A 142,577-nucleotide genomic window follows, 5' to 3' on the forward strand; every position below is an offset into this window, starting at 1 on the left:
CAGCTGTGGGCATGCAGGAGTGGCTGCAGGCGAGCTTGTGCCCCGCTGCGTGTGCAGATGTGCGTGTGCAGGAATGCGGATGGGCACAGACGTGCACGGGCCGTGTGCGTGTGTGCTCAGATGTGTGTGCAGGCACGTCCGTGTGTACAGGCGTGTGCGCACACAGGTGAGAGCAGATGTGCCAGCAGAGATGCGTGTGCATACCCGTGTGTGTCACAGATGTGCACACACACCCGGGGCTGCACCAAGCCCCCGATGCTGCCCACCCTCGGGCCACCCCGCACCCGGGAGGGGGTCACCCCGCCGTAGCGCGGTCGGGGGGACGGCGTCGGGCTGGCTGTGCCTTTAATGCAGGGACTCGGCGTCGCAGCGCGCGTGTCAGTGTGCCGCGTCCGCGTGTGTCTCTGTGTGCTCGTACGCGTGTGCGCGCCTCTGCCTGCGTCTGTGTGTCCGTGTGTCCCTGTGTGTGCCCGCCCCCGGCCCCGCCCCGGCGCTGCCAATCACCCGGCGGCCGCTTTGATGTCGCAGCGCTCGCCCGCCGCGCCGCCGCGCTCGCAGTCGGACCGGGCGCTCCGTGCTCCGCCAGCCGCCGGCGCCCGCTGCTCCAGCCAAACTTCCCGGGGCTCGGAGGGCGGGGGGGCGGCGGCGGCACGGGGGGGCCCGTGGAGCCCGGCATCCCGCGACGCCTGCCCGCCCGCAGCCTGCCGAGCCCCCCGCGAGCTGCCGGAGCTGGGAGGGAAGAAGGGGGGGGCAAAGAAAAGAGTGACGAGGGAAGAGCAATTCTAATTTTTTTTTAATTTTTTTTTTTAAGGAAAGATTTAAAGGGAATTTGGAAAGGGGGAACAAAATTAGAGGAGAAAAAAAGTTTAAAAGTTAAAAGGAAAGGAGGAAAAAAACTTTTAAAAGAAAAATTCAAGAGGGAGTTGTTTTTTTGGTTTTTTGTTTTGTTTTGTTTTGTTTTTTTTTAAGAGGAGGGAAAAAATAATTGAGGGAGAGAAAAAAATAATAATTGCGAAGGGCTTGATCCGGGAGAACAATACTCGCCGGGAAAGTTGCTGCGCGGCGGGGAGGGAGCGGCGGGAGGAAAATGCCGCAGCTGGGCAGCGGCGGCGGGGACGACCTGGGCGCCACGGACGAGATGCTGGCCTTCAAGGACGAGGGCGAGCAGGAGGAGAAGATCCCCGAGAACGCCTTCACCGAGCGCGACCTGGCCGACCTCAAGTCCTCGCTGGTGAACGAGTCCGAAGGCAGCGGCAGCCCGGCCGCCGCCGCCGCCGATCCCGAGGTGAGCCGGGCCGGACCGGCCCCGCACGGCGGCCCCGCGCCCCCCGCCCCGCCGCCGCCCCCGCCCCACGCCCCCGCGCTGCCCCTCTCTCTCCTCCCCGTGCAGGCCCTCCGGCGAGTGCAGGATCCGCAGAGGGTGTACCAGGAGAAGCTCCCGGACCACATGGATGATGGTTAGTCACATCAACCTCCGCGTGTCTCTGTGTGTCCCCCTCTCCTCATTCCCAGTTCCTGCTGGTCTTCCCCAGTGTGCCCCGTCTAGTGCTTGACCCCCGGTTCCCCAGCCCATCACTCTGACACCCCTGGGAGTGAGGGATGCTAGCCTGGTCACCACAGCCCCCAGCGGGAAAACTACTCCTGACAGCACCGAGGCTTCCCAGTGTCCCCACTGCGGGAGTCTGCACCCGTGGGGGACCCTGGCACTCCCCAACACCTTCTCTGAGGAGTATGGGACAAAAAGACTCCCACAAGATGCTGTAACCTCTTTGGGACCCCTGACGGGCAGAGGAGTCACCTGTCATAAGACAAATTTTGACAGGGAACATTGATTTCAGCAGGTATGAAACATCAGGACCCAGGGATGTATAAAGGATCTGCCTATTCTGGTTACCCTTTCCTGATGCTCTCAGATCCGTATCTGCCCAATGGATCTATGTCACCTCTGGTGAGTTCCTCCTCTCCTTATGGAGAAGTTTTGTGGCCTCTTTCACTGCTGAAGTATGTTGCAGGTATTGTGCAGGCACCTACATGTGCTTTTTTCCTGACAAATTGGAGCCCAGTTTCTGAAATAGCTGGACACTGTTCTGTCCAAGCCAAAAGGAAAAGCAGTGGGATGGGGGAAGAGATGCTTGGCAGGAAGCGCCTGCTTCGCTCTGAGTTTGCTGGAGGAGCTGCTTTTCCAGTCTCCTCATCCTCTAGGTTTGGCTTTACTCTTCCAGGAGTCAAATCCTTATAGCTCATGGAAGAGTGTCCCTTCCTTTTTCTGGGTCACGGGCTTTGGAGGGAGCAGCTCCTGGTCTTTGTATTTGTGTTCAGGGATATGTCCCGCAGCTGAGCTTGTGTGTTAGGGCTCTGTTGTGGATGATGGCCCAGAAAATGGATCTTGTGCTTCTAAAATGGCAAGAGAGGTTTTTAGGAAAAGGTTTTGTGCTGCTGGAGGACTGTTCCCATCTTTCTCCTGGAAAGTTTTTCCCTCTCAGTTTAAATCAGCTTTAGTAATTCCGTATGTTCTCATGTTTCTAAGTTTTGCTGTCTAAGTGATTAAACTAAAGTCTTCTTTACAAAAGCTGTTTTTTTCCGTCACCATCTCGATCAGAACTTCAGAAAATAATGTCCTGACATTGCAGCAGACAGTCAATGCTGGTGTCACTCCTGGGAGCCGGCACTGCTGCGTTTGTTTCAGACATTGTTCCTCCGCATTAGCCAGCAGCAAGTGAGGACAGAGTGTAATTTGGTTTATTTCAGGTTTTAACCTTTAAAGGGATAAAGTTTAAAAGAATATGTAAACCTGTCCTTAGTTCCAGTCATTTGTTCACAAGAGGGGTAGGATGTCAAACTGGTGTTAGGAAAAATGGATGGATTGTGGAGTATGAAACTTAAAATTACTTGTGGAAATCAGTGCCGTACCCTCACACCTGACCCAGCTGGCCTGGGTAGCAGGAGACAGGTCCCTGCCTGTACCCCACACAGCTTTTCCTAGGAGATTCAGTTTTCCTGGCTGCAGACTGCTGGAACTTTGCTGAAGTTTGTAGATATTAGGGATCTATCCCTAAATTTTTAAGTCTTCCTTCAGTTTACAGCAAGAAAATATGTGTTTGCAGGGCAGGGCACATTTATGTTGTTGTAACCCAAATAAGCATTTCTTCTGATGCTTCCCACCTTATCCAGGTAGCAGGTATCCCCCTCATTCACCAAAATATTAAGTTGTTCTCTTCCTGATAAACTTTAAATGTTTTTAATTTTCTCTTATGTAAACACACTTAATTTTCTCCCTGAGATAGAATTTGGGTAAATCCAGAGTTACATTAGTCCAGCATCTTTTTGCTATGGTGGAATATTTCTTTTAATTTTAAATCTTCTAGATGGGCAGCAAAGTGCAATAGCCTATTTATCAGTAGCTAGGCTATAAAGTAGATTGTGGTTTAGGAATCACCTTTTCCCTTGATAATAGAAAAAAATCCAAGCAGTTGCTGTCAGAGCAGCAGACAGGAGCAAATGGACTGTGCAGAACTCAAAGAGGAGAAGATACAAGCAGCAGAGAAGGAAAGATCCCATCCTCTTGAGAGCCATCAAAATCATCCACTGCCTCAAACAGCTTCCTTTAGGTCTGTTTGGATCCTGCCATAGTTTATGAAGAGCTGATTTGATGTTTTCAGTTAAAAACCTGGCAGACGGGGGAAGATTTCTTCCTCATGAAGGCTGGTCTTGCTTTTTTTTTTTTCCAACTTATTACAATAACTATTTCAATATATTATTCTGGGCGATTTTGTCTTACATTTGTATTGACTCTGCAAGGATTATCATGGTAAATTATGGATTGCTCTCATATAGATTTATTGCTGCTGTGTGCATTATATAAAGTGTGGGCTATAATCTGGTGGCTGCTTCCAATAATCGAGGAGGTCAGATCTGTGACCGAAGATTGCAGATACTTAACCATCCATAAAAGTGTGTTTAATTAACACTTTAGCACAAGTACAGTCAGGGAGGAGGGTTGTGTGAGTGAATAGGATTACGTATCACAATCATGCGTGCACTTGATAGTGGAGATTGTATTTTGGTTAATGAGGCTTCCTGGAAACAGTTGTTTGCAAGTAGAATTAATTTTAGAATCTTAAAAAAAAAATCAATTAAAAAATTAAACCAGGAGTACTTTGGCAAACTGTCAGGGCTTTACATTGAAAACAGTAATTTGCCTGATTGAAAACAGAGTATAACTCCCTGAAAGATTCAGAGCAGCCGGCATCGAGGCTGGGGCTGAGCCCCTGCCCTGCAACGCTCTCTAAAACCACATTTTTTTCAGTGGGCTCCCCATGAACCCTGTGAGGGAGCTGCGAGTGGCTCTGGACTGGCTCCAGCGCCTGCCTGGCTGGGTGTGTTGCTACCAGCAGTACCGGGGTGCTGCTTTCCTATTTTCTTTCTGATTTTGTCAGCAGCACCACTTTTGCTTTGTTTCCCTCAAGGTGGTTGTAGCCACTAACTGTTATGTTGCTCACCCGAGCATCCTGCTCAGGTGAGCAAAAATTGCCTCTTTTTACCAAAACACACCCATCCATGTTATTTATGTGCTCTGCTGCTGCTCCAGAGTGATGCTCTGAAGATGGCTGGGTACCTGCCATCAGCAGCCTGGCCAAGCCCAGCTGATGCTCCCTGGAGGGCCAGCAGCAGAGAGGGTGGCAGGAGCTCCCCGCAGCAGGGTGGCCCTCCTTGGCTGAAGGTGGCAAATGCCAGTGTGGGATGATTCAGCTGGAGTGCTGCTGGTTTGGGCAGGCACAGGTTTCCTGGACTGGCAGTGGAGCTGTCGCTGGGGGCGTGGGCAGGGTGAAGGCGCTTCTGGAGCTGAGGACAAGGCAGAGGGCTGAGCCCAGGTGTCCCTTGTTCTGGGAGCTGTGAACCCCTTCAGCTGCCAGGCTGGGGAGGGCACACTCGGTCCGGGGTGTTTAAGAGCATCTTGGCATAGCCTGTGTGTGCATCTGAAATCCTGACACTCTGCAAGCCCCAGGAGAGCCATCTCTCACCTGGCTCTTGGGTGTTGTGTGAGTGGTCGTTCAAAGCTCCGCTTTATCCCATCTTCTGCAAGGTTCAGCTTTCCCCAGAGTGAAATATATAGGATTTACGGGTTAAAAATCTGTAAGAAACTTCCAAAGAATATGAACAAGTTGAGGAACTGTTTTTCTAAATTAAATATAAAATCATAAAACTATATCCTTTTTTAAATAGTACAAATGACTTTAAATCAAATTAAGGTACATCCTTAGTACGAGCAGCAGCCTTTTAGGTGGTTACAAACATTAGAGGTCAGACATGGTCAAACATGTTAACACTTTGATCAGATTAAAATATTTTTCTTGCTACAGTTGTGTAATTGAGTTTAGACCTGAGGGGGTTTTCTGAACATTGTTATATCTTGTACTATGTGGTAGTTAAATGGTAAAAGGCGCTCTTGTAAGTTCCTTTAAGTTCTTTTTGTAAATAGGGTTATAAAATAGGGGAATGAGCCATGCTGCCCTGTATATAGGGCACGAGGTCTCCCTGCTCCCATTGATGGGACAGATTTGAGAGGAGCTCCTCACACCTTCTGTATACTTCAGATGTGTTTGGTGAGTGTGTGAGGAGTGTAAAGGCAGAATTAAAATGTTCTGCATGTAAAGCTGAGGCACTGGACTTTCTGTCTGTGTGAGAAACAGAAGTTTAAGAGCTTCTGTTTCTTTGGAAAACAGACACTACCTCATTTTCTTAATTACTAAGTTGTCAAACCAGAGCTTACATGGGAGCAGAAGAATGGGGGTACCTCCCCAAACGCTGCACAGCTGAAGTCCCCAAATAAGGCAGCAGGACTCACAAATAATGTGTCTTTTCAGAGCCTGGTCCCTGTGGTCCGCTGTACTCCTTGAGCTTGTTCAGAGGGTATGAAATGTCCCCTTGGGCAGGGCAAGATGAAAGTGCAGTTACTGCTGGCCTAGGGCCACAGCGCCCAAATGTCTAACACGAGGTCAAAAAAGCACGGAGCTACAGTCTAGGGCTGCTCTTCACTGGACAGAAGCTGAAGCAGCAGCAGCTGAGGTGCAGGACATGGCTGCTTCTGCTGCATCCCCTTCCCCAAGGCTGCTCCATCCCTCTGCAGGAGGAGACTGTGGCCCCCACAGCAGCTGGCGGAAGGAAATCTGCAGCTCAGCTGTTTCTCTGCCTCTCTGTCCTGACTTGCACTGTCAGGGCAATAGTTTAGTATTGCTTTTTCCTGTGTTGGGTTCTGGTCTTGTTGAAACCAGTGGGAAAGCTCCCTGGAGTCACCGTGCGATGGGGATTTGTCACTGTGAGAGGGCTGCTGCATCCCTCTCCAGATGTTGTGTGTGGAGGGAGGAAGGAAGGCAGCTGGGAGCCAGCAGTAGCTCTGTGTGTTCCAGCAGTGCCTGCTGTTGTGGGAGAGCAGCATCCCAGCCAGGTTCCCTGGCAGCAGGGCTCGCACTGCGGGACCTCACCAGGATGGTTCCCTGTCCCCAGGAATTGTTACATTGCCGGCACACAGTGTTAGAAGTGCTGATGGACCTCCTGGCAGACAGACAGATGAGTAATTTATTCCCTCCTGACCAAAGCAAATCCACTTCTTTCAGCTCTTCTACCTAGCTTGAAATAAAATAATATTGAAAATAATGTTTTATGTTGAAGCACAGTTTTGGATACGTGGATGTACCAAGGCACAGGGCTTACGAGGTCATTTATTGCATGTCTGATTCAGTCTTGGTTTCCCCCAAGGAAAATTCTTGTGTTAATTTCTGAGTTCATATCACACCCTCAATTTTGAAGCAGAACTTCCCTTTGAAATAAATTAGAGAGTTCTGCTTAAGAAGCAGCGACATGATACAGCACTGGATGTGTGTGGTCTAATATAGCCTTATTTTTAAAATTGTTTGGAATGAAAAAAAGAGAAAGCAAAATGTCACAGGGAAACAAAAGCAAGTTTTATGTAAATCTGTGCATGTGAATAAGTGTGCACGTGATCCAGACAGTTCAACAATATCTGGTCTCCCACTGGGATTCCTTCACGGGCTACCCTGGAACTGGCTTCCCAGGCATGGGATGCTTTGTTGGCAGGGAGTTGCTATGAGATATGTATGGTAAAGGCCCTGTTCCTGCAAATTTCCAACCATTGCTCTGTGTGGAATTTTAGGGGTTTGACTGGTTGAGAATCTGGAGAGAAAAGCAAAAACTTAACATCAACTCGAGTTCCCGAAGCTCATTCATGTTAATGATTAGTGGTTTTGAAATTTTAGCTGTGAAGAACAAAGTGATTTGGGTTTGAGTGGCACATGGCATGTCCAAGATGAGAAGTGCAGAGCTGGTCTGGTATCCAAAGCTGTAACTGAGAGAAGGGGGAGCAGGAGGAGCTCTGCAATGTGCTCACTCATGTGTTGCCTCACAGCTTGTGGTCCCTCTCATGCCATGACTCTATTGGCACCATTAAATTCCTGCACTAGGGTAAAAACCCTGGCTAATCCATGCAGTGGGGTGTGCTGGCATTTGCTCTGGCGAGGTACCCGGTCCAGTAACACGGCGTGTGTTCCTGTGACTAAACAGACCTTGCTGGCTCCGGAGGGATGACTCTCTTGCCTATTGTCAGAGATCTTCTGCATAGGGCCAGATCCTAATCACAGGCTGAACCCTCTCTATCTGTAGTGTGATCTGCAAGGGAAGCAGGATTTTGGGATATGGGTTGGTGTGAGCTGCACACCTAAGATGGCAATCTGGTGTGGACTGTGTGTGTCTGTGTGTACATGGCATGGTGGTTATGGGCAGAGCAGAGCCTAGTGCTGAGAAACATCAATAGTTTTGAGGAAGCATCTACAGCTTGCCATTAACTTCACATCTGCAGTTCTTTATCTGCCTTTTGGCCATGATTCATCAGTCTTTGTTTCCTATGGGTTGGCCTTTGAGCCCCCTTGCCAATTCACCACAGAGGAGGTGAGGAAGGACCTGAGCACTTGTGAGCATCGTTACTCTGGCAGGGAGGCTGAGCTGGACAGAGTAGGTTTGGGTGAACAGACGTCAGACAGGTCCTGCTCCTCACTTACTAAAACTTCCTGCACTTCCCTTGTCTGTTCCATTGATTTGAACAGGGACTAGGTGCCAAAACTGCCTTCTTGAAGGCATGACCACTGTGGGAGCTTCTCTTTATCCTGCCATGGGCAGGGATACCAGCCACTATTCCAGGTTGCTCAGGGCCCTTGGTTTCCGATGCCTTTGCCATTGCACCTCACTGCTCGGGGAGCCAGGAGATGGCTTATGTCAGCATCTCTGCCAGCCTGATGTACACATGCTCTTACCTCATTTACCAATGGTGGGTGGAGGGCACAGCAATAGGACAGTAGGTACCTGTTACTTCCTGAACTCTTTGCAGAGCCACTGCAGCAGGGAAAGCTTCTCAGCCTGATCAAATCTCAGGCTGGTGCCAAGCAGGGATGTGTGAGTCCCCCCTCTAGGCTCTTTCATTGCTGTACTTTGAATCTCTCTTTAAAAAAAAAGGCTATAACAAGATACTTGCTCATTAGTCTCTGTGTCTGGAGGATGAAACAAAGGTTGGGTAGACAAACAGGTGACTCAGAGGGTTGGATACAGGATACAGAGCTGTTCACTTCCTAGTTTCCAGTTTTAATCCAGCTGAATCAGTAAACTCCAGGTGCCTGTTCTGTCTGCTGGCTTGTCCAGTGGTCTGTCTGAGAGGGCACAGCTCTCTCCAGGTCCCAGGCAGTGCATGTGTTTCATGGGCTGAACGTCCAAAGATGCTGCAAAGTCTGGACCAAACCCTCTGTGAACATCAACCATGCTCTTGTTCTCATCATGAGACTGCCAGTTCAGCACATGCTGGTGGCTCACAAACCCATTGACTGTTTCATAAAGGAAAGGTTTGCAACACCATGTGCCTCTAAGGCTTGGTTACAGCAGGATCTTTTTCTTGGTGGGTTATCTTGGACAAAGAGCTCTTACCTTCACCTCCTTAAAGAGCAACTTAGCACTGCTCTGTCACTGGTTTTTGCCTATGACTCTTTATAATTTAGGATCATAAAGTCATTTGTGCTGGAAAAGCCCTCTAAGATCATTGAGTCCAGTCTTTAACCCAGCACCAACAAGGCTACCACTAAAACATGTCCCCAAGTACCACATCTACACATCTTCTAAATCTCTTCAGGAATAGTGACTCCACCACTTCCTGAACAGCCTATGCCAGGGCTTGTCAGGTTCTTCAGTGAAAAAATTTTCCCTACCATCCAGTCTGAATGTCCCCCTGGTGCAACTTGAGGCCATTGCCTCATCCTATTGCCTCTTACTTGGGAGAAAAGACTGAAGCCCCTCCAAACCTGGCTCTACTCTCCTTTCAGGTAGTTTTAGACAGCAAGGAGCTCCCCCCTGAGCGTCCTTTTCTCCAGGCTGAGCCCCTCCATGTCCCTCAGCTGCTCCTAATCAGATTTGTGCTCCAGACTTTTCATCAGCTCCATTGCCTTTCTCTGGACATGCTGTTTTATGACCATTCCCAATGAAGAACTCTTCCACCACCACCCCCTCTATGAAGTGGCTTCATGGAGAAAGTAGGACACTTGGTCGGTAAAAGGGTTAACAGAAAGTGATGAAATCAGCTGTCCCCATGCAGAGCATCCTGCTGGCTGGAGGTGCTGGGCAAGAGGTCACCAAAGTGGCTTTAAACCACTGCTCCTCTCCCGTTCCCCACCTCTGTGCTAAACACAGCTCAGCTGCCATGAGAAGAATCTGCTTCATTGTGTTTCACAGGGTCCCAAAATTAGTATTTTGTGAAAGAAAACAATAAACTCAACAATGCTGTGGTAAGTTTTTGAAACCAAAGTAAAACTGGATACTAGAATCTAGAGCACTTTTCCCCTCTGGTTATAACAACTTTGCATTTGATTAAATGATAGGCAAAAAAAAAAGTCTCAACAGTATCTCCTTTGTTCCATTGAAAAATCTGGAACTGTAATATACAAAGTACATGTCTGCCTTGAGGAGCTACATAGTAATCACAGACTGACCAAAATAAGACGACTTTTTTTTTTTTTTTTTAAGTGATTCAGCTTGTCTGCTCTGTGTTGTATTTTTCTGCTGTACTTTGCTCTGAGGAGTGGTGTAGATGAGTGTAAACTGAGGTTCTGCTCTGATGGGACCTACACAAAAGTAAAATGTGAAATCTCAAGGTCATAAAGTGTGTTTGATTGGGTGCAAGGGGGCTGTGATTATAAAGGCACTTAGGAAAAGACTTTTTGAGTCACTGGGAAGAAACTCTGCAGCAAAATGCTGACAAAGGATCAGAAATGTGGCATTTTTATTCTGACGCTGAGGATATGGCACTGTGGAGATTGCTTTCATGTTTAGGAAATAAACCATTGTAAGATCTACCACATGAAAATTTGTTGTTCTTAGCATGGAGAGGCTGATGAGGTGATTCTTGTTACGTGCTGCTGCCCTGGAATTACTGGTGTGGGAGTCAGGATAGTGAGGAGGAGTTGATGTCTTTGGATTCTAAGTGGGAGACAGCACAACCCCTGACACCACCAAACACCAGGGCGAAAGCTGGCCTTTGAGCTTTGGCTTCTTGCTATAGCTTACAGACTGTGGCATTGCCAGATTTGGAATCTCACCATCCAAAAAAATATATGGATTTACAAATCCAGGTGATGTTTTGCAAGATTGCATCATGCTGTGCTGAGTATTCCTTGGAGTGCTTAGATAAATTAAATAAATAGATAAATTAAGTATGCGTATTAACCCAAAATTGAAACCAGAAGCAATAACATAAAATAAGAAATAAAATTTTAGAAAAATTAAATAAACATCCAAACCTTTTTTTTTTACTTTCTCTGATACAAAGCAATTTCTCCTGGACTGTACACCATATGCAACACATTATAAATGCTCTTGTAAAATCCACGTCATTATACCACATGAAAGGCCAGGTCCTAAAATAGCCATTCAGAGAGGATGCAGGCTAGTAGCAATTTTGGTGATCATGAAATAGTTGACATCTTTATGCATGCACACCCATGGAAAACTTTGACTTTTGAATATTAGCAACTTTATGGAGTTTTACATCTCATCCCATGGATAGTCCTTTACCCAGGGGCATTAATTTCTGATCTTATTCCCATTTTTCTAACCCTGATTTTATTGAGAAAATGGATACGTTACTCTTTTGTTTTGTTTTGTTTTTAGATTTTATGTGAAACTCTTTCCTTGCTATCAGTTTGACAGTGGTTGGCAATATCAATTCTATTTCCCTGTCTCCCAGCAGGGAAATATATGTTTTTTTCCTGCAATAGACACACACACATCCCTGGTGTTTTGAGGAACTAACTGTTAAAATGTAAACCTAGAGCATTAGATAATAACACTTGAAGCTGCCACATCTATACAGCCTTTGTATCTGGTGTAGAATTCAAAAGAAAGTAAATGAAATTTGCAGTAATTACAGAGTAATGTATCCACAACAAAAAATTTCTTCCTTGTCCCAGTGATCAGAACTTGGCTTTTGTTTTGGAATATGAAAGGCTGCAGCCTCCTGCCTTCGGTGTGTTCACAGCAAAGCCCTGGCTGGGATCAACTGCCATAGCTCTGGGATAGACAACAGAGTCCTGCCAGCTGATATCGCTTGAGATCTTTTTGAAGAGCTCATCAGATTGGGTTTTATTGCTGTTGTGTTTCGGTTTTCGCTTGTTATTTGTTTGAAACATTACTATAGGGATAGTTTTCTGAAAAAGGTTGGAATCTTCAGTGCTGATCTCTCTTGTTTGCATTTTTCTTTTGTAAGTAATATCACGGTGCTGGAGATGCACACCTTCACTTGAGGGTTCCTGAAGTCTGTGGTTTAAGCCTGTCCTGGATTTTAAGTGTGTGGCCCTTCTAAAACCACTTGGAAACAGTCTATATCCTCAAAATAAGTTTGCTTCTGGAATTGGAGCAGGATCTGTGGAGATGGCAAGTGAAATAACAGGGTGTTGAAGAAAATGACATTGCTTCTGAAATAGTTGGCATGAAAATCATGAAGTCTGAAGTTTCATTCAAATCAGATGCAGCTCTGGTTATTGTGGGGCAGGACGTGAACTCGCCCAGCAGTGCAGCTCCAAGGGATTTACAGGGAGGTGTACAGTTGTTCCAGGTTGTTTTAACTGCAGGGCAGCTCTTGTCCCTTGTCCTGGGCGGGGGTCCTCTTCCAAGGCAAACAGGCTCACCAGTTTTTATCTTGGTCAGTTGACTTCTTGCAGGCTGTTAACAATTCTGAAGAATCAAATGCTGTAAAATGACATCACGGAAGTGGGTTTGCTGTTGCTGATTTAGCTCCCTAGAACAGCTGGACTAGGGGACATGAGAACACCTTGACAAGGCAATAGTTTTATAGTGTAAATGCATTAATTTCTATGTGAAGTCATCAGCAATTGAAGGATCTCTTTCCAACTGAGGGCTGAGAAATTTTGGCTCCTTTTGGCATCCTGCTATTTATAATGCAACAGACGGTGGTGTTTAGAAAAAGCTAAAAAGTTTTCATGCTTCTGGCTTGAAGCTGGCATCATGCTAAAGCCCTTTTCTCTTTCCCATAATTAATTGGGTGGCTGAAAACGGGGTTATATCTGGCAACATCAGTTTTTTACTATTTTGGTGAGCTCAGGTTTTTCTGCTAGGAGCAGAATTCAGGTAAAAGCATCAAATGTTCCTGGTTGGGACTTCTGACAGCACTTGAATACAAGAGCTGTTGTAGAGAAAATTTAATTTCTTGACTCAAGAGTACAGAAAATTACCTGATATGTTAGTGCCAATTGTTTGGCTATTGCCATTTACTGGAACTAGTATATAACTACATGCATGTATTCAAACTTCACAAAATAGAACGTTTTCAAATTGCAATACACTATTTGTACAGATCTAGCACATGGATCTGCTTATATTTATAAGTGTGAAGCATGTGATGGATGAGGCAGGCTGCAGCGAATCCCTGAAAGATCAGCTCCCATATCCAAAAGCATCACTCTTCATCCAAATTTCCTGCTGAAGCCAGTGGTAAATGCCTGACTGTGGGGTGGGCGCGTTGCTGTTCCCGTGGGCAGGAGCTGCCTCTCTCCTGCCTGCGCCCCGGGAGCTCGTTTGATATGGGAGCCGAGCGATCCTCTTACCAGAGAGCACCAGGTGCTGTGGCAGACGGCGTAAATAGCCAAATAAACAGACATGAGTAGCACCAGTTGTTTATGTGTTAACACAGGATGTTCTCAAAATCAGGTAAGAAGTGAGGCATGTTACCAAGTTTTATAGCAGAGGAACCGGATAGTCTTGTAACTGCCGTGCATGGCCACGGCAGAGGAAGCATGGTTTTATCCCAGCTTCAGCTCCTAGTCTCAGAGGAGCTTGTTTTTCTGTGACTCAGTTTCCCTCAGGAGCATTAGGAGCTTTATCATTTCATGTGTAAGCGATGCTTGGAGAGCACGGCAATGTCGATACTGAAACAAAACATAAAATCCCACATAGGCTGCTGCAGGAGGGGATGTTTCAGAAGAGGACTGATCAGAGAAGGACTAGCCTAAAAGAGTGAGCTGTGCTGCTTATAAGACCACTTACTTCAAGATAATAAACAACTTGTAATTTCATAATCTTTTAGGAAGTTGCAGGTGGCCCTAAGACCACAACTCCTTCAAGGCAGCTGGCATCTTGCTTTAAAAACAAATCACCTTCTCAGCCTAAACGATAATTTCACAGAGTGGCATCAGCTGGATGGCAACGATGATGGCATGGTCCAACATGTTGTCTGAAATACACGTGACACACAAATCCTTGTTATTAAACCAGGAACAAATGTCATTTATTTACCCACTTGTAATATGGTGATGAGAACAACCTCCAAGATCACACAGCATAGCTTTTAGACACATGTACCAAACCTCTGGATGCATAATTCAAACACTTTGTCATGAAGAATCAGTCTATTTATCTTGGAACCTTTTTTACTTAAACAGTAATCTCTAGGAAATCATTTAACAGTAGTTTGCTGCCAGTTGTCAGTTAATGGCTTGAGGCAAAATCTGAAGCAGATGAAAACTTTTCCAGGGAGATGCTGCTGTCGCATGGGGTGCAGAAAGGTTTATAGCAGAAAGCAAGAGAGGAGGCGGTCAGATGAGTTCAGTCCAACTTTTAGAATCATGAGGAAAATTGGCACAACAGGGCAAAGACGGCTTTTGCAAGCACATCATGTGTAGAATGTGAAAGCCATCAATTGCACCCATGTCAACTTCTAAGCCTAAATTTTCCTTACTGGTCGCTCCAGGTGTGTGTGTGTGTGGAGGCCAAAACCACATGTGTTTGTGGTGGCTGGGGCTCTGCCTCACTTCTTTGCATCCTGGACATTTCTGCATCTCTGTATCCAGGTATCTCTGTGTCTCTGCATCCTGGGCATCTCTGAATATGTGTCCTGGGCATCTGCATCTCTGCATCCCAGTATCTCCACATCCTTAGGCACCTCCCCAGATGCAGAGGCAACCAGATGGGAGAGCCGGGGTGCAGCCCCCCCTACTCAGTTGGGGTGCTGCAGGGTGTCTGCCAGGGCAGCAGAGTCCTCCAGCTCTCAGATGTTATCGCTTCTCTCTAAAAGTCTAGCAGCGAGTTTCAGTTAGGTAATGAGTTATCTGATTTCCCTTTAATCTGGGCAGCATCACTCCAGCGCGATAACCTCGAATCGCTGTTTATCTCACGCTCAGAGCTGCAGGAACAAAATTGGCGAGAATGGGTGAAAATTCACTGGAAAAGGAGCTGAAAAAAAGTTGCCCTAGTCTGCAACAAATTCTTCCTTTTTGCAGCAGGTGCAGGTGAGAAATATCTGCCCCGAGTTGAAATTCTCCCAAGAGGCCACAAAATCCAGCTGAAGTCAATGCCACTTCCCTGCAGCATTATCTCCCACTCAGTGCTGTCTGCCCACAGAGGATGGTAGGGTGTAGGAACTGGCAGGGGATTAATGGCAGCCTGGTTCATAAAAAACTCCGCTGCCAGAAGGACGTGGGACCCAGACAGAAGTAAAGAGGGGCTGGTTCTCTCTGCAGATGCCCCCAAGTGCTATTTGTCTGAGAGCAGATTTTCCCACAGATCTTTGGCCTTCATATTATTTGAAGAACCCCCTCTGCAGCTGCAATCCTTCCCTCCCCCGAGGGAAAAACAGGGTGGTAACTTTGTGAACTGAATGGTGTGGAGGTTTAGGAGTACTGCCATGGGAGGGGAAGATTTGGCTCATTAGCGTGGAACATTGTGTTGCCAGGAACAGAGTTTTGGGGCAGAACTAATAACATGGAAGCAGATGCAGTCAGCTTTTATTAAACTGGTTTGTAGATGACTTTAAATAGGGAACAGTTGTATCTGGGGCTTTCCTTGTAAGAGGCAGAATGACAGACCCCAGCAGAAGCAGAATGTGGCTTAGATGCTGGATAAAAAGCACACAGGAGCTAACAAATTTCTCGATGTTAGGAAACATTTCTCCCAAATATATTTTTAAAATTTAAAAGAAGAAAAAAAAATTAAAAAGCACAACTGAAGACTTTGTGATTGTGTTATAATTTTTAAACTTTTAGAGTACACACTCTGAGGAAGGAGCAAGCAGCTGTAGAGCCACAGTGTTCATAGTCTGAAGGACCCAATGTGATCTCACCTCTGCTTTATCCTGATGCACCAACTACTCTAGGCCATGGACTCCCAAGTTGCATTCAGTTACCCCATCTGAACGTACATTAACTGCTTGACAGTGCATTAGAGGCAGGCATGGATAAATTAATTTCCAAGCACTTCTCCCTTGAACCACCCTTTCTGTAGCACCAATTAACTCCATAGTGCTAATCAGCATCAGCAATGGTCGGATGCCATTTCCTGACACATGGCATTCCACGGCCACCAGTAACGATGGGTTGAACTCACTCTGTAATTGCCTTACCCAAGCACACAGGTTGAAATGACCGTCAGCCAAATACAAAGTGCCCATCCCAGCCAGCTCCCAGATCTGAGACCCTTGTTGCCTCTGAAGAGTCACCACAAAGACCATCCATCCTTGGGCAGACCCAGCAATGGCAATGACAATTGCTCTGTGTTCTTACAGTGTCCTCCTGGTCCTTCACCACCTCGGTGCAGCCTGGACTGCCTGGCTTTCATGGGGGTGTTGGGAATGGTCAGTGCTCATCAATGCAGCCAACCCTGCAAATCTCTGCAGAGGTGACTGTTGGTTTTCTGACATCTCCATAGATGTCTATCAGCTCCAACTCCAGCCACCATTTCATAGAGCAAAGAGAACCATCCAGAAATCCTTTCCCTGCTCTATGGATCCAAGAACAGCCTGGCATACCCATCACGTCTTCCTCGCTGTGCTCCGCGCAGCCTTATCATCCATCCCAGTCTGGTTGAATAAAACAAGAAGCCATTCGGGTGCTATACTCCATCCTGCCTTGGTTGTGCAATACTTTTTTTCTCAGGCAGTTTCTAATCTAGAGATTTTCTGGGATCTGTGCATGGCATTAAGGGAAGTCTCCTCATCACCTCAGGTTCTGTCTTTCGGTACCAAGTGTTTAAGACATAATTCCAGGCGTCCAGGGCTTGCTTTCTCTTTGTGTCTCCTTTGCTGTTGCTTTCATTTGCTAACATGCTGAACTTCAAAGTCTATTCTTTCTCATTCCTAATTTTTATGGAAAAAATGGTCTGAACCCCATTTGCATTTCCTCCCTGAGGATACTGGCAATCCTTAATCCTATATATTAAAGAATCTCAGTTTTCCCAGCAGCCCTTTATTCTTGGACTACTCTTCTACTCTGTTTTCTCCTTGAAATGCTCTCCTGTGGTTCAAAATTGCTCTTCACGGTGCCCCTGACCACTGTCACTTGCTGTTATGAGCTATTTGCACGGATGTTTGATCACTTTTTAAGCCCTTTTCCCTTCCCATCCTGTACCTTGCAGGTAATTTGTGAAGGTTTCGTGCCCATGGCAGTAGATGTTTGCTCTCAGAGGTTGCAGCATGGGCCGTGTGCTCTGCAACTGGCAATAACCGGGACCTGCTGGAATAACTATTTATAAAGCCAAGAGCTAGCAGGATGAAAGTAAATAGGGCACTATTTTATTCAGGCTGATTTTAATTTCACACGGATGGTCTCCATATTCCGGTTGAGTCCCAGTGACCACTGGCATTTACCTGCTCAAGAGGCAATTGCCATCTGTGCTTCCCCTGCTGTGATGCAGGAGGGTACAGGGACCCTCTGTCTCTCAGTCCCTTGTCCCTCTTCCTGCTTCCACACGGGACCACAGCAATTCCCTGTGTTCCCCAACTCCTGGGAGCTGTGGGAAGTAGGTAGAGCACCGACTGCGCTGGCCGTGCAGATCCAGGGATTTAGATCACGCAAACCCAGTGTTCTCTCCTACAAGCCGTTCTCAGCAATGTGCTCAGTAATTAGCATGTTCATAAACACTTTGTAATCTTGTGATCATGGCTTGCAGATTAGCTCTTTTGCCAGCTTTGCGATTTCTTTGCCAGTTTTAGTTTTAATTGCAAATCCATTACTGCCAGCTCCCTTGCATATTGTAGCAATAGGCAAATTAAAACACTTGGACACAGTTGGGCGGGTTTCAGTTAAGAAATTAATTGTTACTGCCAACCAGTGCTTTTTAATGTGAGGGTGGCATTTGAGTTTGTTTTTGAGGGCATAATCTCCAAGACTTTCTTTTTTCCCTTCTCCTCCCCCCTCCCCAGACTGCATTGCCCTGTCGAGCAGTTCCCCAGATGGCATGAAGCAAATGCTTGCCTCTTTGATCTCCTAGTCAAGAAATTTGGAAGTCGTTCTGAATTTATGAGAATCCTGTCTGAAATAAATCTGTCTGTGCACAGGGCCACACTAAGGCAATCTGGAGCTGCAGGCACGACTCACCTGAACCTCCCAGGGAAGCACAGGATTACATCCCACAGGAGCATCGTGTGATGCTGTAGCGATAAAGAGAAACTTCATGCATATTGTTGAACATGAAAAAGTCTAGACAATCTACAATTTACCAGTCGGGGTAATTGGCTAAAGGCTTAATCCACCCTGATAATCCAGTAATGGTATTGTTGGCAGGACATTGATGTAAATATCACTCAGCAGTGCTGGCAGCCGCTGTCTCCTGTGATTGCTGCCATTCCCAATTCCTTTTCCACAGTTGATGGGGAATTTTCAGAGTTCTGTGAACTTCTTGTCTTTTACAAAAACTATCTGGGCTCTGTGGTTATTTTTGACTCCATTTGAATAAGTAACATTTTTCACCAGGTTAGAATTTTTACAGACCCATTCCACAAGAACATCTTTGTTCCTTGATGTACTTTTTTCCCTCGTGTATTTCTCCCATAGCTCTCTCCAGCCTCCTGATGCTGCTGTCACAGTTTGCCATCACCCTTCAACACAAACAACATCTGGTCCTGCAGCAGACCTGTGCCAGCACTGCAAGCCACCTACCACGTGTGTGTCACCACCAAACCTGGTGGCATTCACTGAGACTTTGGTGGCATCACTCTGCACAAACCCTGACATGCCACCAGCATGGCTGGGGCTGCAAATACTAGTGGGGCACTGTGGAGGTCAGTGAGCTGAGCAGGGTTCTAGAAATCCCCACTTTGCAGGGGTGTTTTGAATGCATTTCTGTGTGCCCCATGGGGACAAAAAAGGGGATTGTACTACCACAGATGCAGGGAAGGATGGACAGACTTAGTCCAGCCTCCAAACATGAGTCTCCCACCACTGCAGTGCTTGTCCCCACGTGCTGCCTTCCATGGCCTCTTGATGTGTTAGAGCATGGCTGGGCTTAAATCTTTGTTTAATTGTGCATGAAGCCAATATCTAGAAACATCTGTCCCATTCTTGTTGCTTTATTCTCTTTAATTCATTGCTTCCATTTGCCTTGGTAAACGTGGTGGTTTTCAGCTGCCTTTACAGCTGAAGCCTGCACAGTACCAAGCACAATTGGATCCTGCCTGACTGGAGTCACAGAATCCCAGTATAGTTTGGGTCAGAAAGGACCTTAAAGACCTTCTCATTCCGTCCTCCCGGCCATGGGGAGGGATGCCACCCAAGAGATGAAGTTGCTCAGGGCCCCATCCAAATGTTATGTACAACTCCTCTGCCTTCAGAGAGATTGGAGTTGTGTTATGGATTGGAGCTCAGCAGAGGATTCCCTGATGACCGAAGCAGAACCACCCTGGGAATTCCTTTTCTGCAGCAACATTAACTTCATATTGCCAGCTGAAGTATTAAAAACCCTATATGTAATAATATATAAACTTATTTTGATCACTGACCCAGCTGAGATGGCTGTGAATCCTTGACACCATTCTTAAGGCAGCCTGTAATGGTTTTTTGAACATTGCTTTTTTTTTCCTGCTCGGAAAACAATAGAAGCAGCACAGTTCCGCTGCAAACAAAACCTGAACATGCTCTAACTTACATGTGAAATATCAAAGAGCACTTATTCAGTACACATCACCGCCCTTCCGTTTCACAGCAAACACCTTGTCACAGCCCAGAGACCTTGGGAAAACTATATATAGTGTATTCGGGCGAATGTCACCCTGGTAATTATCCCATAGCTCTGGCTCCACAATGTTGTGGCTAACAAATCCAACTTTAATTGTTCATGATCTCTATCAGAGCAGACATTGGGTTTGAGTTCAGTCAGTACAGAGTCAGGAGGAATAAACACAAACCTACAGTAAGATCAAAGCAGCAGAGAGGTGCACATGTGCTAATAATAATAGCTTATGAAAGCTCATATTTTCCTTCAACAACATCCTGTCATTTATGTATCAGCTTTGAAAAGGGTAAAAAAAAAAGATTCAGTGCAATTTACTTCAGCAAAAAAATAGATGAGGCAGATATTTGATGGCAGCAGCTCGTGTGTGGTTTGCTATGGGGATTGTAAATTCATCGCGTCCTCCAGTGCATGTGTGAGGGGAAGGTGCAGAGGCTGAGCTGGCTGTGACCAAAGTACCATCATTATCTGATTTTTACATACAGCTGGTGACAATGTGATGCAGAAGGGAGGATGAGGTAAACAGTCTCAAAGCCGGTAACCGCATCCACACCTGGTGCACCTCGATAAAATGTCTGTAAACAGTCTGGATAGAGTGAGGCTGAGGACAGCTAACGGCTCCAGGAGATGCAGGGAGAGGTACACCGAGGTTTGGGGATGGTGTTTTGGTTGGGGTGGAATTGCCCAGGGGATTAAAATGGGGATTTTGCCCTTTCATGGCCGTAGGCAGCTTTGCAGGTCGGCTTTCCCGGCGGTGTGTGGGACAAGCAGTGTGGCCGGGGTGACTGTACCCAGGAGGCTCTCGCTGAGCGGGGTCAGGCAGCCGTGATTTCACCTCCACACAATGTGACCTACTTCGGAAAGTCAGCCCTCAAAACTGGGCACAATGCTGACCATTTCCTCTGTCCTCTTACATTGAATTTTTGCTATCAGCTTTTTTAATCTAGCACAGTGGCTTAAGCTTCCGTCGGGGGTTTGTCTTGCCTGGCACTGAGATGCCTGGTGAGCTGTGGGGGGCTGGGACTCAGGGAACTGCAGGAGCAGAGCCGTGGTGGGTGATGTGGGAAAGGAGTCCTGGTGTGTTGTGAGTCCGTCTTACACGTTGCACGCTGTGGTTGTTGACGTTCCGTTATGCCTGTAGTTCTCTCTGCAAGCAGGAAAGGGTTTGGGGTTTTGGTGAAGGGAGGAAGGCTGACAATAAAAGGTGACAAAATGTCCCACTGAGTACTGATGATGGGCTGGCTGAGGAAGGAGAAAGTTGTTTAGAAAAAGAACCAAGGAGAAGAGCACAAACAGGAGCAGGTACGGGAACAGTCACACTTCCTGCTCTTTCTGCACAGGCTCCTTGGGCAGGGTGTGACGATGGCCATGGGGTGACAGTAGCAGGGGGCAGTCGTTGCACTGGGAAGGTGTTTTTCAGGGCTGTGAAGCTGAGCTGGAGTCTATTCAGAGTCTGCAGCAGCTCAATCGCAGCAAACAGGGACTCGTTAAGAAACTGGAGCAAATAATAATGATCCATATGTTTAATGCAGCTGAAAGGCGTACTTCAAAGATTCTGTTATCCTAAAAAAGCCCAAGTATAGAGGGGAATATACTTGATCATAGCTTGGAAGTTTTGATGGTAGCATTGGAAGTAGGTCAGCAAACGGTAATATTTAAATTAACTCCTCTTTCTGGCAACTAGATGGGAATGTAGGTCTAGAAATGGGTAAATGTAGATTCCCTTCCCAGCTCTGCCACTTTGACAAGTCACTTCATCTCCTCATGCCTAAGGGAAAAATACACCTTTGGGCTCTGCCCAGTATTCATCAGCCAAATGCTTCCCCACCTATCTATAGGGTTTTAGAATATGTGATTGAAAAGTGCAAAGTGTTATTAACATTGAATTAATGTCTGCCATTACAATATGTAATGGAGTATTTCTGCACACACCCAATTTCCTCCTGCTCAAATGTTTTGTCAGACAAGTCCAAGTGTTTACCAGCTTTATAGCTGGCGTAAAAAGAGCCAGCAAGAGCTGGAGCTGCTGGTCGCTAGTGGAGCTGCTGGGCTTGTTTGATGGCAGGATAGCTGGGGTGCAGAAACTGGCAGCAGAGCTGTCAGCATGGACCCAGCTTATGGCAGCAGGGTTGGGGTGGCCGGGGTGCCCCCTCAGCAGCCAAGCCACGGCTGTAGACACATCTCCTGTGACACCTGCACACTGCGGCACTGTGCCAGGAGGCCAGGCTCCCCCTGCCACTGGGTGCATGGTGGGGTGCAAATGCACACTGCCTGCCAGGGATGGAGAGGGACACCCTGGTCTGAAAATGGGGAATGTGCTACTGGAGCACCTCGCTCCTCTTTTCTGGGAGCTGAGAGCCTCAGCCCTCCCACCGCCTGCACCTCATCAACTGATGGCAGCATTTGCACTTACTTGGGCAGCACTGGTTTCTTTAATTTCTGCCTCCTCTAAATATACTGGTTTTCTCTGTGCAAACAACAGCTGCATGTTTATTGACTCACAGTTGTATTTAAGGATTCCCACACCTGGAAATGTTCAAGGTCAGATTGGATGGGGCTTGGAGCAATCTGGTATTGTGGAAGGTGTCCCCCCCCATGTCAGGAGGGTTTGAGCAAAAGTTTTAAGATCCCTCCCAACCCAAACCATTCTATGATTCTATGATATCAACCCAGATCTTTCAGAGCAGCATTGCTCCTTTTTGGTCATCTTCTCATCCCATCAGACAGACCTTCCCTGCCTGCCTTGGGTTTGCCCAGCACTGTGCACAACCCAGCCTTCTTTCTCATTATCATGCCCTGCACAAACATTTCTCTTCTTTTCTCAAATATCGCAGCACATGATGTGAGTTACTGTCTAGACTGCATCACTTGAACCAAATGTATTCACTAATATGATATATTATTAGAGCTCACTAAGAGTAACAAACAAAGTACATTTCTTTGTTCACTCTTTAATTGTTAGTTCATTAGCTCACTTGCTGATTCATAAAATATGAAAAGCTCCAATAGGGTATCTAGTCACTAGTGCAAATTAGCTAGTTTCTAATGTACATAAATAAATTATAACCCTGCATTTACAATTTGCCTTTACTATAAGGGCTGTGCAGAAATGCTTTATCTCCGCACACAAAATGACAAGTAAAGGCAGAAGCTGGGAGTGCTGTATCCTACACTTGCAGAACACGCTAGTAGCAAATATTATCTCTTTGCTGGTGGGTAATTTGTTTTCTTTAGCTCTGAAGGTGGAATATGACAATGTTGGGTAGCTACCTTTGTAGCTAGGGCTGGATGTTCAGCTGGTGAGTTGGCAGGGCCATGCTCTGTGTACTGTCAGCAGCTGGGAAAGCCCTGAAGCTTTTGATTTCCTGGGGCTCTGCATTTTCCTCTGGTTTGTCTGATCCACTGTTGTGCTCTCTCTCCAGCAGCAGGTCTTCCTACTTTTTGGCTATTCTTGTTGCTTATGAATTATTCCCAAAAAAACAGACATGTCCTCAGATTGCTAGGAAACTTCCAGATATTGTGTACCTATGTGCAAGACTCCCAGAGCATGTAAGATCATCTTAGGGTTTTTTTTCCTGTGGATTTCTGTGGTAGGGAGTGTAATTCTCAAATAAAAATCAGAGATAGAATTCTTCACTCCTTTCCAGACCATGATCAATGTGCTTATGACTAAATGAATCATTCTCTAAAAGTTGTGTAGGTTTCTAGATAAAATTCTGCAGGCAGCTGTTTAATATCTGCATATTATGTTGGTTTAATCCCTTCTCAGTTCTGTAGTTCTCTTCAATAAGGAATGCAGGCTATCAGAGTCCAAAAGAGAGAGAACCAAAGTCACAGAATCACGGAATGGTTTGGGCTGGAAGGGACCTTAAAGCTCACCTCATTCCAACCCCTGCCACGGGCAGGGACACCTTCCTCCAGACCAGGTTGCTCCAAGCCCCATCCAGCCTGGCCTTGAACACTTCCAGGGAAGGGGCATCCACAGTTTCTCTGGGCAGCCTGTGCGAGTGCCAAACAGCGCAGCAAACTTCTTAATTATTAAAAACTTGTGTCTCATCTGATTTGTATGGATACCAAGGATTTATGGCCAAAAATGCCTTGTTTTGCTAAATTCATGGTTACTGCCTCTTCCATGGGCAGCGTTCCCAAAGCCTTTGCTGGGTGTTAGGCTTGGACCTGCAGATACTCACGTAGGGAAATGATTTCACATATATGGATTTCACATATATGGTCTTGTCAAAACCAGCCTAACAATTGGTGCATAAAATTATTTGTATATATTTGTATTTGCAAGTGTTGGATTTATACATGCAAGATCAAGGACTTAATTTGTAAATTTTTTTTTGTTTTGCTACATGAAAGCTTTGCTGACTGTGTACCCAGAGGTCTCTCCTGCATAAATCCTGTTGAATTTCAATAAAAACCACTTGTATGCCTTTCTTGAGTAGATCTAGGTACTTATAAAATTTTCAAATTTATTATAAACTGAAGGACATTTCATCAGGTCAGCTCACTGTCAGCTCCACATTTCCAATGACGTGTTACCAGCAATCAAGGCCCAAAAATGTCTGGTTTTGACAGAATGAAATACACACTTTTTTTCTCAGCCTCTTTGAATGGCATTGATTAAACAGAGATTAGGGTGATGTGGGGTTTGTATCTTCAGTTATTTTACCTCAGTACTATACCATTGCTTTAACTGACTTTACCACAAAGCCTCTCAAACTTCCTTTTCTTTGCTAAATTAGCTTGTGAATTCTCCACTTCCTCACACATTCAACACCTCCACCTCTGACAGATGTGGAAAAAGCCTTTTATCATCACATATCCAAAATGTTCCCAGGCAGTGACCCTGGTGCACCCCGTTGCTGTGGTGGGACACAGTTTTCCAGACATTGCAGACTGGCTCTTGGGAGGGGACCTCATCCACAGACAGAGTGGTGAAAGCTAAATCCCAGTCCCAAAGACATTTTAGGACCTTTGTGGTATCAAAAGAGAGCATTTTTTCTTGCATGTTTTGAATCTGAGAATCCTAAGGCATGATTCATGTGGTCTGGGAGCTGGCAGGGCTTGCGGTGCGTTCTCCAGATGCACCAGGAGCCTGGAATCTGCTGTGCTCCGAGTGTGGGCAGTTAGGTCATCACACCAAGTGAAGTCTTGCTTTGGAAAGCTGGGGGCACCTTTGCCACTCAGTTTGGCTCCATCTGCATTTCACATGAGGCTTTTCTTACTTGATCACTCATGGATTTCTGTCATTTGGTCAGTATTGAGCTTCAACAATAAAAGCAAATTAGTTCTACTTAATCAACCCCCAAATCTATAATCTCTAGTTCATGAAGGAAAAATACGGAACTGGTAAAATCTCATGTCCTGCTGTTGGAGCCAGCCAGGCTGCTGCAAAGGCCTGCAAGCAACTCTTGACAGCATCATTCAGAAAGTATTGCATGTTCATCTTATTCTGCTTGAATTTCTTCATTTACTTGTTGGGATTGTTGGCTGCACTTGGCTTCCTACTTTTTTTTTTTTTTTTTTTTTTGCCATGTGTGTAATGCTTCCCATGTTTCTTTGCAGATGACCAGATTAGGTGAAGGAAAATGAGTTATGCTTATTTCTGTGCATTAGGTGTTTTTTCATGAGCACTGCCCTATGCAAAACAAGCAATATAATTCTTTAATGTTTTCTTTAATCCTGACTCTAATCCAGTCTCCCTAGTTCCACCTGAGTTCCATGTGAACGTAGCTTCCTTCAACATACATTTTTTTCTCCATTGTTGAAGAAGAAGTTTCTTGCTAAAGAGGTAGACAGTTCTAGATCAGCGTCTCCTTTTTTAGATTGCTCACTCTGTATTTTTCAAATCCAGGCCAGCCATGGTGATGAGGACCTCAGCCCCAGCAACAAGCTGTCATTAGGGTTAGGGTTAGAGTTCAGAGAGCTGCAGAGCTCACAACTCCAGGGATGATGGCACTCAAAAAGACATTGTGAAGGCACCACAGCAGGGTGCTGTCATTGCCAACTCCACACTTTTTAATCTGTGCCACTCAGGCACATGAGGATTTCTGACCCTGTGCCAAGCTGCCACTGGGGTACGGGTTGGGGTCAGTGTTAGGGTTGGGGTTGAGAGAGTCCAAGAGGCAACAGCTCCAGGAGCACTGGGGCTGGAAAAGGCCTGTCAAGGTAATTGCAGCAGGACCACAACATTGCTGCTCCTGCATCTTCCTGATCTGGACCAGCCATGGTGATGGGGACCTCAGCCCCAGGACAAGCTGCCATTAGGCCCAGAGTTAGGGCTGAGAGAGCTCCTTGGACACTTGGCCTGGAAAACTCATGCCAGGAGGATCATAGCAAAGCCACAGCATTGCTGCCTCCACACCTTTCAGATTAGGGCCATGCATGGGGCTGGGCATCTCAGCCGCAGCCCTAAGCTTGCTGAAAGTTTGGTGTGAAAAAAAAAGAAAATTCTGAAATGAAGTGAAAACAATTAAATGGAATAAAACGAAATAAAGTGCAGCGAAATGAGCCAAAACCTAATGAAATTATTTTCATTGAAATATTGAGGTTTCATTTCCTTTCATTAAGTAAAGAATTTTTATTTCATGAAAAGTAATGAAATGAGAAATTGAGAATTAAGTGAAATGAAAAGTCAGGAAAGGAAATACAGTGAAATGTATTTTCGGTCAATTCAGTTCTCTGCCTTCCCGTTGGTGTTGGGGCAATGGTGGGGCTGAGATTCTCTGAGATTCTCTGGCCAATTCTGGCCATCAGAATTTGACTCTGAAGGCCACCACACAATTCCTTGAAGAAGACAACTTCCATGCTCTGCTGGTCCTATCTGATTTCAAGACAACAACTTAAGGCAAAATATTTTACTGCAGATACCAAGAGTTTTAAAGTCATGAAACAAGCTTGCATTTAAAAGGAAGAGTTGCTAAATTCAACACATATAATTGATGTATAATTTGAAGTAATAGCTTTGCAGGAGTGTCTGCATAGAATCTGACCTATATATTCCTTAGAATTGGTGACCATGTGGAGGAGGAAGGAGAGAGCTTGACCCAGCTTGACATTCAGATCCCAGAGAAAGGTTGCATGACTAATACTGAAAAAACAGCCATATAATTTCAGTCTTGGAATTGCATCATGAACTCACAGGCTGACAACCATGGAACCCAATATGGGCATTTTCAGGAGTCACTTCCTAATGCTCATCCACCTGAATTAAGACAAAAGAGTTAATTACTTTCTTTTGGAAAGCAACTCTCCTCTTAAGCACTTTGCCATGTTAAGAGCACCCCTTCTGCAGTTGAGGAGGATTTCAGATGTACTCACACTTGCCAGGTGGTGGTGATCCAGCCTTTTCAAAATGCCTCTACATAAAATTATCCCAATCCCACAAACCACTCAGTATTATTTCATTGATGTTCTGCTGGCAAAGAGGCCTCTGAGGCTTTAGAGACTTGAATGGAGGCAGGTGCCTTTTTTATCCTCCAGCCTTCCCAGAAAATCTAGTGATGCTGTGGGATTTCCCCAGTCCTCAAAGGAATTCCCTCCTTGGGGGAAGATAGAGGTTAGAGTGGCAACGTGGGTATTTGTTTGAATCTTCCTGGGGCTGAGGACTGTATCTCCAGTGCATCCTTCTCCTGCATCCCTGTGCCACCTGGGTGCTGAGTTTTCATTCCCTGGGAACATCTCTGGGCCACTCTGTCCTCTCCATTTTCCCATTCTTTGCTCACTGACAGCAGACAGATCACACATGGAGGGAGGTGGTGCAGCAGTACAGTGAGTGCCTGTGAAACAGGGAATTAATCCAGTGACCCCAGTGTCCTGGGTACCAAACTCCCAGGGGAGCCCATGAGATTGGTGCCTCAGGACAGCAGCATCCTTGGGTACCATTCTGGGATTCCATTATTCCCACAGCACTGCCTGTTGCCCTGCCTTGTAACTCAGCAAATTCTTGATCAGCTTTAAGGAAAGGACTGTTCTATATCAACTTGTCAATTTCTATTTCACATGTGTGGAAATGTCCTGACTTCCATATGCAGGACAAGTGGCTGTTGGGTTCATCACTTCAGCCGTAGCATGTAGGGTGCTATTTAGGGTGACTCACTGGGGTGCACTGCTCTGCCCCTTGGGACATTTGGTTAAGACACAGCACATTCTGGGAACACTGGATCAGGAGAGAACAGAAAAGCAGCAAAATGTTGCTACTCTGATACGTTTTTTAAAACTCAGCTTCTTAAATGATGATCAGAGCATGCCAAGAGCTGTTGGGTGTTCCTGCTCCCTTAGCAGGCTCACAGAGATTTGGATTTTCCCTGTGACAAGGATGGGTGGAATGAGCTGAAAAGGAGGGAGTCAGCTCTGCTGCCTGATGGAGGGAGCATGGGTGAAGTGGTGTCCTCAAGTGCTGGGGCCACCAGCAGCAATGAAGATCCAAGCAGCTGCTGGGTCACCCAAAAACATGCCCAGAGAGAGGGAGGGGAGAAGCTTGAGCTGCTGTAATCACAGGTAGGAGTGGAAATGTCTGGAACTGATCCATCAGTGAGCAGTGGGCCGCTCCTTGGAAAGACTGGGAAGGACTCCTGTCCCCTCACAGCAAATGTGTGCTGATCTGGTCTTGGACAGTACTTTCTTTTCCAGTCTGGCTAATATACTCAGAACATGTTTAGAAAGAAATTTATATAAAAATCTCTCTTCATGTTTCATTTCCAAGCCACCACACATGGATTTACTTGTGAATAATGGATGAGTCAGCAGGGTATAATGCTCATTACTCAGTGAGTATGCAGGGAGGTACTTGGAGCAATGGCGAGGGCTGGGTGAATCCCAAATTCATCCTGTCCCTGAATGCTGGGCATTGTTGCCTGGAGCTGCCATACTGCTGATGCTGCAGAAGCTGGGACAAGGAATTCAGCTCTTTTTCTCCTAATTTTTTAGTTCATTTCTATTGAGGTAAACCAAGCCTGTGACATGTCATGGAGTACAAGCCAATGATGAAGTCTAATTTCTGCATCTTCTGCCTTCCGCTGCTGTTTGTGGAAGGGAGGTAACAAGTGACGTTGGACAGCCACAAACTTTTAAATGAGGATTACATTGCCTACAAAGAATGTAGGCAAGCAGGATTCAGTGGCGCAACTTTCTGAAGAAAAACCTGTCAGCCAGTGCTGATGAGAGTATCTGGTCATTCACAACTGGATTAATCTTCTTTTCCCTCAGTGAAATGCTTCTGTTTAAAGCACCTGCTAAAAAGGGAGCCATATAATGAAGAGTCTGGGTGGTAAAAAGTGTTCTTACAGCCCTGGGTTTGCTTCCATTCTTCAGGTAATGTATAGAGCAAAGAAAAGGCTCCCATAACATGGGAAACCAGGAAAAGGAATAAAGAATTAGGATCTGGAGAGTCTGAAATACCCAGCCTGCAGAATCTCATGCTGCTGGTTGCATGGAAAAGAAGAGTGATAATTGAAGCAGAGACACTGAATTTAGGAACAGAGCAGAATAAATTAATGTGTAGTCCTGGAGGGTGATTATCCCTGCTCCTGTGCCTGAGAGCACCTGGGCTTGTCCTGTATCACAGGGAGGCACAGGGGGAGGGTGGTGAAGGATGAGCTTCTCCTTCTGCTCAGAATACAGTTTAGACCAACCCTGGCCAGACCAGAAAGACAACATGGCATGGAAATCAAAACACAGGCTCCTATTTCTCTAATGGTGTACACAGGATACAGTGGGGCCAGCATGAGGTTTTTTTGTTTGTGGTCAAGAACTTTCTTTTTTCTAACATCAGACACTTTGGGGGTGAGGGTTTCAAATGAAACAGGATTCAGCTCATGCAGAAGTTGCATGCTTGCAAATACAGTGATGTGAGTTTAAACCCTGTGTGGTTTACCATGGAAAATACAGACATGGTGTTTTTCACCTGAATTTGGCTACACACAGACCAAAGAGAGAGGAGACCGTGTAGCTAAAGCAGTGAAGAATTTGAGATGTGAAACTAAAATTAACTTCCTTGTTGGGCACACAAATACAGATAAACGCACACACACGCCCTGGCTGCTGTAGGGTGATGTCCTCGTGCCATTTTGGCTTGCAGAGCAGTCAGGTTGTAGTGAGCAGCTGTGTCTGTGTCAGCAGAGGCTGAGCAGAGCTCCAGCCCCCCGAGCATGGAAGGAAGATTATGTGCTGGGAAGGACGCTGTGCTGGGAGGGAGCCAGCCCTCATGGACGTGACCTCAGCAATATTCCATACATACCTGGACACACATTCAGTGTCTGTTTAGCCCTGAGGATGCAGGTGCTGGCACAGGTTGTCCAGAGAAGCTGTGGATGCCCCATCCCTGGAAGTGTTCAAGGCCAGGCTGGATGGGACTTGGAGTAACCTGGTCTAGGGGAAGGTGTCCCTGCCCATGGTAGGGATTGGGACTGGTTGAGCTTTAAGGTCTCTTCCAACCCAAATCTTTCTAGGATTCTGCAAATATTTGTAAGCACGTTCATGTCTTTCTTTTATTTGTAAGTGTGTGAAAATCCTCCTTGCTTCTGCTCATACAAGACCCATGTGCTTCAGCGTCTCCATGGATGACACATCTTTCCATCTTGGAGGTGGCAAGGCATGGCCCTTCACTGGAGCTGAGGGAGATGGGAAGAATTACTTGTGCATAGAACTCACTTAGGCTGGCCCTGCTCTGCTTCCAAGCAGGCTGAGGATTAAGATGCAGGTAGCAACACCCAAAAATACAAAGAGGCTTAGGAGTCCTTTCATGCCTTGTTTCTTAGCAGCACAGTTACAGCTGCTGCCTGTTTTCCAGTGACTTGTGCCTGTGAAAGGAAAGCCAGGATGTGAATCTTCATGGTTTTATTTGTTTGCTACCCAGGAAGTCAGGAGGAAAAGTATGGTACACCACATTTATAATGCATTATCTGAAATGGATCTTTTCCACCTTTGGGTTGGGAGAAAAAAAAGGGACCTCCCAGTACGGATCTATGCAAAGGACACTTGTATGTGTTTATCATCATGCATTAATGGAGTGGCTGAGGGAACTCCCTTCCACAACCATAATTCCTTTTACTTTTGATTTCTCCTGCAGTGTTGAAGGTTTACAGCCTGTAACACAAAACATGTGAGTTTCACAGGTCAGTCAGCCTGCCCTGGAGGAAATAGATTTTGGGTATAGTTTCTCATTCTCATTTACTCCTTGTATTCCGCATTAGCACTAAGGCCCAGAAGGAGCTGGCTGCATAACACCAGCTGGGAAGGGAAAGCCAAGTTGTGATCATCTTTCACATGGCGACAATTTTGTGAGGATTTGGCTTAAATGCACCATTTAGCAAAAAAGTGTAATCTGTTTTTTGAGTTGGAGTAGGATATGTGTTAGGGTGAAGGTTTGGGCTGGTGGAGACCAAAAGCTGGAAGTGAGCCTGGGAACAAGGACAGAGCAATGACCTGCATGGGGGTTAGGGCTGTTGGGAGACACTGGATAGGAAGGGAAAATGTTAGGACTAAGATTTGGCTGAGAAAAGCCCTGAGACACTGTAGCTGCTTATGGAACCATGATCTGGACATGATACACTGTTCAATTGGCACTCACCAACTGAGCTTTACCTGCTGCCTTGAGCCTTGGCCATCAGTGCCTTGCTGGCTGTGGTTGGAAGCATGGCCCAGGGGCACTCAGCAGTTCTCATGTTGTTTAGTGATGCCTGTAGTACAATCTCAGTGGTTTCTCCTGGTTCAAGCCCTAACCCTACATTCAATGTCAACCCAGCCCTAGAAACCTCTCCCAGTTCCCAAACTAAATGAAATGGCTGCAGATGTGGCAGCAGAGTCCACCATATAATCTGCTGGATTCAAACTCTAACCCTGACCTCAGCCTCAGCCTATTCACTGCTCCAGTGACTCCTGGTGACCCCAGATTTCAAAGGAGTCACAGATTCACTCACCATGAGCTTTCCATTTTGGTGCAGTCTCCCCCAAATCCCTTTATTATCCTAGCCCATCAGTGTCTTTTGGACCCTCCAAAGTCATGCAGCCTGCACCAGTTCCAGAAGACAATAATCTCAAAGAGCTTCATGTCCTCTCCCCAGACTTTGCTCATCTGCCTCCACTGAATCTTCTCATGACTCAAATTTATCTGTTCTTCCTGGCCTGGCTTATGATCCTAACACCTCCTTCAGCCTTAGTGCCATTGTTTTCCTCGTGCCTAGTACTAATCCTAACCAAAACTCTTGCCCTAATCATAAAGATGGAAGCTATGTACAACCTGCCTTAAATCCAGGTGGACCTCCTAGAATGCTTTTTTGGAGTAGAAACTACACTGAGATCCAGAGTTCCATCAGCTGGGACTGGTGTTGGGGCTGAGGTTAATATTGTTCCCCAAATAAACTTTAGGATTTAGTTTAGGCTCATGTTTCACAGGAGCCATGAGCTAGGAAAAAATGGGAAGGTGATGACACTTTCAGTGTCATATCTCCAGCCACTAGTGCTGGTTGCACAAGCGAGTAGGTCAGGAGTGTGCTGTCCCAGATTTCCCTGCCAGCTCTCACATGGATAAAACAAACACGGGTACTGTAGGTGCTTGGTCTGACAAAAGTCTTCCTTGGAAAAAACGGACTTCAAGGAAGAGTATCTGTGTCATCACTGAGAGATGACTGGGCTGGAACAGTTTCCTTAATTAACCTGTAAATAAAATGTTAAATAAAACATTTGACGGACTGCAGCTCCTTGCACAGTGGTGCAAGGATCTATTTCTGAGAAAATTCTTCTGAATTCCAAAAGAGATCAAGATACTTTGACTGAGAAGGGACTGTATCCAATAATAACTCTCAAGTTCACAAATAAGTCTTTGATCTCTTCTGTTTCATGACTCCACATTGCTTTTGAAAGACAGATGAAACTTCAACCCCCACAGTAAAATTCAGCTTTTTTTTTGTTTTATCCTGTTTACAACAAACACAGGCAGGTGGCAGGTCCTGGTGGTGTGATGAGTGTGAGGGAATGACCTTCCCTTCATTGCAGCTCAGTGACAAATGAGAGAGAGAGAGAGGAATAGAATAGAATAGAATAGAATAGAATAGAATAGAATAGAACAGAACAGAAGAGAATAGAAATTTCAGTTGGAAGGAGTATGACAGTTACTCCTGTTTTACATATAACAAGAGGGCTTGGGATTTATGTAATCAACAGTTCAAAAGCTTTCAGAAGAAGAGAAGTTCCAGGCTGTTTGCATGCTTGATCACAACTGAATGCAAAGCAACTTGAGGCCAAAGTCCATCCCAAATGCATCCCCCTGTGTTGCAGACCACCCCTGTCAAAGCTGTGTGAGGATGAACTGCTCCATTCCAGCCCCGTGCTGAGTGACAGTCAGCCGGTGGCACAGGGACAGCTGGCCATCTGTGCACCTCTCCGGGGAGGAGCACACAGCTGTGAGCACATCTTTTCTCATTTGATGCATCACATGTGAAAGGAGGAGGCTGGAATTCCAAGCTGGCCCCACTGTGCTCGTGGCCACAGGGGAGCAAAGCCACATACCCGAAAGTTAGTTCAATGAAGCAGTCACAGGTTTTTCTGTTGATTTCCATTCAGACTTCCAAAGGTACTTTTTCTTTTCTCTATGTTTTATAAAGCACTGCATACACCTACTTTCAGCTATAAATAAGAAATAATCGTGTGCATTTAGCACTTATTAAAATTCTTTTTAAATTTATATGCAAACGAGGAGCAGCCACAGGCTCCTGGCAGGTTGCCGATAAAGCCCTTTGTTCTGCAAAGATTCTACACCACTGATGAGGCAGATAAATTTGTCTTCAGTGCCATAGTCTTGTCTTTGCTCTGAATCTTTTTTATAACTACTGGAAGGTGTAGGTTGAGAAATGCTGGTTTGATTAGCTGGGCTTGTGGTTGGTCCCTTTTCATGCCAAAATCATTTAAGTGTTCCAGACATGGCATACACCCATGGAATCTACAAATATATCTCTCCCCAGTGCGTCATAATTCCTGGGGTAGTAAGTGATGAATCATCAGGATCTAATGTGAAGATAAGCTAATTAGCATTAATCAGAGCTCCTGCCTGAGGTGGGAAAATGCTAGGTGAGCAGTCTGTTAGCTGCCATCTGACTTATTTAATTATTTTATTTTCATTTCTTTCAATTTTACAAATCAGACTCTTCAAAGCTTCCAAGCTCATAGGCTGGTACTCTTTGGTGACATGAAAAATTTAACAGCCTTTTCATGTCCTTCAGTCTCCATCCTGCTCTGATCTCACCCATCATCTTACTTCTTGCATTGTGGAAGTCCTCCAACTGTGGCTGGGTTGTGCTGTGGCATGGGATGGCTGCTGGGCTTAGAGGTTTCTCCTTGCAAGAAATCTGCCTGTAGCCCCCTCCTGCTAAAGTCTTTAAGTGACTATCTCCAGAATTTAAATTAACTCTTACCTTGTTTCAATATGAAGAATAGAGATCCCATCAGGTGTAGTAAGTGGTGATAAGATGTATTTCCCTTATGTAGAGTAGTTGTGGTATCAGGCTATGTTCCCTTCTTTCTACTCAGGGCAATAACTTTTTCTTTGAAATCTTTAAAATTATTTTGCAGCATTTTTCTTCTAGTAATGTCCCTTCTAAGAAAAAAATCTCAAGCAGCAGAGATGACTGTAAATACTTCCCAATGTGTCCTTACCCTGGTTGGGGCAGGGCTGTTGTAATCAGAGTTCAAGTCTGTGGTGCAGGAACACGAAGAATTCAGTCTCAGCAGAAAGATGCCATCAAACACCACCCTCCATGAGTGCTGGCCCATTTGTTTACAGATTGTTTATGGCAAATTCTTTTACCTATTGGCATCTGCAGCATGTCTCTGGATTTTGAAATGCATTGGCTTTGGTGGTGTGTCTCCTTACACCTCAGGTTTGGTAGTGGGAATCCCAGTACAAAGGGAACTAAGGTTCTGAATTATCCATTAGCATAAAGATAAATAGCTTTCACTGAGACCCAGGAGGAATTATTTTAAAGATGCTTATTATTGTAAAGGGCACCTGATGTGCAGCTTGGCACCTCAGGGAACCTGGGACTGTCCTACGGCCCCGCAGCCCTGGCAGCCCACAGTCCATCATGGTCACAGAACACAAAATGGTTTGGGTAGGAAGGGACCTTAAAAATGGTCTCATTCCAACTCTCCTGCCATGGGCAAAAACATCTTCCACTAGACCAGCTTGCTCCAAGCCCCATCCCACCTGGCATTGACATGACGTGGCACAGCCTCTCCTCCATGGAACAGCTTGTGGGCTCCATGGGAAACAGCACCCAGCAGTGGCAGCCCTGCTGGGACATGGGGAATGTGTGTCAGCCAACCCCCAGGGCAAGGAAAAGGAAAATGTTTGTGGGCTCAGAGTCCTACAGTACACCAGTCGTGTGGTCCTTTGCTGTAGTGGCCAATGCCTTTCTTTGCCACCCAGACAGAGCTGAGGTTATCTTTCCTTGAAACTGCTGGAGATCTGCCATGGGAAATGCCTTTCTTTGATCTGGATTTTGCCATGATCTTGTAACTTATAATTACACTAACTCTTCCATTCCACTGAAACCCGCCCCTTCCTTTTTTACCCATGGCACATGGGATTTTTTGAGAAACCACTGAGACTTGCAGAGCAGCTCCATGTACTGCTGGGGTGGGTTTTACCTCTTGAGTTTGCTCAGATGTAGCAGAATTACTCCTTTTCACCTAAATACTGTTCCATAGCTCTGTACTGAGTTGGAGGGAAAAAATCCATAACAAAACCAAAAGTGCAGAGGCACATAGCTGCTTCTTTTATTATGGTGAATAAAGTCACCTAGGCCAGCTGAGAAGGTTTGTAGCCACCAGCAGATGTCATTGCAGCCAGCACAGCGTGGTACATGTCAGGTGAGAACAAAGGCACTGCAGGTATTCAGGTAATACCCAGTGGAGAATGAAAATTAAAAAATAAATCATGTAATTGCTGATTGCCAGGTAGCTCATTCTTAGATCAATGGTAGCTCATTTGTAGTAGATAGAGCAGACATGAGGAATTAAATCCCATACTACAATTTGTTTTCTGCTGAATAATTAAGATTTATTAGTCCCAAGCACAAATTATAGTAATTTAAAATACTAATACTTTTTTTTTTTTTTAATGGAACATGCATGTGGATTTTGTTTAGTGGGAGTAGTTGTGTCCTGCTAACCTAACGAGCCTGAGGATTAATGAGGAGAGCTGGTGAGGAGCTGATCTGCCCCATGTTCCAGTGCTGCCTCCCATGCTGGGCTCTCTGAGGAGAAGTTAAAACTGGGTGAGCTTTGTGGTCCCTTCCCACCCAAACCATCCCAAGATCCTTTGACTCTGTGATTCCTTGGTGCAGGGGGAGAGCCTTGGCATGCGTGTTTGGGCACGTGTTTGCCTGGACATTCATGTGTGTTCATGCATTTATGTCCTTGCTAACCTAAGTTTCTAATGCTCACAGATTTCTGTGCTAGTGGCTACAGAGTGGCAGACAATATTCTTCTTGAAATCAGTGGCAAACTTTGCTGTCATAAAGACACAATAATGAAAAATACCCATTAGCCTCTGTTTCTGAGTAATTTCCCCACTCCCCTTCTTTCTCTGGGGTCAACCAGCAAACAGAGAAAATCCCTGAGCTTGCCTGTAAGACCTTGGTCAGTCACTGGTAGTTATTATTATGCCATTGCACCAAATCTATAGAAATACTTTATATAAAATTTCCTGTTACAAACAATATTTACGGTTTGGTTGGTGAAGACCACAAGCAGAACTGAGTCTGCTGAGCTCCATCTTTTTCAGATTCAGGAGATAACAAGTCTCTACCCTAAAATACACTTTACAGTTAAGAAATGCAGTTTCTGTTAAACTGTGGATCCAAATATAGCCTTATACACATAAAAGACAGTTAAGCCGAGGCAGATGAATATGATTATAAGAGAGATGGACTGAAGGCAGAGTTTTATGGCTGGTCTCCTCTTAACACAATGAACAAGTATTTATCTTGTGGGAAACTCTAGCTCTTCTACAGTCACTGATGAGGCTGCACCTCAGATTCTGTTTTGTGTTGAGTTTTGGGCCCCTCACTCCAAGACAGACATTGAGATGCTGGAGAGTTTGCAGAGAAGGGCAGTGGAGCTGGGGAAGGGTCTAGAGCACAAGTCTGATGAGAAGGAGGGCTAGGGAGTCCCATCCTGGACAAAAGGAGGCACCTTCTTGCTCTCCACAGCTCCCTGACGGGAGGGTGGAGCCAGGTAGGGATCCATCTCTTCTCCCAATAAACAAGTGATAGGACAAGAGGAAGCAGCCTCAAGTTGCAGCAGGGAAGGTTTCGATTTAATATTGGGAAAAAATATTCACCAAAATGGTTGCCAAGCCCTGGAAGAGGCTGCCCAAGGCACCCAGGGTGGAGTCACCATCCCTGGAGGGATTTAACAAACATGTAAATGTAGCACTTGGGGACATGGTTTAGTGGTGGCCTTGGCAGTGCTGGGTTAACATTTGGACTCGATGATCTTCGAAGGCTTTTCCAACCTAAACGATTCTGCAATTCAAGACCTGAATGAACACCTGACAGCTCTGGAGATAATGTTGTGTTCTTGGCCTTAGATGAGATAAATCAGTAGGAAAACTTCATTGACTTTGGCCCGGGCTGTATCTTACTTTCAGTTCCATGAATCTAAATTGTTAATCTTTTACTAAAAGTGTTTGGAGATGCCCCAAACACTTCAGCTGGGGACATAGAGAGCCACCTGTTCTGAGATGGTGTTCCCTTATGAATCCTATCAGCTGGGTCTCAGCTCAGCTTGGGGATTAATTTCTTCAGAAATATGCTTTATGTCCTGAAATAGAGGAGAGAGCCAACCAAAGAATTAAAGGGAAGATGTTATATTAAGCTTGTGTTTTAAGAAGAAATTTCTTTATCTGTGTAGCACCTCACTTAAAACCGAGAGGTATAAAAAAGTGTAATTCTCTGTAATCCATAGGATTTTTACCTTTTGCATTCTGGGAAGCTTTAGATGATGGCCAGAAGATAGATGAGCTTATTTTTTAATTGCAGACTTCACTGGGAAAACTGTAAATCCTAACCCAATGACAATAGCATTTTAATTGTTTTTTTCAGCAAATGTACAATCCATGGGTAATGAAAAGACCTTTTACTATAAAAAATGCAATATTGATATAGGATTTAATCATGTGACGCTGTCCTGAAGCAAGGACTCCTTTGTCTGTGTATTATTGTCCTGGTGGCAAGAAAAGTTTTTCATTCCCAGATTCTTTTGAAAGCAGATGTGGGACACATTGACTTCCTGCTCAAGCCCTAAATAATACCTAAGCTTAAAAATGTCAATATAGGCATGTGAAGGTTGTGTGCATACAGGTGTGGTAGATGTTTTGGGTTTTTTTAGTATAATCAATGTTCTGTGTAACCTCTGTTCCATTGTTCAACAAATACAGCTGTCAGTTACTGTAATAGCTCAGAGACCATGACAAGTAAGTTAAAGCAAAAATCTGTGTTACAAAATGACCTGCAGTTAAATAGCTGATCTCTCGTGCTGCGTTGAGTTAGTTAATTATCTGGTTGGGAAAAAAATCTATGCCAGAAGCTTCATGTTATCATCCATTCTTCCTTCTTCTTGAAGTATTTCCTTCTTTTCATCTAGATGGGTGTAAATGCTGGGGCAGTTGTGGATCTGTTTGCATTTCGTGGAAGGAGCTGGCATTTTGGTGGCACCATGGTGGCATCACTGGGGGCTGCTGGTGCAGGCAGACCTGCCACCTGTGTCCCTGTGACGTACTGGGATGTGCTGGGACACAGAAGCTGCTTGCACATCAGCCACCCTGGTCCCTGCCTCCCGTGGGACTGACTCCATACACACCCTTCTGTTTGCTCAGTTCTGCTTTGTTTAACTTTTCTGGAAAACCTTTTCCATGGAGTGCCGTGTCGCGGCTGACCTCAGGGCAGGGCGAGCTCCCAGGGCAAGCTGTGTTGGAAAATAAGTCTGACCTCAGCCAGCAAAGTTGGTACTTTAGCATTTTTGCCCTTCACCACCTCCGTGAAATGGTGATATCTCATCTGGGGTGCTGGGAACAGACACTTCACCGGGGCTGCTTTCCCCAGTCAGGGTCAGGCCACCAGGACCCTCTCTGTGGTCAGCCAGGGGTACAGCCCAGCAGAAGATTGCTCTTGCAAATGTCACTAGAGATGAGAATCAGAGCATGAAAATACAAAGAAAGCTTTGAGATGAACGTGGCTTATATCTGGGTCTTCTGCCTCCTGGGAAGGTCAGTGCATCCACCAGGACTCTGTCATGCACTTAAACTTCTCCCAGCAAAACTGTGGTGAAGTTTGGTGCACCCTATGAAGAGTTGTGGATTTTCTGAGAAAAGTAAATAATGTGGCTTAAAATTCCTGGCCCTGTGCAGTCCTGGAGCAGGTGATAAGATCCCCAGGAAGAACTGCATCATTAGAACCCTACTAAGCCCTCGCAGGTTTGCTCCTGTTGCTGCCTGTATTCCCATGAACCCCAAACTCAAAGCAAAACCAAGTTGAAAGAGAAAAGTTTCATCAATTATTTTTCTCATCAAAACCATATGAAATTTTGACTTTCTTATTTTTTCAGTGTGAAGCCTTTCATCAGTCCTGCCTTGTGAATGTATGATTAGCCAGTGTTAAAATGAAATCCAAGACTGGGAACATTTTGTGTGGTCTCTGGTTTCGAAGTGACAATTTTTCATGTCTGACCTAACCTAGGTTATCCCTGGGCCATTGCTGACAGTCACTTTCATAAAGCCATAGCCAATAACTGATGGGAACTCTTGGTAAATATATGTTGAGAAGCCAGCCTAACCATAGCAGGATTCATTTATTATTTTTATTTTAGCATAAAAAATAAAGTTTGCTGCATTTATTAACAGGCCAAGTCATAATCTCCTATTATGGCACCTCCTGGCTCTGTATTTGGCTGTATTTGGAAAATGAGACTTTCATCCAGGCCCTGAAGTTTGGAAACCAGCTCTCTCCAAGCTGCTTTCCATACTGAGACACAAAGATGAAAATAATCTCATGACCATCCACTCCTGTAGTAAAATCTTGTGCAATTAAATCTATGAATCTCAATACCTGAAAAACAGGATTTGATGACACATGACAAGAGCTGAGTTAAAATATGTATGACTTAGTACCGGCACGGTGGGTAATCTTTATCATCACGAGTGTGGAGAAGATGAAATCAAGGCATGGGGTGGGGATGCACAGCACCAGAGTTACCTCTTATATTCGCACCCCTTACCTGAACTTCAGTTCTGAAAATGAGCCCCAGCAGTATTTCTGAAAAGACTTTTTTTTTTAATAGAAAAATATCTGTAAAGGTGTTTGGTATGGAGTCAGGAGATGCAGTGGTGCTAAGTGCATCACATCTCTCTTGGTTTGCTAGCTCGTTACCTGGCTTGTTGGGAGCAATTAGGAGATTGAGGCAGCAAGGCTGTATGTTCCCCTTCAGTCTGAGTCCACCTCACAGGATCAGACCTCTCCATCCTAAATTTGATCCAGGAGCTTCTTCCCCATGCTGCTGAGGCTGTCAGGATTAGCTGTCGAGCATTTAAACTGCTCCTTGTTTTACATCTCATAGGAGGTAACATTTAAGGAACTTCTAGAAGTCAAGTGGCAGGACAAGATTAATTAGGATTCCTTTCTAATCCTAATTACAATGATATTTGCTTCCCACGATAGGAGTTGTTCATTATCATATGTATAAGTTTGTTTCTTTAGTCTGTCTGCTTCCCTCTCCCCAACAAAAAAAAAAAAAAGGTTAAATAATATTTAATATGTTTTTGCAGTCATTAAAAAAAATCAACTCTTTTTAATCTGGTAAAAACATCAGATGGGCAGAGGAGAAACCCATTCAATTCCCTATTAATTTCCCTTGCTCTCTAATTATATGCAAATCCACCAAGCCCAGGTTTTAATTCAGCTGCTCGCATTAAGAGATCAGAGGAAGATTCAAAATGGGAAAGCAGAGTTTGACGTGTCATCGGGGGCTCGTACGAATTTGACTGGAAGATAAATTCCACATTTTAATTAAAATGTTTATTCCGCTCTGCACAATAATGCTTGCTTGCTTTCAGAGGAAAAAAAGGGTATTAAGCATTAAAGGAACTAATTCCTCCTATCGAGAAAATTAGGATTTCTCTCAGGCAGACACAGGGTATCATCCAGGATTAGCAGCTGTAGCATTCTTTGTAAACATGTCACCCTTGAAAGTGAGCAACAAGGAAAGCTGCTATCGCCTTACTGCTGCAGGGTGTCCACAGAGCATCCCTTTGGCTCCAGAGGGGATTATCTTCCCTCCATGGCCCCCACAGAGCCATTTATCATGGAAACTGGGAACTAAATATGAGTCAGATTAGGATAGTGTGGGGGGTGGCAGCGGGCAGCTCGCCTCTCTCCGTGCCAGGATCACCAGGGGGGTTTGGGGGTCCCTGTGGGGAGGGATGTCCCTCACCACAGCCCTCACCCATCCGGCTTCACTGGTTGGCAACACCAGTGCTAGGGAGGGAGTGACATCTGTCCCCACACTGGCTGGAATGATGCTGTAGAGGGGTCTGGGAGAGACCCTAGGGAAGGCTCAGAGCAGCTGTGGTTCATTCCTTCCTGGCCATCCGTGCTGGAAATGTGCTTGACATTTGTATAAATTTGAAGGGATTTCACCAGAGTAGAGAAATGCACACTCAAGGAGGATGATAATCTTACATATTATCATCCCTGGTTGTTTTGAGGAGGAGAGGAGAGGAGAGGAGAGGAGAGGAGAGGAGAGGAGAGGAGAGGAGAGGAGAGGAGAGGAGAGGAGAGGAGAGGAGAGGAGAGGAGAGGAGAGGAGAGGAGAGGAGAGGAGAGGAGAGGAGAGGAGAGGAGAGGAGAGGAGAGGAGAGGAGAGGAGAGGAGAGGAAAAAGGTGAAAAGAAAAGAGGGGCTATAGTGCTTGCCAGGAAAGGCTGTCCCTTCCCAAGCTTATAGACAAGGGGCAAATGTCCTGTGATAGGTCTCCTGTCCAGGTCCCGCTGTCACAGGGGTGGCAGCAGCAGGATGGTGTCACCCATGGTGGCCTTGCATCCTGGCACCGCTGTGATGTGGAGGGGCAGGTTTCACCCCTCTGATCTTTGGTTAATCGAAACGTCTTAAATCACATCAGTGTTTTTGAGGGGTTGTGTTTTGTAAACTCCCCCACACTCTTTCAAGTACATGGGCTGGTTTTGTATTTGTTATAAATGGAAAGAAAAAACACAGCCAGCAGCCAGGACCCCTCTCCTCATGCCCAGAGATTCTGTAAGCAAACATTTGCCTCCAGAAAACTGCACAACACTGGCACCTGGAGGGTTCTTGTTGCTGGCAGATGGCCTCAGAAATCTTGCAGGTTTTTCCATCTGCTGCTGCAAGCACGTCCCAGGAGAGGAGGGATCTTAGAATCACAGAATGGTTTGGGCTGGAAGGGACCTTAAAGGCCATCTCATTCCACCTCCACTGCTGTGGGCAGGGACACTGTCCACTAGACCAGGTTGCTGCAAGCCCCATCCAACCTGGCCTGCAATATTTCTGGGGTATGGGGCAGCCACAATTTCTCTGGGAAACCGGTGCCAGTGCCTCACCACCCTCAGAGGGAATAATTTCTTCCCAAAATCTAGGGACGTGACAGCCAGATGCCAAAGCCTGCTCAGCTCAGATCCAGCATGCAGCTGGGGCTGGGGTTTGCAAACGGCTTCTCAAAGCAGGTGAAAATTCTTGAAACAAGCAGCAACAGGGATACACATGGCTCTCACAGTGCAGACCATCAGTGTTTCACCAAACCTTTACACCCTGAGGTTTGGCTGGACCTGGTGCTGTCCGGCACATAGAGAGTGCCATCCCTGGTCCTTCAGGAAACGGTCTCAAGCCTGCCCACAGGGCAAGCCTTGCCTCTGTGATATGTTTTTGTTTTGCTTTCCTCCCTTGCCCTCTTGGACATTTTCCTGATTAATTCTGGGTACTGGACCAACCACTTGCCTTTGAGAAGTGGAGTGAAATAAAGGAGGTCAGATACTATCAGCCTCCACAAGTCAAATGGGAGCCTTCGCATTCACAGCCTCAAGCGTTACCGGTAACTCCAGGGTTTGCAGGTTTTGATTCAAATTCTCAGAAGCACAGAGATTATGGGGACAGAGATTTTTTTTTTCTCTGTAGCCCAGAACACCAGAGAGCCAATAACCAGGGTTGATGCAACCTCAGAATTAAATTGTCCTGTTTTTTGGGAGAGACTAGCAGGGGTTTGGTGCTGCAGTAGCCCCTGGGTTATATTGCCCCAGCATTTTGGTTCCATGAAGCCAAATGTCACCACTGCCTTTTGTGGGAGTGGCACATTGGGACTGGAGGGGGGTTGCTATCCCCTCCTGAGCAGATGCTTTGAGCATCACAGCAGGAGCATTTCCCAAGCGAGGCAAGCACTGCATGAGGGCACTTTCTGCAGGTTTGAGGAGTGAGGTGGCCCTTCTGCTGAATGGAACTGTAAACATTGTGTGGTGATGTCTAAATTTCATTTTTTGGGTCTTCCACCTCTCTGGCATGTGGTGTAGCTGCCTCCACACTTGTCCCCTGTCACCCTAAGAGAACAACCTCTGAGAGGGACTTTTCATCTTTATTTTTCCATGCCTTTTTTATTTTTTAAATTTTCAGGAAGAACCACCTACATCTTTCTCTTAGAAGATAAATACTTGAGAAGTGAAACAGCTCTTCCTGTGCCCGTAAATGGTGAAAAACTCAGCTTATTTCCCCTGCAGAGTTTGACTGAAAAATAATAACTATTACTGCTTAAAACCAGAAACCAGCAGCAGCACTGAGATATTTTGGAAGGTTTTTAAGTTCTTTCCCTGTATTTTCCCCATCGCTGTAAGTGTTGGAGGGCAGGTTGGATGGGGCCCTCAGCAACATGGGCTAGTGAGTGGTATATATCTGCCCGTGGCAGGGTGTTGTAACTGTGCTATCTTTAAGGTCCCTTCCATCCCAAACTGTTCTGTGATTAGTCCACATGGTGTCTGCAGCTTGGTCACCCCCCTGAGTGCTGGGACACAGGAGGTGTGAAATGCCAGGGAACTTGTTCTCTGATGCACATCCCAGTCACAGGGGAATCAGGATCAGGGGAGCTGACTTTGGCCACTAAGGCAAGCACATCCCCTGGAATGTGCAAAGAAGATCAGGGCTACCCAGGTGCCTCATCAGCATTAACAAAGCAGAGCTGCATTTTAAAGAAGCTGAAAGAAATCAGGGGGAAAGGGAAGGGTTGAGGAAACTAATGCTCCATCAACCACAAAATGTAGAATGCAGGGATAAAAACCAGAGTGAGGGCAATGTTTGGATAAAAACCTGAGCCAAGACAATATTTGCCTGTATGTGTGACATGTCTCTTAAACCAATCAGCTCCTTGTTGCAATTCATATGCAGAATTAATGCAAGAATTAATAACTGGAAATTATTCCTTTCCTCTCCATCTGACTGCTGCTCATAAGCATGTCAGGGCCAGCCAGAGGTGGGGTGCACAGGGCAGTGGGACTCTCCTGGTCTTGGGGATGAGGTCTCTGGAGGAACCTGTGGTTGTGCTGAGGGTAAGAACCAGATCCAGCTCTCTGTGGCACAGCCACACTTGTTGACCTGGGCAGTGGCCAGGAAGATGCTGCTGCTGCTGCTGCTCCTGCAGCCAAAATTTGACTCTGCTGGAGGGGTGCAGGGCTGGATGAGGGCAGTGCCTGAGCATGGGTGGCTTTAACTTTCCCTGTTTCCTTTCCTCTGCGGCAGTGGGCTGGGGTGCTGGGACTGCAGCAAAAGTGAGAAAAGAGAAAGAAGTGTGCTGAGATGAGAAATGAGTCAATGCTGCCTTTGCCTGCGGGCTGCCGAGGGCTCCGGCCCCGGTGCGTGCAGCCAGTGCCAAAAACAGTCTGCAGGGGGTACTTGGGGTGATCTTTCATCACAGCATCTCCTGGTGTAACACCGTGGGGAAACGAGGGGTGAAGGTGTCTGCTGACACAGTCTGGGGCCCTGAGCTGGGAGGTGTTACCAGAACTCAGAGTGTGCAGAGCTGGCTTTGAGTCATGGGCTCTGGGTCCCAGTGCCCCAAGTGACAGCATTCCCCTGGGAGTCCTCCTGGGAGTCCTCATGGCATCTGATGCTGTGGGATGTGCCTAATAATGTCCTTAATCATACCATAGAATCACAGGATGGTTTGGGTTGGAAGGAACCTTAGAGATCATCCAGTTCTAACCCACCAGCCATGGGCAGAGCACCTTCCACTAGACCAGGTTGCCCAGGGCCTCATCCAAGCTGGACTAATGCCCCCATCCATCCCTAATCATTTGCTAACTGGGATTGACTGGAGGGTGAAGAGCAAAAGGCACAGTGCCCCCGGTCACAGGTAGCTTCCCCAGCAGCGGTGCGTGCTGGGTGCAGCCTGACCTTATGCCTTTCTTTCTGTGGCACGATGACTAATTTTGCAGTGAAGAGGAATTAATTCCTCATTGAATCAGCAACAGCAAACCTTGGTAGGTTTTGTTTTTCATAGCCGACACATCGACTCATCTCACTCTCTCTGAGAAGTGATGTCAAAGCAAACACGTATGGGGCAACTCAGGGCTGGACTGCAGCCTGCAGCTCCTGTGCTGCACCCAGGCACCCACGCAGGGCAGAGGAGCACAGAGACCTGCTCAGAGCTCAGCTTGGCATCTGAGCTGAGGACAGCCTTGGGGGATGCTCCCAGCAGCCAGACACACAGCACAGCCAGTGACACAGGGCTCTGGGACTGCCAAAACCCCCCTGTGCCATGGTGGTGATGGCCACCAGCCTGGCACAGCTGCCAGCCCCAGCTCCCTTCCCTTGGCCAGGCCCTTCGCCACACACAGGCCACTGCTGGGCTGGCCCATGGCTCTTCAGGTCTCTGTCTTTGGGGCTGGCAATGTGGGAAAGTTTGAAAGTGATGTGAGTAATTTCACCTGACTGCGGCTCGGCTCCCCAGCGAGGCTGGAAACCACAGCGCTCGCCCTGGCCAGCTCCTGCTGATCCTGCTCCCTGCAGGCTGCTCCCAGCCCTCCCTCATCTCGCCTGGGGTCATGGGGGCACCTGCTCCAAGGGTCACAGAGGGGTTATGGGACTCCCTGCAGGATCCTGTGCATCCATGGATGGACCGTGGCTCCCACAGTGCAGGGTTTTCCAGCAGTTTTAGCTCTTGGGATGTTTTCTCACCTTCTGGGAGCTGTGGTTTGTGCAAGGCAGGCAGCACGCTGTTATCCTCCATGGGGAGCACAGCACCCCTTGAAGTCACATCTCCAAAGAAAATTTAACAGCATGAAATGTAACATTTTTCACTATTGGAAGGGACAGTAGAGTTAAACTACTTTATTTTAGTTTTGAATTGTCTTCTACCAGAAAATTAATTAAAGTCATTCCCATCCATAAAAGCAGTGGTGGAGCCCAGCACTGGTGGGATGTTGGGATCCTCAGCAGCCCCCCAGGCACTGTGGTGTGACCACTGCTGCTTTTAATAGCTGTGTTCAGTTGTAGCAAGGAATACTTTTCACAGGTTGCAAAACATCCTCTTTTTTTTTTTTCTACAATATTTTCAGAGTTAAAAACTCAAAGAGTTTTACCAGCCATGGAAATTTTTTAGTTTGATCATTTCACTCAAATTTTGACTTTGGCCTTCTGTGCTACGTTTTTCTAAGGTTAGCTTTAAAGTTTAACAGAAAAATCCTCCATCAAACCAGCAAAGTAAAACTACTCATTTTTAGCATGTCATGACTAAATAGATAAGTCTTTAAAAAATGAATTAAAATACTTGCTAATATGAGGTGCTTTCCAGAAAATGTTTGATTATAATCCCACACCATTCTCTAGTGAAAACCCCACATTTTTATTAAAACCATTTCTAGTTCTGATCAACCAGCAGCATCCCAGCAGCTTGTGTAACCCCAGTGCAACCTGTGGCCAGAGCACATGTGATGGAAAATGGGAGCACAGGCAAAAGATGTTGAGCCTGATCAGGCACCTTGGAGCCAAAATACACTGAAATTCCAGTGGTGAGGGTGATCCTCATGTGCAAGATCCACTGGGTTTGCATGTGCTCAAAGGAAAGAGAGTTTTCTGTCTGGCCTTGAGATCCCATCACAATCACACACCCAAGGCTTGAGTGGGGAGATCTAATTTTGCCTTGCCAACAATTAATCTTTCTTAATAACTAATGCTACTGTCTTCGCTCCTCCAATTGCCTCTAGTTATTAAAGTCACATCTTGGCTTCAAGGAGGGATCTTCTTCCCTCAGTAGCATTGGGTTTTTCAGTCATTTTCAGGGAGGTTGGTGGGATGGTTGTTGCTGACAGGGGGATGCACTGCAGCATCAGTGCCTGGCCCAGCACACAGGGGAGGAGGGGGCAGTGCTCACATGGGAGCTGGGCACTCAGCAGAGCTGCAATTTAGCAAATTTGAGAGGCGGGGGAAAGCCCCCCAGGCTTGCAAACCCCATCCTGCTGCTCCATCCCCTCTGGAAATACCATTCTGCAGTAGCTGTAAATGTGTCTCCTCATTTGTGCAAGAGGTCATGGCTGCACAGCTCATTCCCCAACATGTCCTCAAGGGGCTGTGCTGGAAGTGGTGAGGCAAAACTGTCCCCCCATGGCTGCTGAAGGACTGGAGGTGACAAATTGGTGTTGAGGCCATGATGTTTGGCACCAGCAATGTTATTTTTGGTGGTTGGGTAGTGAACAGCTCTGTCACTGCAGTTCTGGGCTGTGTTGAAACCCAGGAGACAAAATAAGATGCTTTACCAAACCACAGCACGTCCCCTGTGATGTCCTGACCAGCAGCACCCGGTGTCCTCCCAGGGGCCCTTCTGAGAGAACACCAAACCACTGCCCTCGTGTCAAGCCAATCCTCTTGGGAGAAAACATTTACATCAGGTTAACTTTATGGCATAAAACATTGTCAGTTGCTAAGTCCTGGCTTTGAAAAGCCTCTTCAAGATTCATGTGCTGCAGCTGATTTGCAGAAATGTAATCTAGACCTTGCAAAAAATGGGGAATTGATCCCCTTTCTCTGGCATATGGATTTCTATAAGCCAGATATGGTTTCATAGTGCAGCTGGGGAAGACCAGGAGCTGCAGTCATGGCCATGGGCCACAACCATTGGCAGCTGCACTCTTTGAACCAGGATCAACATGGAGTTTTCTCTATTTCTCCATATTTTTGTGCAGCATTTCCTTCTTCCCTTAATTTTGGGAGATGGGTTCCTGTAACAAACTCCCTAATGGAGGAAGTGGAAAGGGGATAAATAGCCCCTTGTGGAAATTTTTCTTGTCTCCTTGCTGGTCATCCTTCCCCACCAGATCTTTATGGATTTAGAGAGCAGAGAAGTTTTTGAGTGAGGCAAGAGCAAATGTAGAAGGGTCATGGGGAAGGCAGCTCTTGTTACTGGTGCAGCATGTTGTTTTCCATCTGAACTGATGGAAAAACTGAGTAATTGAGCTGCAAGTCTTGTTGTACCACCAGGTTACTGTGCTTTACTCTAACCACGTGTACTCCCTGCTTTTCCCTGGGGAGGTATCCTGCAGATCAACATCAGAACAGCTCATCTGCCTTTGGAGTGGTCTGTGTCTTTTGTCATTGCTCTGAAAGCTGTTCACAGTTATCAGTCAGCGAGGCTGGCTGGTGAATGGTGCTGTGCTTTGGATCAGGCACGAGGCAAATGGGAAAGAAAGATCTGCCCTACTTTGAACAGAAGAAATGCTTGAGTTGAGGTTTTCAAAACAGCTCTACTTGAGCTTGTTCTGCTCCAGTGTCATGTTAGAATGTACACGTAGAACTGCATATCCCTCATTTATGCTTTGTGGCTCTTAAATAAGCTAAACCATAGCTAATTTTAGAAATATCACTGAAAAGCTCTTCTTCATCTCATTTCATGGCTAAGAATAGAAAGAGCTCAGAGCTCCAAACATGTGTTTAACTAAGCAGGAACCAGCCCAGTGCTGCTCTCGATGGGAAAACCACATAACCCATGGCCCTGCTGCAGGACAGGAACGCCTGTACCACACCAGTTTGTGCTGGGAAGGGGGATTACATTCCCAGTACCCCACTGTATGCAGTAAATCTACACCTGTTAAGCATCAGGAATTAGGGTTTTCATTCATTCTCAAATGCAAACCTGCGTGCCTCTTGGTTTTTATTTGCATGAGCAAACCTTTGTGGGAAAGGCAGATGTAAAGCAGCGTCTCCATCAGCCTGTTTTCTTTTCCGCTTCATGGGTTTCCTCCTCAGAGCAGGGATGCAAAACACAGGACTTGCCCAGGGCTCTCAGTTCGCTTGGAGCAGCTGGGATGGGTCCAGGACAGGTTGATCAGAGCCACTGTCTGTGTCTGTGCCTCCCTCACCAAAGCCAGCCAGAGCTTCATGCTCATTCTGCCTGAGCAGAATCATGACCAAAGTGGAAGGCACTAGTGAATTGAATCCAGGGATCCTAAATGACTTGTCAAAAGTCACACAGCAAATCATCTGTAGACATCCCAATGAGACTGATGAAAACTGCCTGGCATGCCCAGCTCCTAGCCCCTGGAGAGCTGTCTGACCTGCTGTTCCCAAACTGACCCTGTTCTGGAGTGCTGTTAGTCCTGGTTTCTTTTGTGGATTTATCTGGGACAAATCCTAACATTCCACCACCAAGATGAAGTCAGTTTGGGTTTAAAGGCAACCATGGGCGAAACTGGGCATGTAGGAAACAGCACGAGACGCTCGAGGCGAGGAGGCTGTGTAGATGGCAGCGTGTGTGTGTGTGTGTGTGTGTGTGTGTGTGTGTGTTCCTTGCTGCTGTGCAGCTCTTCCATACAGGTTCTCCTCTCTCTGCTCCAACATGCAGGAGGACTTCCTGTTGTGCTCACCAAAAAGGGCCTTTTCCAAGGTGCTGGGCTCCGACAGACGTGCTGCACGTAACCAGGAGCAGCTACAAGAGGAGACAGATTTTTCTTTGCTTGCTTTTCCTGGATTTTTTGCATCTCCAGCATTGCTTCAGCTCCCTCTGGTCCTTCTCTGGCAGCGGAGCTCAGACTAACAGGGATTTCAGCCCAAGGGCTAACTGGTGACCATGTCCTGTTTTCAAAGACATTACCCTCAGCATTTAATGGTGGCCTTGGCAGTGCTGGGTTAATGGTTGGACTTGATGATCTCTATAAAGTCTTTTCCAACCTAAATGATTCTGTGATCCTGTGTCTGTCCTTGCATGACAGCCCTGATTAAGAAAGCCCAAACATGACTTTCACAGTGAATATGAAGGATTCACTGTGAAAGTCCAGATTTAGATCCTGAGGTAGTCCAGGACAGAGAACAAGAGCTTTGCATTGGGCAACAGACTTGGAGCATTCATCCCAGAGTAAAAGATACTGGAAATGAATGGGAAAAAAGTTTGAAAACTTCAAGCTGGTTTGATCTGTTTTCCACTTATCCAAGAAATCACATCCAGCTGTTTTCCCTGCTTGGTTTATGGATTGGGTTTTGGGGTTTTTTTGCAGGATGCTGCAGTGTTTGTTTAGTAATTTGTTTAGTGTTTGTGTAGTGTTTTTAGCTATTCCCAGCCTTGCTGGCAACAGCAGGACTGCAGAGGGCACTGGCTGTCCTTGCTGGTGGATCCTGATGACTTCTGAGTCCTCTCCATCGTTGTGTCTTGCAGTCCAACAAAGTTCCCGTCGTGCAGCCGTCGCACGGAGTGCACCCGCTCACCCCGCTCATCCCGTACAGCAACGACCATTTCAGCCACGGCTCCCACTCACCCCACTTGCCCGCTGACATCAACCAGAAACAAGGTAATGGCAGCACTGGGACCTGTGTGCTGGGAGGGGGACAGAGCTGGAGACCACTAAGGCTGGCACCTTCCTGGTGCCAAATCAATGAGAAAAATCAGGCCCTTTGGTCAGCTGGGACATTGCTTAGCAGGAGGAGGTTATTTAGTTTATTGGCAATGCGTTGTGATCCGTGAGCAGTTTGATGCCAGAAGTGCCAGCCCTGCTGATGGAGTGTGCTCAGTTCTCTGTACAAGTTGTCCTGCACCTTGAAACCAGACCAAAGCCTGCACGATAATGCACAAGAGTCAACCAGAAAATGGAAAGTAATCTTTCCTTTGACTCATACCCAAACTGTTGTCAGGTTGTCATTTTGAGAAAATAAATGCTTGAAACAGGAAATATTTTGACTAAACAGGATTGGTGTCTGATAGTTGACTGGATTGTGACATGTGTGTCCCCATAGCCACATGTTATGTGGTTGTCACCTGGTTTGGCTTTTTGTGTTCCTGTGAGAGCCCAGGCTGTGTCAATTGGCTCATGGGGCTGTAGAGGAAAGTACAGTTTGTTGAGGTTAAACTTTCTAAAATAAACTGTAAATATACGTATGTGTTAAAGAATTCACCCCAGTCCATCATTCCATCATTCTTCATGAGTTCCTGGCAAACTGAATGTAAAATCAAACTTTTCTCAATCTTACCTTAGTGCGGAACATCTGTTCAGATTACCCATTTTTTTACACAAACCTGGGCTGATGGTAGGGTTTAGGTCTGGAGGTCACATTCTGGACTCATTAGGGATGCTTGATGGGTAGGATTTAGGTCTGGTGTAAGGGATACCCAGGCATATCCTGGTTGTCTTCCAGGCAGCACACTGCTTATCAGCCATCAGAGCATAATAAACTCAGCAGAAAAATAGAAAGAGTTAACAAAATGAACTTACTAAAAGCTCAGGTAAAGAGTAGAGTCTGAGAGAAAGTGTGCAGGAAGGCAACTTGACAGACCTTCCCCCACGCTGCCTTTGCTGTACCTGGCAGAGCTCTGCCCCTCCAGGAGCTGTTCACCACGAGCTGCCTCCTGGGAGCTCACTCCTGGGACTCAGCCTGGGAAGCCTTAAGTGATACAAGAGCAGCTCACCCAAGGGCAGAGCTGGTTGTATCCCTGTGTGGAGGCTACGGCTGGCACTGGAGCAGTCCCTGAGCATTCAGCTCTGCTGTGGGTCAGTCATTCTAGGACACTGTCCTTGGGCTGCCCACCTGCACCCTCAGTGCAGGCACTGTCCAGTCTCCCCTTCCCATTTAGCGTGTGCTTCTACAGACACAGGGACTCTCTTTGTCCCAGAGACCCACCTTGTGCTATTTTCAAGGAAAGGTTCAGCCCATAATGCTCAGCTGGGTCTTGCCTTTGTGGTGCAGCTGTGATCACACATGCCTCATGCCTACACTGCTGGGGTGAGGGTTTTCTCCGTGCTCATCCTGGATGTGCCCCATCTCTGTTTTCATCACTGAAACAGCTCCCATTATCACCCAGTGTAAGCGCTTGAGAGGCACTCTCATTCTCCCAGCATCCCTTTAAAGTTTCTCACAGTAGCCCAAGGACACACAGACGAGGAAATACAAGCAGGAATTCTGAGTCAGTGGCTGGTGGCCCAACCACTGGGCCAGCAAGAATAACTTGTGCTCTGACTTACGCAACTCGTACTGTTGGGGGTGCAAATCTGAGGATGTTCCACCAGCTGCCTTGTGCAGGCCTGGTTTTGTTTGACCCTCCATGGGCCACTGAGTCCTACTTGAAGCAGATCTCGTACTAGGTTATATATTCCTGTCAGGTCAGTTATATGTTTATTTTAGCTGACTCCTAATAAAATGCTTAGAACCGGTTGGTATCATTCCTAATTAATCAGGTATCACTCAAACACCTAGGAGAAAAATCCAGTTGGAACTGCTTGCAACTCATCACCAATTTAGTCCATGTATTTATCATCCACGATGGCCACTCGATAATCCCAGGTCCCAGTTTTTGTCTGAGGCTCGATAGCAGCCATCACTACACCAGGCTGCTATCAGAGCTCAGCCCCAGCACCCCTCCAGTTTCCCAGTGCAGGGGTCAGCTGGAGGCTGGTTGTGCCAGCAGCACCGTGGTTGTCTGAGTCCCACCCGCAGCCCCAGGCACCACAGGATGTTTTCCAGCCCAGCTAGGAACGGAGCAATGCTGCAGATGTGTCCCCTGGCCATGCTGCCCGTGCCAGCAGCTTTGAAGATTACACAGGGATTCCCCATGCAAAGGGTGAATTCCCAGCTGGCACCATACCCACCTCCATAGTTCCTTGGCACCCACAGAACGATTGTTTTGAACTCAAATTGCTTAAAATTAAGTTGGAAGTGATGCCTGCTCAAGCATCCCCACTGCCTGCTCACGGGAGGTCCTGCAGATGACTGATGGAGAGGGAGCATAGGAATGGCTTTGACCATCCACTGAGCACCTGAGTGGGCTCTCTGGGAAAGGCAGAGGGATGCCTGGAGTCAGCCAAAACCTTATCAAGGCACGGTGCTCCTGGGCCTCAGGGTGGCGTGGAGCAGCTATGATGCTTGTGCAAGAGCAAGATGTCTCCTCCACCCCCCCTTATGTTTGTGATTTTGCAGCAGTGCAGATGACCCACCACATCCTCACAGAGAGAACCACAGGAAACACCATCCTGCCACTTGCAAGTGGCTATTTCATGTAGCTGTCCACAAGTGCCCATAGAGGAAGCATCCAGGGGGGTGGGAGCAATCTGGGTCGCCCAGGGAGTGCGGTGCCACGTTCAACTCCTCTCCTTCTCCCTTTTTCCAGGAGTGCACCGTCCTTCCCAGACCTCAGACATCCCTGGTTTCTACCCCCTGCCCCCCGGTGGAGTGGGCCAGATCACGCCGTCGATGGGATGGTGAGTGAGGAGGGCTCGGCCCATCAGCCCCAGCCCCGCAGGACGCGAGGGACGGGGATGGGTCCCTGAGCCAACCCAACCACTGCTGCTGCTCTCCATGACCTCCACGGTGCCTTCCCCCAGCTTCTCCCTTCCTGTGTGCTGTGTGAAGAGGGAGGAGAATTTAGCTCTGTCTTGGAGGTGGGAGCAGACCCGTGGAGAGGCTGAAGGCTTCGTCCTGGCTGAGGCATCCCTGGAGAGGAGTTACACCCTGCCCAATCCAAAACTGCCTCCTGCTTTACATCTGTCTGTGTGGATTAGGGAACCCAGAGAGAGCTTCCTACTCACCCCTCCTAATCACAGCAAAAGTCTCTTTTTTGAGTAGGAGGTAATTTTCTCCCTCACTGGACTGGCACAAACAGTGCTTTCCCTGAGCACACCACCAGTACGGAGTAATCCCGTGGGATGCTCCATCTGCCAGGCCATGGTGTTTCTTGGGATCTGACACACAGGGAAAAAGTGCATCATGGCAGAGACCTGCCAGGAAGCAACCCTGGTACCCACAGCGTGGCCACAGCCTGGCCAGTTGGTAACCATTGCCCCAGCAGGTATGGGAAGGGAGAGACCATGAGCTGGAGCACTCCCAGAATGTACCCCCTGTGTGGGTCAGCCCTGCAGAGCATCCTGCAAAGCACAGCCTTTTGGTAAACCTGCCCCAGGGACACAAGTTAAAAATACACCAGTGTGTTCTCTCTGGTCATTGCCACTGGCTTTTGTCCCCGTGACTATGAGCACACTGAGAGAGCTGCCATGTGGGCATCACCACTCCTCAGATTAATATTTAATCCCCGGTGATGATGCAGGGACATGGCAGAGGCTGACAAGGAGACTGGTGGCTGCAGGTGGCAATTCAGGGTTGCTGGGATAAGGCAAGAGTGCAGGGCTGGTGATCACAGGGACAGTGGCCGGATTCCCCCAGTGCCAGTGGATAAAACCCTGGCAAAGCCCAGCAGAGAGCTTTGGGTACAAGAACCTATTGCAGAGTGGGAAAGGGGAAGCTTCTTAAAGCATAAGGTAAAATGCTAGCTTTTGCTTTGTTTTGTTTATGAATTTCATGTTCCAGATATTTAACCACAAGGAAACAGAGAATGAGACCTTTGATACAGAGTTTGGCTTCAAAGAGATTACATTTTGCCTTCTGTGCTAAATCTGCTACTCTTGGGTGATGATTTAACTCCTCATATGATGTGATTCATCCTCAGGAAAAACAAGGGCTGGGGTGACTGTGCTGTAACATGAAAGAAACAGTTGGAGCGGGGAGAAAGGAGCCTGTTTGTCAAAAGGAAGGTCCACTCCTGGGCTAGGATGATGCTGTTCAGACAGCCCTGGGCTCATGAAGGGAGAGCAGACTGGCTTTTTATGGAGATTTTGTGGGGCAGTTGGTGGTAGAGAGAGCTTTCATGGCTGAGAGCTGCTCTAGCATCCGTGGGGTTTGGCATCCTCCTGCAGCCTCATCAGATGTCTTCATTAATGGCTAATAGAGCAGATATGGTAAAGCAACAAACGGCCTGACATGCAGAGAGCAGCACCTTGAGGCACATGTGTCTAATAGAGCTTTTGCTCATTCTTTTCCTTGCCCAAAATGTATGGAAGAGCCCCAAACCCACTTGTAGAGTGCCCAATCCTCAGCTGAGGCTCAGCACACCGCTGTGGGTGGGTGCAGAAGCACTGAAGCCTGGCAGGTTCATGGCAGCAGCAGGCAGCAGGGGCTGTGTGCCAGGGATGGGTGTGCTGGGGATGCATCCCAGAGAAGCTGTGGCTGTCCCATCCCTGGAAGTGTTCAAGGCCAGGTTGGATGGAATCTTGAGCAACCTGGTCTAGGGGAAGGTGTCCCTGCCCACGGCAGGGATTGGAACTGGATGATCTTTAAGGCTCCTCCCAACCTAAACCATTACAGGATTCCATGGTTGTGCTGGTGCCACCAAGTAGCTGCCAGGCCAGGGCAGCCACACATGGGAAGCAACTTTTCCTCCACAAGCTGGCAGGCAGGAGCTGGGCACAAACTGGCTTTGTTCTCACTGAGTGCTTTGGGAGGAGGAGCTGCAATCACTCTCTCTGTAATTAAGCTGGGATGAGAGTCAGATAAAAGCTTCCAAGAGTCCAGTCAAGTGAGTTTTGCTTATGGGAGCCTGGCAGTAAACACTAGCCAGGAGCCTGCAAATCATGTCACTCACCTGTGCCCGGGGCCGAGCACGGTGGTGCCATGGCAGCCTCTCCTCCACCATCCCACAGCCTTTTTTCTGAGCTGCCCCCCCATCACCAGGTGATCCTCTGGAAACAGGCGGAGAGAGCTGCGGTTGTTCAGCTTGGAGAAGTTTCCAGGGAGGCCTCAGAGTCCTTTCCCGTACCTAAAAGTAGCTTATAAAAAAGAGGGAGAGGGACTATTTATATGGGCAGATAGTAATAGGATAAGGGGGAACAGTTTTGAAGTAAAAGAGGAAAGTTAGATCAGATGTTAGCAGAGGGTGGTGAGGCCCTGGCACAGATTGCCCAGAGACATTGCAGCTGCCCCATCCCTGGAGGTGTTCATGGTCATGGTCAGGTTGGATAGGGCTTGGAGCAGCTGGATCTAGTGAAAGGTGTCCCTGCCTATGGCAGGAGCTTGGAATGAGGTGAGCTTTAAGGTCCTTTCCAACCCAGACCAGTAATCCATGATATGGGCTGTAATCGTGCACTCCCAACCATCAGGAACTGATTTTGCAGTTGCTTTAATTTTCATGTCAGGGGGACTTTGGATGAAGCTGCAAGTGCCTGACTCCATTCCTATCCCAATACCCGGCCTCTGGAGTAACCCAGGTCGCTTCTGGATTCGCTCCAAGTGTTTTCTTGGCCCTGGGGCAGCCACCTCCAACTTCAAAGGCTGTTTGGCTTTCCCGGTGCGCAGCAGCGCTTGGCTGTTTGTTGGTGTGTTTATACCCGCCGACATCTGAGGGGTCGGAGAGGGCTTCTGCCTGCCAGGGTGTAAACAGCCCCGGCTGCCTTTCCTGCAGACAGATCCCACAGATTTCAGCCAAGCCAGGAGGATTTCAGACAGCAGTAGGAATGGGAACCTCCTTCCTGCCCAGCGCAGCTCTGGGGTCTGACTGCCGCCCCGCTGTCATTATTCCTCTTCAGGGCAGAAACTTCTCTTTAGCCCTGAAAATCCCAGGCATCCAGGAGCTGAGTCCTTCACAGTGCACCACATTTAATGATAATGGACTTTTTGTGGATTAAATAAAATAAAATAAATAAAATAGTTGGTCCTGGGTTTAGGTACGGCTCTGTGCAGCCTGGCCAGAGGAGCCCAAGTACCAGCAGAGTTGTAAGCACCTCATTGTGCCCCATCCCTGGAAGTGTTCAAGGCTAGGTGGGATGGGGTTTGGAGCAACCTGCTCTAGTGGAAGATGTCCCTGCTCATGGCAGGGTGAGTTGGAATAAGATGAGCTTTAAGGTCCCTTCCAAGCTAAACCATTCTGTGATTCTATGATCATGTTTCCATGTGCAGTTTTAGGCTAGAAGCATCTTTTGGCAGGTTTGCAGAACAATCCAAGGTATTTTTGAGCTATTTCCATATGAAAATGTGGGGGTTCCCTTGCTGGGAACAACAAGGAACTTCCTGCATAGTTATTTTACTATCTCAAAAATAATTTCCAGCCCCAGGTCTGATATATGTCTGGTCCCCAGTATTAAACAGCTTTCAAAAAGAATGCAGGACTGAGCTTTTGGCTTCTTTAAAACTGATGGGTGTCCTTAAAAGGGTGTGCTGAGGAAATCAGAGCATTCCTGAAGCACAAAGGCAGGCTAACTTAACCTGCCTACCCTAACGTTCTCTCCAGGCTCCAGGAGTCTCCTGTGCTTGGGGCATCACAGCATCACAGAGTAGGTAAAGTTGGAAGTGACCACAGTGGGTCATCTGGTCCAACCTCCCTGCTCAAGCAGAGTTGTTCCAGAGCACATGGCACAGGATTGTGTCCAGACAATCCTGGGATATCTCCAGTGAGGGAGGCTCCACACCTCTCTGGACAACCTGTTCCAGTGCTTGGTCACTGCACAGTAAGGCAGTTTTCCTCATATTTATCCTCCTGGTGCAGCTTCTTATGCATCACACAGAGAATCTGAGCAGGCTTTAATTTTTTTTTTTTTTTTTTGTCACACTGTGCTCTTTAGAGCAACTTCTTCTGTGCAATAGCAACATCTGATTTTTCAGCATGCCTCTGCACTTTGCATTGTTAGCGGGTAAACCAAAGCTGCAGCCTTAGTCAGTACCAGGGGCAGAAGAGGGTCAGAATTGGATCCAACCTTTGTAGGAAGGCCCAGGTTCTCTCAAAATAACATCCAAAGCCCACACTGTCCCTCAAGCCTAAGGGACACCGAGTGTCTGCCCAACCAGGGGCGTCAGTGCTGCGAGTCCCGTTAGCAAAGGGTATCTGTAGGAAACACCACGTAGCTGTGGATACTTTATAGACTCTTTCTTCCTGATCCCAGGCAGAGCCAGTCTGTCTATCCGCTCCCGTCATGTGGATTTAGACAGCCATATTCGTCGGCGCTCTCTGCTGGGGCTTCTTTCTCCAGGTGAGTATGAGCTGTGTCAGACAGGGCAGCTCGGCTGGTCACGCAGCTTGCAGTTTGTGCAGCAGGAGCTTGCAGCAGACCACAGCCACCCAGGGACAGCCACGCACCCTCCCCAGGGCAGCCACGGGGAGAGAAGGCGCTTTTAGGCAGTGTCTGGTCCACAGGGTGCTCAGGGGAATATTGAGGATGAAGGATGCACAACGGTTGGGTTTTATTCAGCAGTGCTCTAAAGAGAGTCAAAAACTCCAGCCTTCAGCTCAGCACTGGGAAAATGGGGTGGAATCCATTGCTCAGGACTTTGCTCTGTCACTAATCCTGAATGTGTCCCTGCTGCCACCACTGCTTTGCTCTGCAGAGATGGATCTGGTTTACTTGGTCTTAGCTTTAAAAGCAGGACAGGAGGGGGCAGTGATTTGCCACCCTCCCATCAGAACAAGTCATTTCTGTGAGATACAAACACACCTGCCTTCAGGTGAGCAAAATGCATCCCCTGTGGATGGGAATCACTGAGCCCAGCTCTTCCAGGCGTGCTGCTGGGCAAAGCCCTCCTGGTTCCATAGGGATGCCAGGGCCACACTAGCTTTTGCTTCTGCTTCGTGTTGTCCTGAAGAGCTGTTAGTGGAGATTTCCCACCGGAAAACCATGCAAACCCATGCTCAGGTGAGCCCTTAGCCTTGCAGAAGCCTGGATCCATGCAACCCTCGATCCATACAACACTTGATCCATGCATCCCTTGATCCATGGAGCCCCTTAGCCTTGCAGAAGAGGGGAGGGAGTGCTGCCAGCCCTCCTTTCTCACAAGGTATCACCCATGCACAGCTTCAAAAGTGAAGGCAAGAGGAGCTAACGGTTCCCTGTGGAGCCCCAGCAGCCTCCCTGAGCCTGCAGGATTTTGGGGCGGATTTTGCAGCACTGCTGCAGCCGAGAAAGTACACCTGGTCAGATAAGGATCAGACTGTGCTGGTGGATTAAATTAAACAGCTTTTCTTTTTGTGCCAGCATATCTAATGAACAGTTCATCTCCCATAGGCAATTCTGCCATCTCAAGCTGCAGTCTTAAAGTGGCGAGCTTGGCAAAGCTGACTTTGCTGGCTTTGTCCTCCAAAACTCCGGAGAGAGCTAATGAAGCCTGAGAGCTAATGAGACCTCTCGTGATCTCAGCCCATGTTGTGGAGAGCATTGCTTAGGCAAGGTGCACCTCCTAGAGTTGCAGTTGGGTTCATGTTCAGACTTAGTCTATTTCTGTTAAAAGAAAGGTGGGGGTGGTCCTAATCTCTCCCATCCAAACCCCAGGTTGAGTTTGTTGTTCCTTTCTGCAGCGCTAATGAGATGCTGCAACAACAGGGATGTGAGCAGCTGAAACTGCTGGGTGAAAGCACCCTTGATCTCGGCCAGGCTGGCTCCTGCTGCAGGCGGGTTCCCTCGCTGTGGCACCGAATCCTTTCCATCCACCTGCCCACGGCTTGACCAGCCGTGCCACAAGGGTGACCCAGGGGTGGTGGGCACTGCCTGCCCCCCGCCAGCCTGGCAGCACCTGCGTGCTTTCCGTGTCCTCGCTTTCCGTCTGCTTCGCCACGTCAGAGCGCGCTCCGAGGGACGCCGCCCCGGCTGCCCGGCCCCGCCGTGTCCCCGGCCTGGCGCTGCCCTCCCGGCACGGCTCACCCGCTCTCTGTTGCAGGTTCACTCACCCGCTGATGCTGGGCTCTGGCATGCACACCACTGGCATCCCGCACCCCGCCATCGTGCCCCACTCCGGCAAGCAAGAGATGGAGCACTACGACCGAAACATGTGAGTGGGAAGTGCTGGCTCAGCAGCATCAGCACTCAGCACCCATTTCATTTGTCGCTCTCAGCGCTCAGACGGGGGGAGGATGGATGAACACTGAGCTGTGCATCTCAGGAGCAAATCTCAGGTCCCCCACTGCTCGTGCTGTTGGGCTGTTTTGGGGTTGAGTCTTCTGCTGGCTCTGATGCTGACAGCCCCTCCTTTTGTCCCACCAAGGAAACCTCAACCAGAACCAAAGAGAGAGAAGGAAGCCAAGAAGCCCACTATTAAGAAGCCCCTGAACGCTTTCATGTTGTATATGAAAGAAATGCGGGCGAAAGTCATCGCCGAGTGCACCCTGAAAGAGAGTGCTGCCATCAACCAGATCTTGGGAAGGAGGGTAAGAGCTCACGGGGCCCAGTGTCATCACCTAGTGCCACATCCCTGTCCCTTACAGCTGCTATTAAGGACATAACAAGCATCTGCTTCAAATCCGGATGCTCTTATCCCATGAACACAGGGGCTTGGGTATGTCCTGGGGCGGGGTGGCCGTGGTGGGCTGGGCTGGGAGGGGACAGCAGGGCCATGCTTCACTGCTGTCTGTCCTTGCAGTGGCACGCGCTGTCCCGAGAGGAACAGGCCAAGTACTACGAACTGGCTCGCAAGGAACGGCAGCTCCACATGCAGCTCTACCCCGGCTGGTCTGCCAGAGACAACTACGTGAGTGCCACCGTGCTCGGACCCCCAGCCTTTGGCATGGCCCAAAATGGCCTGGGGGGCTGGCTGGTGTTTACCAAACACCTGGTCCTGGAAATGCCATTCCTGGCAGCACAAGAGCCATAGAAATTCACATTTCAGGAGTATTTTGAACACCCTCTTGGCTTATTGCCTGGCTAAAGGATGAATGATAACAGCCCCCTGCAACCACAAGCATTTATTTGCTTATTGTCCAAGCAAATACAAATAGAAAGAGAAGCTTTTAAGTGCTGTGGATATATCTTTGGAAATGTAATTTTATGGAAGCAAACGACACTGTGGATCTTGGACAGCAGCTGAGGTATCTGTGAGGGTGGTGAGGCCCTGGCACAGGCTGCCCAGAGAAGCTGTGGATGCCCCATCCCTGGAAGGGTCCAAGGTCAAGTTGGACAGGGATTGGAGCAACCAGGTCCAGTGAATGCTCATGTCAGGGGGTTGGACTAAACTCCCCCAAAAACAGAGGGCAGAGATGATGCAGAAAAAGCAGAGATGATGGGAAGCCCCCAGCCCACATTTTGATGGGCACACATCTGGAGGGCATCAGCAATGCTGAGAACAATGGCACCATTTTCCTCCAAGACCAAGCACATCCTCCATGGAAATCCCAGTGTTGTATCATTTTCATCTGGTTCTTTGGAGAACCAAGGGCTGGTTCCTTTCGCCAGAAGATAGATGGTGGGCTCCAAAAGTGCATGTTGGTCCTCCCAGCACTGTGAACCAGCTGGTTTGGGTGTTGTGGTTGTTGGAAGAGATGCTTTTCTCTCTGAAGCTGAGCAGGAATGAGGAGGAGGAGGAGGAATGTAGGTCACTTGTGCAGCACATGATGCGGATATCAGGCAGGAAATACAGTTGCTCCCCCACTGAAGGAAAAGCTTACCGCAGCTCAGAGCTTTCCACCTTCACTCAAACCACAAGAAGTCATATAAAAAGTCACAGGTCAAAGGCAGCCCTGGGAGCTGCCTGCGCCACACAGGCAGATTTGCTTCCGTGCTGCTGTGCCCTCATTAATCAGCTCATTAGGGGATGAGGGGAAGTGCTGCATCTTGTGAATCAGAGAGGCAGTCTGGGGATAAAATAGGACTTTTTTATTAGTGAAAGAAGAATGAGATGGGTCCAGAACTGCAAAAGCACCAAAATAGATTAGCATTACTTTAAAATAAATCTGTGGGGATTTCCTAAAGCTTTCTTTCCCATTTGGAATCAGGGAATATCAAGAACCAGTTTCAGTTTGGGTATAAGGCACCACATTAAAGCATGTTTTGGAAATAGGGAAGTTTCTAAAATGGACTAAGTCCTTTTTAGAAACATAAGGAGGAGGAATAAGAATACGACAGGAGCATCAGCTATTGATTATACTGTCTCCATTGCAGGCAGCAAATCTTGTTTAATTCTATTACTCAGATTAAATTTATTAATTAAATTATCAGTTCATTAATTAAAGCAATAATGGGTGGGATCCCCAGGTGAGATGCATCAGAGTGGTCTGAGGAGTTCTGGTGTGAGCTGGCAGAGATGCTGAGCAGCGCAGGCACAGGCACTGGCTTTATTACAGCTGGTGTACATCCACTAACATTCTCCCTCACACTTTCTGACATAGCCTGCACCATAAATCTGGGTCTGAACTGCATTTGCAGCATAGCTTTGGACTCATAAGCCAGAGCATGGAGCAGTGTGTTGGGAAGATGGAGTAGACATGAGGGTAGGGGTGGGGACATGGCTGCCATCACCTCTCAAGTTTATTGCAGTTTCTAAATATGCACAGATCTCATGCAAAGTGCTGAGCCAAAATTCCTGTGGTGCTGGATCCAAGGGTATTGGAGATGAGGGTTAATCCCTGAGAAAAGGCACAAGCCCAGAATGAATTTGTGCTGTGCAGAAACCATAGAAGTGCACAAAAACACGTTTGGGTTTCACTTTGAGAGTTCCTTTTTAGGAGCGTTGGAATGGGAAGGAAGGGGACACCCTCATAGATAAACCTGAGTAGTCCCTGTGCAGCCTTTTCCAGTTCATCTCCTCCTGGAATGGGCTGAGCCACCAGCACTGTGGCTCTTACGATCTTACCTAGGAGGCAGCAGCCATCCCTAGCACCCAGTCCAGCCCCAAAAACCCTGCACAGCTCCCTCAGTTTACTGGAGCACAGGTAACAGCTTTTCCTTTGATTTCCTAGGGGAAAAAGAAGAGACGAACACGGGAAAAGCAGCAAGATTCCAGCTCGGGTAAGTGCGTGCAGCCTGGCAGCTGTTCCTGCTTTCCTGCTCAGATGGCAGAATCCAAAGCAGTTGTTGTGTTTTACCATGTTTTCTTTTATTCTCCAGAGCTTAACTACAGAAATACACATTCATTATTTTTTTAAGCCATGGTAAATTAACATTTCTGTGACTTTTTAATAGACATGTTTGATTTAGAACATGAGTAGTGTGTGAAAACTGAAAAGATTGGAGTTTGGCAAATGTAAAATAACTTCATATAAACTATCACTAAACTTTATCTATTGAAAACATCCAAGGTGAATGTCCCCATCAGACCTACAGATGATATTAACTAAAGAAAATTCCTCTCAAATGCATCCATATTGTGTGTGGGATGAAATGTAGTGGCAGGACTGAAGATCATTCACGGGACTGCTCCAACTTTGGTTGTCATTTCAAAGTAATGTAGAGTTGAAGCAAAGTCATACTAAACCCCACCTCCCTGTACCACCCTACCGATTAGAAAAGGCCCTTTTGACAGACTTCAGCTGGTCACAGACACATTCCCATCATCCAAGGCTAGTCATGTGCTGATTTCTGAAATATTTCTGCCACATCAGGAATAATCTGAATTATCTGTACCAATAAATATTCATTAAAAAGGGAATCATTATCAAGAGATGTGTCCCAGCAATACCTTCAGTTTAATTAACACTGTTGATCCCATTCAGTGCCGAGTCTGATAAGAGGAATACAAGCTTTTAGGGCTTTCCGTAGAGTGCGTTGCATATTTTTATATATCCGTATATATGTCTTGTCTGTGTGATGCAAAAATTGTAATTTTGCCTGTTACAGATTGAAAACCAACTACTGGTTGTACACAACGAGACATTGATGGTGGTTGACAGAGAGAGGCTGAATCCAGCACAGAAATGTGCTGTTCCAACCTCATTCACAATACCAGCGAAAACCATGATGTGCCAGAAAGCAAACAGGGCTTCACCCCAATGAGTCCTGTAATTATACAGTAAAACAGCAACGTTTTAGGAAAGGCGGTGGAGAACAGCTTTTCCATTACAAATGGAAGGGGTATAATGGGGGGCAGAGTGGAATACCTGGGCCTAGGTCTCCTTGGTGCTAACTCTGCTTTCAGCCTGCTTCTGCAACGTTTCCTCCTCTTTTCTCCGTGCGCAGTCCGAGCTCGCTGGCAGCCCGGTAGTGTCTGCTGAAAGGCAGGGAGCGGGAAGGATGCAGATACAGGAGTCAGGCATCGCCTCCGGGATTTGGCAGCTTTTCCAGACTTAAGAAATTGGAAGAGCTGTGAATTTCCCTGTAATTGCCCACGTTTCTCGAAGCTGTTTCCCAAACCACCTCCAGCTGCCGGCAGTGATCACTGATACTTGCCTAACGATCACTTTTTTCCAGGTGGTGCCAGCGCCATTCTGTAGCAGAAAATAATGGGAATGTAGTCTGTTAGTCGTGTGTTAAAGTGGCTAAAATGATGTTGCCTCTTTTCTTCCTCGTGCTTCTCCTCCTCTTTGTGCCTCTGCCTTGCCCATTCTCCGCCGCGCATGCTTCTGTGTTCAGATCCTGCCTCTCCTAAGAAATGCAGAGCTCGCTTTGGCCTCAACCAACAAACGGACTGGTGCGGCCCGTGCAGGTGTGTATCGGCATCTCCTCGCTGCTGGGTGTTCCTGGGACAGGGGGATCAGCTCCAGGTGTCCTTCTGCAGCCATCCCGGTGTCCTGCAGCCATCCCGGCACCAGCGGGGGCTGCTCTGTCCAGGCAGGGATGGGGTGTGCTCTGGGCATCCTCAGTTTTCTGAGCTGCAAGGGACTGGCTGTACTCTGGGTTTTTTAGCCCGTCCGGGGCAGTGTTGGTTTAGTGCTGTATATATTCTTCAGCTGATAGACTTCCCTGGTCTTAAAAGTTTATTTCCAGGATGGAGACCTCTGTGATACTTACATGAGGCTTTTTTTCCTCTATTAGTGCTTTCCAATCACATTAGTGGCACCCTAGGGCCAGCAAGTGAGAATTTAATGGGGTTTTTTTTCCTGTTTATACTGGGCTAACCATATATTTCAAGATTCAGCTCTTCCTGAACCTTAAATTTTGCAGTACCTGCCATGGGTGGGGTGGGACAGCCTCAAGCAGCAAACAGAGCAGTGCTGTGCTCCTCAAGCTCCCAAAGATGGATTTGGTCAAGAAATAGTGAAGTTCACTTCAATCAAGTGCTGCTGGGCTTAGTGGGCTGCAAAGGCAGCCAGGCAGAGAAAGCTCCTGGGAGCTTCTGGATCTGGGTGCCAGAGCACAGAGAGACTCCAGCTTAGACAGACATCTGCAATTTGCAGTTTCACACCAATGCACGAGGAAAAAGGTGGAAGTACTGCTTGATGTGTTCCCTTAGCTTGAAGTGACTAAAATCATTTAGTCGACCCAAGTCTGACCCATACCTTGCGGCACCCCAAGCTCCAGTCCCTGTGGCTGAGGCTCACATGAGCTCCCCTCCTGCACCTCAGCGTGCCACAACAGCAGAGCTCCCTGTTTACCTTTTATTCCCTGGGTAGGTCATCAAGCACCATTTTTTAATTGATTAAGAATCCAGACACAGCTCCCTTAGTGTCTTGTTAATACTTGAACATCCAGAGGGGGCTGCTGGACTGTCCCATGCCCCCTGCAGCTGTGCTGCCAGGCTGAGTGCCCCGCTCTTCCATGGACACTTCTTCCACCTTCCCTCTGCCTCCATTCCAGCTCTGAACTCAGCTTCTCCTCTGCACGGCTTCCCAATTAACACAGGCTGCTGGAGTGCCCGGACACCTTGGCTTGCTCTTCTTGTGTACCCCGTGTAACCAAGCCCTGGTCAGCCAGAGCTGCTCTGCAATTCTGTACTAACGCGCTGCTGCCACTCAGGGGCTCCTGCCCAACGTGCTCTGCTCACCTGTGGAGAACAACTTCCCCAGGAGGATTTTCACTCCACAGGAGAGGTTAACTGGTTAAGACTGGGTGTTCCTGCTCTAGAGCTTTCACACTCCTTCCCCATACCCTGGACAAACATTCCAGGGTGCTGTAGATTCCAAAGGGAGAGGGATAAGTTCCCTTAGAGAGGGATAAACACCTTTAGCTGTGTAACATCCACCTCAGCACAACCCATGGACTGGGCCTTTATCAGCAGTCTGTAGTATCACATCTGCATTTTTCCCCGTGTTACTTTAAAGCCAATGAATCAATGGGCACATTCCTGTAATCTTAAACAGGTCATTGAAACTCTATCCTTCAGCTACTCCCAAGATGTCTCTGGGAAACACAGCTCTTCCTCGGGCTTGTCTCTGGGGAATTACTACCCATGGAAAATACCCTCGAGTTAAATACTCAGTTCAGCTGAGCTGTCCTGTTTCCTATTGCATTAATTGGGTCAGCACGGCTATCGATGGCACTGACAGCAGTAATAGCACTGCTCTGTTCACATCCAGTGCAAGTCATGTTTAATACTGGACTAGTTAATGCACATTCTCACACTGTCTGGTTTTTCATTAGGAAGATCAAAGAAAGGTGTGTGCCCGCATTAGCGAGTTCTCCATTTGATCCGTTTTCCTCAACTGAGACAGCCGAGGCAGGGAGCTGGGTGGGAGATGTTCTTTTACTGTTCTAGCTGTAAAGGCTCCAGCAGAGGAATTGGCCCTTCAATACTGTTAAGGTGACATCTTGAGAGATCTTTTGTTTGAGGATCTATACTGAGGTGCTCAAGGACCCAAGGCAGGTGACATGAGGGATCTGTCACATGGAGAGAAGGAAAACCAGCACAACAAACAGTGAAGACAAGATAGTGTGAGGGACTGACTCTGGGCAACCAGATTAAAACAATCTGGATGTACAAGGGACGCCGGGAACTCAGGATAAATACTGAACAGAATTGTCACAGGATATGAAGGAGTCATGGCCAAACCCAGCTACAGCAAGAATGATGTGTGACTTGTATTTTTGATACCCCCAAATCATAACATACAAACATGGGGAACCTGAGTGTTTCTTCAGGAGGGATTAAAGAAGGCTGGTCCCTGTTCCCTAAGGCAGGTGCTGCTGCCTTAGGGACCTTCCCAGTGCCAGCAGATTTCTTGCTAGAAGAGCAGGGCTGGGGGAGGAAAGCTGCCCCTGATGGGTACTGTCCTGTAAAAACCCCTTTGGGTCAGTAAAGCCATCCCCAGCTGATGAGCTCTATCACACTCCACCGAATGGAAGCATGGAACTGAGTCTGTCACCACTGCAGGACTTTCTGCCAATCTCTGCCCACATTGCATTTTGTACCTGTACTCCACTTCCCAAGGAAGAGGTCACATCCCAAGGGGAGGTCACAGCAAACACTTCCTCTCCAGGAAACCCATGGGCTCAAGTGTGGTAGTTCTGTCAGGGCTGATTTTCCTTTAGCTCAGTGAGCAGGTGAAAGGTGATCTGCCCTCCAAGGAGCAACAAATCCTCTGAAGGCCTCAGGACTGTTCCAGTTTTCAAAGCAGGACCTCAGACACCCTCAGACCATCTCCCTCCAGCCAATCCCAGGCTTCCCTTTTCCTGAATGGTTGCTGAGCACATTTCTGCTCAGCTGTATCACTGAGTTGTCCTTGGAGGTGGGGATGAATGGGAAGTACATTCAGATTCAGAGATAACTCAGCAGAAGAGAAGAGCTGAAAGCTAAGGCCAAGTTGGATGGTACTTGAAGCAACCTCTTGTCTAGTGGAAGGTGTCCTTGCCCATGACAGAGAGGTTGAAACGGGATGAGGATTAAGGTCCCTTCCAACCCAAACCAGTCCGTGGTTCTAAGTAGATGATACTGTGCACAAGGCTAGGAAAGTGCTGGGAAATGAGCTCTTGGAACCTTCAGATTTTGGGACAAGAAAAGCCGAGACTGGTGTGAAGGGCAGTGTCCCAGCAGAGCACAGCCTGGGACTGCTAAGCACAGTGGTGCTGACGTGCCCTGTGACACCAGCGCGCATGACTGTCCCATGGGCCCTGCGTGGGCTCTGTGGCAGCTGGGGAGGGAATGCTTTAGTCCTGAACTTGTGAGAGCCAGGCACCCACACAGAATTCAAGCTGTTGGGGTGGTGGCTGGTGAGGAATGACCTCATGGGTTAGATTTTTATTATTATTTTGATTTTTTTTAATTTTGGGGTGTTTATTATTATTTATATTATTATTTTTAAATTGTATTGTTTCACTTTTTTATTATTATTTTCATTTCATGGTTTTGATAATTATTAATATGGGGAGGTCTTTTTTTTTCTTTTTTTTTCTTTTCTGTTTTCATTTTTATTACAGCATGTTGATGTTTACTCCTGTTTCATGCCCACCTCCTCCTCCTCCTCCTCTCCCATTGCGGCCGAGCCCCTTCCTGCGGGCCCCGCTCCCGGCCCGCCGGCGCCGCCTGGCGGTGTCCCCGCAGCGCTGCAGCGCCGCCGCCATCCCGGCCCCGCGGGGAGAAGGGGACGGCGGATCCGCGGGGCTGCCGGGACCCTCCCGTTACTCACAGAGGTCCCTCTCTGCTGTTCCAGGAGGAAAAAGAAGTGCATTCGGTACCTACAAGGAGAAGGACGCTGTGCCAGCCCAGTTTCTTCCGATGGAAGTGCTATAGACTCCCCTCCATCCCCACCGGACGCACTCCGATGCATCCCCTCCGCCTTCCCGTCAGAGCAGCTCGCAGCCCCCGCCGACCCCGCGCACCGCGACCAGCCCGACCCCTGCCCCGTGTCCGCACACCTCCCGCCCGCCTCCGGCCCCTCCAGACCCGGCGCCCGGCGCTCCTCGGCGCCCGCCGCGCCCCCCGCCTACAGCCGCGCCTCCTCGGGGACATAGTCCCTCGCCAGCCGCTGGCCACACCGGGCACTCCGCTCGCCCACTTGGTTCCGCTGCCCCCGGACGAGAGCCAGAGGCCCAGCCAAATCCCCATCTCACTGTAAAACATGCAAAGTTTGGCGACAGGATGACTTAAGGATGATGGAAAACTCAATTGGTTGGGGTTTTTTGGAGGGGAGGGGTGATAAACATAGAAAAGCAATTTCCAAAAAAAAGGTAAAAAATAAGTACTTGCCAAAATTTAAAGTGCTGATGAGTAAACAAGCCTTTTGTCCCTGCCCTGTGATGCTTTTTGTTTGTTTGTTTGGGGTTTTGTTTTGGTTTCTTTTTTACTGCATTATCTCAAAGTGTCGCAGAGAGCAGAGCCACATCCCCAGCTTGCTGCTGTAGGTGGTAGGTGCTGTCAGTCTAACCCTGGCTCCCACTCCCTGCCCTCCGAGGTGCTTGAAAGTGTAGTCACTCACAGATCTCCCATAGCCCTTACATCAAGGAGCTGGAAAAGCTGGAATAGGAGAATTTTTTAAAAGCCCGTATGTCTGAAAAGGAAACGAAGCAATGCTGGCGTTCTGATCTGACCGGGTAAAAGAGAAATTAAGTATTTAAACTGATGAGGTGAATTTTTTTAACTTCTTGTTTGACAACAGGAAGATGTTTGCAGGTAACAGGTCTCTGTGCAGACATGTCCCATTCCACGGTTGTACAGCAAGGCAGAGGAAAAGGGAGCACCAGCCAGGCAAAGGAGCCCGGACCAGCTGCTGGAAGGGCTGATGGTTGCTCAGGACATTGGTCAGGTGCAGGGTCTGCCCTGCTGTTAGGAATTGTCCTCTGCAGATGTGGATGGTCAGAAATCCCACCAGACACACTGGCCAAAGGCTCAGAAATCAGTCTGTTGCTTTTGTAGGCTCTGATCGAGCTCTGCACCTCCACACCAGCAAGCAGGGCAGGGCATGTGGGGAGCCAGCAGCCCCGGCAGGCTAGCCAGTGGCCCAGGATCACACTAGCCCAGGGCAGAGGACCACGCTGGCCAGTGGCCCAGGATCACACTAGCCCAGGGCAGAGGACCACGCTGGCCAGTGGCCCAGGATCACACTAGCCCAGGGCAGAGGACCACGCTGGCCCAGCGGGTCCTTCAGGAGAGGTGTGAGCTCTCCTGTGGCGGGGCAGTGTGGCAGCAGAGCAGACTCAGTGCCCTGCTCTGTAGGCATCTGTCTGTACGTACCCTCGGCAAGATAAGAACCCTCTTTTTCATGATTCAGTGTAGAACTTTTTAAAAAACCTTATTCTAGCTTTTTCTAAAAGATTCTCCCTCCACCCCACTGACAATGCCAAATGATAATGTATTCTCTCCAGCTTTAAAATGTTTACCACTTTCTGGTATTGTATTTATATTTTGAGTTTGATAAACAAAAAACACTGTGGATGGATTATGATCTCCATGAACTGATGTAAATCCCAAATAATTCCAAGTTCTGGATTTACTTCAGGTTTACAGTCTTCTCAGAGACCACAGTCTAGTCCAGTGCAGACTTTTTTTCCTGTTTGAAAGAAATCTATTCCAGACTGCTGAAGAGAAAAATGACACCACACAGAGGTAGAGGGGGCACTATTTTTTTCCTACTTGATAGATGGATTTTGGAGTACTGAATACAAATTATGTAGTAATATTATTGTAGAACTGCAAGAAATTTAAGATGACCTTTATAATGTACAAACTATTTTTATATTTTTTTCTTAATGCAAAAACAAAAACCATAATTTTTTACATTGGATTAAATGTAACTTTTTAACCAAGTTTATGCCTCAAAGATTTAAAAATTAAAAAAAAAAAAGCCAAACCTAACTAGTCTGTAGAGCAGCTTTGGGTTTAGTCCCTTTATTTAGATAGTTTTGCTTCTAGTAGTGTAGATTTTTTATTTCTGGTTTTAGTTTTGAAGATCTAAACCTATTTCTTTATTCCTCTCCTGTATAAATGTAACTTCAGAAGCACTGACAGAAAGCTATGTGCACAAACCTGACAAGTTTGCAAAGAGTTATTTTGAAGTTTGAGAATCATTTTAACCCTTGGAGAAGTAGCATTACCTGATCCAATGCCAACTGTACACTTTTGTACTGACTGCACTCAGAGGGTTAATTACATAGCACTAGATCAATATGCAATCTGCTCATTTTAAATTATTTTAGCAAGCTTAGCCAACGTGTTCTGGTGCTGAACAGAGGAACTCAGTAGACTTGCTAGACCTTATATGGTCTCTTTAATCATTTGATTTTCAAACAAACAAAAAAATACAGCTTTAAAAATAGCTGTGTCTCAGCTCATCATTTGTCACTCTGAGACCCTCTGCTGCAAGGTGCTGTAAGTGTCACCTACTGGAAACACCACAGATGACAGACCAGCCACCATAGCCTGGTGTACCCCATACTGGGTGTAAGGCTCGTGTAACTCAACACCTGACTGCTATTGTGTGGTTGGATGACAGATAGAACTTAGCAGCAAAGCAAAGGCAGGTAGAAAAGAAGCAGCTGATGTGTATAAATAACACCAGAGGAAATTTCAGGGAAAGTCCTGATCAGTATTAAACTGGCCGAGGCACCCAGACCAGCCCTCATTCATTTCACACCCTGGGACTTTCACCCACTTATTTCAAGGCTCCTCTGGCCCCTCCATGGTGTTGTGAGTCCCTGCCTCGACCAGCAAGAGGCTCATCTGCATTACAGCTGCCTCTCACCATTGCTATTCCAACTGACTCCTGCAAAAGCTCCTTAGTGACACCTAACACCCCCTCTCCAGGAGCCCCTCCCTGTGCCCCCGTGGCACAGAAGCATTTTCAGAGCCCCAGAGCTGGAGCAGTCACACCCCCAGCGTTGTCTACATGTGCTCTGCTCTATACATACAGGCCAGACCTTACCCTGTGCTTCCAGCTACTGCAGGATAAACTCAGAATACCCACTTGTGCTATACTGCACTCAGTTTATACTGGGGTACCTGAGAAAATTTCATTATTTTTATTCCAAAACACAGAAAAGATACTGTTTGGCTGCCCCTTTCCAAGACAAAACAGCATGACTGACTTCTGTTCTGTGGCCCCACGGCTGATAACCAATGCCAAAACAAAGTTACTACTACCAAAAAAAGTGTCTTTCAAACAGCAATATGAAGTGTTGCTATTTTGTGTTAATACTCTTTTTTAATAAAAGGAAGACGTTGCCCTGAAGTTTTTATCTCAACAAGAATTTTTTGAGTTATTTTACAGTAGTTTTAACTCTTCCTGAAATACATATTTGAATTCCTGAAATCAGTCTGAATGTAGAAGTCATGGAAGTACCACTTCATTAACAAGTAAAACCACTGTATGTATGTAGCAGGGATAAATGTTTTGCAGCTGTATCTTCATTTGTCCAATGACTATCCATCATTTGTTGTAATTTTTTTACTTCACTGAGTTTGTATTTTTTGGCTTTTATGTTCAAAGTATGTTTATAGCTTTATAAATAAAGTAATTGCCAGACTGGCTGTTCAAAAGAGGCCACTGGAAGTTATAATGCTATCAAACTCTCAAGTAACTATTTCTTAGCATTCAAGAGGATTCCTTGCTTTTGTTTTTTCCCTTCAGTATCTGTATATGTTTGAATAGTTTTTAGAGTAACTGCCAATAACCTTCAATGGGTAAGGCTGAAATACTAAGCCGAAGGTACAAAGAAAACACTTTTTTCCTACAATTCCTACTGACACCCAGCCTTGCCTCTCCCTACCCCACACTCAATCCCTTTATCCAAGAGAAGCTTGATCCCTGATCATGCACTGACTTAAAAAAAAAAAAAAAAGTTTGAGTAAAAAAAAACCCCAGCTTTAATACAAGTTAAACAGCAACAGAAAGTTTAACAGTGGGAAATCAGTCTCTCCTGCTTTCTGGAATTTCGGAGTACACAGCCAGTGCCTGTTAGAGCAGAGCAGCAAGGAGCAGGTTCAGCTGAAGCATGGAACACAGGCAGCAGCCACATGACAGCCCAAACTCTCAGCACCTCCCCAGTGTCTTTCTCTACGGCTGAGCACTAGTATTACTGGAGTGGGTAAGACAACTGAGAGCTCCAAAAAAAAACAGTCTTTTCCTGCTGACATCCCTGCCAGGCAGCTACAGAATTTGAATCTGGCTGAAGTCTGAGTCAGTACTGCAGGGGAATTTCAATTAGAGAAAGTAAGTTGTATGCAATCCTAACTACCAAGACTTGTGAGAGTATTTATTACAAATCTGCCAAAGCTACACAATGCCTTGAGCACGTAGACCAGCCCTCCCCTACACCTCCACAGGTACCTCAGTGCCAACAGCCAAGTGTCACAAACTGGGGCTTCAGCACAGGTTCCACCACTGCACATCTGACCAGCACAGCTCAGGCTTTGAGCCAGCTGCTCTCACAACTACCAAGTTTTAATCCAGGTGTGGTTATGCAGGCAGAGCACAGTTGAAGCAGTGCAATGAGGAAGATAAACTGTGTCTTTCTCTTCCTCACCCCAAAGCAGCATGAGGCATTGTGCAAGGCAGTGGCTGCTGACAAACATTGACACTGGGCTCATGACAAGCACCCAAAGGAATTTACACAGGCTGCTGCCACCAAACACAATTACAGCAGGCTTCTGAATATTAACTACAAACATAGCCACAGAAAGGACATCACATTTTCCTCTAGTAGCACTTTTAAACTGAGGTGCATTGTTTGCAATACAGGCTGCTGGGAAGGCTTCAGCATGTCCAAGAGTAGCAGTGGAGTATTTTATGCCCACTGACAATGTCTAACACACCCAATATAATGCACAGCAGCACAAAGGCAGTGCCCACAACCTCCTGAGAAACCAGATGTGAGGAGCAGTTGTATCCAAAGCATGGGTTTGAATGCTGCTTTAGATCAAATTCTGAATGCTTTCAAAATGGTTACATCCAAAATGCAGGTAATCTTGGTAAGCCATCAAAAAAACATCACTCAGCTTCATCTCAAAGTTGCCCACTGATCTGACTAGTACCCTGCATTAGTAATTTTAAAAAAATTACATCTGTTTTATTTCAATTAACCACTGCCTAAGTGCTATTATTTCTACACTCAGTAATAAGTGACAGTAAAATTGTCTAGTTCCAAATAACTAGAACCATTTGCAAATAAAAGTTTAAAAGCCCTTTATTAATTCAGAAGTGAAACACCAATATTTCAAGTGAGATAAGTATGTTTATTAAGGTTCATTCTACTCTAAGGTTTATACAGAGAATGGAATGCAATACAAGCTAAGAGCACACCTCAAAGATCTACCACACAACCATCCCCTACTCCCTATAAGGGAACTGTAAAAAAAGAAAAAAAAAAAAAAATCAGAAAACCAGTTACTGTTTAACTAGTTGCAAGTGGCTTTGTCCAAAGAAGTTAAGCTTGATATTGCATTAGCTTTGTATGCAATAATTAAGTCTCTACAAGCTGAAGTATCACATACAGAGGCATAAGATTTCCTGTGGACACATGAAACCATGTTTCCAAGAGCTACATCACAAGGGTCTTTAAAACTGCCTAAAAACCAGCCACTAATGGCATGCACAGGTCAATAATATTAACTTTGGTAATGTCAGTCATTTTTGGTCAAATCTGGATTCCACTTTAAACAGTAACATGTATAAAAACACACCCATCCTGTGCATAAAGCAACACACTTTATTTGCTATCACCTAGAGGCAGGTCTTCAAGACATGGCTGAAGTATTCAAATTTAACTGTCAGGAGCTTGTTTAGTTCTAAATCACATTTTCACTAGTCTAGAAGGCAAGACTAAAAGGACAAGAGTGGTCAAATATTTAATTTTTTTTTTAAATGCAGGACAAGAACCATCTTGAAAATTATATAGCTTTAAGTAACACTTAACTTTTTTCCACAATGTTTTTGTAAGAAATCCAGTAACTTTTTTATATTACCTAGTTCCCCAAGACACATTCTGGCTTGTTTTTCTTTCTGAAGTTATCAATACCCTGTAAATACATGTGTTTGGCTCTTCTTGAGGAAGTCACAGATGTTTTTATTTACAACAGAGTCAATCCTTAGCACTGTAACTGGACTTCAACAGCTTAAAATTGTAATGAAAATGACAACCTTAAGTGCTACTTCCCATACAGAATCCACACTTAGTTCAGTTTTATTCATTGCAAAGTAAAAAGACATCCAATTACACTAGTAAAAACTCAGAGATCTAGATCTGTACTCAAAAAAAAAAACACTACACATGCAAAGGGAACAACATCCTGCTAACACAACTTCATTTGCTGCTGCATTTGTCTAATATTAACAATTATGAACAGGGCAGTGCAACTAGTATTTGGAACAATCCTTACAGTGTTCGAGTGTCAGGCACAATACTTCATTTCTCTTCACACCACTGGTTCTCTTTACGTACCTGGAAGAGCAGTTTAACTGTTAATATAATGCAGTGAAATTCTAAGCCTTTGGCTGTAAATACCCATTAGCATTCAGGATAATTTACTGCAGGGAGACAAACTTGGAGCAGTTTTAGTTTTTTACACAGATTTTGCAATTATAAAATCTGTCTTCCAAACTGGCCTGTTTATCAGTGTAAGCCGGGTTTTTCATGCCTAGGTTTGATCAAATCTGAAATTTTCCAACCAAGTAAAGCAAATGGAATATCTGAAGTCTAAGCTGTTTATGACATAGCATTGAAAAAATACCCAAATCTACAACTCATTGCCCTGTACTGAAACCAGGCATCACGTTCTGCTTTTCCCCCTACTCTGCCATTTTGCAGTTGGTTTGTTGGTCAACTTTTAAGATCATTGAGTTTGTATACTTACAAAACCCAAACTTACCTTTCCAGCCACATGCATCAATTCATCTTCAGCATTCCTATGACTGACTGCCCCAAACCAGCAAACTAAGACTGCCACAAACAATCCTACATGCTTTCTTATTAGACATGCTGGAACTAGAAAAATTAAAACATTTCGTTTTGACCTTTTCAGGTAATGGGCTGCAAGCATGGAGGACACCAAAAAGTCTTCTGCTAGTAGAACCCCAATTGTGAGGAGTTGATGCATTAGTTTACATTTATTGGTAACAAGTCTGCTGCATCACAAATCAAGTTATGAAGCACCACACAATAATTCAGTGCAAATAGCCATCTAAACTATAATTAAACCCAGACCAAGTACCTGTGCTTCTTCCTCTTCAGTGAAGTCATTCTTAATATTGAATGTCTTGCGAATTTCTTCTGGAGTTTTCCCCTTGATCATGTTTGCCACGGTCTTGCATGTGACATCCAGCAAACCTTTGATGTCCAAGTAATTTGCAGCCTGTGAAAGTTTTCATATTTAAGGCCTCCATATCAATAGTCTGGCTCTGTAGATGCACTACAGAAGTTAAGTTTACACTGAAATTTTAGAATACTGTATGCAAACAGATCATTTCCACTTTCAGAAGCTTCTAGCTAAAACCTTCAAGGGACAGTAGCTAAAACTTGCTTGCCAAATAGAAGGTAATCATTTGTACCATGAAAAGCACTCCTCCTCCACCCTTTACAAACAGCTCTCAGAAGTCTGCAAACATCCAAGATCTTCAGTGCTGCAGTACTGTTAACTAGCAAAGCAGGTATTGTTGGATCAAAGGTATACACAGTACAAATTTAACAGTCAGATTTTCATTTTTATGCAGATCTCCAGAACTCTATAACTAGTAATAAGCCCTCAATTCAGACTTGAGAGCAATGAGAATAAAAGACAGTGCTATTTAGTAAAGTATTTTGATTGATGAATGAGTATAGATTAATACCAGCATTAGGCTAACAAACACTCCAACATCCTCACCAATTTCAGTCAATACTCATCAGAACCACCTGCCCTCCCTGCAAATCCCCCCCTTTCCAATGAAGAAGTAACTCAAGAAGCATAAAGGCTTTATTTCTTAAGTGCACAGCATAACTTCACAGGCACAGCCTTTGCCCTTCTTGAGGACACTCACCAGGATAAGCTCAAAAAGTGTTCCTTGGTCTACTTTCAGAAATTCTTGATCCCACACAGGGATGTCATCTGTTCTCTTTTCTTTGTTCTCATCATCCTCAGGAGGAGGTGGATCATCCTTGTGATGGGTGCACCATTGAATCACCTAATTATGGTTTTAATATTAAAGTTTTATCCAAGTGATTCTCCCATGAAACCCCAACTATAACTTAACTTCATTTTGGAAGAAATTAGAACAATTGATCCCCAATCCCAGAATACAACAGCTTTCAGAAATCCCAAACGATTTAGTAGCATGTTAATTACTTAATCTTAAAAGCCAGCAGTGCTATGAAGTTATTAGTCCCTGTGCTAACATACATGGGCTGTATAGAGAAAACCTAAACCTCATTTTGCTGTATTTAATGTGTTTGCAGAAACATACTTCGTATTAAGCAGACACTACTCAGGGGAAGAGAGCAGAGCAGTAACAGCTACCAGCAGGTCACATTCACCCCAGAACAAAGTTCAGCCAGTAAGTTTGCCATTAGTGTTGGTTCGGGGTTTGTTTTGTGGGTTTTTTTTGTTTTTTTTTTTAGTTTAGGAACATGCAATCTCATGACCCAGACATATAAGAGAGGGGAATCTACTGCAAGCAAAATCCTGCTCCATTTCACCAACCTGAGAGACTTCACAGATTTAAGTTATGTGTCTGTTCACTAGGAAACAATTCTTAACCCTCTATTTACCCCAAAACAGGCACAATAGTTTGGTGCTTTGGCACTACTTTCTATTTGAAAGCATAAAGAATCTTGGACACCACACAATTACACTTTTCTCCCTTGACCCAATGACCATGGTCTGTTAATGAATTTAATACCACCAAGTGCACACAGTGTCTCTTAAGAACTGTCACTGCCACCCAGACACAGCGACTGCCACTGCCAGTCACTCTCAGCACTGCCTGTCCCTTAATCCTTTCTCCAAACATTTGCATCTCATGAACAGCCACCTCAGTTCACAGAATCCAATTAAAACCAGTGCTTTAACACCATGAAATGCCAGTATGCAGAGATGCCCAGCACCACTTCCTTAGGAAGCCTGTCTGGCTTACAGCTGCTGCTCCAGGTCACCCCTGTATATACTCTGTCACTATCCACCTGCCAGCCTCAGCCCACATGCCCATGTTCATGCACCTTGATTTGGTTAAGCTCGTAGCACATGAAAAATATTTTCTAATTAGTAGTTCATAATGCCCAACTCCAAGATGAATTTTACATTTCTTTACTGCCATGGAGCACAACAGCTTTCATCATCTTACCTTTTTTAAGATGGCTGCATTAACATTTGGAAGAGGGACTGGGTCATCATCACCTTCATCATCCATTCCCAAATCTAAAAATGGAAAGATGACTGAGCAATTGGCAGACAAAACCATTTACTGAACTGGGATGCTTCATCAGTTCTTCACTATTTTGACAACACTGAGGCTGAAATGATTGGTAACAAAGGACCTCTAAACTGTGAGGTAAGGAGCTTTTGGAAGGCTGTGTGGAGCTATGGCTGCATTATACATCCTAGGTTGTACCAAGCTGAGGTTAAGTGGCTGATAAGGCTGCCTCATCAAATTAGAGCATCTACAAACCATCAGCTAAGCTGTCACTTGCTAACTCAGTGTTCTGAATCTGAACTCAGATGCTGAACAATCTGACAAACATTTGTGCATTTCTACCACTTACACAGTTTCAACCCACAAGTTCTAACTGGGGGCTCCCAGTCCATTGATGATTAAGTAAGAATTCATATCTACTGTGGTAAACAGACACAGCATCTTGTCCACTGCATGAGCAGAAGTACTGTAGCCATAGAAGTGCTGCTCTCAGGCTCTGAATCATTCGTATTGATCCTGTACCAGCTGAAGACGTTCACATGGTAAGACAGCAGCACAAATCCTTCCATCAAAAGAAGCATTTATAAAGCATGATTCCAACACTTCTTGCTTTAAAAGCTTGTCAGCACGCTCCAGAGAGATTTGGATGTGTCCCCTCGATATGATCGAGGAATCAATGTAAAAGTTAGGAGAAAAAGATAATTAAAGTTTCAACTTGATACATAGAACAAATACCATATTAAACATCTTTGATTAAAGAATGTGCTTTTTTTATTACCCAAATGCTAACAGTTGGATGACACCCTAGCTTGTCAAAGACATCTTGAAATTACTTATGTAATTGACTAACAATGCAGACCTTCACTCATTACATGCACAGATGAGCCAATTCTACATCACCAAGGAACCTAATTTTTAAGAACATACAACCATCATCACGCCTCAAATCTGTACATGATAAAAATCACATACTTCTGTATTTAGACAAGGCCGCTACTGTTGTTATCAGTGGGATGCTAATTAACACTATTTTTTCCTTGAAATGACTCCACAGATTCAGAACTGAAACACTGCCATTAAAAGATACTGAAATAATTCAAGCAATATCTGAAGTTTAGTCAACTCTGCTTAACTTGTCACCATCACCTCTGAACCAGCAATTTTATCTGTTAGCAGAAAACTGACATTTCATTGGTGGTCCGTGGTACTCAGTCCAACCCAAACTTTCAGCTCCTCCCCTCTCAGCTGCAGCACCCAACACACACAACATGAACTGATGCTCAGCCACCTGCACTGAAAATGCATTTCACCTGTACTAGCAGACTGGTTCTCTCCCAGGTTAGAAAGAGGCAAGTTGATGGTACCTAGCTTACACACTTCCCATGAATAACTTCCCTCTATCTCCAGCTGAGGGTCACTAAGCACCAACACTGGCACAACTCCCGCAGGAGAAAACTGAGAATTGTGCACCCTAATGCACTCCATTTCCTGTTTGCCATGCCAGCTATGTTCAACAGCATCTTATTAACAGAACAGAAGCATTCAATGCCTGACATAATTCAGTCTTATTTTTACTGTTCTCATAAGGTGTCACAACCAAACACTTACATGTAAGAGCATAATATTAACTACATCTACAGAAATAATTGTTTCTAAGTTAATTCATGAATATATTCAAAAACTATAAAAAACCACCAGTAAACAATGAGGATTTGCACTAGAGGGATTAGACAGTTTGCTCTGTATCCCAGCCATCTGGCAGATTTCCCCTCCCCCACCACGAGTTCTTTTGTTTCAAATTTATGTCAGCAGGAGATCAGACCTAAGTATTTATCCCAAATAATTTAATAACATTCACAAGTTCACAATACAGGTTTAACTTCAGCTCTTTATTGCATTGATTTATTATCTCCCACTCCATACAAGTGATATTTACAGTCTAAGACTGGTTTGTGTGATTAATAATATTTAAAACTTCAGTTTATTTAATGTTCTGTTTGCTTAACTCTCACAAAACTGAAGCAGACTGTAGGCAAGGCAGTGGGCTGCTTGTATTTTACTGACCTCCCTACAAGTGCTCTTAACCAGGGCTTTTTACAAGAGCACATCCACCCTAAACAGTTTCAGCTACAACAGCAGGAGTTACAGCTGTTCAGGCAGGAGACAGCAAGCTGCTCCATAGACCTGGGAATCCTTTTTCAGCACAGTACCAGCTCAAGTACCAGTTTGTCTCAATTCCTGTCCAAGAGGCTTCCTCAGGGTCTCACACTCTTACCTTCCAGCATAGTCTTTATAGTCACAGACTGTTTTGCAATTTCCACATCAACTTCAAAGATTTCTCCATCTGAACTCTGCAGTTTAATTGAAGGCATCTACAAGAGAAGGACAGTTATTTCCATACAATGTTCAGCAGAAGTTACAGGTTCAGCTGACTCAAAGATGTGCGTCACCTTTACTGCTGAAATTGTTTCTTCACAACAGCAGATAGCCCAATGCCACTTAAGGTGCACTCAGATAATTCACTCCTTGAATCAACAGCCCTAAATTCATTAATCCTCATGCCTAAGAAACAAGGATTGACTGAAGTCTAACACTAATTCATGAGCTTTTTTTTCTTAACTTGAAAGCATAAAATACACAGATTTAGTCAACAGCGCTTTTATTTTTAGTATAACACTACAGCTATCTTTCTCTTGAAAAAAAATTTAACACTTCCAAAACACCACTTGCCTTCAAATCCAAACAACTGCTACTCACTTCCAACTGCTCAAATGATGTCAGATCTCAAAAGCAGTTTTCAAATGATAGCCTCTGGAACAGAATCATAACACTGAGGTTGGAAGGAATTCTCCTAGACAGAGTCTAGTCCAGCCTTACTTGCTCCAAACAGAGTTAAATAGACCAGGTTACTCAGGATTCAAAGGCTTTCCTCCAGAAAAGTATTTGGTTTTCTGAAGAGATTAAAAAGCAATAATCTCCTACAAGGAAGGTCTTCAGCACTCACTACTGCCTTTGCAAAGCAGGAAGCAAGATCAGTACTTTGTTAGCATCTGAGATAACCATGCATTTTAACAAAGTTCCTCAAACAAACTGTAGTAAGACCTACAATAAAGAGGCAGCAGGCTTGAAAGATGTCATTAGCAAAAACACCATCAAATTCTACAAAAAAGCATCATTCCAGATATGTAACAACTGAAACTCAGAAGTAAAGCACAGGACACAGCAGCCAGGAGATGACAACTTCTGTCTGAAACTACACATGCAGACTGTGCAGTATCAGTGCACTTGAGCCAACCAAAGGACACTATAAACACAACTGTCTGGCCATGTACATTTTATAAATTTGCTCTCAACCAGCTAGTAGGATGTGTTGTAAGTTCCTTTACCACTCAAGATATTTGTAAGCAGCAAACCATTGCAACAGTTTCCTTTATTTTTTGGTCCTTGAGTTACCTGCTTCAAGATCACTGAAGCATGTGTTTGCACAGCCTGCAACTACTGTGAACAGCTCCAGGAACAAAGAATTTCAATTTCAATTAAATTGTGTACGTTCTTCCCCCACCAAGCTTATAAGCTTCACACACTAGTTCCTCACAGTAGTACTTGAGCTATCAACAATAAATAACTGGAGCACTTGAAGTAAATTTGCATTACCTCTTTCTAAAAACTCATCAGTGTAGTGAGGCTGAGCCTGAGAGCCCTGTGCAAACCCAGGCCAGGGGAGGCTCGGCCAACACGTGTTATTAAGCAGCTCACACCAGCCCCGAGTCCTCATTACTTTAATTTCCATTTGGCAGTGAGCAGACAGTTAATGTTTACACAGCAATGTAACCCTATATGACAGTGCTACTTCTAATTAAGATGGGTGTTCTGGAGACACAGTCATGACTGTTCCAAAGGTACAAGAGTGTGTGTGTGTATATATATACATATATGTATGTATTTATACACACACAAAACCAGAATCTGGACTACAGCACAGTTCTGCATTAGCAATTTGAATGATGTTTGGGAAAAGTGCTGTAGGCACACATTTTAAATTTAATGCATCTGTTCTTGCAGTGACTGCCTGGGAGTACTCCAGAACAAACCCAGCTCCATCGCCAGCCTCCCTGTGCCTGGGCTTACATAATGCTGCACAGCAGAACCAGGCAGGGATGCTGCCTCAGCCAGGGGAGCCCCAGCAAGGCTATTTCCCTCCTATCACCCAAACCCACTTCTAACAAGACCTTCAGTTACTGCTGAGGGTCTGAAACAGCTAGAATGAAGCTAAACTACTGCCTTATCATTGACAACACATCAGAATTTCATCGATTTTTTTTTCTTTTACACCACTGAACTCAGTTTCCTAGAAACAGGAAAAAAAAACAAAACTAATTTTTAGCAAGCTGCAGTACAGCTCCGGCAGGTGACAGTCCCTGGGCAGCAGCACCACTGGGTGACTAAGCAAACCAGTTCTAAAAGCTTTATTTGACAACAGCACACAGGCTGGGAACCGAGCTCAAGCCAAACCTGAATTACAGCAGTAATTTACTCGTCTAAGCCTGAAACGCCGAGCTCAGCCACCTACAGCTGCGCCTCTCAGCGCCATTCCGGACGGATGCCCGCTGTTTCCCCCTCGCCTCCCGCGTCAGCGCCGGTAACCAGGAGCCAGGTAACGAACTCACACCTGAGGCGCGGCCGCTCGGGGTCACGGGGGGCAGCGGGAGCGGGGAGGGGGAGGCACAGCCGCCCGGGAGCCGCGGCGGGAGGCTCGGTCTGCTCGGAGGCTTCACTCACCACCCCCGCGGGCAACGCTCTCCACACCACCCCCGCGGGAGCTTCACTCCCGCACGGCCCGGGAGGGCTCGGGCCCGACGAACCCCGGGAGCTCCATCCCTGCACGGCCCAGGAGCGCTCACCTTTCCGCCCGTCCCGGCCCCCGCCATCACCCCACGGCCTCCCGACCCTCCGTCCGCGGCAGGCCGAGCCCGCCGCGCCCACACAGCTCCTACTCCTGCCCCCGCGCCCCCCGCCCCGCTCGGGCCTCACCGTGAGGCGGCGGTGGCTCCGCGAACGGACCGTGAGGAGGCGGTGGCGGCGCTCGGGCCCGACTGCGGCGGCGCTCTTATACCGAGCGGGGGAGGGGGGAAGGACCCGCCTCTCGCCGCCTCGCAACGCCCGGGCTGCCCGCCGCGAACGCCTGAGCAAAACACCCGACCGCGGCTCCGAAACGGTAAAAACCGGTACTCGCGCCGCCTTCCGCGAGGTGCGGAGCGGGCAGCGGAGCCGAATCGAGTCTGGGGGGAAGGAGCGGCCGGTGGAGGGGTTTTCAGGCAGCGACGGAGCTGCGCCAGAAGCCGCACAATAGACGGAGGCCAGGGCCCCTCCCCGCGGCCTGAGGCGGCGCCGCGGTGAGGGGGAACGGGCCCCGCGGGGTCCCGGCCGCCCCTGAGGGCAGCGCGGGGCTCCCGTGACGGCGGAGGGCGCCGGTGGCCGCGGGCTGGCTCGGTGCTCTCCAGCCGTCCCGGCTGGCAGGCCGTGTGGTGAAATCGGTCATTCAGGGTAACACGGGCTCGCCCCAGAACGCCCACTGTGCTGGTTTTCCTTCACGGGGAGAAAGGCCGAGGCCCGGGGGTAAGCGGGGTGATGCTGCGAATATCTGTGGAGGCTTCCCGCAGGTAAACACGGTGAAATCCCATCGTCAGGGGTTGCTCCAGAGGCGGAAGACATTTTAGCCGAAAAACAACATTGAACAACCGGCTAGTTTAAAATTGTTCGAACATCAGACAGCCTTCCTCCAGTGGAAATAGGTGCGGGAGCTTTCATGGAGCCGAAAATGGATTTAGCTCTGAGTGGTGCTCACAGAACATGTGCCCATCAGGTTGGACATCAGCAAGGATTTCTTCCCTGAAAGGTTGTCAAGCGCTGGCATGGTGGTGAAGTCACCATCCGTGGAGGTGTGCAAGAACCAACTGAACTGAAACACTGGGTGCTCTGCTCTGGTTGACAAGGTGCTGATCAATCGAGGGTTGGACTTGGTAGTCTTGGAGATGTGCTAAGTCACAGGTTTCCTGTCTCTTGGGGTCCCAGAGAGTCCCAGGCTGTGCACCCCACATGTTAGGGAAGAAATGACAGTTAGACCCACTGGAAAATATCTTCTAATATGAAGAATTTTTCCAGGATTCAGAATTTCTTAGTTGAGAATCTTGTTTTGCTCAGTTCAGTAGCCAAGCCAATGACTGTCAAGTATTCCTTCCTTCCCTCCCTTGCTCCCTTCCCTTCCATCTGAGAGTAGAATCATAGAATGTTAAAGCTCATCTAGTCCCACCTACCCTGCCATGGGTAGGGACACCTTCCACTAGATCAGGCTGCTCAGGGTTCTGTCCAGCCTGGCCTTGGACACTTCCAGGAGTGGGGCAGCCACAGCTTCTCTGGGCAACCTGTGCCAGTATCTATCTCACATAACAAGTGAGACTACAATTAGAAAAGTAGTCAGTATTAAATACCTTGTTCATTGGGGTTGTTCTCTGGAGAGATGGAAGATTCAAACAGATTCTCAGCTAGGAAGAACATCCTAGAGCTCAGCTGATAGCCTGGCTGTTCTACATCAGAGCGTATCACTTAGAACAGGCCTCTCTATAAATTCCAAAGAACCGTTGGAGGCAACTGCCTGACTTGGGAAGCTTGTTCCATGGGCTTTAGGACGCTGAGCAGCTTGTTGGAGCAGACTGGAATACAGCTCTGAGCTGATCTGACTTTGCAGGTAGATCCAGGTCACTCTGGTCCCTTCCAGCCTGGATTACTGTGTGCTCCCCTGGAACTCTTCCTAACAGCTGAGGGAGCAGCCGGGGGGGGCAGGTGATGCTCGGCAGCAGACCTGGACACTAACAGAAGTTCCTCAGAGATCCTGGTATTGATAACCACATAAGCTCTTTGTTCACCATTGAATGGGACCTGATTTTCATTTTTAATTTCTATGTATCTCATATATAGAGTGTGAAGCCTCCAGACTACATCTAAGATGACTTTTTGATTGTACCAGCATCACATTTACCTCTTTCTTCCTCAATCACATCATCTCATACTCCTGTGCTGAGAACCACATTCAGTGCACTAAAAACCACTGCCTTTATTTTCCTTAAATTATTTTTTATTTATACTAAAACTCCTTGGTTTAGAGAATCAGACAGTAACAGAAGGTGGCCAGTGGAAAACCTGTCTACAAATTCTAAATCCCCTTTCCCAGTATTGCCAAAGACCAAGGTTTCTGATTTGGCTCATGACCAGCAAGCACAAGCTCACAGGCTACAAATCAGGCTCAGCAAAGGGGGGATGGGGTTTGCTCTCAACACAAGACAAATATAATGGAATCTAGGAACAGGCAAAAAGCTAAATTCCATGCTTAATTATAGTTGTGGATAAATTTAATTCAAAATTATACTGCTGATTATACTAGGTACAGCTCTCTACAGCTTTCCAAAGGAGAAAATTCTGTCCGTGAATTTTGAATCCTACTGTTGAATTAGAAGTTTGGGAAAGTTAAAACAGCAAAAACACCCCACACCCCAAAAAGAGACAGATGGCTGTCACAGATAGGCTATAATCACATGCCAGCACCTCCCACTGTGCCCTACATATCGTACAACGAACCTCCCCAGCCACTCCAGATGCTTCCCGTTATCTGTTGTGAACAAGCAGCTGCTGCAGCGGCAATAGCCCAAGTGCTGTGAGTCAGTCAGTATTAATGGCACAAAACCCCTATCCCTGGCTAAAGCTGCGAGGCAAAAACAAGATTGCTTACAAAAGGTGTGGCCCAATTTCAATTGTTCTGCACACAGGTAATGGTTGCACTGCAAATACTCCTAAAGCTGAGCATTGCTCCCCCGAGCGCAGGGAATCACACCATGTATCAGCCACAGGTAAATTACAATTAAGGGCCTTTGACCACTGAGAACGTGAAGGAGGAAGGGAGCAGATTAACACCAAAGCAAATACCTGAAAAGATTGGAGCAACTGAGCTTGATTTAATGCTTAATCAGATCCAGAAGAGCCCTGACCTACATATTGACAGCATCCCTGGGCTGCAGGCGCAGCCAGTTGAGCAGCCATGCAGCCACAGGGGAAGAGAGTTTAACATGCTGAATGTGAGGAAGCAGCCTCCTGGATGCAGCCCTGCATCTGCTCCACAGCCTCACATTCCACTTTGACAGAGAAACAGGATTTTTTTTAGCTGCTGGTGGTGATTTATAGACTACGGAGGTAACACACTGATTATTTTTCAATACAAATGTGATGTGGCATTGTCAAAGGCTAATGACAATCAGGCTTGAAAGAGCTCAGCTTTGCTCCATCAACAAGTTGGAAAAATCCACAGAAGTCATCCTGAATTCACTGAACCAAGGAGAGCAAGCCAGGGAGAGAGCCAGGTATGACCATGGAATCTGAAAAAGAACCTAATCTACATGTAGGGGAGAATGAGACTTGCTGCAAAAATCATCCCTTCTTTTCAGGAATACAAAAGATGAAGAACATTTTTTAAAACAAGCAGCCACATCAAGTTTGAAAATAATTGAACTGATTGGTTCAGTGTAAAACCAGAAAACATCAGAATTATTCATGTGAGAGAGATGGTAGAAGGACACTGGCGAGCTCAAAGGCCTGGGCCACTGTTTTTTAAAGCAGTCTTGGAACAATGCAGCAGCAAAAGAGGAAAATTCTTGTTCTCAGTACAAGTCTGAAAAAGCTAATTATATAAAAAGCTAATTACTGCATTTCCACTTCATCAAAATTTGTATTAAAGCAGGATCCTTGAGAAGGTGTCACTTTCCATAGAAGTTGTACCCCAGCAATGCAAAATGGTGGGTGGCAGAGCCCAGCGCTTGGGTGAGAGTCCAGGTCAGAGAATCAGAGAATCCTAGAATGGTTTGGATTGTCAGGAACCTTAAAGCTCATCCAGTTCCAACCCTCTTGCTGTGGACTAGACCACATTGTTCAAGGTCCCATTCCAGCCTGGCTTTGTGTACTTCCAGGGATGGGGCCAGCCACAGCTTCTCTTGGCAGCCGGTGCCAGGGCCTCACCATACTCACAGGCAAGAATTTCTTCCCAACATCCAATCTAGTGCTGCTCTCTCTCAGTTTAAAGCCAATCTCCCTTGTCCTGTCACTCCAGGCCCCTGTCCCAAGGCCCCCTCCAGTTCTTTTGTAGCCCTTTTAGGCACTGGACTGAGACCTGGCCTCTCAGGTCTCTCTGGAGCCTTCTGTTCTCCAGGTGAACACCCCCAGCTCTCCTAGCTCGGCTGCAGAGCAGAGGGGCTCCATGGCCTCCTCTGGTCTTGCAGGTCCATGTTCTTCTGCTATTGGGGATCCCAGAGCTAGACACAGCATGGCAGGTGAGGACTCTGGGAGCAGAGTAGACACCAATGGACTGACAAAACCCAATAACCAAATCCTGTCAAGCAGATACCAAGTGAGATTTTTTTATCAGCTTCTGTTCCTTCCTCTAACAGCACTCCCATTCCCCTTACATAACAATGGGGATTCAAGATAGTTTAAAAAGCTGAAGAGGAGAAGACTGAAAATAGAAATACCTACCTCAAACCTATTTGCAGCACCTATTTCCTAATCTCACTGTCATTCCACCTCCCCATATTTAAACAGTGATTTTTGTACCAGTTCTGCCCTGGCATCCTCTGAAATCATCTGGAGCACTCTGGAGGAGCCAAGCCCGGATCCTCAGGCTGCCGAGGGTGAGGGTCACCCACCTCCAGCCACGTTAGAGCCAGTGCACGACAGCCTTGCCCACAGCAGAGCAGAGCGGGTCACGACGCGCCGGTCCCGCCAGGCGGGGCAGTGCCACGCGGTGGCGCCGGGGCTCGCTGCGAGGGACGGGAGCCGTCAGCGAGCTCAGCCCCGCAGAGATGCGCTCCCGGGCATTCCGAGAAAATGAAAAGCGCAGACTTTCTGTAGGTGGCCCTGAGAACGACCTTCAGTGGTACCGTATAAAACTGTAAAAATCCTTGATATAAACACAAGGGGAAGGGAACTGGGTTAGCTTTACAGGGCTGCCTGGCATTGGTCTCCAACGCTGGAGCCGTTCAAAGTCCAAAAAGCAGATTCTGGGCTGGTTCTGACACCACAGATGACAATGAGCAGTTGCTTTGAGGTTTCAAAGTCCATGGGAATAAATACAGTGTGTTTCAGAAGTCAGCATTTTTAAATGCATTCAAAGCATTTTAAAAAGAGATTCCAGGGGAGAAAGGGACAGTCCAATAACATTTTGAGATGGCTGAGCTAAAGCTGGATAAACTCATGACCAGACAAACAGAACCCGTCACCAGCCTTTCTCTCTCCCAGGAAGCTGTGGCACCCCCTCCCCTGGGCATTGTCCCTGCTCCAGCAGCAGCCGGCTGTGTTCCTCTTCCCCGAGGACAAACACAGCAGTGGAAAAGGAGCAGAGCTGCCTGAAAAGTGGGTCAAGCGTGGAATGAAACACCCACCATAGGATACTCCCAGGCAGGGCTTCTTCAGCTGTGTGCTCCCCCACCCTCCCCCTCGCATTTTCCTTATAAAATAAAGAATAAAGAAGCAGAATAGAGCAGCCATCATTGCCGACTCCTGCACTGATGGCCACAATAAAGGTTTTTCAGAGCAAGGTTTAGGGTTAGGCTGGATGTAAAGGGGTCTTTTCTCAAACTCCTGAAAAAGAAAGGCAGTTGGGAACCAGGTTAAAGCCTTTCAGCCCAATCGATCATGCAATTAGCATTGTAAACAGGACACTGCTCTTTTACAGTTCAGTACTTTTGGTTTTAAATGCATAATCTGGAAAACAGCCTATAGATTTATTGAAATTAAAAAACAAACTAAAGCAACAAAAACAAACCAAAAGAACCTAACCTCCAAAAACCCAGATGTATTTGGGGGAAATCTACTGAGGAAGATGTACACAGAAGTCAAGACAACCAAAAGCAAAGACTTAGTTTAATTTATACAACCTTGTGCAATGATACGAGTAGCTGCAAAATGGAGAGCGTTCTCCTCAAAATCACTTTCCTGCAAGTTCTCATGTAGGATGCTCACCCTGATCACAGTGTTCCTCCTCCAATTAGCAGTCCCAGGTAGTATTAGCAACTAATGTTTTATACATTATTTATACCAGCAGCAATCATTTTAGTCTCCATCCCAAAGTTCTTTTCACCAGAGAGTAATTAAGAGATCAGTAGTTCAACTCATCTTAAAAGACTAAAGCTTTTAAGCTCCAGCACAGGTTTTAAAAGGCTAAAACTTGCAGCACTGCTTAATTTAAAACCAAAAGTGTTGTTTCAGCCTTTTTTTCCCTGTCCACATGCCAAAGCACTCTGGGTCCCTTGCTCAAGAAGAGAGCAGCCTGCCTTTATTCCCATCCAAAAGGAGTAAAGCCAAATGAATTAGAGCACCAAAATAACTTTTTGTAAAACCACAAAAGGCTGACTCATGAACTGCTGACTCTGCAGGACTTTGTTGGTGTGTTCATGGGTAATGAAAGATTTCTACACAGTCCAGTGTGATTTTTACTTAACACTTTACCTGTTTCAAACCTTCTCCCAGAAGAACTTGCAGAACACCAATCCTCTGTGTCATGACTGCTGTAGCACACAGGAGGCATCCAATGTCTTCTACAAGGCTTCAAAAATCACTTCTTGTAGACATTTGGCTCCAAAAATCCAAGCTCATACAAACCATGAGAATTGTTGCAAAAAACATGGAACACATAAAACGCCATTTTTCAGGCAAAATTTGCTCTAACCTATACAGCAACCCTTAAAATACATTAAGAGTTTCCAGGGGTGCTCTGCATCCAGACAAAACAAGCAGCAATTAGAGCAATAAATGAGTGTGGAACAGGTGCGTAAGGAGGTAATGAGAGTGGAGGCACACTTTCAACTCACTGAATTTGGAGCAGCATTTAATTTGATATTCAAAATTGTGATCACACTTGCATCTTACAACCATTTTTCCTGAATGAACAAGAGTACTTATTCTTCAGCCCCTCCCAAGGTCATAGCTCCTCCAAGAGCAGAAACTGCACTCCAGTATTACTAAGGAAAAGAATGTGTTCATTGAACTATGAAAAAAGAGCCAAAATAAACCCAGCACTATCATAGCAGTTTGGTTTTGTCTTGTACGGGGGAAATCCTTTACTTATAAGAGTCAGGATAAATTTTTAAATTGTCAGAGCAAAGACTTGTTCCAAGGTCCTTGAAACACAATTGCTTTCTAAAAAGGACTCAGTGGTTCAGTTTACTACTATAAAAATCAAAATAAATCCCATGGAACATGGATTGGTAAGTATTGGCACCTTTCAGCAGTTTTTTCTGTTACTAGAGGAGCTTTTGACAGAAACTGGACCAAGACAGAAGCAGGTGAAATGTCACAGCTTCCCCTCACCACCTTTTTCACAGGGCAGAATTTGTTCTGTCACCATCCAGAAACATGGGGAAGGAGGTAACGCTCTACCTGCACTCTCCCATGCATGCAGTATCTTGCCAGGGTATGATCAGAAGACCTAAACGAGGTAACATTGCCCAAGTGCTTGGAGCAGGGATACTGAGTGTGTATGGCAGCATCAACAGCTGAAACAATCCAAAACAAGCACCAGGTGACAGTCACACACGTTGGATACCTTGGGCAAACATCCACCTACAGCGGCAGCTTGGGCAGCAACGGAGCAGGGACTGGGACAGCAGCCAGCCCCAAGCTCCAGGGATCTGTGAAGGGAGGGCTGTAAGTGGAGGAACAAAGCACAGGGTGGAAATAGGCAGAAGAAAGGTGCAGAAAGAGGGTGAAGGGGGAAAAAAAATCTGGAAAATCTGTACACCTCTGTATGTATGTAATACATAATACATATTTTGATTTCATGGGCCCTTAGTTCAGGACACACCTGCAGCAGTTTAGGGTGCTTACTTTGATAGGATATGGCCAATGACTTATACAAAATGAAATTTGGAAAGCTTAAAACCCTCCCCCTTTGTCCATCAATATTCTCCTGGCTCTATTCAAGTTCCGAGAAAGAAGAAAAAACCAACAGCTCACGGAAAAGTATAATTTCATTCCCAACTGCCTTCTGATAACCTAAACCCCCATGTCGGCCCTCCCCTCTAAGAACTGGGTGTGACATTTCCACTTCAACACTGAACAACCACAATACAGGAGGTCCAGCTGTGCCTCTATTTTGTATTGCATGGAATGCAGCAGGCATAGTGGAGATGGAGGAATTACCAGTGATCTCCAAATCCTGCTCATTTCTCTGCAGCCACCATGCTCACAGGCTGAAGCAAAGAAGTTCTGTGCAGGTACCAATCAGCTACCAATAAATCAAACCCCTATTATCTAGATCTTTGTTTCTTTTGCATCTTCCAAACATGAGTCCAGCTGGTTAGTACTCCATCACAGCAACGCATTTTTTCTTCACAATGTGGTTTTTGCACTGGAATCTTCACACAGACCATCATAACATAATTATAGAGGAAAGCACAAAAACTGGAGTGACTCCAACATTGTCCATGGACTTTACTAACCACTTGGATTTGTGTACAGAAACTGAAGAAAAGAAAGGGCTGCTCCCTGCCAGAGCAGATGAGTCATGCCAATTAAAGCAACAAGGAAAGCAGAAAATAGGGCAAAGTCATTCCTCTTGAAGGAATGGTGTCAATGAAAGCACAAAGTCCCATCTAAACAAACACAGAGAAAGACAAGTGACAGGAATGGAACATGAACTACTCTCAGCAAAGGATTGTTTTAATAGTGATCAAAGCAAAAGCTCCCAATATACTAAAAAAAGCCACCTGAGGTGCACTTATTTTTAGCATGCACTTCTTCCTGTAAGAGATCAAGCCACTGAGCTCTCCAGAAGCCATTTGGAACCCAACCTACCAGGACAGGGCTCAAATTCTGCTGAAGGAAAAGCAACCACTTGAGCCTTTCTTAAAAAAGATGAAGCAATGTTTGATGAAATGCAGCATCTTCTTTGCAAGTTAAAGAATTAAGTGGTCCGCCAGCTTTTCAGAAAAGCATGTCTAAAACTAGACCTCCAGGCAAGTTGAACATCTGCAAAATTTGTGTGTTCCCTTGGAAACAAGCAGTGTAAAAAACAAACCTCCATGTTATTACAGAATCTACATTGTGCCCAAGGAACTTAATGTCTCAAACAATCTGAATATTAAAAGACCTTTTACTAAGTCAACAGCCAGGTACATCATTTAGATGTACCCAAGAAGTTTCACACACAAGCCTTAAGAAGGAATAACATTTGAATTTTGGCTTTGAACCAAATAATCAAATTTGGGTTCAAATTTTGAAGAAGTTAGTAGAAAGGAAATATTTAAACAGAAGTTAACATAAACCACATACCACTGTTTTTCAGAATGGAAGCCTGGGCAAATACACGTAGCACTAAACTTCAAGTTGTTTCCTTTAATATTTACAAAACTGGTTTTATTCTTAGTTTTTCAGAAAAATTATTTTAAGTATTAGCACCTACATTGTAAATTACGCAAACTTAGATTTACACTTGAAATAAAGCCACACGCAATCAGTTAAGTGAACTTATATTCTTCCATTTCTGAGTATTTCAGTAGAGCACCAAGAGGGAAAGAGCAACACGTGAGTAACCAGCAAGCTGTTCTCAGCTGTGAGACACAGGCCCAGGCACCTTCCTGGGACAGGATTCAGAAGGTCAGAGTTTTCCAGCACACTCCAAATCACCTCAGTTTTACTTATTTAGAAGGTGGAAATTTCTATGCAAGTTTATAAAACCCATCCAGCTACATGTTAGTTTATTAAACCACAGTTGACCTGAGATGCAATTAGAATTTTGACATTTTTCCATACTTAGTTCACAAGTTTATTATGAAAAACACTGCAGCTCTGTCCTGCAGTAACATTGTTTTACAGAAAAAAACAGTTCTGTTCAAAGTAATTCACTATCCTTGGACAATTACAAGGGACAATATGGTAGGGCAGAGTGGAAAAGGGAACTGAGTGCAGACAAAAAAAAAAAAAAAAAAAAAAAAAATCAATACAATTAAATTAAACAGTATTCCCTGAAAATAAAACAAACAGTTTCAGAACAAATATGAGGCCTTGGTACTTATTTTAAAAATGTTCTTTAAGCTTCAATGATTGTTTGCTGCTACCCTTATCTACAGTCATGCTGAATAAAGCTATAGCTAAATGGAAAGTTAAATGTATTCACGAGGTGTTAATGTCTACATCTTATTATTTGCAGTCTCTCAGAGAAAGCAAAAGTAACTACAAATAGCGCTATGCCAGAAACTGGTTTCTTGACCAACAATGTTGCTTCAGCATGCAATGAACTGGTTCATTCTAAAGTGGTCACAGTTGTTGATGACAAGAGGCTTTGTACTGAATATGGCACGTCTTTTGGTCCATGTGAAAACAAAGTTTGAATGTTAAATATTTTCTGACACTTTGGAGTTACTGTTGCTCTTCCCATTTTCTTTAGGTCAACATATGGTTCATGGCAATACTGTACAGGTCTAAAATCTCTTTACAGGAAGTAGTCTGGGGTGCGACGAGTAACATGCGGTTCACCTCTACGCGGCGCCGGGTCAAACTGCAAACTGAAGAGCACAGACATCAATGAAAACACAAGAGCTCAGCTGACATTCAGGTATGTTCTAGCCATGAATTACAGGACTGGTGGTTTAACAAAAGTGAGTCTCTGCAAGTTTTATCAACCGAGTTAAATTTTCTAGAACAAGTGTTCCAGTTCTTCCACTCCTGTTAGTATGTACTTTCAACCATCACATATTAAATTCCTTTTACCATGAAGGTCTGGAGAGAAATTAATTTTAGCTTTAAGACTCAAAGTGGTCGAACATTTGTATCTATTAGAAAGTTAAAGTCTCCAGTTATTATCAAAGAGGGCAGTTTGCACCGTGCTTTTGCCTCATTTACTAGTAAAGTTGCTGCTGCAGTAGTTAGTTAGAAATCTCATTTAAAGACCTGACATCCCAACACCTGAAGAATTCAAAGATTCCTAAAGTCTCCTTAGATGGCACAGACTACTCCTGCTCTCAAATCACATCCCTACACAGTAAGTCATTAAAATCCAGGTAGTTCTACAAAACAAAATTGAGGAATCTCACTTTAATCTGACAAAAGATCTCAACAGCAACTGTTCCAGAGGCTTGACTCCAAGACTTTAAATGTGACTAAACCAACAATTCCACGCTCACTCCACCTCCCAAAAGCTTAGAGAGGGGGGAAAAAAACCTCCATACTTTAACATAATTAAATGGTATCTTAAAATCACAGGCAACGCAATTCTCATTTTTAAACATACTTACAAGGAGTATTTTAGAGTATCATCAAGTTCCATAATTGCAGCCTGGTTGCCACAACGGTAACAATAGTTTGGAGCACTGAAAATTGTTACTACATTCCGATCATGGCACCAGTTGTACCCCTGGAGAGGAAGGAAAAAATTATTATGACAACCAAGTTAATGTACCCAACGTAACCACCTGACTACAAACCAACCTTTTAATGCTCACAGCTCTAAGGGACATTTGTAGGGTTACTTTAAATAAGCTTAAGGCTGGATCTTTTTTCTCTTCTGAACAGAAGAAGTGTAAAAAGGAATTTTGGCCTTCATAGGTTGCTTCCTACTAGCAAATATGAGCTAGATATTAAAAAAAAAAAACATCTAGCAATATTTCTCCATTGCATTAGCATTAAATAGTTAAAACAGCAATTCTGAAGTACACAATCTACTCTAAACCTTCAACTGTGATCACCAAAACCAGAGTACAGACATACATTTAAAAATCTGAACTGCTGGGAATAACTAGAGACCAAGAACAAAAGCACATATCTAAGTTAAAAACAAAAATTACACTTTTTTTCCAAGAGACACATATTTTAAAACCTTTTAATCTACACAGAAATGCAATACCACATCTAGCACCAAAGCCTGGTTTGAGATATTACTGTAAATATTCAGGAAAATAAGGCCAAAAAAAGGTTACTCCACTGTCAAACTCCTTTAGTAGCATGTGAATACTGTCAAGGTCGAGTTTCTGGAATACTCTTAGCTGGGTGGTCACCTGTCACAGCAGCATACACACATCTGACACACAGAGCATGGAATAAATGGACCAAGGACACAATCCAAGGTCTGTACACACAGGCTGTCCTGCTCACCTCCATTACCAACTGATGAGCTCTTGAAACCAACGTAAGGCCATTAGCATGGTTAAAGGTTTCTGAAATATCCTGTCCAAATGTGTAACCTGCACCTCGAGGAGAAATTCCCCAGCCACCACGATCATCTGGATCTGACCATAGCAAGTCACACATTGGACCCTGTAAGAGATGTAGATGATGTTTTAGAGGTGAAGTGCAAAGAACCAAAACCAACAAAACCCAAAAATTCTTGCACATGCACCACCCCTGCACAACCCTTTAAGAATTAATGTGTTTCTTTATTTAAGCAAGGACATGCCCCTCATTTTTCCTTTAAAAAAATCCAGAACAGGAAGACAGCAGGCACTTTAATATTGCTAAGCTGATTTGAATTTCATTTTCAGCCTGCAAGCTTAACCCCCCAATACATGCTGAATCATCAATCTCATCAGCTTAAAAAATTATTTTTCAGTACCTCATGGGGAACTTCCTGCAAGCGATCAAGTGCTCTGATGTGATCCAGTGTATCTATAGATGGAGAGAGGCCGCCATGTAGACAAAAAATCTGCAAGTTAAGAAACATGAAGTTTATTTGCATTAATCAGTGCAGTTAGAACAGTTTAGAATAAATTATTATGAGAAAATCTGCATGAGATTCCTTTAAAGATGAGAGCTGACAGAATGCAATGTTAAGAACTCCCTTTACAATCAAAAACATTCAGCTTTGTCAGATGTCAACATACCTGGCCATCCACCAAGGCAGTTAGAGGCAGGTAATCAAAAAGGTCTGTAAAGTACTTCCAAACATTTGCATTTCCGTATTTCCTTAAACATTCATCATAGAAACCATAAACTTGTGTGATTTGCCTGCTTTCATGGTTCCCTCGAAGAATTGTGATACGTTCACGGTAACGGACCTAAACAGAAGAGTTTATTTTAGCACATCAATGATCAACTCTTCCCCAGAACAGAATTTGCACTCCTCAATCCCTGCCACACATCAATAAAGCAACTAAAAGCAAACCATTCTGAAGATTAAATAATAACCTTTAAGGGAAAAAAAGGATTCATTTATTTCAATCTTCAATGGCCAATTACTTTTGAGATTAATTACAAGTTGTATTTATTATTACTAGGGGACTTCACTACACTTGTGCATTAAGCTGATCTCTCTCCAAGCAAATTCTTAAAAGATTGCTACTTAGGCAAGTAAAACATAAACACTCATTTTAGATAAAGCTCAGGCTTGCACCTGAACATTTTTATGATCTTTTTTTTTAATAAGTGACTTCGAAAGCCAAGAAGTCAGTTTCAGTAGCTCTAATACCAATGCAGTGAAAATCATAATAGATATTAAGTGTAGTAAGGATAGTAATGATATATTTTATATGAAATTGTAAAGCTGAGAAGCAAAGTTACCTTAAGAGCTACAAGCAATGTGACTGTTTCGACTGAATAATAGCCTCTGTCAACATAGTCCCCCATAAACAAATAGTTTGTGTCTGGTGATTTGCCTCCAATTCTGAAAAGTTCCATGAGGTCGTGAAATTGTCCATGGACATCTCCACAGACTGTGACTGGACATCGCACTTCTTGTACGTTGGATTCTTTTGTCAAAATTTCTTTAGCCTATAAAGCAAAAAAGCACATAAATTGTGAGTTTGTCTAGGAAGAGCTGTTTTATTCAAAGCATGCTCTACCACTTCCAACTCTGCTACCTGCTCTCTTTAGGAGCTCTTGTCCCTTTCCTTCCCTGACGCACTTGAGGGAGAAGTTTATCTTTACTTAAATGCCATTTATCTTAAAACAGCATTTCACTTTATGAAACCCTGTATTAATAATTAGTAGTTGCATGCCTACTTTTCCTCCTTGAGGCTGGTATCTGAAGCAAAACTTCGGACTTCCTATAAAAATGGTTCTGCAAAGCATAGAACAATGAACAGCACCACTGGAACTTAGAAAGTTTTTAAGTATTTTGAAAAATTGAATCTAAAAATCCTGCCAACATCTTACTTCCAAAAGCCCATACTCAGACACAGCCAAAACACCACCAATACCTTGGCACTCAGCTGTACAAATATCTTCAACCCACCTGCAAAGGCAGGGGGTCCTGCATGAAGCAGAATGAGAACAAACATCCACTGGTACCAGCAATTACAGAGCAGGCCATTACCTGCACAAGTTCTCTCAACAAGTTTTGTGATTAAACACAGACGAATAACATCAAGTTTTGTCTTCATAAACCAGAGCTGGGTAAGATGTTTGTCATCCCCATTTTTTTCCCCAAAAATTGTGTGTATCAAAGTTGCAGACAAAAGTAATTTGTATGAAGTAGCATAGGCTAAATATAGCACCAGAAAGGTAATTCTGAAATAATGCAAAACAGTTGTTACAGTTTGTTCTCAGAACAGTCACCAGACCCATGCCACAATGATTTGCTAAATCAAGAAGCTATTAAAAATATAAATAGTAACAAGTTTACCAGTTACCATCTACTAAAATTTCCCTGTTTTTCAAGAGTCAATGCTCCTATTAAAAAAGGATCCTTTTTTACCTCATTAACTCAATTACAAGAAAATAGATAAAAATTATATTCTATTCTATAACCCAAGTTGTCTACAAGAAAGTGGCTGACACTCCCACCCAAAAGTGGTGTCACTGTCCCACACATCATCCTGGCTGACCGCCATGGTCACCACTTCAAACAGAAGCAATACCTAAGTTTAATGATGGAAATTCATGACATTCAATGTTTCACTGCAAAGAAATGCAAAAATACAGCATGGCTAAGCACCCTGCATGACACAGAGCTTTAGTTGTCACTCTGCAGACATATTTACATCAAAATTCAGTCTCATGTGACAGTTTCCACTTGCGCTGTGCCCAGTACTAAAGATAGGTCATTCCTGGTTTGTGGTCGATGCTAAAAGTGCAGATGTATTTTAAGATAGCCTGACTTAACTTTAATGCAGTGACACTCGCCGGATGTTTTGAAGGTGTTTTAACAGTCTTAGCATCTTCTAATACTCTCTTACATTCAGAAGCATTAGCCAGCTTAATTCTCCTTTAGACTGAGAACATCACAGACGCTTAGAGCAGTTTGATATAAAAAACCTACTCTTTAATGAGAATGTTTCTACCACTGGATTTTCTTAACACACTTGAAGCACTGCACAAAGAATGCAGCATTCATTTTTCATCAAAGGTATGTAGTGTTTGTGCTGAGAATGGCAGACTTCTCAGCAATTGAGTTGTTGCTTCCAGTTTCTGAAATATTAAATCACTCAGATACACACATGACCAAACACATAGAGAAGTCAGACAGCTACTCTGATGGAAAAAGACTGTTCCAGGTCAATTTGCAAACCAGCAAACTCTATTTAAATCCTGCAGTGGTGGAATGCTGGTGCAGGGATTCCAACATTTCCATGTTTTAAAACCAGTTTCATGCAACATCGTGTTATGAACTGTTTAGTTCATTTACAGTCTTATATCCCACAGTACTAGAAGTGGCACATACTCAAGTGCTTAAACACTCGGCTCTATAAAAGAGCTTCAGCAGAGCTGAAAGTAGAAAAAATAACATCCTGAAAGCAAGCCACCAACAAGCAGTCTACTATATCCCAACTTTCATAATAAATTAATTCCTATAAAAAGGTAAAGTAAAAAAGGACTTTTAATATACCATAACACAATACAAACATACAAGTTGGTAAGACAACAGTACATTTAATACTACAATTTCACAATGGCAAGTGGTCACTAATACTACTCCTCCAGTATCTGTGCCCCTGACCTTGTACTGGATCACACACAGCAACTCCACCTGGTTCCACTCCCTCTTTTTACTGATTCTTGAAGCTGCTGCTCACTCGCCACATCACACAACTCCCCCTACCCATCCTCCTCGCCAATAAATGGACTTCCCATCAACAGCTCTCCTACACTTCCTCAGGGAGAAGAAGCAATAGAGCATTCTACAGCACCCTTCAGGTGGATCCATCCAACCATCTGACAAAGGAGAACTAAGAAAGGTACACACACATAACCCTGTAAACTTGAAACACCCCAGGACCTATTGCCACAAAGGATAATAGGGCAACAATGGAATACTTTGACATCAACATTTTGAAACATCCAGGCTTCACTGCCTATCATCAAGACAAACAATGATAAAATTCATAAACAGATTTTCTTGAGCACCCTATTAATTCTTTTTTCAGTTCCCAGCAATTGCTACTATTAGGACAACCCTGAACTTCTCTACACCTCCAATACTTAATTAATCTTTTTTACATAGTAGAATACCACCACAAGTTAAACTTCTGAGGTGCAGGATACTTAAGCAAAAACATGTTATCAACAACCTACCATATTACAGTTGTAAAACCCTGCCTCTGAATCAGTTTATTTTTTCAGCACTACACTCTCAGATTTCAAAATGAAGTGCAAACACATACAGAATAAGACTGCAAAGAACACTTGATACTTCAAGTTGATAAATGCTAATTTTACAGACAATTACTAATGAAGTCAAAGACAAAAAACACACAACTGTGAGACAGTTACACAAGAAGAGTATAAGAAGAACCAAGTGCAATGCTGTCATAAACACTACTGCTGAGGTGGAAAGTCACATATTTTACTCAGAACAATCTCAAAGTTCAAACAATAAGCAGGACGTATCAAATTCCAGCTTAGTCATAGTGAGTGGAATTCATTGTGACTTGAATTACTCAGTCATTTCTCTGTAAAGAGAAAACTTGCACAATCCCAAAACTTAACAAGAATAAAGCCAATATTGGTTCAAACACACAAGACAACCAATTTCCACTTTACTACAAAAGGAGTAGCACTGCATAAAAACTCAGCCTAGTACTTAAGAACTAAACCATTCCTGGACTGCTGCACATCATCTAAAGGCCCAGCTGAACAGTACTAAGCTGCTTTGGTGGCTCTGTTTACAAAGCACATCTCTGCACGATGCTGGTCTTAAAACACAAAGATCAGTTTCATTGTTTTAAGACTGTACAAGAATTTTGAAAAGATGGCTATTAAAGTCACTACCATGTGATTTTCAGATCCTCAGTTTATTTAATGAAATGCATGGGTTGTATGCATGCAGATGTATCTCTTATTTCCCTTGCACCCTCCAAATATTTTTATCCTATATGCCACAAATTAAGGCTCAGAGCCGAGTGCCATAAAAGCCATAATCCATCTATTTTACTTCCTCAACTCGCTCTGTGCTGAGGATACGCACGTTTCCCTCACAAGCAGTGTACATCATCAACCTCGTCTCACAGAAATAACTTCCAGTGGTCCATTTCTACTAAATCCTCTGAATTAATCTGTACCCAAATTCCTTTGTGTTTCCAGAATATACCAGATATTTCTTAATTACTCCAACCCCTTCTTAGGTCCCTACATTCTAGCATGAGCTCTGACAAGTCAGCCCAATTATCTACCATGAAAAACTCTGGGGCACATAAAAGAAAATAACAAGACTCAAACCAAACAGTAAACATCACTATCTGTGTAGAATTATAAATCAATGCTTGAAGCAGCACTATGAGCCAGTCATCAAAAGATTACCACTACTAATTCAGTAAAGAAAATACAACCATTATTTTAATTAGACAACGCAGCCCCGAAGTCATGGTTGCAGATGGTAACGTGTCATTCTTGGCAGACCAGAATTCACACCTGCAGCCCACCATACTGTCCAGTAAAGTGTGTAATGAGAAGCATCCACTCTAACCAATAAATAGTTATTGGTAGTTACCATAAAGATATTTGGATGAGATTGAAGACTTCAACCACACCCATAATTTCCTGTCACCAAGGTGCACAGGATGTGACTAAAGGCACAATGATCAGCTAATTGGGATGAATACTGGTTTTAGCTGTTCAAACATCATGACCTGGAAAAGGTTCCAGTTCCAAGCAAAGTCATCCATTATGGTCAGCAATTCTTCTGCAGAGTCAATGCTTTTCAATTTAAAGATTTCTGCGCTCCTCACTTGGGGAGGAAAGAGAGCAGGTTCAGACAAAAGATGGGCTCATTTTTTAAAGCAAAAGGTGTTCTAATTCACCGACATTTTAAACAAAACTAGATAAATGAAGCCTCCAATAACACCCTTCTGTGAAGGAGGCATGGCAGTCAGATTACACATGACACAAATGGGAAACTGATTTACGCTGAACTTCGCAATCCACTAAGGAGTTCAGCATGAATGTCTAAGTAGCAACAAAATTAAAATACAAAGCTCCTCACTGATATGTAATTATTTAGTATTCCAAAATAAAACCAGGATTTCCATCCACACAGAAATATTGAGCAGAAAAATACTCTTTTGCCAGGACAGAAGTTGATGCATCTGCTTTCTCTCTGGATTTGTGATTAGCACCTACGCCTTCATTTCTAATCTCTTCTGTTTGGTGAGAAGAGAGACCAGTTTAGCCAACCAAAAGAGCAACCCCAATGCCAGGACTGCTGTAAAATTAAAATAAGACCACCACTTTCCTTTATTGCCTGTAAATTCTAGAAGGCCTACAAGAAAGCATGCAAGCAGCAAACTTCTGCCAAATAACCCTCCCTTCCTTTGTATTACAAAAGTAGGGACCTACACCATTGGAAACTTAGATAGTCCCCTCAACATTTCCATTTGAAAAGTTCAGTAGTTTCTTATACACACAGAGTAACTGTTAAATGTTCTTGCCCTCAGAGGCAAATCAGGAAGAAGGGGAAAGGCTGTTAATCAATCAGTAGTTGACAAGAGCAGTGGGGATAGGAAGAGAGTCTTCTGGAAGAACTCAGCGTCATTATTTTGATTCATACAAAAGATCTTAGTATCTTTAAATTGAAGAAAAATAATCTAGGAAAAACGTCTTTAAAAAAAACATAAATCAAATAAATCAGGAACCCTTATGCCTTCCTTGCCTCATGGGAGCTCCAAGGAACACAGCAATGACAGCAATACAGGAAGCTGACCACTCACAGGGATGTTTTTCAGTCCTCTCTGTAGAACAAGCTGTATTCATTTTGGATCATTCACATTTAAAAAAAATATAGGCTACACTTACTCCCAAACTAGTTGTGCCTGACATCAACAAGTCCAGCTTCACGCAATGAACTCGGAAAGTTCTCAACCCTTTTGTTCCAGTAACTCCAACACAGCCATGCTACAGGTCAGGACACGAGGTGGAGAATGGCATGTCAAAACTCAAGAAAGAGTTTAGAACCAACCAGCAAATCAGAAACACCTATATTGGAAGACATGTTCAAAATATTCAGCAGAAATATTGGAGACCTGGCTACTAAGTAACTGAGTGCTAGTATTCATTCTTTAGTTAGGAATAAACTTTTTCCAGCTTAATATATACTACCTGAAGAAAAAGAACAACAGCGTTACTGAATATAGCATAATGTTTAAGGGCCCCTAAGCAAAAGTGAAAATTCTATCCCTGCTCCTGTGATTCCCCTCACACAGATCTGCTGTACAAGGCTAGACACAGCTAGACAGGTTTGGGTTTTGTGCTGGGCAAGGCAACCCAGGTGAGTAACTGGAAATGGCTTGGAAGCGATCACAGAGCAGCACTGTCATCACATCTGAGGAGGCAACAGCCTCGGCACAGGTAGATTTGGAAGAGGACATCAGTCCCCATCCATGTCTCCAGCCTCAAACTGGCAGAACTCAAGTAGGCAGTGGGGATAGGAAGACTGTCTGACTTAAGAGTGCTTCCTGCTGTTAGCTTAAACTATGCCCACAACAATACAAGTATCTCTCACTCCTACTTGATCACAACTAATATTGCCACTAAAAAGCAAAAAAAACCACAGCCAAACATCTGATACTAGCACAACTCAATTTTTACAGAATTTACTAGAATTGAAAAAAAAAAACAAATCCAGAAAGCTGCTGATGGTACAATCACTGGCACATTCAAGCCTAAATTTTTATATGCACATCAAGATGTTGTATGTGAATCCAGACAAGGTGAGAAGGCTGGCAAGGCTGACACTTCAAATGCCTTCTGTGGAAAGAGACAATTTCCATTTTTCATTATTAACCATAACAAAAAACAAACAAAATGAAACAAACAAAAAAAACACCATGAAAAAAAAATGCAACAAATCGGAACACTGGGCGTCAAACGATTTTTTTTAAGTCTTCAAGAATAATCTAAAACAGTCAAATAAGTGTTACAAAAGGCTTTGTACACTACACTTGTAACTCTTCAGAGACAGAAGGTGTAACTATATGGTCCCATCAATGACTTGATCCCTAGGTATGTTCAACAAAGGAGCCCTTAGGAGCCCTAAACCACCCTCTGGTCTCCCAGAGGCCCCTGAACAGCTGCTGGGGGGCCCTCCTGCCATTGGCAGCAGTGCTCCCTTGTTACAGAATCCAGAAGCCAGGGACTGCAACACCGCACATTCCTCTTCTGCCAGGGGCAGAGGAACACAGAACCTGCCCAATGCACAGCCCACCACACAGGGCACACCATATCTCACTACCTGGGAATTCTGTTGGAGCATGTTTCTTGGCTGATTTACAGCAAGTTCAGACAGGAAGATTCATTTTCACAATCATCTTAAGTCTGAAGAATAGTTAGTTATACATGATGGATACAAGAATACAAAAGCTAGCTAATGGAAAAGCCCTTGCAAATGCAGCTGGAAATAGTTTAAAACATCCACTTCTAGCCAAAATAATCAGCTAAGAAAGGCAACTCCTGAACAGCATAGGAAATAGAATGGAACATGTGCCTCTGTCTGAAAAAGAAGTTGGACAGACAGCTCAGCTTAAAACACAGGAGTGAGATCCACAGAACATGTAAGTTTAATGTATTACAGGAACTGAACTTTGACTGCACAGGCTTTTTTTGACCTAAAAGAAAGCTTCATCAGAAACATACTTGTCCTCTCAGAATTAAGTCACTCAACATAAGCTAAATGAGTTTGCATAACTCACACAGCTGCAGTGGGTAACCTTTGGTTACAGAACATCTAACTTGGAAGATCAGATGTTAAAATGAAAATTCTACACGAGGAAAAAAAAATAGAAAAATAAACCATGAACAAGGTACATACCAGAGAACAGTACAGCTCAGAAACACATTTATACTACAAAAATTAGCAATGGTGACAAATCAAAAAGCTAATGTAACCAACATCATTGTTACAGATCAAAACCTGCAGGAGTCAAACCTTGAATCAAGGTTTCTTGAATGCCTTTACCAGTATCAGACCTTCACTTAGTTTAAAATATTTTGGCTAGCAGCACTATCTATTCAAAGACATTTCACTAGCAATTCAAGAACCCTGAAAGTCTTTACACAGTAATATATGACCAAATACTCTTCCCTCTCTCCAAAAACTGGAGATGCCACACTCAAACTCACTAAATTACAGAGTAGTGTTTTTGAGGGAGTGGCTCTGACACCTTTGCCTCCACCTGCACTAGATACTTTCTGCAATAACCAAAGCAAACTCTATCCAAAAATTCACCTCATTCCTTTGTGAAATTTTAGACTGTCATCCCACCTTCCTGAGCAATGTGCCACGCCCCCAGTTCCTGTGATAAAGGACATCTATACACAGAGACGACAAGACCATTTCCCTCCACCGTCACAATGTATGGGAAAAAAACTAAACCAGCATCCTTTCATTCAAAATGGCCAGTGGAAAATCTCTCACCTGGCAATAAGGGACTTCCTTTCACCTCTGCCAATAAACAATTCAGCACTAACAGGACAAACACTGCTGACATGTAACAGTAACTGGACTGGGTATATTTTGACCTCTTCTTTAGAACTTGCATTTCTCAAATGCTGAAGCAAAGCACATACAATCGGCCACTCAACTGATGTAACATTAAACACACAGCACGTACTAAGCCTAGAATCATTTAACTGCCACTCAGAGGTTGATTATTTCAAATCATTTGTGAAAGTATAATGTATTATTCATGGTTACAAATTACTTCTAGACTTCGAAGATGTTTCTGCCCAGTTCCCACCACCACCATCACCCAGGTAACCAGGCTCAGTGAAAGACGCACCAAGAAAGTAACTGGGATGCACAAATGGCCACACAATTATCATGTTTGTAAAAAGCTGTTAAGTTCTTCAGGTATCAATACTGAAATACAAGAGAGCCCTTAGGCTTATTCTTATTAGACAGGCACCAGTCTGCACACAGGAAGCCCCAGCAGATCAAGAAATACTTGTCAGGGAGATCATCCAATCAGTGTTATCAGGAAAAGCCGTAAATTTTTTTTAATTGTTTATTTTAACTAGTCCTAGCTGTAATTCAATGTGGTGAAGAACAACAGTTTATACCTAGTATGGTCTTTATCTGTGCTTTGGAACAATAGCGGCATTTGACACTGTCCTTAAGCTGTTCATGGAAAACCAGTCTTTCCATGCGATTACAGCCACAAAACTACTTAAATAGTCCAAACAAAGAACAATCCAGTGAGATTTCTGAAAGTCAGTGCTGGGAACATGGAAACACATTAAAGCAAGTGCTGTCCCTCAGCACAAAGGTGCAGAACTGAGCTCTCATCCCACTTCCATGAACACAGTGGAGACAAGGAGTTCAAGGGCCTACTTCCAATTCCTTCCATCAGCAACCATGAAGAAACTTAACTACTCTTAGAAGAAAGTCCAAGTAAATCCACCTGTAGTTATCAGCAACAAATCAACTTTCCCTAACATCACCAGCCCTGTGGCTGAACTCTGCACAGCGCTGACCACACACTCGGCACACAGAGAGAACTGTTACCCCACCCTGAGCCCCCCTAGAAGCCAACATGAAGGCTGCTGCTAAAGAATATTGTGATTGGCAGATTTCTCTTCCACAGTCTCATGCTATCTCATCTCAACACACAGTAGACAGACACAAAGGTTTCTTTTCTTTTTTCCTTCACCATCATCTTGGTGATGAGCATTATACATTTATCCATAAATACAGCTCATTTCCATTCTTCACTGGGAAAAAATGATAATGTCATCTTGTGCAACACTGATGACTGGGACTGTATCTTCTGTAAGGAATGTCTAGTGGTATGCCTGCTTCTCACTGAACCAAAACCCCCAGTACATTGAAAGCTTTTTGTACATTATACATCCCTCATGGTCCCGCACGTTACCATACAGCCCCACAAAACAGAGCCATATGCACCCACTCCTGTGGGATTCAGGACTCAGTACCCATCAGTTTATAAACGATGGCAAGTGAAATACTTGCCTCTCACATAAAGCAATACAAGGAAGAAGCTGGACCGCCGTCATTGGAGACGCACATGGAAATAGCCAGGCGGTGACATTGCCACTTGCTTGCAACAGCCTTTAAAATACACAGCCTGGATCAAACGGAAACAGTGCTGAGTTGCTGGAATACAAGTGAACTAAAATCTGTACTGGAGCAAGAGCAGGTCTGGCCAAAATCACTGCAAGTTCTTTATTAAGTTCATGGATAGTTGTCTTGAATCAATTTGCTTCCAAAACAACCTGATGTAGTATTTAAAAACATGATTCCAATTTTAAAATATTCTAGGTACTTTCTATCGCAAGTATGTAGGCTTCTTTAGAAGCCAGCACATCCATCACTTCATGTATTCCTTAATATCCAGTTCCCAAAAAATTTATAAGTATTCCATCTTTCAGTCTAGAAATACATAAAATCATCAGTAATTTAAAAAAAAAAAAAAAAACACCACCACCACCAACAACCCTCAGCTATGAGGTTACATCCAGAATTAGAACTCAACTGGAAAATGCCTCTGGACGCTATCAGAACAAAATTTTCCTGCATTTCCAAAACGCAATCTGTCCAAGATTGGCTTTACAACCTTTCTAAGCTATGAATGTCTCAATCAACACATCGCCCTGTAACATCCACGTTTCAAACCATCATCATAAAATATGGAGTTATATAGGATCTCGAATGTTTATTCTGTGAATTTCGTGAAAACCAAAACCTTATTAAGGGAAACCAAAACCCCAAAGCTAATCTACCCTTCAATTAGTTATAAACGTGTCTGCGCTTATTCACATCATGAAAAATACAAGAAAAAAAATCAAAGCAGCAGCTCTTTACCGCGTGTAATTTCCAAGCGCCTACCACAAGCTTTTATTTTCATTTGAATAACTCACGCTTTTGAGGGCTGATTTAATATTTTAACCGGGGGGGGGGGGGTCTCTTGGGGGTCTCTCCCGAGGATCCATCGCGGCCGCGGCGCCATTTTAGGAGGCGCTGAGCGGGCGGGAGGCGGAGCCGAGGCTCCAGCACAGCCGAGGGGCCGCGGCTCGCCCGGCCCCGGCTGCCGGCCCGCTCCCCCCGCCGGGCCGCGCCAACCCCCGGCCCGCCCGAGGCCCCGCGCCCGCCCGGCTCAGCGGCACCGCCCCCGCCGGCAGCTCCCGGCCCGGCCCCGCCGCCTCCCCGCAGCCCCTCGCTTCTCACCTTCTCGCAGAGGCTCTTCACCTGCCCCTCGGACAGCTGCTTGCACTCGTTGAGCTGCTCCACCCACTGGTCGAGCTCCTTGGTGAAGACCTTCTCCTCCATCCCGCTCTCCCCCTCCTCCTCACCGGCTGCTGCTGCCGCACCGCCCCGCGGGCCCCTGCGATCCGCGCTCCCCACAGCGGCGGCGGCCGCGACGCGTCAGGGCGGGCGGGCGGGCGCGGGGAGAGGGCGGCCCGGGGCACTCCGGCTGCGGCAGCGCTGCCGCTCCTCGCTCCGCACCGTGTAATGGCCGCCGCTGCTGACGTCACCGCCCCGGCCCCACCGCGGGGAGGGGGACGCCGCGGGAGCCGACGGCGCGTGCGCGGCGCCCGGGCGGGGCCGCGAGTGCGCTCTGAGGGGAGGGGGCGGGCGAGGGGAGCGAGCGCGCCCGCCCGCCCCGGGCGTGGGGGGAGGCTGTGCTTCGTCCCGGTTCTCGTTCCCGGCTCTGCTCCTGGGCCGCCGGGGGCTGGCCCCCTCCCCACGGAGGGGTCCGTTTGAGGGGCGCGGCGCAGCCCCGCCCGGTCGCAGCCTTGAGGCGGGAGCCAGGGCACTGCCGTGAGGGGTCGCCGGCGTGGCGGTGCCGGCCCCTCCTGGGTCCGGGTGTTGAGCGCCGGCTCCTCGCGGGGCACAGGCTGGGCAGGGTCCTCGGCTGCCAAGCGCCTGCTGCCGGGTCGGGAGACGGCGTTTCCGAGGGATTTGTGCGGCTCCGCAGTGTTTGTGGTTCTCCCTGCCATTAATGCATATACGTATCTCCGAGGCGGGTGCCAAGAGACAGGACAGGAGTACCCGCCGTAAACTAAAACACAAAGTTCCACCTCCACGCGAGAAAGAACTTTACGTTGTGTGTAGCAGAGCACTGGAACGGGCTGGCGGGGGGTGGGCGTGGAGTCTGCTCTTGATGCTTTCCAAACCGCCCTGGGCACGTTCCTGTGTCACCTGCTCCAGGGGACCCGGCCCTGGCCGATGGTGACTGGGTGATCCCCAGAGCTCCAACCCAACAATTCTGTGATGCTGAGGTCCTGAGCGCGGTTACTGTGTCCATCAGAGAAGAGGGGAGTGGAGGCCACTTGCTGCTCTTGGGTACTTTGAAATAAAGCTTTTCAGTTCTAAATCATGAGTATTAAATACTATCTTAATTGTACCACCAGGTAGTGCTTAGGTTAAAAAGGCTGTGCTGCATTTCTTTAAAACAATTTATACTGAAAGAGTTCTTGGAAGTCCAGAGTTTATTATGACCTTTTTAGACAGAAGCAATGCATGAAATGCAGTGTAAGTGTTCAGTAAAGGAAATTAGTGGTGGACCTTTCAGGAAACTTTCAGGAAGGTGGTATTTTTTCAGGAAACTAGTGGTGACCTCAGCTACCTTATTGTACTCAGACACTTGCTACCTAAGGGAAAATATTTCAGTAAGACACAGATAAATTGCAATAAAAAAGAACGTAGGAAATAGGCAGAACCAATTTCTAATGAATTATGTATTTTATTGCAATCTGCATCTTAAATTATAGAGGAAAATTTCCCCTAAATAACTTACAAAAGGCATGAAATGATCAGTTTAATATTTTTTTCACTTAAATGGGTCAAAATGTTGATAAAATATTGATTTGCTAATTTCAAGAGGGCACAATGACTTTTCCTAGTTAATTTGTGTTAATTGTCTTGGTCATCACTTGCCTAATATGGAGTCTGACTTGTTAAATTCTTTGCCTACTATTGAAGGAAATTAAGAATTCCATAGTGAGCAAGGGGTAAGGAATGTTTGCTTTCATGGGTCAGTCTCGGTTTCTTGGTGTCATACGCTCCTGCTGTTCATCAGCTGGTTTGAATTGCCTGACGTAGGTTTTGTTTATCTTCCAAAATAATTTTGCTGTTGTTACATAGGTCCCCATCTTCAGATGACCTTAGTTTTGTGCTTAAAGTTGTAGAAGGAAAAGTACCATTCATTGAGAAGTGATAGGTTTCAAGAATTCACTCTGTAGCACATTTTCCCAAAATAGTCTTGAGCAAATATATGCAAAGAATATGAAGCAATAACATCAACTCTTGTGTAATTTGCCAAGCTAAAGTTCATTTTCTTTAATAATTGTTGACTTTCTGGCATAGTTATGTGTTTGAGGATCACACTGCAAACATGAGCTGTACTTTTCTTACACCTACCAGATAAAACATGGCAGGATTTCAGTTGCAGTTTTGTAGGCAAACAAGCCAAGTTAATAGTTTCTTCCTGCTAGTGTAGATCAGGCTGGACACGTCACAAATTAACAATCACTGCTGTCTTCAGAGCACTTGTGATGGTTCCCAGGAGCGTGGTGGTAAAGAAAGGAACACTTTGAAAAGGCTCAGTGATAGCTCTTTTTTAAAGAAACTCCACTTGGGAAGGGGTAGGTGATTCAGCACTGCCTGCTTGCCGCTGAAAGCTGAAGCCGTGCCAGTCGCTACAGGAGAATTCAGGACTCTGCAAAGGAAATTCAGGATTCATTTATCTGGACACACAGAGAAGGGGAAACCTTTGGTTTCCATCTCCATTCCAAGCATTAGCTCTGTATTTTATCCTCATACTCTTTTAAATTGTCTATGTGTGGATCAGAAATCAGATCTCTTTGCTCCCTCTGACTTGAGAATGACAATCAATTGTTTAGAGAATCACAGTTGCTTTTCTCTTCTTAGATACATATCTGAGCCTTCAAAGGAGAATGTATTAATGAAAGGATACATGCTGTGTTGCATAAGTTGGGTGTTTGTCAGGGCTTCAGATACACAGTAAGATTAAACTGTAACCTGTGAGATGGCAGTAATAAATCGTATTTAGTATGTGAATATATGCCAGGCATGTGTGTGGTTTGTACCTAAGGAGCTGCCTGGGTGCGGCTGCCCCAGTGAGTCAGGGGTATGGAGGCCGCACTGCTGTGCTGACACCTGAGTCAGGGACCAATGTGTCACATGTGAGGCATTCTGGAGAGAGCTGAACTGGTCAGGCTGACAGCACTTATGTTTACACACTTCCAGCTGTAGGTTATTCAGCTGTTACCCTATAGTGCCAACTAATTCTGTACTAGTCTGAAATTAATCTGAAACTCATGGATGAGGGTGTTAGCAACTGCAATAATCTTATCTGTAACACCAACATTTCCATTGTACTATGAGACATCCGTGTTTCAATGCAGATTTATGTAGATTTATATCACACCGTCCAACTACACAACCTATTGTCAACTTAGCATTGTAGAGTAAGGAACACGTAAATTAGTTTCTTCACACTTGACTCTCTCTTTGAATATTTTAGTGATTCTAAATTATCCATCAATGCATGTCCAAAATGTCTGTTGCTATGGTTTTTTAATACTAAGTGCAGAATTAAAGGGCTATGCAATACAATATAAAGACTGTACTATACAATTTAAAGGCTATACAATAGTGTAACAATGAGCTGCCACCTTTAGATGTAGGCCTGCCAACTTTGATTAACACATGTATTTCTGCAAACAAAGAATATAGACACTGGTACATTAGTGTGGAAGTCAACTGCCTCTATGAGGAAAGAGACTTCTGATCAAATAAATTCAGAAGTACACATCATGTAATCTCTTGCATATTCAGATACTGACCACTACTGGATAAAACATATGTTTTGTGTCTTAATAGTCCCATTAAATCAGATAAGCCTGTCATCTTAAGTAGAACTATTGCAAAAGACTGAAAGAAAAACAGAACACTTTTACGTCAGATATTTATTACATCATCACAAACAAATACTATTTCTGTATATTTGACTAATTTCAGAGTCCAGATAGTACATGACAAAATCAGTGACATCAGTAATACCACTGTGAACAGCGGCCCACTCACTTCAACAGAATGGCTTCTGTAAAAGATAGAATCTCATTATTAATCACCTTGTATACCACAAAACATATTTCTGAAATCTGCTAGTTCATCATTCACCCTCGTGCTGTAGATAAAGCAGGAAGTGCAGTGTCTTACTGAAAGAAGAAATTACAGAGTAACCATGAAAATCACATTTTCAAATCACTATGGTTACAGATATTTCATAGTCAAGTCTTTTAAAAGCTAGGAATAGAGTGCTGATTCTCCAATGTTAGGGGCTTAATATTTTGCAAATATTTTATGTCCTGCTCTCTCCCCATGAGTGTGGCACTGAACTCTCTGTGTCCAGCCTGGCTGGGTAGGAGCACTGGGGCAGTGGGTACATCCTTGTGCACCTGAGCACAGGGCCCCATTCCTCCTACCTATCATCTACCAGTTTTAATCTCTAGAATACTTGACAAACACCACCTCTGCCAGCACAAATACTGTCACTTTATCGCCAGATGGACAAATACATTATTTCAGCCCGACGAGGAAACAGATCCTGAAATTAACTCACTTTCCAAACATGACAGAAGCACTGGGAGTCGAAAGTAGAGACCCCAGTTCAATAGATACTTGGGCCCATCCTTAAATTCCTTCCTTTTAAACGGATAACATAAGCACCTGTGAAATGTCCTGCTAAGCTCATGCTGCGAGGCTTTAGGCTTGCTGATTGCTGGTGTAACGCTCTGATCAGCACAGCTTGTGTTACAAGTGCTTTCTTTGGAAAAAAAACTCCTATTATTCAGTCCTTTCCATAAGCTATGTTTAAGTGCACAACAAATTATTAATACGTACAAGCAGTTGTCATGGAGATAATGTGATCCCAAGTGCGTTTTTTGTAAGTGGCACAAACCTGGCACATCCCACATGCCTTGTATGGACAATTCCTACATAATGTTTCCTGTGCTAGATATGGGATAGATATATATCTTTGCTTTTTATGCCAATACCCAGTGGAGAAACCACTGCTTCTGGCTTTCAGATAGCTGGCTTTAGGAATATGAGAAATGTAGGACTTGTAAGACGTGGGGTTTTTTTAAGCTACAACATATTAAAAAGGGGCTGAACAACTAATTTCCATGAAATCTCAAACACAATGCAACATCCAAATTATGGCTAAAACCTCGCAGGATGTATTTTCTCTCCTCATCCTGATCCACAGAATTATGCCAAAATGTAGTAATTAATCCAAAAGAAGGCAGCTGGCTAATGTAGCTGGGGAGGCTTCAGGGTCATAATAAGGATAGTTTTCCTTAGAATGAGACTGCTATCCTATTAAATGTCTATAAATTCCAGTGACGTTTTGTTTAGGATTATCATAACATTTCTACTCTTTAACTGTGTCCTTGCAAAGTAGTTCACTGTGCACTTCAACCATTCTTACCTTTATTCTGCACCTCTTGTCTGGTCCTGGAGATTGTTTCACTTCAGCCAGGCAACATCTGACTGCTGGAGCCATTCTGTACCTGTTTATTTGAGTGAATGAAGGAGATTCTCTGCATATTATAGCTGTTGCTTTTTTTTTTTTTTTCTTTCCCTGATATTTACTCATCAGTTAATACATTACAGTTACTGTCATAATGACCTTGAGCTGGGCCAAGCAGTTAAGCTACAGAAAGGCTGCAAAAAAGATTTGCAGCATGAAAACTCGAGTTATTGCTCCTTCACTTTCCTGCCCAGTGAATGTATGTTTCTTTCATAGCACTGCCACTGCCTTGCCGTGAAGGGGCATAAACTCCACTGGGGAGTACCTGTGACTGCTAGTGCATGTTAATATGATATCCATATTGGTTTGGAGATGTCACAGGTGTCTTGTGTGACAAAACAGGTCCACACAACCTGCTAAAGATGGCTTGGCTAAACTGTTGCCTTGCCCTCCAGCTCAGCATCAGCTCTCAAGCCCACTTCCAAGCAGTGCTGGCTGCTGCTTAAATGCTTCCTCTGAAGAGAGAGCCTGGGGAGGAAAATTTTCTTCTGAAATCTCTTTGTGTTTGGTGCTAAAGGACAAAGGAGAAGTTCACTGCACAGGCATGCTTCGATCCTGATTTCGCTTCACTGTGGTTAACAATTGCATTATTAGTAATAGCTAGTTGCAAATAAGAACCTGACCTTATTTTTAACCTAATATTGAATCAGATCTAATTGTAATAGGTGGGTTCACTGCTGTACTTTGCTCTTGGAATATTCTCATTCAGAATTTCAGTGCCTTCTATCTTAGGTATTAAAAATAGGTGGCAAGTTGGATAATTCTTATTGTTCCAAATCTCGTTTGCAGCCTTACATAACAGTGTTCTCACCAAAAAGTTTATTTTAAGTGTGGAGTGGAAGAACATGCTGTAGCAACCTGAAATTATTTGCAATACCGTAGCAGAGTTATACAGAATTTGGCTAGAACTGTCTCTTCTTTTTTTTGATGGGCCATTTTAATATTAATCAAAACAAAGATATTAACTAATATCAAAATGTATAGACTGCCTGTGCTTTGGAATGACAAAGTCCTGTGTTATCAGTCACAAGCATCTTAGGTAAATTGCCTAAGCAGAAATTGCTGGTCATTCCAACTCAATGACAGTCCAAATATTTGTGAGTGTAATAATAGTAAATATATAAACATACAAAATGTAATAGCAATGGTAAATTACTTAGAAAGAGAATAACTCCAGGTGGATAGAACTGCACTTGATAAACCTGAGCTTCCTCAACTTGATAAACCTGAGTTTTCTCATTAGTAACATTAGCAACTTGTGTTCATTTAGAAAGTACTGTCTCCATTTTTAGTAGCTAAGATCATTTATCCCTCCAGCCATGAGCTGTGTCACCTTTCCTCACCTTTCTTCATCATATCAATTAAACACATGTGACTTGGGAAGGATGAAGAATGTTGGGAAGAGGTAGTGATCAATCCTGAGAATATTAGATACCTCCCTTCAGCTGTAACCAGCTCCCCTGCTCTCCGTGTGATCACAATAACAACAAAACCTGATTTTTTCTATTTGAACAATACATTTTATTTTTTCATCTTTTGTTTCATTGCATGCTGTAACCTCCCTCCTTGATCAACATCCTTTTCACATCAAAGCTAGCATTTATTCTTCCTGATTACTGTTCTTCTCCTCTATCCCTTTTCCTGTCCATAACTTCCTTTCTTCCCTCTTTTCAGCCTCACTGAATTGGATCAGCCAAATGATCCGCAATACCTCATGAGCTCTGAAAATGTAATTTTAAACTGTTTTTTTCTCCCTGGAGTTCTGCATAAGATAAATATAATGGAAAATAAAAAATACATTCTAAATTTGACTAATAAAAATCTCAGGTTTGGCAAAGAATGAGAAATGAAGAGTGACACATTAATCTCACTAGATGGTAGTGCCAAAATTCTTGGCATTTCAGCTGGCACTGGGAACTTACTGAGGGAGCACCTGACATCCTTAGTGATGTATTATAGCATCAGTTACCACTGCTGAGCTCTTTCACTGGCGAAGGAACATTCCCTGTTAGCCCCATCACCACATATTGAACTGCAGGTTTGCCATGCAGGTGCTACTCACACCTGGCTGTTGGATGCCCAAAACAACCAATCCTAAAAGTTTGCAGGTTAAAAGCTGTGTTTGCACTTGTGGGCTGCCCAACTGCACACTTAGCTTGAGCTGAGTAACCATCTGAGTCCCTCCCTGGCACTGAGGGCATGCAGAGCTCAGTCTCGCTGTGCTCCAAGGCAGGAACCAGTACTAACCCTGCTGCTGGAGCACACAGAGATTTACTCTCAGGTGTCCATGTCTAGCACATGCATAATGTTAATTTGTACACTTAACCAGTGTGATTTGCCTCCTCAGATTACAAACTGAAAAGATCAATGAAGTTATGACTGTTGTTTTCACTGGATGAATAATTATTCCATAGTTAAATAATGTTATCAGGTGTATTATTAGAGAGAAGAACTGGTTTCAGGAAACTGTCATTAACTTGAGCAATTATAATTTTTCAAGTCAACAGTGAATGCATCTGTATCAGGACTGAATGAGTGAGAGGCAATCAGGGCCTGTCACAGCAGTGATTGATCTCAGCTGTGCAGAACGAGAGGGAGTTTCCAGCTTCACAAGGGAGGCTCCCCAGCACAGAAGCACTAGGCTCATGCTGTGGGGCACTGCCCAGCAAGTTTAATTCTGATTCAAATTTACTATCAAAAATAATTTTTTAAAAATCCATTTGAACCTCCTCAGAAGAACATTTATTCCAGAAACATCACCTTCCAGACATCAGATACAGTACAAGTTATTCTCACCAGCACGGCAGTTAAATTGACCATTCCTGTGATGGACCTGTTCCTATATGAAATCCCTCAATGTTACTTTTCATAAATGCCCCACTCTGTCCTGATTATAGTTACAGTCCTTTAACAAATCTTATCTATTACAGCAGAAAATCACTCATATTTTTTCTTCTAGTAGGCAGAAAATCTTCACTGGCATAGCTCCTACAGCTCTATATTTTGACAGTGTCCAACTGAAGACAGTCAGGAAATGTAGCAAAATCTACCAAGAAATTCATGTGTAATTAATATACCAAGTGAAAGAATTTCCACAATATAGGTGTGTACACTACAGTAGCCTTGAGATAGGGCTGACTTCTTCCAAAACAAGTTCTTCTGGTTTTATGACACTATTTATTGCACTTCTGTGTTAAAGAAAATAACTCTTCTCACTCTGTACTATGAAACCAGTATAGCAGGAGGCCCCATGGGCTGGTGAACAGATCAGGAGACAGGAGAGGATGTCTCTTATATCTGTTTAAAGATCTTCAAGGCCATTTCAACTCCCACTTTCTCTTCTGTGAAGTGTTACACCTCCTATTAATTTTGCTAGTTATATGAGCAGATTTTCTAAACTGAAATACTCTTTCTTCAAAGTATAAGGTATCTTAAAGAGAAAATTCATATTAGGAAAACAAATTCATTATTATGTCTGTAAAAAGGCTTCTGGGCGGTGTTACTGAATGCAAATACTTGCCTTTTGTTCATCTGTTTTAATGTTAATGCTTTATAAATATAATTCAGAAGAAGTATATATACACATATATACATTCCTTGTAGAGAGGGTAGCCTCTCCAAAAAAGTACTGATGGAGGGTATGTGTAACATGGCTTTTCACTTATCTCAGGTGATTCTGCAGTGTTTCGTGTCCTGCAGACACAAAGGTAATTTCACTTAATCTGAAAAGTAGCACTGTGTAAGATGTCAGAACCACAGCACTGGACAATAAGATTTCTAGGCGAGGGAGTGACTGAATGTATCCACCCAAAACTACTAATACATATTTTTTAAGTGAGGGTGCTACCAGCAAAGTACAGCTTATTCTGAAGTGAGACCATGTATGTAGCAGATGCTGGTAGTCCCTGTGCATCCAAATCCTTTCTACTTTCCTTTTTTGTCATGGGATTATGAATTGTGCTTTTTTGGTTTTGTAATTAAAGGGTAGAACAGATGGAGAGAACTTGAAGAGCTGCATCCATTAATTTACTGCAGAGAAATGTCTCCATGTTATAATTTAATATAATGGGATTTTACTTGAGTGAAATAAAACTCTACAGTCTAGTGCTTGGGAATGTTTACTATATGAGCAGCTTCACTGTTGAAAAGATTTCACTGAGTCATGCTATGACTCTCTGCCAAATACCAATCATATGACCAACCCAGCTAGAAAAGGGTGTTCCTTCATGCCAGTACATTTCACATGCCGCCCTACATTGAACCTTTTTTTGGCTGTTCACCTGTGGATTTTTTTTGTGGCGGCAAAGGGGAACAATATAATCTCTCTGAGTGAGTTTAAAAATGAGTTTTAAAAAAGAGCATGTACCAAGAAGCACAAGCCAGCTGGTCTAGTGTTAAGAATGGTGTAACAAGAGGGGTTGGGTTTGACAAGATTTCAGAAGTATACTTAAGGCAGACAGTCCAAACCAAACATTAATACTGGTAAAAAACATTGAATATCTTGCCAGTTCCAAGAATCAAGATGCTACCCAGGAGATAACAAACAATTTTGAAAGTTCAGAGAAAAAACTTCCTGATTTCTGTTGAAATAGGAGGGGGGTTTAATTTCTACAGTTAAGACAGAAAAAGAAAATCCTAAAGTAGATTAATGAGTTTTATATGCAGCAGTGGTGTATATAAACAGTGCAACACTGCTAGATTTCCCTAAATCTCATAAAATATTTATACTTAACTGTAAATATTTGAGTGAAACTTGTGCTAGCTACACTTTAGGAAATTTCTATTTTATTCCTGAAATGCTTTTTTATCTATGGAAAGCTACAGCAAATGTCTTGTGCTAGTGATTCTTTACTCAGCAAGCTCCAGCTGTAGATACATAATACCCGTCTCCCACACAGCTCACCATGGCTAGCAATCAATACATTGTCTCTTGCATACAAAGGCTACTCCTCTGATAATCAGTCACTAGGATAGGGATGAAATCATCAGGGAAAATAGTACTAGAAAGAACACAAAGGCTCACAATGGGCTCAAGTGTCTCAGCTGCAACCCTTAACTCCAACTAAAATATCCTACAGATTAACTTGCCTTGGTGACTACTGAGTAAGGAAGTTAAAGGGATGAGCACACGTAGCACAGAAAGTTTAAATTACATTTCCCAGCAGTGTGATCTGTGAAATCACTGTTAGGCTGCGTGGGAATAATTGAGAGGTCACAAGGGATTATATGAGCATTTATGTTTCATTCTGGCATAAGTGTGCTCAGCTCCAGTGATACCAACCAAATTGTTTCCATCTTCAGTAACGCTGCATTTGCCCCTAGGCCTTGAAAGAATATTATGTTTATTAACTGTACATTTTATCTGCCACCAAGATCTCAGGTTTTCAATTTTTCAGTATTCAGCTACTGAATGTCTTGAAGCTTCTCTGCCTGGTGTAAGGAAATGAAAAACAGCATGGTTAATGGCTTCAGAACAGAACACACCTCACCTCCCACAGAACAAAGCAGAGCTTTGCTTTAAATGGCTTTGCCAGGGAACCTGATATGTAGTGCTCAAATCTTCGCCTACCACTGATGGGATGTGTCTCTCCCTTTTCCCTGCTTACCTTTGTCTTCCCTATACTTCTGTAGCTCTCAGTTGAGGAATGGCTCTTGCTCTAGCTCTTTCTCTCTTCCCTACTTTAACCTCATCCTTCCTCCCCTTGAAAAGGACTTCTGGTTTGGAGAAATATTCACACCATTTCAGCAAACCCATGGTTTTAGTGAGCAGTCTCTCCTTTGGCATCGCTTTGGCGCTCTTCAAACTGCAGCAGAACACATTCCATGAGATAATTAGCAGCTGTATTCAAGGGACACCAGGGGAGACACGAGCTCTGAATTTTGAGAGGATGTTTGTATATCTGATGTAATTTTGTCTCATCACAGCCTGCGTAAGCTCCCTGTGCAACAGAACAAAGGACAGAATTAACCAATGAGTCCAAAAAACTTACACAAGGAAAATAACTATTTTCTTCCCAACAGCTGGTGCAGCTGTTTCCCTGTTGGATCTGTCTGTAACACCCCAAACCAACTAGAAAAGGAAATGTTAGAAACCCTCCAAAATAATGCTTAGTGCAGGTAAGGTAAGGTGCTCTTTGCCTGACACATTCACTGAAAATCAGGTTTTTCACTTGGAAAATACACTTCTGCAGTCAAGCAACTGTGATGTCTTTCTTAAACGTTTACCCCTATACTCAATAAAATACTTAATAATTTTCTTATCACCTCCTCTGCAGAAAATAATTAAACCCAAATAGATAGAAACTTGTGGCAAAGAGCAGAACTCCCAGAGCTGCATGGTGGCTGTGACTGTGCTAAAACCTCTTGCACAGCCCATGGGTCACTCTGATCTGGACATGCCTTCACAGAATCACTGAGTGCAGCAGATATTTCTGTACTGGGTAGTTATTTCCACCTTACTCACAAAAGACCCTTTACCCCCCTCCAGTTTTCTTCCAGCAAAGTGGTTCCTGCCTGTGTTAGGATTTCCTCTTTCCATAGTGTCCTATTTGCTAACTCTGCAGCGTGCTGGGAGCATACAGCATACAGGAAAGAATTTCTAATTTCCCAGGGCCAAAGTGTTTAACAGCAGAGATTAGCTGATAATTGCTTAGACCTGAACACAATGAGCACATTTCTAAAATAATTTAGATACTGGTATTTTGTAAGTATCATATTTTATTGCCAACTCTAGAATAGCATTTTCCATCAGGAGTTCTCAGTGGGCTTTGTAAAGTCAATACCATTTCACAAGTAAGGAATCAGTGTTCAGCAATGAGATTATTTACCCCAAACCATCTCAGCCAGCAGCACAACAAGGAAGGAACATGATCCAGACAGTTAGGTTGGCATCAGATCCAGCTGGTCATTTAGAATGGAAAATAGGTTATTATTTATTTTTGGAGGATTTGGTAGCTCAGCCTCCCTTTCACTTTTTTTTTTTTTTTCAGTCTCATAGAAACTGTTTTTCTTTCTGGGATCTTTAAGGTATGTTCTTCCTTTTTCTGAGATGAGATCTAGTGAATGAAATCTGTTTTTCTGAGCTCTAACTCTAACCCCAAGCCCATGGAAGCCTTTTCTGGATTTGGTGACATTAAGCCCCCAGTTCCCTACTTACCCCAGGCCCTCAAAATAAATTTTTAGATAGGATTATACAGGAAAATGCATTAGGAGAGGAAGAGCATTTAAAAATAGCCTAGCATCTAAATCTGGATGTAATCTCCTCTAATTCTCCCAGTATCTGAGCACAGGCCATGGGGCTGTACTAGCCTGGTGTTGGTAAATTCAAGCCACGTGCAGGATATACACTTCACAAATAGTAACAGCTGGAAGCAAATCACAAGCCAGGGAGCAAAGAGGAAAGGCAGCACTATCCTAGTGCTTAAGTTTAATCAACAATGCAAGAAGAAAGAGGAAGAAATTAAGATGCACCAAAATTGTCCTAATTTTGATAGTGTGACTTTTAGTTGCCATGAAATCTGCAAGACTGTTAATATTTCAAAATTTTATATTGTAATGTCTGAATTTAAGTAGTTATTGTGTTTTAAAGTCACAAAATAAAATAAGTATTTGTTTTAAACTTAAACATAAAAACAGGGCTCTTTATTTTTAACCCTGTTAATTTTTTAACATTCTAGACTTTTCATTGCTTTTTTTATCCAGCTTAGTTTGCTTGTGCTTTTTTTTCGTAGTAATATCAGTGACCACATGGAAAATGCAACAGGGGAAAGCTAATGAAAAATTTTAAATATGTGTCAATAAATAGCAACATTGATTGCAAGAGGAACTGGATTTGCATCCTAACTCCTGTGATAAACAAAGACTTCTAGACTTCAAAACTCATTAACTTCCAGTTTCCTTATTGCATGAGCTTTGTTGCTCAGCAAGATTCTTTAAATACTTTACAGACACCTCGTGATACCAGATAACGTCATGGTCAAACAGAAACTGCTTTCCCTCAAAAATACAGGATGAACAAGAGAGCCCCTACAACACATACAGTCTCAGTAACATTTTCAGTACAACCAAACTCCTTCCAGTTTCAGTTAAGCACGTGGAACAGCAGTTTAACTCATCTTCTCTACATATTTTCCTAGTTCCATTTTTTTTTACTGCCTCTGCAGGTAACTTATGCTCAGTTACAATCTTGGATCATGCTGTGGTGACTCGGCTGTTAATGTGTAACTGCTCCAGGTCCACCCTGACTCAGGGCTGGTAACAGGAAACATGAAGAGAACTATAAAATACCTACTGATTTTCTGTTAGCTTTTTTGTTTGTTTGCAATTTATCTTGTCCAAGTAGATCTTCCTCCCAGAAATGCATGTTTGCATGCTTTCCCTACTCTTACATTATTGTGCCAATTCCTCATGTGTTTTCTGTGCGTACTGATCCCTGTAGCATGCCATTAATTCATGGTGCACTCAGTTATTTTAGGCATGGACATTGGAGAAACACAATTAAAACAAGACTAATTAGAACAATCATAGCTATGCAATTACTTTTTGTTTTCTTTTTTTTTTTTCTTTAGACACTGAACAGGCCAAAGTAATTGTTGGGATTTCAGTTTGAAAAGCCAAGGCTGTGGTTCCATGTGCTGGGTGAAGCTGCCCCTCTTTTCACTCCCTCCCCAGGCCACAGTCTCAGTGGTGCCACAGCATCTCCATGAGATTTCTTGCAGGAAAAGGATCCAAGCTCCAAATACCCATCTTTGGTCAGGTTATTTTAATCCAGATCAGGTCCTTGACCGGGTTCACCACGCAACCCCACATGCAATTACGCCAGCACAGCTTAGGGAAAGATGTGGGACTGGGGAGAAACAACGTGACTTTGGGCTGCAGCAGGCAGCTGCTGCCAAGAGAAACATTGATCAAGCTGTACCAAATATTTGTTTTGAAATAATTTTGAAATACAGTTTCAGAACACTTGCAAATGAAATGTGTTTAGTTGTTGGAGTAAAAGGCTACAGCCAAAGCTAAATCTGCCCCCTAATTATACAGAATAAACAGATACAAAATTAGATTACGGAGTCTAAATAGGTAATTTCACTGTTCATATTTAAATATCAGCTATTTAGCAACAAAAATATTAAATAAATATTTTTGATTACTCATGTCTGTCACCCTGCTCACCAAACTATGGCTCATAATCAATACTTAGGAGTGAAGAGGCTTCCTGGGCATTGCCGGACCCCTAACTAAAGCATGTCCTCACCTCACTATAAAACTACACCAAAACTAGTTTTTGGTTAAAATGTCCTGTCTCGCTTTTTCACGATAGCTTTATTTTTGTTAATGATGCTGGGACTGGAACACTTCAGAAAGAGAGGTAGCTGAGAAACCATACCCTGTAAAAATTTGTTGTTTAAAGATTAGCATGTAAGAAAATACTTTTGTTCAAACTATACAGAATGTTTTTCATCTGGCAACTGTTTTCCCTTTAAATAATAAAACATTAAAACCTGAACTAAAAATAATCCTGTTGACTGTTCCAGTTCAGGAAATTTCTATGAGCCAAGTTTTGTTGGCTTTTTTCAGTGGCTGTTATTCCAAGTTAAGTCAGCTCAGCAACTGCTGACTCCACAATCTCAACTGCTTTCATACAACCTTCATTTACTTTCTTTTATTTTTGGAAACGATGAAAAAACATCAGCTGGAACACTCAGTCCAGAATTTTCTTAACATATCTGGAATAAAACAGCAGAGGATCACCTGCAAGAGAAATATTCCATAACAATGCACAGCCCCCTAAAGGATGTCTCATATCCCTACCTGGAAGGTCCTTTGACAAGTGAAGATGTTTTTCATGCTGTTGTTTAAAATCACCAGTAGGTTGTAATTACAATAACAATTTTATGCAACAATAAATATTTTAAGAAGAACAGTTCTCACCTTCCCAAATCCTGCACCATTCTGACAGGCATTAAAATCAGCATTTCTCATCTTTCAGCAGTTCTACCTCTCTGCTGTTACTCTGTGCTTTGAAGGAGAATTTGATTTTGTTTCTTGTGAGAAGTTGGCTTTCAGGTCTGGTAAGAATCCGATAGCAAATGGTGATTTTTTTAAGCTGTATTAAATAACATTTTCTCTTAAACCATATGCCAGCATCTAAAGTAAATCTGCCATTAAACAACTCAGAGAACCAAATCGCTCGTGAGTAGTTGCAAGGAATTGTGCGCATTAGAAATGGAGCTTGCTAGCAAAGGACACAACCAAAACTTTTCCTTTGCAGCAAAAATCCGGACGCTATGTCCGTGTAAAAGACGTGGACAAACACACTGGCGTTTGCAGCTCCCCTGGGACAGATGTCCCTGGGAGAAGGCAGCGCGCAGCCTGCGGGATATCCTCGCTGGAAGGGAGGGAGCGCTGTCACCGCTCCGCAGCCTCGGGGCCGATGGAAGCGATGCGGGGCTCTCGAAAGGCTCCACAGCCACACCTGCTGGCTTGGCGGGCTCACACAGCGCGGCTGCAGCCCGGGAAGCTTTAGGGAAATCACTCCGTAACAATGCTCAATGCTGTGTCACGCCGCGGTGCCCTCTCCCGGTGTCAGGAAAATAGTCAACATTTAAAATAGTGTTATACCGGGTGCTGTCTAGAGGTTCTTGTAAAAACCTCTTTGTGGCCAAGCCAAGCATTAAACAATCTAAAAAATAGAAATTACATTTACTAAGCTCTAACAATCAGTTGGTGCTTCTTTATATATTAAAAGGTGATTGTATGGTATCTGCTCTTCGACTGGAGACTTTGCTTTAGTCACCCTCTGTCTGGTAGCAACAAAATGGGTTTTTTCACTGTTCACTGTGTAATTTCTTCACTCTGCAAAAGGCCAAATCTGGTGCTTTTCCATGATATAGTTATGCCTTTTGAGGAGCAGGCTCAGAAAAGTGAAGACTTGGCCACTGTCTTTGAGTCTATGTTTGTGTAGGAGAACATATAATCAAAGTTTTGTGAAAGATCTTATAGAACTTTTGGGACATACAGGCTTTGGGAGATCTTTTGGGTCATTCTGGGGCTCCCCTGAGTATCTCTCCTTTACTGCACACCCACACAAAAACCAAGGACAATTTGTTCTACAGAAGCAGTTTACCAATGTCTATGTAGTTATGGGCTGATATCTGTTTGTATCATTAGATAATTCATAAATTAATATCAACAGGTTATTAAGAGTCTTCTCATCTAGTGCTATTCAGTGTCTGTTCTCTACTTAAATTATCTCATATATTTTTTGTCACTGCACCTACTTCAGTAACATCTGGGATGTCTGTGCCTTGTTCTGCTGCTGTGTAACCTAGTTCACAGTTTTTGGCTCGTCGTTTTGAATAGGTACAGTGGGTGGGTGGAAGGTGAGTTTTTATTTTAGCTCCTAGTTCTAGGGTAGGTAAGGGCCCCAGAGTTTTATCTAAATTATACTGGAGAAATTATTCCCTCTAGGAGAACTCTGCTGGCTGAGGACTGTCCCAAAATACTCTTCTAATTTGCTAGATAGAGGTTATGAATGGACTGTCAGGTAGCTGAGGCTGTTTCACCTCTCTTTAGCTAGTCCTTGTATCTTTATTTCCAAATTGCATTTACATGTGCTGCCCTACCCTTTATGCTTCTGTGATGTGATTCACACTCATGAACAGAGCCTGAAGTTCTCAGAGTCATGCAGTTTTTCAGCATGGAGTAGGAAATTAGACACATATGACCTGGGCAGCCAGGAAAATGCAGCGTCTCTGACTACAAATTCTTCCTCCAACGTGCGAGATCTTCTCTGAGTATGTCAGAAGATACAATGAGTTTTCAGCCCAGTCAGGTGGGTTCAGACTCCCTGCCAGCAGTGTTTCCAGAGCTGATTTTACCTTATCCACCTCCACACGTTCCTCTTCTGCATACCTGAGGGATATTGCCCAACTTTAAGTCAGTCTAGAGCTTCTTAAACTACACGCCCATGTGAGAAAGGTAGGATCCCTATCTTCCATAAACAGTTTAGAACATCTGATTAAATAGTTTAATTATTGCCTAATTTGAGTCATATAAAGCATTTTCTGAGAATCTCTGCTTCTCTTCCTTGGCTGTTTGGATGAAAAACAGATGCTTCCAACATAAACAAATAAATCAAATGTCTGAAATGGATGGCCTAATACCCCTCTAAAGCTGGAGGAAGAGACCAACTTCCTGCATCGTGTCCTCATTCTGAAAGAACATCCTCCATCCCTCCATTTCTATTTAGCTGCCAGCTACCACAGCTGGATGGTGCTGGCCACTTCTGAAGGGGGACACTTTATAATCCCTTTATGCTGTCTCTGTGGGATTCATTTTACACGGAAAAGAAAGGAAACCCAAATAAGCATACTAAGAGAAAATAAAATTAATCCTCCTGAAAGCTCTAAAATGTTTGTGAAGGATTTTGAAGGGTTACAAAGAATTCTGGGGAATCTAAATGGATAAATTTCTTTCCCTTCTCTCCAAAGCTCCATTTAATTTTAAGTGTTAAACTTGGTTGTTTTAACTCAATACCTTCTGAAAATGTATCTGTAACACTAAGTCAATCCATCATCAACAAAATCAATGACTCTGGAGATTTTAAAACATCCTACTACAGCTATCAGAGATTTAGAAGGACAGAATGAGAGAGAGAAGGAGTAACCCCTTCTGTAATTGAGCCGTGGGAGGAAAACTTGGCCTCTGGTCATTCCTTTTCCCTGTCCCCTGGAAATGAACGAGATCCTTCATTCCTCTGCAGCAACTGCATTTTCTATTGCAATAGAAAGAATGAGTCAGAAGAGCCTGCTGCTGGTGAAAGCTTCACTGGGCTGTCTTCAACGGAGTGCTTCACCCTTTTTGTTTGAGTTTTCGTCGTGTTAATCAGCTATTAAAAATGTCTGCTATCACCACGAGCATTCTGGATTTGTAAAAAAGCTTTTTGCTTGTCATTTATTCTAAGACTTAATGAACAAGCTATCTTTGTGGAAGAAGACATTTTACATATGCTCTTAAAAATGAAATAGAGCAAGTTAGTAAAAAAGAAAATGCATCTCAATTAGATTATTCTTCCTCCATCTGTTCTCTCAGATCTTTTTATGGCAGGAAATTGCCTATTGGATTTTTGATTTTGCTTAATGGAAATGGCAAAATTTAAATCCATTCCCATTCCCACTGACATCAGGGGAAACAAAATTCAGTGTCTGAACACAATACTTTTTTTTTTAACCATTAGCGCCTGCAACTGCATCTCAGTGAATATAGAAATTATAACATCAGTGAATTTAAATTAACTGAAATACTTAGAAAACTGTGGACTGGCACTTACACTTCTGAATCTCCTTGGCATTTCTGAAAATCCCAACTTCTCTAATTAGCAATTTCTCGTATGCCACATTTTTCCTGTGTGGACAACCCAATTAAACCCTGTGAACTCCCCATATGACTTTGGGGCAACAGACTGTAACTGAATGGGATTTCTAATAGGAAATAGGATTTCTAATAGGAAATAGGATTTCAAGTAAAGCAGTGGGTTGGGGAAACCTTTTCCTTTGCATATTTTAGGATCCTGAACTTCAGGAAGTACCATCCCTGAAAATCCTGGTCTCCTTAAAAACCTCCAAGTGTTTTTTTGGAAGTATCCAGCTGCTTGACAAACAAGACATTACAAACAGACAATAAATCAACTGGTTAAAAGAGATATAAAGATTATATACCATATTCTTTTTTTTTGTATCCATGTGGGGATTGGTAAAATACATTCCAAATCTCTCATCAAAAAGCCTACTGTCTTCAAATCTGAAATGAATCTAAATATCCAACACTGCTGTGCTCCTCCCTGTGCTTCCTCTCAGAGAAGAATCCTTCCCACTGACTCATTCTGCTCTATAAACTCTGTCTGAGGTTTGAGACTAAGGGAATTATCCTGGCTTGTTATTTACCTCCATGTTTATAGTTCAGCACTGCCAGAATAACTGCTGCAGGGTACTGTTGTTATAATTATTACTATTACTAATAATAATAATCAATATCTAAAGTATGAATGAGACCATGACTTAGCACAGGAGTTCTCTCTCCTCTCCACAATTTCAAACCTCTACAGAATTTCATAATAGTAGGTGGACAATAACAGAATTTTGCAAAATGCAGAATAAAGTCTTTAGTGGAAATTTAGTACACACTTGGAAAAACTTCCAAGTTACCACGTAGTTAACCATGTGTGCTATGTCTCCAAAGTTCCACATTGTTGCTTCCTCACTTTTCCAGCATTTTCTCTTGCATTGCTCCATAGAGAGCCCTTGCCACTGATCATCCAGGGGCTCAGTGCTAGCATGGAATGATGGACATTTTTGATTTGGACAATATGGAAAACCATCTGCAGGGCAAACAGGCACAGGTTACCTGGGAATAACATAGATTACCATCTTCTACAGGTTTATAAAACAACTCTGCTCTTTGGTTTATATAATAACAGTGCTATTTTTAAAGATGAACTTTGCACTGCTTTGACTGAATCTGGAACCAGAAAATAATGGTAACTCTGACCTTAAATGTAGGCATATTATATGTCAACATTTTAATTCAGCTTTTATATTATTATTTTCCTTTTGCTAATGTAGCACTGTATCCAGAAGTTCACATGCAGGAAACTGCTTTTTCTATACAGTAGAATTAGAGTGCCATCCCCCTCCAAAAAGCCCTACACATATATTTTTTTTATGTGTAGGGTCTCTTGAAATCAGTTAAGGAGCCCTGTACCATTGTGTAAGCACATAATCTGTGTAAACATCACAAGGGGCAGCTCATGCCTAAGCAAAACCTAAATCAGAAAGTTTAGTAATTCCACTTTGTGTTAACAAAATATTCTCAGATTACATCATGGTGTATAAAAAAGGAAGGGGAAAAAATAAAAAGGAAAAAAAAACCAACAAAACCAAACAATGCATTTTAATAAGAAACAGATTCTGTTGGTTTTAAAAGTACTCAAGACATGAAAGCATGGGCTGCAAAAATCCTCCTGATACATCACAACTGACTCTGAGGCACAGAGTGCCCTCATTTCCCAAAGTCATCAATGTCCTGATCCTACTGCAATTAGCAACTCCTAATGTAGGTGATGAGCAAAAGAGAGCAGGATTTTGGCACAGTACAGTACAGATTTCGGCACAGGACCCAACCCATCAGCAGCAGGACAAACCAGAAGTGATTAAAAGACAGAAGACAGAGTGAAGGAGAAGGACAAGGTGGGAATGCAAAGTACTGAATACTTTTGGCTCTTCCAAATTTCAGAGAAGGGTCCAAATTCTCTGGAGCAGCACTGCTGCTACCCAAGTCCTCCTTCAATCATCTACTCCAATGTTCCAATTGTGCAGGTAATTTCATACCAGTTGGAAGCCTTAAACCACAAAACTAATCCTTGTTCTTAATAAAAAAGTTAACACATTTGATATCTGTATGACAAATCACAACAGTAAATAAAAAGTGTGCTCTGGAAGCAATAACATTTTATTTATGATTAATCTTTCCATGAGTTCTTTCATGACTGTTGTGAAGGTACTCAATTGCTTGATCTAACTGGAAAAGGTGTTTTTAATCTCTTAGTTATCCAATCCATGGAAATAACACTGGAGCTCATCTAGAATTGTATGATTGATAAATTCCAACACTAAGTGAAGTCTTTTCTTTCTGCTTAAATACATGAATCAGGTTAACAATATTCTTATGATGAAATCATTGTTGATAAAAGAAAAAAAACCACTTTCTACCATGGCTTTTTATTTCAGTTCATAGAGACTTCCTCTAAAAGGCTGACAACAAAAACTGTAATTTGCTTAATTAAAGACTGTCATTAATTTGAAAACACGCTAAAAGTCTTTGTTTCTGCTCCCTCGGCCTTCCTCCAATATTCTAACACATTTACCACATTACTTTTCATGGTGCATCTTCAAGCTCTGAACCAATACAGCAGCACCAGGAATACAGCAAAGAAAGGAGCAGCTCCTTTCATCAGCTTAAAAATATGCTCTTAAATGTGTTTTATTTACATTAATAAAGCATAAATAAGAACTCCTATATTAAAAGAATCAGTAAAAATACACTTTTTCACACTGAGGTCCATTTACCATTTAATTTTTACATTAGTAGCTGCTGATAATTTGAAGCAGTATTGGGTAACTACAAAGCTGGTTTTAACTCGATATAAAAGTATGTTATTTTAATTACACCTCCCCCCTTTTTTTTTAATTGTGGGCTACACTCTCAGTGATGCCAGGTCTCCTTAGTGCCACTAAGAGCCAGGACATCAGTCTGTGTTTAGAGGGACCTTTGAAGGAAGCTGAGGAACCCATATGGCAAAATGTGCCATTATCCCTAATTAAAAATTGATAAGAACTAAATTTTTAAAACATCCAGTTACTGCAAAGAGTGGAAATGGGATGGATATAAAGTACAGAAGTAAGAATCCAAATAAGTAAGAATCTAAATTTATAACCTTGTAATCTGACCACAAGTTATTGTTTCTGTACTTGGCAGGAGTTCAGTTAAATCTCAGCGAGCCGGTGTGTCCGGCAAGGAGAAAACCCCACCTGACCCACGCCCAGGCTGAAATTCTTGTGGACTTTTCAGAGGCAGAGGTCTGAACTCAAACTGAGCTTTTAGGGGAAGTCTCCGCCCCGCAGCCCCACAGTGCTGGAACATCTTTGCGAGGAAATGCTTGCGGACGATCCCGGTGGTGTTTGGGGTGGCACAGCGCACACACCGCCCCTGCCGCGGCCAATGCGCGCCGGGCACCTCGGGGAGGAACCGCGGCCCGGTGATGCAACCGGAGCTGGCAAAAGGCCCTGGGGAGGCTCGGGCACAGGGCGAGCTGGGATGTGAAAAATGCAGATTAAATGACTGGCTCTTCACAAATATTGAATTGAATACTATATGTGTTATGTTGGAAAGTTGTTTTGTAGTACTGTGTTAATCCTTTTAAAGTAGTGTGGTAAATATCGTTTTAGGCTATAGCATAATATTAAAATAGAAGCTATGTGATGTAAGATACCTTTTTGTGACCGGCACAAGGAATGGATAAGATAAGCAAGAATTCTTCTCATAGAGATAACAGCAACAAGCCAAAAAAAAAAAAAAAAAAATCCTATGACAAGATTTATTGCCTCTTTATCGGACCATACAGACTTCTTCCAGACACCCCAGAGCCAAAAGGATTGATTTATAAGATGAGGGGAGAAGCTGACAGAAAAATTCCTAGTTTGAAAGGAATATTTGCATCATGTATGAGATATATGAATATGCAACAGGCTATTGCTTTTAAGGGTTAATCCTTTGTTAGCGAGCCATTCTTTCTTGAGGAAAGCATTCGGACGTTCGTAATTCTTTGTTTTTTGTTGTCCTTTATTGTCCTAACTCTGATTGTCCAAATTCTTATTGCTCTAATTTTTATTACTGTTCTTTATAACTATTTTATTACTATTAAACTTTAAAAGTTTTTAGACAAGCGATTGGCGTTTTTCACATGGGAGAAGCCTCTCAGGCAGCTCTGCTGTCCCTCTCCCATGGCCGGGTGGGGCTGAGGACACGCAAGAGCTCCGGGATGGAAGCGCCCCCAGCAGCGCCCAGGCAGGACACCAGGAACTCACCCAGCTCACACACATCCTCTCGTGATGGGTCAAAGTTACCTTAGAAATTGTTTGGGTTTGTGAAATGCTGCACAAGAACCTAGTACTTACTCAAGATTAATATAGAATCTGCTGTAAAAATTAAAATAAAAAAATATATATAAACATATGAATACTATTTAAAAATACAATAATAATAAAAATATAACCCAAAATAGATAAAAATATTAAAATATTTTTTTAAATTACAAAAATGTCCTATCAAATGGCATTTAAAAAAAATAGAAATAAAAATTGGACTTGAAACAGCTTTCTGATCGGGAAGTTGTAATAGCCATCCCAGTATTATTCAGGAAGGAACACATTACTTTCTGTTCTAGACCACAGACTGTAAGGATGTTTTCCAAGTGTTTGAAGCACTGTTACAGAGGATAGCTTTAATGGTTACACAGAAAAAAACCTCTCCAGGAACCAAATGACAAAGTTAGTGTTGAAATTATTGTTTCCACTCATCTCTGGAAGCCAGTGTGTTACAAGTACATGATAAATTGAAAACATTTGAACTAAAATGCCCATAGTGACATTATAATGGCAGTGATGCATTTAAGTTCATTAAGCAAGGAAGTACTGGAAATAATTATCACCAGATACAAATCTAAAGTGGATATTTAGTGCAGATTTAATTTTGAGACATGTTAAACCACCTTTGCAAGGCCAGAACCTATATTTTATTGTTAGTTGGGACTGATTTTTTTTTAAAGTATCTTGGGATATATTACTTTTAAAACATATATGTACCATGCAATCAACAAAACAGAAATTGCACCTAGCTCTTCAGAGGAGGAAAAAAAAAAGCTTTTAATCTATTATTAAAACTACCAGCTCTACATGTTACTGCCAGGTAGGGTTAAAATATTCCATTAGATAACATCAATACACAGTTCCCCGGTGGTGTCAGAGGAGAAGAAACATTGTCCCTGATGAGACATTGCTGGAGAAGTTCCCAAGCCATGTGGAAACAACAAAATATTTCAGATTCACCTCCAGCTTGTGCTGGTGTTCCGTTTTTGTTTATTTCCCCGCACAGGCTGAGGGTGACTTGGGCTTCAAAGGGCAGAGAGCTGCCCTGGGCACAGGGGATGCCCTGTCTGGGCTTTGAAGCAGTGCCTGCTAATACTGAATTAATTAATGTTGTTAAGTGACCTTCATTTTGTGTACAGGTCCAAGCTTGCATTGGTTTTCAGATTGCTTTCTGCATTCCGAGTTAGCAGGAGCGAAATAAAAGCTGGATAAAGGTAAAGGAGCAGCAGTGGAATGAAAAATGGAACATGTGTGGTGGGAGGAGGAGGAGAGTCCAGAGGAAGGGATTGCTTGCCAGGAACCATTCCTCACTAGTGTGGGGAATAATGTTTTAGTGGCTGGGGTATTACAGTTTCCTATTACCAAGCCTTTTGGAAAAGCTTGCTCCAATGCAGTGCCAGGCTTTGTGAGAATTCCTCACTTTTGCCATCTGATTATTTTCACTAAGGTGGGATATTGAATTAAAGTGGTCTGAATAAATCTTTGCAGAGTTAAATCCCACCCCGTGTGAAATACAAATTCCTCTTCTAAATAACCCCGTCAGTGGTGCTGCTGCAGCAGGGCTGGCACTAACTTGGTGAAAAAGCAGTACTGAGCTTTGTGCTGTCAAACCCTGATGCTGTTCCACCACCTGGATGGCTGGAGGCAAAGGGAATGGGCAGGGGATGCAAACAGTGTTTATTTCTGTCATTTCATTATGAGTCCCATGATGTTTTGACCTCCTTAAATCATCTGAAAGAAAAGCAGGGACGCACATGTAACCACACAAATCCAAGTTCAGGGATAATTTCCAAGACTGCTTGTAAGAACTGGGTCACGGCTTCAAAGAGACCTGCTCTGTCTGTTGGAATAATGGGATTTTTAAAAAGGGCCGAGAGCCAGGACATCAGTCTGTATTTAGATGGAACTTCGAGAGATGCTGAGGGACCCATATCGCAAAATGGACCATTATCCCTAATTAAAATTTGATAAGAACTAAATTTTTAAAACATCCAGTTATTGCAAATAGGGGGAGTGAGCTGAATAGACAGCATAGAAGTAAGAATCTAAATGTACAACCTTGTAATCTGACCACGAGTAATTGTTTCTGTACTTTGCAGAAGTTTAGCTAAAACACAGTGAGCTGGTGTGTTTGGCAAGGAGAAAAACCCACCTGACCCCGCGCAGGCTGAAACGCTCCGAGAGCGCCGGGCAGCGCTGCTGCTCGCCCGGCCGGGCCCGCTGCGGCAATGCCGGCTGCGGCACTCCCGGCTCTCTCCCGGACCCTGTCCCGGTCCCTGTCCCGGTCCTTGTCCCGGCACTCCCGGCTCTCTCCCGGACCCTGTCCCGGTCCCTGTCCCGCCACTCCCGGCTCTCTCCCGGTCCCTGTCCCGGTCCCTGTCCCGGCAGTCCCGGCTCTCTCCCGGGCCCTGTCCCGGACCCTGTCCCGGCAGTCCCGGCTCTCTCCCGGTCCCTGTCCCGGCACTCCCGGCTCTGTCCCGGTGCCTGTTCCGGATCTCTCCCGGGCCCTGTCCCGGTCCCTGTCCCGCCACTCCCGGCTCTCTCCCGGGCCCTGTCCCGGTCCCTGTCCCGCCACTCCCGGCTCTCTCCCGGGCCCTGTCCCGGTCCCTGTCCTGGCACTCCCGGCTCTCTCCCGGTCCCTCTTCCCGGTCCCTGTCGCGGCAGTCCCGGCTCTCTCCCGGTCCCTGTCCCGGTCCCTGTCCCGGCAGTCCCGGCTCTCTCCCAGACCCTGTCCTGGCACTCCCGGTCCCTGTCCCGGTCCCTGTCCCGGTCCCTTTCCCGGTGCCTCTCCCCAAACTCCGCCGACCGCGGAGCCGCGCGCACCCGCCTCCCCCCACACCCCCCCCCGCGCGGCGCGATGGTGCGGTCCCGCCCCCCCCCGGGCCGGCGCAATGGTGCGGCCGGCGCCGGCCCCGCCCCGCGCGCGGAGCCGCCATTGCGGGTTGTTTGTGCGGGCGCAGCGAGCGCGGGCGGGAGGCGGCGCCGCGGCTCCGCCATGTCCACCCCGGCGCGCCGCCGCCTGATGCGCGACTTCAAGAGGTGAGCGGGGCCCGGGCCCACCGCCGCCCCGCGCCTTTGTGCCGGGCCCGGGGCTGGCACCGAGCCCCCCCGGGCAGGGGCGCGCCCCGCGGGGAGCGGCAGTGCCAGGGGGAGCGGGGGCACCGCCGGGGGAGCGCGGGGTCCCGCCGGGCAGCGCCGGCTTTGTTCGAGCCGCCTCGCCCGGGCGCCGACGGCTGGGGGCGTCTGAGGATAGAGGTTGGAGCGGTGGCTGCGGACCGGGGCGGCCCGGCAGCGCCCGCGGGGTCGGGGCGCCGGGCTGGCGGGGGGGACGCGGGCGCTGCCGGGCCCGGCTCGGCTCGGCTCGGCTCGGCTCGGCTCGGCTCGGCTCGGCTCGGCTGGCACGGCCGTGCCCGTGCTGGCCCGCACCCCGCCGAGCGCGGCGGCTCCCCGCAGGCTCCGGCTTTGGAATAGCTCAGGCGGAATTCAGAAGTGTTCCAGGCTTGTTGGGTCGGAGGGTCTCTCTGAAAAGAAGTTCGTTTTGATAGGCGCCTGAAAACGAAGCGCAGAGAATTGGCGAGCGCTTCGTTCGTATGTAATAAGAACCCAAATGACCTTTAATGTTTATATGCACAATCATGTGATACCGTGTTTAAAGTTTGCAATCATTAAGAATCTTGTGTAATATGTGCGAACTGCTAAAGGAGCAGTTATTAGTTGCACTCTTTTAAATGTTAATGACTGAACCACTGACTCTGGAATAAATTATTTCCAGTCTGACACGTAAACATACTTAGAACAGAGTGTGGAAAAGGGTGGGAGGTTTCCTTGTAAGATGTACAGTAAGAGTTCTCCAGACTGGGTCACTCAGGAGTACTTGGAGGTGAGTCAGCTTAGATAGTGTCTCTTTTTTTAGCATAGCTATGTTATACCAGGCCCTGAAAACACTTCAGTAAACACTTGACGTGTATTGTAGTTGCTTTACGTGGCTGCACGTAAAGCAGCAGCGACAAAAGCCTGATTCGTGAATCTAGAAGCAGTAGGAGGTTTTTGGGAAGTGGAGCCCTCCCCTGCTGTTGTGTGAGTGTTGGTGTTTGTTAAGTGGGTGTTGCTTGATTCCTGTTCAAATCAAAACAGGATATTCAGACTTTTTATTGTATTTGGTTACACAGATGAACCAGTGATTTTTTTTTTTCAGGCTGACTGCCTCAATTTTTCAAGATTGCAATCAGATGTGGGTTTATGCCTTTATATTCCTACAAGGACTGGTTTAATAATTTTGAAATTAAGGCTGGAGAGAAGACTCTAAAGCTTCTAAAGTGGAAAAATATAACCAAGTAGACAATGTAAATCAAATCTATTAGTCATATATATAGCAACTTAGGTATTCCAAAACTTAAGTAACTTTTTCATGTCAGTTTTTGTTTTTCTCTACTCTTTTGTGCTGCAATTTATGTATTTGTTTCTTATGTTATTTGTACTTCATACTGAAAGAACAGACGGTGTGCTGTGAACTCTGATTCACTTCAGTAAATATAAACTGCTTTTGCATACTGTGATTGTCAGGAGCGGTCAAGAGAGAAGAGTTCAGCAGATTTCTTACCTCCTCTAATTTGTTTGAATAAACTAAAAGAAATAAAAGGTTATTTATTTACTTTGCTGATAAAAAGGGAATACTAAAACCACATTTTTCCTGCTGTTTAGGACTTTCAGGATTAGTCCTATTTGTAGTCCTTGCCAGATCCTTTCTGTAGTTAGACTCTCTGACAAGTAGGGTGCACACGTGCTTTGAAGTTGATCTAAAAACCAAAGTCATCTCCCAGATGCATTTGTCAGGCTAATGCTCAGGCACTGCTGCTGGCCTGCAGCCTGGCTGTCACGTAGGAAGAAATCCTGTTCCTGCTTTCCCTGACCAAAATAGTAGGTGGTTTATGCTGTTGATACTCAGCTGTCTGGACTGTGTGTGCTCAAAGAGCAGAGATGTAAACACAGAATTTAAAGGGGCTCTGGGCTGCTCTGTAGGGCAGCACCACTGCTCAGCATCCTTGGACAACACATGGTGTTACCCGAGGCTGAGGCAATGCAAGTGCAGGGAGGATTGCCTGGCTGTGCTGCAGACAGCTCTCAATAAATCTGCATTTGCATATGGCATTTAGTGAGAATTTGTCCCTTGGTCTGCAGAGCTTTTTGTAGTGACTTGTTTATAAGTGTGCTGTGATATTATCAAACCTCATGGTAACACTCAAGAGTTGTTTGTGACACAAGGGCAGTCACTACATTTTCCTTATTCTTGCATAACTCCGGTGGCAAAACAGGTGAGGGGAGTAGGAGCTGTCACTGAGGGGCTTTGAGCAGGTGGATTGATTGGGGCCTGCTGGTGTACATTCATCAGGGTCTTGTGATCCTTAATATGGATCAGTGATGGGCAGAGGGGGGCATTTGGATCCTGCCCTTTGGCTGCAGTACATATTTCTGTTTGTGAGGCTTTCAGTAGGTAACATGCTTTTCCCTAGTCCAAGGATTAAGGAACTAAAAATAATTTCACATGTTCCTGTAATTGCTTTAGAGATAAACACATTTGTGGGACTGGTAAGAGGGAGTAGCAGCACACAGGTTTCCCCTTTGCTCCCTTTTGAAGCAGTCAGCTTGTCAGTCGAAATAGGCTTATACCTATTAACCACCTATAGTGGCTTTAGCCACTTGTCATGCACGGATCTGGGTATGCAGGAAAAGCTCCACTGACGGCCCCTTGCCTTGAGTCCCAGCAAGAGTGCTCTGTGTTTGTGTGTCACTGCCTGGATTTCAGCTCTTGGTTGTGGCTGCAGCTTGTTCTCCTCTTCACTGTGGCAGCCAGCAGCAATTGCTCTCTCATAGTTCACAGTGTAGCACCATAAATCCCAGCTGTCCATGGTGCTATAAGTTATTCTTACAGTTAATCCTTTGCTCCCTGAACACTTAATCAGACCTCTTGTGCCCTTGTGTCTCAGTGTAAAACATGAGAAAATCTTGATGTGTGTTGCCTTCTAGGACTGTCTTTCAGAGTGTTGATAGTCTGCATGTAATGCTTTATGTATTCTCTGATCTGGAATGAGAAAATATTTATAAAATGTGGATATTACTGGTAAGTTATATCTGCAAGTGGAAGTATTTCATATATTTGACTTGTGATTCTATGTATTCTTAGATTGCAAGAAGACCCTCCTGTGGGTGTCAGTGGTGCACCATCTGAGAATAACATAATGCAATGGAATGCAGTTATATTTGGGTAAGTTTTTGATCATTATGAAATATGGTATTAGAGGGCTAAATATGACAACCTGGTGTTTGTTTTTAGTTATTCTCTTGTTTCATGTATGTAAATTCAGTAAACTTTTTAAAATGGCCAAGTGTTATGCTAAAAATCTCTTTTCAGAGATAATGGGGAATGGTTAGGAAGGAAAAAAAAATAAATTCTTAATTTGTTTAGCTTTGTTCTTGAATAAAGCTTGCATGTGGCTCAATAATAAATTATACTGTGTTATGAAAAAGCAGAATTCCTCTTTAAAGTACCTAAGTGCCACATGTTCTCAGCCATTAAGTGCAGATGTATTAGGGATTGAAATGAATCCTAGTAGGACAAGGTACAGGATCTTTCTGAGAAGTTACATTATGTATCCTGTGGAAGAGGAGGTGACAGTATCCTTTCCTAAAACTGAAGTGTGCTTCCTAATAATCTGCTCATTTGTTCCAATCTAGTCACTTAAAGGCATATGTATTGTTTGGGATGATGATAAAGTAGATACCCCAAATAGAAGGTGTCTATGGGACGTGTCTTAGATATAACAAAGCTCTCAGAGATTACCTATGGATGCTTCTCTAATGATTTAAATTATTGCTTCTGTCTGTATCTTGGAGAGGATGAGAAAGAAGATATACATTTATTGTACCTGTGTGGAAGTAGGTAATGATCAATTTAACTGGAGTTTCTTTTTAAAACCTTTCAGGCCAGAAGGGACACCTTTTGAAGATGGTAAGTTGCTAACTTTTGTATCCTTTCTTATTCTAATAAACGTTGCCAGTACTAACATTATTCTGCTTTTGAAAAATAATAGATGTTATCTGTGTATAATTTGAAAGAAACCAAGTAAGTGAAGCCATGAGGCTTGTTGGCTATAAAAATATGTATCTTGATCTAAGCAGTGTCTCCTCACACTGGCTTATGGTTGGTTAGAAAGCTATGAAGCAATGCTTCTATCAAGGCTCTTTCATACATGCCTGCAAGAGCTTTTAGAAGGGCTTATTGGACTGACACTGCCAGGTGTGTTTGCACATCTCTTTAGCTGAGCTCAACAAGAGCTTTTCTCGTTTCATCTTTTGGCATGTTTGATTCATCACTGTTCTCCTAATGAAGAACAGGTGAAAAACCTTTTAGGTGTTCTCAATATAGATCTCAGTGAGGTTGAGGGAATCCCAAATTTGTACATAAACATGAAAGCTAGTGTGTAATGACCCTCCCTTAGGCATATGTGGAATAATGAGTTTAATAATTATAGTATTATTGCAGTAATTGGCAGCAGATGGGTTTTTCTCTGTGTTGGGTTGGAGGAATTACAGTAAATTATTCACTGATCCATAACAAAGGTTTTCAGTGAATCAGTTGTGAGCTCCAAAGACTGAGATTGCTGATTATGAAATTCCAGTGTTTCTTTGCTGGCATCACAATGCCTTCTTAATGAAACGCCTTAAAGTCACCCAAGTCCATGGAGCCAGCATACCTGGGTCATGGAAAAGTGGGATAATGTTGGATAAGGCTGCCTTTGCCATGTATGCAGTGAGTCTCCAAGCTTCTACCCAACCACTACTGCTGGGTTTATTACTCAGTAGTTCCATAGTTCCATTATCACTTGAAATATATGAAAAGCAATCAGATTCACTGTTGCTTTTTCAGATAATGGTGAGGAGAAATGCTGGTCATGCAGCACATAAATTAGTTAATTATCTATGTTCCTGGATATGGTCTTTTGTTGTTAGTTATCTGATTGTATTTATCTTTGTTTGGACAGGTACTTTTAAACTAGTAATAGAATTTTCTGAAGAATATCCAAATAAGCCTCCAACTGTTAGGTTTTTATCAAAAATGTTCCATCCAAATGGTGAGTAAACCATCTTTATTTAGCTGTAATACTCATTAAATATTAGAATGTGGTCATGCATTCTCTGAAGCTCCAGAATGCTTAATCTCTCTTCACTGCCATCTCCTAAGTAGATGTCTAGGACAGCAACTGCTTGATGAAAAATTGAGAGTTATGAAGCTATTAAGAAGCAGCTATCTGCCTCTTACTAATCAATATGTAGCCTCAGTAGCAAAGCCTGTGAGTATTTTCAGCAGCAGCTGCATTTAGGTTGGTTTAAAGAGGCAGTTCTGGCTGCACTTTCCTGTCCCCTTCCATGTAACAGCAGCCGTGTCTGTGCAGCCACAGCATGAGCTGCAGGGAACTGATGGGGCCGAGTGTTAATTATTCCTGCCAGGTGAGGTTTCACCCGAGTCCCTGCTTTCATCTGGTGCTCTGTGTCTACCAGGACCAGCACAGGGAAGAAAATGAGGATGCTCAGTCGTAGAGGAGGTGTCTGACTCCATCTCATTGATGAGGGCAGCTATGAGAGTGCACTGTGCTGCCTCCCCCAGCACTGATAGGTTTTGCTGAGTGCAGGAAAAAAAACTGCCTGCTGCTCCTCTGTAGAAATTACGCCTCACATACTGTGCAGCCCAGTTTGTCTCTGCCACAAGGTCTGTAATTTGTTGGGAACAAGCTGGAAGACAAGGGTGTAGAAGTTTGAGCAGTAAGTCCCAGGTTCATGTGAACTCCATAATACTGAGAGGTATCCAGACAGAAGTAGGATTTCAGGCACTTTTCCTTATTTTCTGCTGTCTGCCTTGGTGCCTCTCATAGTGAGTGTAGAGTGTGTGAAAATGGGGTAGGAGCTGCCCCTGCTCGTGGAGTGATGGTGTGAGTGCTTCCAGTCCTGCAGTGGAGGCCTTGCTGCTCTCTGGGAGGCCTCTCCGCTGTGACAGTGTGGGTCAGTCACGCTGCAGGAGAAGGACACCAAATCTGCCTGTTGCTGTGCTAATGCCATAATCTTCAGACTTTCCTTCTTTCCCTCTTAGGTGTTCTGTTAATTTCAGTAATAAATCTTCAAAGTATGTGTCAAGCCACAGAAGATGGTGAGACAAACTGCTGTCCTCTTTCCTAAAGCATTAATCTAAGCAGAGACTGAATTGGAACAATAACTGCCCTGAACAGTGCCATAAATCTGACAGTTTCTAAGTGATACCTGTGTTGTATTTACAGTGTATGCAGATGGCAGCATATGTTTAGATATTCTTCAGAATCGCTGGAGTCCAACATACGATGTTTCATCTATTTTAACTTCAATTCAGGTAACTTGGCATCTGTTTTACCAAATAATTATGTTATTGTTGGTCTCTATTCCAGAATTCACAGCTCAGTGATGGGGATAACCAGGTATCTGTATCAAAGGGAGCTGCAAATCCGTATGAGCTAAGCAGGACTTTTAGATCAAATAAAAACAAAAGATGCTACATAATCGCTAATTCTGAGATACAAAACTGCCATTATATATTTTTGCACAGGAAAGCAGTTACTGGTTAGTGTTCATTTTTAACTGTTTTTACTCAAGATAGGATATCAGATGCAGAAATTTTCCTCGTGTTTGAAACATTTAACTTTACTGTGAAGCCCTCAAAGGGACAATATTGCTGAAACACACTACTTGGAATAAGTAAAAATGGCCTAACACAGTGGAAATACGCAATTCTTTTGCTTCTGTGTAATTGTTCTAATTTTTCAGCAGTGATGTTTTATAGGAGACATCTCAGCCCCTCTTTAGTCCTGAATGACAGTATAATGTAATTACCAAATAGTCATTTAGCTCCATAGTGCTGACTAGCACAAACTGTCTCTGGTTTGTGAAGCTACAAGTGTGTGCAGCACTGATGCTTAGGCAGGGTGTAATTTGGGGGTCAGTAATGTAATTAGGGGTGCCTAACCATGAGTTTAACTAGGTTTTTTAACTGGGCCGTTCTGAGTTGTCTGCCTATGAAACACATTTGACTTGAAAGTAAGTTGATTTTTTTCTTGATTTACATGTGGTGGTTTGTCTCACATTATGTTTTCCCCTTTTTCCAGTCTCTGCTTGATGAACCCAATCCAAACAGTCCAGCAAACAGTCAGGCAGCACAACTTTACCAGGAGAACAAACGTGAATATGAGAAAAGAGTTTCAGCTATTGTCGAACAAAGTTGGAATGATTCGTAACAGCTGCTGTGTTACTCTCCATCCTCATAATCATTATGTACAATTTAACTCTCAATAGAAAGGCTACCAGAAATTTCAAGTGCCACAGTTCTATGAATTTGCATAAAAACTCATTTGCAAACAAAATTAAGCCCTCCAGTTTAGGGAAAGCTAAAAGCTTGTGTATCTCAATTAACGTCCTTTTTATTGCATGGTAAGAACTAAGTTATTGCTACATAAATTTGTAATATATCCTATTTGTATTTTTTTTCCAAGTGTATAATGTTGGTGTGGAGTTTTCATGACAGAATATACACATTTTGTAAATCTGTACTTTTTCAAATATTGAATGCCTTATTTTTGAATTCTTTAGATTTTTAAATTGGAGAAAAGCACTTAAAAACGTTTTTATATATGAATATTTCATGTAAAACTGTTAAATACATAACCTTAGTGCAAGACATTCTGCTCTCACTCTACTTTTTCCAAGGGCTCATTTTTTGTCCATGCTGTTGATACCCTGCACTTTACAAACAGAAAAGTTAATCCAAGATGCAGCTGTCTTCATGGCATGTCTTTGCTTCTGCACCACAGCTTGACTTGATTCTGTGTGTCCTCAGTTGTATGAGGAAGAGACATTTTGGTAGCTGCCAATTACAAATGGGGAAACAGATGTAACTATTTTGCTAAAAGTCCCACCTTAAACCAGCAGCAGAGTTGCAGACATAACCTGGATGAGCAGGTTTGGTGATAACGTATTCTAATAAGTTTTATTTTTCCAAAATATTGTATTTTACAAACCTGGAAAATGTTGTCATCTAAATCTGTCCTATATTCACATAGTAATACCGTAATGTAGTTTAGAATATCTTCTAATAATTAAAGAGGTTTCCCGTTAGTTTCCCTTGCGGGTAGGGTAAAAATTAATCACCAACAAAAGAAAACATGCCTGCAGACTTAATGGAGTTACTCTTTAAAGCTGGACTGTGTACTGTGTGGTCAGGTCTCATGTCTGTATCACAGAGGCTCCATATATTCTTAAATTGACAGTTTAAAGAACTTTGGCTTTGTTTTTGTAAGTGTTGATGTGGTGGTAATTTCTTACTGTATTCTGTAAACCAGGCTAGCTGACTACAGTAAAGAATTAAGCCATTTTTTTCTCTCAGCATTAAAATTGTAACAGCTTTTCATAATTCCAGCCAGCATTATGTATATATTAAACTCCCCAAATCCCATACCAACATACAGCTCAGTGGTGCCTAAAAAGCAATAGAAATGGATTTCACCTGGAAAAGAAAGTGTTGTTTATTTGCAGCAGTCATTACTAGAAGTTATTCTCAATGCACTGAGACAAGAATATCAATTTACACCTCACACCTGCTTGCAAAGGTCTGTGGTTTCTAGGAGCAGCACTCAGGTTTAGAAATGGCACTCAGAATACTGTCAAGCCAGACTCCTTGTGTAGCTTGTGGAGTAAAACTGCTGTGCCTTGGATAAGCATTAGTGTACAAAGGCTCAGAAAATATCAATGCTATGTAATAACTTTGCTCTCATTGAGTCAGTTTACTTTCCTTGAATTGCTGAATTTGTGTTTAAGAATTTTTCAATCTATGTCTGATTAATAACAGAAACTCCAAAGGATCCAATTTGCTTTTGGTTGTGGTGAAGTTACAGTAACACTGGCAAAGTGGTGCTACGTGGCTTAAAACATCAATGCAAAGATTTTTGTGTTCATAAATATAACATAGAAAA

The 142,577-nt window shown here is 44.4% G+C and overlaps 4 protein-coding genes and 1 long non-coding RNA gene across 11 annotated transcripts in view; 3 read left to right on the plus strand and 2 right to left on the minus strand.

The window, feature by feature from the left end:
- Positions 1-552: 552 nt before the first annotated feature.
- TCF7 (transcription factor 7) lies at positions 553-71,961 on the plus strand. Of its 5 annotated transcripts, XM_053990982.1 has the most exons (12): positions 553-1,285; positions 1,391-1,457; positions 1,842-1,948; positions 50,268-50,400; positions 53,208-53,298; positions 57,802-57,888; positions 59,567-59,677; positions 59,891-60,053; positions 60,266-60,373; positions 62,577-62,625; positions 64,186-64,258; positions 68,139-71,961. In XM_053990982.1, exons 1-12 carry the CDS (start codon positions 1,088-1,090, stop codon positions 68,437-68,439), a joined length of 1,488 nt encoding a protein of 495 aa, XP_053846957.1. In that variant the 5' UTR covers positions 553-1,087; the 3' UTR covers positions 68,440-71,961. The 5 variants fall into 5 exon arrangements, with proteins under 5 accessions (XP_053846957.1, XP_053846952.1, XP_053846953.1 ...); XM_053990977.1 differs by lacking the exon at positions 64,186-64,258 and having other exon boundaries at positions 1,839-1,948; positions 68,139-68,305; XM_053990978.1 differs by lacking the exon at positions 64,186-64,258 and having other exon boundaries at positions 68,139-68,305.
- Positions 71,962-73,587: 1,626 nt separating this feature from the next.
- On the minus strand, positions 73,588-82,950 carry SKP1 (S-phase kinase associated protein 1). 2 transcript variants are annotated; one of them, XM_053990996.1, is made up of 6 exons: positions 82,833-82,950; positions 80,077-80,173; positions 77,733-77,806; positions 76,434-76,577; positions 75,629-75,769; positions 73,588-74,859 (listed from the first exon to the last, which is right to left on the minus strand). In XM_053990996.1, the coding sequence occupies exons 2-6, from the start codon at positions 80,171-80,173 to the stop codon at positions 74,824-74,826; spliced, it is 492 nt and encodes a 163-aa protein (XP_053846971.1). In that variant the 5' UTR covers positions 82,833-82,950; the 3' UTR covers positions 73,588-74,823. The 2 variants fall into 2 exon arrangements, with proteins under 2 accessions (XP_053846971.1, XP_053846970.1); XM_053990995.1 differs by lacking the exon at positions 82,833-82,950 and having other exon boundaries at positions 73,588-73,766; positions 74,798-74,859.
- Positions 82,951-83,188: 238 nt separating this feature from the next.
- On the plus strand, positions 83,189-86,554 carry LOC128814786 (uncharacterized). Its single transcript, XR_008439481.1, has 2 exons — positions 83,189-83,794; positions 84,547-86,554. It is a non-coding gene; the product is annotated as an uncharacterized LOC128814786 (long non-coding RNA).
- A 6,022-nt stretch (positions 86,555-92,576) lies between these two features.
- PPP2CA (protein phosphatase 2 catalytic subunit alpha) lies at positions 92,577-107,704 on the minus strand. The gene is made up of 7 exons (XM_053990983.1): positions 107,440-107,704; positions 96,387-96,596; positions 95,711-95,884; positions 95,443-95,532; positions 94,986-95,147; positions 94,130-94,248; positions 92,577-93,400 (listed from the first exon to the last, which is right to left on the minus strand). Exons 1-7 carry the CDS (start codon positions 107,539-107,541, stop codon positions 93,328-93,330), a joined length of 930 nt encoding a protein of 309 aa, XP_053846958.1. The 5' UTR covers positions 107,542-107,704; the 3' UTR covers positions 92,577-93,327.
- A 25,755-nt stretch (positions 107,705-133,459) lies between these two features.
- Positions 133,460-142,577, plus strand: part of UBE2B (ubiquitin conjugating enzyme E2 B) — a 9,136-nt gene continuing 18 nt past the window's right edge. The window contains exons 1-6 of one of the 2 annotated variants that reach the window (XM_053990997.1): positions 133,462-133,572; positions 136,715-136,795; positions 137,514-137,539; positions 138,573-138,662; positions 139,860-139,948; positions 140,718-142,577. The exon at positions 140,718-142,577 is cut by the window's right edge and continues 18 nt beyond it. In XM_053990997.1, the coding sequence (XP_053846972.1) occupies positions 133,529-133,572; positions 136,715-136,795; positions 137,514-137,539; positions 138,573-138,662; positions 139,860-139,948; positions 140,718-140,846 (459 nt within the window). In that variant the 5' untranslated portion in view covers positions 133,462-133,528 and the 3' untranslated portion in view covers positions 140,847-142,577. Of the gene's footprint in view, positions 133,573-136,714; positions 136,796-137,513; positions 137,540-138,572; positions 138,663-139,859; positions 139,949-140,717 lie in introns of both variants that reach the window. The other variant, XM_053990998.1, reaches the window with a different exon arrangement.

The sequence above is a fragment of the Vidua macroura genome, chromosome 15 (assembly GCF_024509145.1).
Source record: "Vidua macroura isolate BioBank_ID:100142 chromosome 15, ASM2450914v1, whole genome shotgun sequence".
NCBI lineage: Eukaryota > Metazoa > Chordata > Aves > Passeriformes > Viduidae > Vidua > Vidua macroura.

Bases quoted from the DNA above. Each gene is read 5' to 3' on its own strand.
- TCF7 (XM_053990982.1), top strand. From the start codon at position 1,088: ATGCCGCAGCTGGGCAGCGGCGGCGGGGACGACCTGGGCGCCACGGAC. The intron at 60,374-62,576 runs GTGAGTGCCACC...TTGATTTCCTAG, and splicing joins GGTCTGCCAGAGACAACTAC to GGGAAAAAGAAGAGACGAAC. The intron at 64,259-68,138 runs GTGTGTATCGGC...CTGCTGTTCCAG, and splicing joins GACTGGTGCGGCCCGTGCAG to GAGGAAAAAGAAGTGCATTC.
- SKP1 (XM_053990996.1), bottom strand. From the start codon at position 80,173: ATGCCTTCAATTAAACTGCAGAGTTCAGATGGAGAAATCTTTGAAGTT. The intron at 75,770-76,433 runs GTGAGTGTCCTC...AAACTTTCACAG, and splicing joins CACTTTTTGAGCTTATCCTG to GCTGCAAATTACTTGGACAT. The intron at 74,860-75,628 runs GTACTTGGTCTG...CTGCTCTTCCAG, and splicing joins CTGAAGAGGAAGAAGCACAG to GTACGTAAAGAGAACCAGTG.
- PPP2CA (XM_053990983.1), bottom strand. From the start codon at position 107,541: ATGGAGGAGAAGGTCTTCACCAAGGAGCTCGACCAGTGGGTGGAGCAG. The intron at 95,885-96,386 runs GTAACTTTGCTT...TCTTCTGTTTAG, and splicing joins CATTGCTTGTAGCTCTTAAG to GTCCGTTACCGTGAACGTAT. The intron at 93,401-94,129 runs GTAAGTATGTTT...TGTGCTCTTCAG, and splicing joins GATACTCTAAAATACTCCTT to TTTGCAGTTTGACCCGGCGC.